The sequence below is a fragment of the Lepidochelys kempii genome, chromosome 23, assembly GCF_965140265.1.
Source record: "Lepidochelys kempii isolate rLepKem1 chromosome 23, rLepKem1.hap2, whole genome shotgun sequence".
Taxonomy (NCBI): Eukaryota; Metazoa; Chordata; order Testudines; family Cheloniidae; genus Lepidochelys; species Lepidochelys kempii.
Window position 1 is genome coordinate 8,940,592 of NC_133278.1, and position 129,975 is coordinate 9,070,566.

The 129,975-nt window shown below is 54.4% G+C and overlaps 4 protein-coding genes and 1 long non-coding RNA gene across 9 annotated transcripts; 2 read left to right on the forward strand and 3 right to left on the reverse strand.

Annotated features, from left to right (window-relative positions):
• Positions 1–9,368: 9,368 nt before the first annotated feature.
• Positions 9,369–16,674, reverse strand: LOC140902103 (uncharacterized). The gene is made up of 4 exons (XR_012156005.1): positions 16,482–16,674; positions 15,776–15,848; positions 11,665–11,867; positions 9,369–11,128 (listed from the first exon to the last, which is right to left on the reverse strand). It is a non-coding gene; the product is annotated as an uncharacterized lncRNA (long non-coding RNA).
• An 899-nt stretch (positions 16,675–17,573) lies between these two features.
• On the forward strand, positions 17,574–20,244 carry ATF5 (activating transcription factor 5). 2 transcript variants are annotated; one of them, XM_073321794.1, is made up of 3 exons: positions 17,574–17,802; positions 18,312–18,608; positions 19,012–20,244. In XM_073321794.1, the coding sequence occupies exons 2-3, from the start codon at positions 18,443–18,445 to the stop codon at positions 19,725–19,727; spliced, it is 882 nt and encodes a 293-aa protein (XP_073177895.1). In that variant the 5' UTR covers positions 17,574–17,802; positions 18,312–18,442; the 3' UTR covers positions 19,728–20,244. The 2 variants fall into 2 exon arrangements, with proteins under 2 accessions (XP_073177895.1, XP_073177896.1); XM_073321795.1 differs by having other exon boundaries at positions 18,363–18,608.
• A 187-nt stretch (positions 20,245–20,431) lies between these two features.
• LIG1 (DNA ligase 1) lies at positions 20,432–48,079 on the reverse strand. 4 transcript variants are annotated; one of them, XM_073321789.1, is made up of 27 exons: positions 47,995–48,079; positions 37,869–38,016; positions 37,097–37,174; positions 36,798–36,990; positions 36,118–36,253; positions 34,679–34,777; positions 33,662–33,874; positions 32,847–32,970; positions 32,225–32,323; positions 31,458–31,514; positions 31,195–31,367; positions 30,208–30,374; positions 29,566–29,642; positions 29,048–29,139; positions 28,861–28,960; positions 26,606–26,691; positions 25,885–26,000; positions 25,697–25,792; positions 25,401–25,511; positions 25,158–25,229; positions 24,888–25,032; positions 24,675–24,757; positions 23,333–23,485; positions 22,514–22,567; positions 21,925–22,068; positions 21,532–21,624; positions 20,432–20,751 (listed from the first exon to the last, which is right to left on the reverse strand). In XM_073321789.1, the coding sequence occupies exons 2-27, from the start codon at positions 37,886–37,888 to the stop codon at positions 20,671–20,673; spliced, it is 2,862 nt and encodes a 953-aa protein (XP_073177890.1). In that variant the 5' UTR covers positions 37,889–38,016; positions 47,995–48,079; the 3' UTR covers positions 20,432–20,670. The 4 variants fall into 4 exon arrangements, with proteins under 4 accessions (XP_073177890.1, XP_073177889.1, XP_073177891.1 ...); XM_073321788.1 differs by lacking the exon at positions 47,995–48,079 and adding an exon at positions 38,561–38,673; XM_073321790.1 differs by lacking the exons at positions 34,679–34,777; positions 47,995–48,079 and adding an exon at positions 38,561–38,673.
• ZSWIM9 (zinc finger SWIM-type containing 9) lies at positions 40,241–63,096 on the reverse strand. The gene is made up of 6 exons (XM_073321268.1): positions 63,020–63,096; positions 61,818–62,099; positions 59,832–61,180; positions 51,279–51,658; positions 44,082–44,338; positions 40,241–42,378 (listed from the first exon to the last, which is right to left on the reverse strand). Exons 2-6 carry the CDS (start codon positions 62,063–62,065, stop codon positions 41,025–41,027), a joined length of 3,588 nt encoding a protein of 1,195 aa, XP_073177369.1. The 5' UTR covers positions 62,066–62,099; positions 63,020–63,096; the 3' UTR covers positions 40,241–41,024.
• A 41,855-nt stretch (positions 63,097–104,951) lies between these two features.
• Positions 104,952–111,035, forward strand: LOC140902097 (serine/threonine-protein kinase SBK2-like). The gene is made up of 4 exons (XM_073321793.1): positions 104,952–105,004; positions 109,235–109,402; positions 109,791–109,993; positions 110,442–111,035. Exons 2-4 carry the CDS (start codon positions 109,237–109,239, stop codon positions 111,033–111,035), a joined length of 963 nt encoding a protein of 320 aa, XP_073177894.1. The 5' UTR covers positions 104,952–105,004; positions 109,235–109,236.
• The last annotated feature ends 18,940 nt before the right edge of the window (positions 111,036–129,975 follow it).

A 129,975-nucleotide genomic window follows, 5' to 3' on the forward strand; every position in this document is an offset into this window, starting at 1 on the left:
CCCCTTTCATCCAGTGCAGCGACACAGTGACCACTCGCCCTGACATCGCTGCACTGGATGAAAGGGGCTAATGCCAAACTCCAGGGGTGAAGTCTGATCAGCCAGGATGATCGTACAGGGGTGGTCCATGTTAAGAGGAGCACAAATGTTATAGCTGATGCTGTGTCCCGGGCCTGAACTTCCCCAGGTCACCGGCTGGAGTGACCCCGCTCATTTGAGACTCGAAGTGGGGAGAGATGTGATGAAGTTGGGGATTTTTTTAGTGCTTTACATGAATTTAGTGCTTTACATGCTTTACAAGAGCGTGTGCGCACTTCAGTTTCCCTGTGTGCTGCATATTTAACAAGGTGGTGGGAGAGAGTTTGTTGTTGCAGAGGACCAGGTGTGACCTCGCCTAGCAGCCAGAACCCCTGGACAACGGCCTGGAGATGGGGAACCCTAACAACTGGTGACCTGGAGACTAAGAGGCCCGCCCCAGCTTGGCCAGTGGGAAGACAAAAGGCTGAGGAGAGAGGACCCCAGTGACCCAACCAACCAGTTCCAGACAGAGGGGTACAAAGGACTGAAGAGAGAGGGCCCCAGAGCCCTGTCTACCTGGGACGGAAGACAAAGAACAGGGGAGGAGCTGTTGGGGCCTGTGATATCCGATGCCCAGCTGGAAAGCGCAGGGTGTCACGGAATCACTGGGCGATGCTCTGGAACTACTCCCTGGGAAGCCAGTCAGGACTCTGGGGAGAGCCTCCTCTCTGCGAGCAGACAGTCTCCCGGGAAAGAAGCTTCCCCCTTTCTGGGTCTGACCTCGGAGCTTTCAGCATCCACTTCTTCACTGTGCACTTTCCCCAGAGAGTCCGCCCAGGTGGGACTCCTGGGGAAGCCAGAGGACCCTGCACCCCAACTCCGCAGTCAGACGTGACTCTCAGCCAGCCAGTAAAACAGAAGGTTTATTTGACAACAGGAACACGGTTTAAACCAGAGCTTGTAGGTACAGAGGACAGGACTCCTCCATCAGGTCCATCTTGAGGGGCAGGAAGGCCAGGGCCCCAGCTGTGCCTTTCTCCATTTCCCCAGCCAGCTCCAAACTGACTCTCCCTCCTCGTCTGGGCTTTGTCCCTTTCCCAGGCCAGGAGGTCACCTGATTCCTTTGTTCTCAAACCCTTTAGCTCTCACCTTGCAGGGGGGAAGGGCCCAGACCATCAGTTGCCAGGAGACAGAGTGTCAGCCATTTATGTACCCTGGCCCTTTGCTCTGCAACAATTACACCCCCTTATCCCACCACCTAGATACTTAAGAAATCCATAGGGGAAACTGAGGCACCCACACAGTATTCAGAGAAAACATTAAGAACATTCCCAATTCATCACACAGGGTCTCTGGCCTTGAGAGAGAGAACAGGCAGAGCCTCCCTGGATGCAGGAGAGATTTAGATGTACTGTGCTGAGGGAGGCCAGGACTGAGAGCCCGGAGAGTTTCCTGTGCTGTGTTCAGATGCTCAATAAACCCTCCTGTGTTACGTTGGCTGAGAGTCACTCCCGTCTAGAGAACAGGGTTGCATTATTCCCTCTGGGAGTGGAGGCGCTGGGGGTTCAGAGCGAGTGGACTCCCTGAGGGGGCCCATGGCAAGAGACAGGCGTGCTGAAGGCTCAGAGAGGTGCAGTTCCAGGAGGCGGAGGGGCTTAACCCCCAAGAGAGAGTGGACCCCCGAGAAGGGCTGTGACACTGAAGGGGATTCCCTGAAGGGACCGTACAGGGTCAAGCATGAGCCTGACCTGTGAGTCCATGACAAGATGTTTGTGTGCGAGTGGGACCAAGTCTGGCTCCAAGCAGCCCTCCCCCCACCTTTATGGCTACCCCACAATGGTAACCCATATAGGGCTCTCAGCTCTGGGCGTGGCGGCTCTGCCGTACTGCTCCTATGGTCCTTGGGTCAGTTCTGGCTGCTGACAACCCCGCTGGGGCACTGGGTTACAGAAGGGGAAATGTCTTAATTCACACGTGAAACAGCTGAGCCAAGCTGGCTTGAAAACCTGAACTTGGGGCTAAACCCTGGTGTGTCAAATTTCAGCCCCCGAGATGCAGCTTGATGTGCAGGCTGTCAGCTGGTGGGCGCAGGGACAGTACCCTGCCCAATGAGGCCTGCAGCCTTCGGAGGCTGTCCTGAGTCAGATGAGGGCAGTCCCCAATGCCAGGGAGAACTGTGATCCGGCGTCAGGAAGGAGCTGTCCCGGGGAGAGCCGTTTGATTAAACCTCTGATAAGCTTTGGGTGTCGGGGCGCAGACGCCTCGGCAACGAGCCCGAGAGGAAATGGTACAGCAGTGGTATGACCCATGCGCTGGCACGGGATAAAAACGAGCACGACAAAGACTGAAGTTGCGTGGGCCAGTCCTGGGAGTTAAACCAGACTGACCAGCTGGGCCATGGAAGCCAGCGAGCTGGAGGGTGAGCTCAGTCCAGCGTGGGGAGCTGGGTGAGGGCAGGCTGACATCTCGGGTGCTGTGTACGACAAGTGGATGCTCCTGAGACTGACAGCCCCGGGGGCAGCAGCAAGGGTGGTACCAAGGTGGCAGGGTCGGCACCAATGGGGTTTGAGCAGAGTTGTCTTCACGCCAGAAGAGGAGCTCCACAAAGAGACAGATTGTGAAACGAAAGGATGGCTGACAATGGGGGCACGACGTCGCTGGGCCGCACATGCACGCAGGTGGGGGAAAGGGAGCTGGTTATGATAGCCCGGCTGGAGAGGCTGGCAGGATGGAGACCCGAGGAAAGCTGAGGAAGTGACGGCAGGATTGCATCGAAGAAGACGGGAGGCAGGTGGAGTTCAGTGCTGCCTCGGACAGATCAGGGAAGAAGGAGGAGGAGAGTGTCAGAGCAGTGAAATGTTGTGGGGGGCTAAAGGCCAACAGGACTGAACTTGACACACCCCCAGTGAAGAGTCCCCCAGCTACAACCTCTGTCTGGCTAATGGACTTTGGCCAGAGGAGGATGGGGTGACTTCCTGGTGGGGAGGAGTGAGGGCTTGGGGGCAAGGACGCTGCCCAGGGGCCCTGCGTGCTGTTAAACCTCCTTGCAGTGCTGCACAGTGCTCAGTGAGCTCCAGCAGGGATGGGGTCTGGCAGCTGCCCAGCACCCCTGAGCAGTCATTGCTGGAGCTGCATTAAGAGGCGAGAGCCCAGACCAGTGCTGGGGCGAGAGGTGACAGTGCCGCCAGAGAAGGTGCAGAGCCAGCAGCGGGGTGAGGCCGGCACGCGGGCGGAGGGGGGTGATGGTGCAGAGGTGGCACTGTGGCTATAGGTGGTGGAGACGATGTATTCTCGGCCTCCTCTGCCCGCTCCGTGCCTACCCACATTCTGCCTCCCCCTGCCCCACGTGGCTGCCTCCCTCACCCCACGGCTGGAGATGGACCTACCCGAGTGCACTCCTGGACTTAGGGACTTCACCAGCTGCAGACAATGAATCCTGCTACTGGGGCACCAGAGGGGAAAGGAGGAGAGTGAGGGGTCATAAGAGCACCCACACTGGGTCAGACCAAAGGTCCGTCTAGCCCAGTATCCTGTCTTCCGAGAGTGGCCAGGTGCCTCCTAGGGAATGAACAGAACAGGTGATCATCAAGTGATCCATCCCCTGTTACCCATTTCTAGGGACACCATCCCTGCCCATCCTGGCTAATAACCATTGATGGACCTATCCTCCATGAATTTATCTAGTTCTTTTTTGAACCCTGTTATAGTCTTGACCTTCACAACATCCTCTGGCAAAGAGTTCCACAGGTTGACTGTGCGTTGTATGAAGAAATACTTCCTTTTGTTTGCTTTAACCCTTCTGTCTATTAATTTCATTATGAGAAGTAGTAAATAACACTTCCTTATTTACTTTCTCCACACCCGTCATTTTATAGACCTCTAGCATATCCCCCCTTAGTCATCTCTTTTCCAAGCTGAAAAGTCCCAGTTTTATTACTCTCTACCCATAGGGCAACCGTTCCATACCCCTAATAATTTTTGTTGCCCCTTTTCTGAACCTTTTCCAATTCCAGCATATCTTTCTTAAGATAGGGCGACCACATCTGCACGCAGTATTCAAGATGTGGGCGTACCATGGACATATATATAGAGGCAATATGATATTTTCTGTATCATTATCTATCCCTTTCTTAATGATCCCCAACATTCTGTTTGCTTTTTTGGCTGCCGCTGCACGTTTAGGAGCTGTTTGCAGAGAACCATCCACAATGACTCCAAGATCTCTTTCTTGAGTGGTAACAGCTAATTTATACCCCATCATTTTATATGTATAGTTTGGATGATGTTTTCCAATGTACATTACTTTGCACTTGTCAACATTGAATTTCATCTGCCATTTTGTTGCCCAGTCACCCGGTTTTGAGAGATCCTTTACGTAGCTCTTCACAGTCTGCCTGGGACTTCACTATCTTGAGTAGTTTTGTATCATATGCAAATTTTGCCACCTCACTGTTTACCCCTTTTTCCAGATCATTTATGAATATGTTGAATAGGACTGGAGCCAGTATAGACCTCTGGGGGACACCACTATTTACCTCTCTCCATTCTGAAAATTGACCATTTATTCTTACCCTTTGTCTCCTATCTTTTAACCAGTTACCGATCCATGAGAGCACCTTCTCTCTTATCCCATGACAGCTAACTTTGCTAAAGAGCCAGGGCTGGATTAACTTTTTGTGGACCTGGTGCCAAACATATTTGTGGGCCCCCCTGGGGAATGAAGAGGCCGGGGCAAGAGCACAGTGGGCAGGGTGGATTTGATTTAAATCACGAGTCAGGAAGACTCCATCTAATCATGGTTTTCTACATAAAAGTGCATTCTTGATGGTTGTTATAACCTTAATACACGTTCTTCACAACTCGGAGATACATGTAGGTTTCATTTTTAGAAGATAAATACCATACATTTTTAAACAGTGATTTATTTTGAAAATTTTTCAGACTAGTTTTACAGCTATATCACAAAATGAATGAGTGTTTGGTTATTTCATTTACCAAAGGTAGCTGAAGCAGATATTTATGAAGTTATTGGGAGGTGAACTATCTCCAATTCAACAGGTTAATCATTAATAGTTGGAGGATTTTCTTGCCAGGCTGTATTAGGAGGAGAACATCACCAGACAGATATTTAAATTGTTTTATTTAAAACAACAATGTTAAGTATTCTGGATATTTTTCTTTAACAGCAAACATAATAGTTTAACAAAAAAGCATATGTCCCTCACTTCACACATTTATCTCCAGACTTCTTTTCCTTGTCCAGATCTAGTCTGCCCCCAACAATCTTATATTCATTGAACTTTTTAAAACTTTTCACTTTTAAAGAGAGGTAAGGGGTTGACCCTGTGTACACAAATTTGCAGTGGGACAATAGAGTTGAGGTCTGTTATTTCTCACTTCTGTGTATTGTTTATTTAAAACATTTTTGCTGTTAACAAGCATGTTACCTCTGGAGACACAAATCCACCGTTTGAGAACGGCAAAACTAAGCATCTCTGATGGGATCTTCTAGACTGAGCACTGAGTCCCATTGGGTAGATAGAAAAATTAACCTAAATAATCTATAGAGAAGCCTGTGGAACCCCATAAGATTGGGTCCCTAATCCATCAACTATTGGAACTCATTTACAAAACTTTTCTTAAAACATTACACGAATATATTGTCTCATACTATAGAAATAAAATTTATAATCCCTATTCCATGATGAGGTATAATGTACCTTAATTAAAACTATCTTTAGGTATTTTTTCCTCAAAAATCCAATTTAAATAAAAAAAAAACGGATTTGAATTTTTTAAAAAAGTCATTGAGTTTTATCCACCCTGACAGTTGGGCATGGTGGGGGGGGAGGATTGGTCCCCAGCTGGAGCGAGGCAGGGGCCGGGGGCAACAATAGCACAGCGGGGAATGGGGGTGGGGTGGGGGGGGAGGATTAGTCCCTGTTGACTGGAGCAAGGCAGGGGCTGAGGGCAAAAGCACAGAGGGGTGAGTGCTAGGGTTGGTTCTTGGAGCAAGAGAGGGACTGGGGGTAAACTGCAAGCGCAGCAGGACTGGGGAGGGAATAAACAGGGTCCCCCCCACCCCTGCCCACATAGAGGGGGTACCTACCTTTGCCCTGGCTCTAGCCCATTCTCTTCGTCTCGCTCTGCACCAAGCTGAGGGTGGGGGTGCTCTGAGCACAGGGTTGGGGGTGCAAGGTCTGGGAGGGAGTTAGGGTGCAGGAGCAGGCTGGGGGTTGGGGTGCAGGGTCTGAACAGGAGCTAGAATGAGGGAGGGGGCTCAGGATTGGGGTGTGGAGCGCTTACCTGGGGCAGCTCCCATTCGCTGTGAGGGGTGCAGGTGGGAATGTGGGGGGGAGGGTGCAGAAGCTCCCGTTTGGTGCTCAGGGTGGGGGTAGTGATGTGTGAGGGTGCAGGAGTCAGGGCATGGCAGAGGCTGGGTATGTGTGTGGGGGATGCAGGAGTCAGGGCAGGGGTCTGGGGGGGTCTGGGGTCATGGGGGTGGTCCCAGCCCCCTGCCCTCAGTGACTCATGGCAGGGGGCTGGAGGGGGTATGCCCCGATTCCACCCCCTTCCCCAAGGCCTCTTTTCCGCTTCCTCCTGCTCCCTGGCTCTGGCAAACAGCTGATCGGCAGCAGGGAGAGGGATGGAAGTAGCAAGCTGGGGGAAGAGGCCGGGGACGGGGGAGCTTGGTTGCCAGCAGAGCCTGCCATGCAGGAGAGAGCAGGGGGTGGAGAAGAGCGCCTGGCCGGGGCCCCTTTGGAGCATGGGCCTGGCGCCCTGGCAAATCCACTACTGTTAAGAGCTTTTGGTGAGAGACCTTGTCAAGGCTTTCTGAAAATCTAAAGTACACTACATCCACTGGATCCCCCTTGTCCACATGCTTGTTGATCCCCTCAAAGAATTCTAGGAGATTGGTGAGGCATGATTTCCCTTTACAAAAACCATGTTGACTCTTCCCCAACAAGATTCTTTACAATACTTTCAACCAGTTTGCCCAGTACTGAAGTCAGGCTTACCGGCCTGTAATTGCCGGGATCACCTCTGGACCTTTTTATAAATTGGCATCACATTAGCTATCCTCCAGTCATCTGGTACAGAAGCTGATTTAAATGATAGGCTACAGACGACAGTTAGTAGTCCTGCAATTTCACATTTGAGGTCCTTCAGAAGTTTTGGGTGAATACCATCTGGTCCTGGTGACTAAATACTGTTTAATTTATTAATTTGTTCCAAAACCTCCTCTAATGATGCCTCAATCTGGGACAGTTCCTCAGATTTGTCACCTAAAAAGAATGGCTCAGGTTTGGGAATCTCCCTCATAGGGTGACCAGATGACATGGGGGAAGCAAAAAAAAAACAAAACAAAAAAACCACACACCACAACGGACACAGGACAAAGAACTAAAAATTGGGACAGTCCCGATTTTATCAGGATATCTTGTCACCCTACTCCCTCACATCCTCAGCCATGAAGACCAATGCAAAGAATTCATTTCTCCACAATGGCCTTATCGTCCTTGAGTGCTCCTTTAGCATCTTGATCGTCCAGTGGCCTCACTGGTTGTTTAGCAGCTTCCTGCTTCTGACGTACTTTAAAAAAAATAGCTATTACTTTTGGAATCTTTGGTTAACTGTTCTTCACATTCTTTTTTGTCCTTCCTAACTATATTTTTACACTTCATTTGCCAGAGTTTATGCTCCTTTCTATTTTCCTCACTAGGATTTAACTTCCACTTTTTAAAGGATGCCTTTTTGCCTCTCGCTGCTTCTTTTACTTCGTTGGTTAACCACAGTGGCTCTTTTTTGGGTCTCTTACTATGTTTTTTAATTTGGGGTATACATTTAAGTTGAGCCTCCATTATGGTGTCTTTAAAAATTTTCCACGCAGTTTGCAGGGATTTCACTTTTGACACTGAACCTTTTAATTTCAGTTTCACTAACCTCCTCATTTCTGTGTAGTCTCCATTTCTGAAATTAAATGCTACTGTGCTGGGCTGCTGTGGTGTTTTCCCTGCCACAGGGATGTTAAATTCAATTATATTGTGGTCACTATTACCAAGCGGTCCAGCTGTATTCACCCCTTGGACCTGATCCTGTGCTCCACTTGGGACTAAATGAAGAATTGCCTCTCCTCTGGTGGGTTCCAGGACCAGCTGCTCCAAGAAGCAGCCATTTAAGGTGTCAAGAAACTTTATCTCTGCATCCTGTCCTGAGGTGACCCAGTCAATATGGGGATAGTTGAAATCCCCCATTATTATTGAGTTTTTTATTTTAATAGCCTCTCTAATCTCCCTAATCTTCACAGTCACTATCACCATCCTGGTAGGCAATAAAGCCTTATTATTAGGGCATGGAATTTCTATCCATAGAGATTCTATGGTACAGTTTGGTTCATTTAAGATTTTTACTTCATTTGATTCTACACTTTCTTTCACATATAATGGCACTCCCCCACCAGCACGACCTGTTCTGTCCTTCCAATATGTTGTATACCATGGTATTACCGTCCCCCATTGATTGTCCTCATTCCAGCAAGTTTCTGTGATGCCTATTATATCAATAGCCTAATTTAATGAGACACTCTAGTTCACCATCTTATTATTTAGACTTCCAGCATTGGTATATAAGCACTTTAAAAACTTGTCACTTTTTAGCTTTTACAGTACATGGTGTAATTGAATGGGGCTTTTTTTTCATTTGACTGTTTCTCATCAGATCCTACCCGTCAGAGGCGGATTTACAATGAAGCACACAGTGCCCTGGCACGGGGCCCCCCCAACTATAGGGGGCCCCAGGGCCGGGCAGCCCAGCACTGTCCAGCACCCCCTGCAGGGGGGCAGAAGCTGTGGGGGAGAGCAGGGAGGGAGCCATTTAAGAGGCGTGCTCTCCCAGCCAGGAAGCCGGGCTCCTGCTGGCTCCCGGGACCCCTGCTGCAGGCTAGCGCCCCCATGCACCATGGCAAGCAGGCGAAGGGCCGGCTGGGGGCACACTGTAGAGGAGGCATGCGCGTTCCCCTGGTGGGGCGTCTGTCCGCGCCTGTCCTCTGGACTCCGGGCAGTGCAGGTGCACTGCTGCTGGCGGCCCCTGGAAAAAAGCCTCGGGAAGGTAGCAGCAGGCCAGGGGGTCTCGGCTCTCGCACGCTGCTGCCACCACAGCTCCCTTTGGCAGCGAACAGGAGCAGCGGCAGGGCGGGGACGCATCCACCGGCCAGCCAGGTCCGGTAACCCAGCAGCCGTGACTGGGACTGCTAAGTCATTATGCAAGGTAACCTATTTCCCCTTGTTTTTTCCTACCCCCCCCCCCCCCCCCCGCAGACGTTCTTGTTAAACCCTGGATTTGTGCTGGAAATGGCCCACCTTGATTATCACACACATTGTAAGGAGAGTGGTCACTTTAGATAAGCTATTATCAGCAGGAGAGTGGGGTGGGAGGAGGTATTTTTTCATGCTTTGTGTGTATAAAAAGATCTTCTACACTTTCCACAGTATGCATTCAATGAAGTGAGCTGTAGCTCACGAAAGCTTATGCTCAAATAAATTGGTTAGTCTCTAAGGTGCCACAAGTCCTCCTTTTCTTTTTGCGAATACAGACTAACACGGCTGTTACTCTGAAACCTTTAATTTTAAGAACAACTGAAATGTGCTAACATTATGAATTGAACTGTGCACCAACACTGGGTGGACCCGTATTACACAATGTTCCAGTCGGTGACAGTGTTAGAATGTTAACCCTCATCCTTCAGTTCACAAGGTCTCTTCTCGCCTTTGCCCTTGTGAAGTGAATCACAGCGTCAGAGAGAGCCAAAGACTGGCCAATGGCATGTTCAAACAATAAATTAGCAAGCAATGTCAGTCTCTCATTGGCCATCGTCAATCAAAGATCTGTTTTAATGAGCCCAAGCTTCAAAGAGCCGCGCTCCCCACCCGCGTTGGTTTGGGCCTGATCCCTGTAAGACAGGTCTGACCCACGGAAGTGCTCTGAGCTGTATGTACAGGCGCCTTCCCCATGACAGTGGGGTGGCGTGTAGGAATGGGCTGGTACGGCCCACAGACTCATTCCTTCGTAATCCAAAATGGAGCAGCTTCAATGGGCAGGAGTGAAGGAGGCCCCTGAATATGCCCTCACCCAGCAGACAGGGCTTTGTCTTGAGGCGTGGGAGACCTCTGCTCGGATATGGGCTGCCCTGCAGGTGGGGGAGGGGAGTTGAACTGGGGTCTCCCACAGCCCAGCTGAGTGCTCTGGGGTAAAGAAGGGGGGCCTCTGTCTCAGCCCCTCTTGTGTGGAACGAGGCAGGCGCCCCACTCATTCACACAAGACACCCCCATCTCAGCTACCTGGCTCCAGAGAGGGGTTCCCGCTCATGGGCCACAAGCAGAGCTGGGTGCCTTCTTAGGTGTCTAACTCCATGCGTGGGGCAGGGCTTCGCACACATCCCCTTGGCTCAGCATTGTCCATTGGCTGGCATAGGCAGTTCCCTACCTGGTGTGCTGGCTTTTGGGGTCCCATCCGCGAGTGTCTGTCTCACCCCATCCGTTGTGCCGGGACCCGGGGCCCCCCAGTGCAGGCTCCCTGGATCCCATCGTTGGTCTGCTAACGTTCTCAATGCCCAAAAGTTGGGGCAGGGGGGTGATACAGAACATCACAGCACCTAAGTCCCTTTGTGGATCCAAAGAAACAAACCAACCCGCTCCCTGAAGAAGCAGCTGTAGGCAGGGGCCTGCCCCGCGGGTGAGAACTGGCGCTGGTGCTAATTAACCCACTAATTGTCGGGTTATAGCCGAGGACGACAGCAGGTGAGGGCAGTGGCTTCAGCAGACGTTCCTGAGCCCCTCGGTAGGCGCTGGTTGGACGGGTGAAGAATAACGAAGGGTTAAATCTGGTTTCAGGATGAGAACTGGATGCTGGTTTTTGAAATGTGCCCAGAATGTTGCCCTCGTTACCCCGTGAGGGAAGCGGGAATCTGCTATGATACTGGTGACCAACAGGCCAGGTTGGGGATTGTGCAGAAGGGCTGGGAGTGGTGGTTTGGAACCTTGATGGCTCCCATCAGCCAGGACAATCGACTGTGGATCGCTCTGTTTGCAGGCAGGCCTTCCTGTGAGTCAGGCTGGAAGGAATGAAGGCTTGGGGTCTTACAGTGACCTGTGACCATGTCACCTGGTACTGAAATACATCTTAAACCTGGTGCTTTTCCATTGGTGGGGGGGGCGTGGGACCCAGAGAGACAAAGGATTCCCGCCTTGTGCCAAAGCCATGCTTCTCCTGGGGCAGGGGGCTGGTGTGACGGGGTGAGGGCAGGACTGGCCGCAGCAGCAGCGATGAGCCAGCAGGAGCTGGCTGGGATCAGCATGTACCAAGGGAGGATCCAGAGAGGCAGCGGGAGCCCTGCTGAGCCAAGGACTGACTCTGACCATGTGAACGCTGTGTGGCTGGCAGCAGAGGCTGGGGCCTGGAGGGGACAGGAGCCCCTGATAAGAGCAGGAATCACAGGTGCACATGCAGCGGCTCTGTTGGGATGGGGGGGGAGTGTGGAGCTCAGGGAGCAGGACATGGCAACGCCCTGGCTTCCACCACCAGGAACCCTCACCTCAGCTAACCCAAGGACGGTCAGATTCTGTGCTGCGGGCACTGATCAGTAGTTACCTTACGCCATGGAGGGGCTCAGGATATCTGCAGATATCTCGTTGGGCTGCACACAGAGGGAGAACACCCGAAGGCCCAGTCTGGGAGTCCTGGAGGGAGCAGGCCTGTCCCATGGCATGGTCTGGCACACTCCAGGGGTCATCCCCAAGGGGCTGGTTGGTTACGGGCCATAGCCCAGCCCCATGGATCCCGGACAGCGTCACCTTGTTACAGTAATAAATGTTCTAAGTGGGAGAAATCTGCTTTTATTTGTGTCCAGAATTAAAAGAGAGATTTCACAGGGGTGGCAGATGGTGACAGGGCCCCTAACCATCACAAATGGCTCCCCCAGGCCCAGACCATGACACTGCAGAGGTGGCACCCAGCACCACTCTTGCCCGGCAGATGAGGGGGCGATCGCGGTGGAGCCGGGCGGTGGTCTGGGGTCCCTGCCGGGGCGATCTCATTTGGCAGGCTGGGCTGTTGGGGGTGCAGAGCTGGGCTCTGCTGCTCCCTCCCCAGGCTCCCCTGCCAACTTGTCTTTTGTCCCTAAACCCTCCCAGGCAATGCTGCCTCCATGGAAACCAGGTGGGGGCTGCTGTGGAGACTGTGGCGGTTGCTACGGCTACGGTACCAATGGGACATGGCACAGCTCAGCAGAGGGGTGGGCATCGGTGGGGGCAGGGCAGCTCCATTGCTGCTGGCCCGAGTTTAACCCCGGGGGACTGTGAAGCAATGGGGCCAGAGTCCCGGGAGCGATGGGAATGGCTGGCCAACACGTAACCTCCCTCCGCACAGGCAGGGCCTGCAGTGAGCCCCGCCGGATGTAACAAGTGAGACGGGCCTCTGGGGGAAGGGCCATAAATACCCCACCCCCGACCCATCGCCTGTGCTTGCATGTGACCAACACCCCTCACCCACCTGGTGCCTGGCAGGAGGAAGGGCAGGGGGATGGGGAGTGTGCGTCTGCCCCCCAGCACCAGCACATGCCCCGAATGCTCGACCAGCAGGGGAGGCTGTGGGGCTCTCTCGGCGCCATGGGGCTGCAGTACCCAGCTCCGTCCTGAGCCAGCGTGACGCCAGCTGGCATCTTCACCCCACTGCAGGGATCCAGGAGCGGGTGCTTCGAGCCACTCCCAGATACCGCCCTGCCGCAGGCCAGGCCGGGGGCAAGCGGGTGGGTCCTGTTATGGCCAGCTGGGATCGAGCCATCGCTCGATTTATCCCTCCACTATGCCCATACTGGGGGTGTGGGGATGGCCCCCCACTGAAGGGGGTGGAGGGGCAGGTATCCCCCTAGAGCTAAGGAGGGAGGGGGAAAGACAGGGGGCTTCATTCCCATGAAGAAGGTCTCATCTGTGCTGCTGCTGGGCCAGGCAGGACGGATACACAAGAGACAGCCCCTGCCCACCAGATTCACAGTCTAACTGGACAGCAGCTCAGCTAGAGTGCCACAGCCAGGGAGAGAACCCAGGTGTCCGGCTCTCAGCCCCTCCCAGCTCTAACTACTAGACCCCACTCCTTCCCAGGGCTGGGAATAGAACCCAGTCATCCTGGCTCCCAGATCCCCAGCTCTAACCCACTAGCCCACCCCCACCCCCATGTGGGGGTGAGGATGCTGTGAGCCTGGTGCATGCTGGGGCAGTCACTGGGTTCCTCTTTGTGATGTCTCCAGGCCCCTGATGTGCTGGCCCTATGGCACCTGGGAGGGAAGGGTGGGGAGCAGGCTCCTGTTAGCTCTCAACCCCCCTATGGAGGTCTCCATGGCAACCTGCCCCACCCAGAGCTCACACTTGGATACCAGCAGGTTGCTGTGGATACAGTGCTGCTATTTGGCAACACAATACACCCTAGGGACAGGTGTCTTGCTCAGCAGGGACCAGAGTGTGTATGTGGGGGGGGGGGCCTGGAGGGGTCTAGAGCCAGGGCCATATTCTCCCCTGGGGCCTGGTTGAACCATTAGTCTCTCCTGCCAGCCAGACTGGCGCAGCCTTGCAGGTAGGGGATTGGCAGTGCCTGGCTGGCCAGGGTTGTGTCTGGGAGGGCAGGAACTCACCCCTCCACAGTTACCCTCCTGAGCTCTGCTCTATGGCTGGCAGTCATCCCTGCCCTTGCCCCAGCCCCACATCTAGCAATGACCCAGCTGTGATGAAGTGGGAATTTTCTGTAGTATTTTTATGAGTCCAGTGTGTGCCTCAGTTTCCCCTGTACTTTGCATGGCTAGCCAGTGTACCCCCAGACAGTACAGTGTCAGGGGGTGGGGAGAGGGGCTGCGTGTCCATGTGTGTCAGTCACCTCCCTGTCTGGGTGGAACCAAGAGTCCTTAAGGAACGGCTGAAACTGACCCAGATGAGCCCAGGGCCAGAGAGATAATGCCAGCTCCAGTGACTCCAGGCTCAATGCTCTCAGCAGGGAGCGGGACACAGACCCCAGCAGGAGACGAGGAGGTGACCAGCAGGGATAAGTATGGGCTCTGGAAGAAGCTTCTCCTGCCCTCTCCTGGGAACTGACAAAGGAAGAGACTGAGCCTGAAAATGGCATTTATCCCAGCTCGCCTGGGCTCGAGGCTGACCAGAATGGGCTCTGCTTGACCCTTCCTCTCTCTGCGCTGCCCAAGGATGCCCTGTGCTGTGTGCCAACAAACCCGACTGCTTTGAAAACGCCACTGGGTGTCATTGTCAATCCTGGCTGAGGTGCATGGATCCCTGCAGGGTGGTGAAGGCTGTCGCTGTTGGACGCACTGGGGTAGAGCAGGAGGCTGGAACCCAGAGGTTCAGTCTAGGAGATGGTGAGGACCCGTGGCCTGCCCTGGAGAAGAGCGAGACCCCTTGGGGGTCTGGCACACTAAAGGGTTTCTCCGAGAGACTTTTCCAAAGTTGGGGGCGTAGCACCGATCCTGCGGATCTGTGACCCCAGCCCTGCCCTGGCCCCCAGCAATGACTTGGCTCTGCCCTGGCCCCCAGCAGTGACCTGGCCCTGTCCCAGCTCCACCCTGGCTCTGCCCCAGCCCTAAGCAGGCCTTAGCCAGGCAGGGACATCTCTCCCGGTGCCCAGACCCCAGCCATGTCAGCAGATGCTCCCCCTCCTGGATGTTCCCCAGGACAGTGGCCTGGGGTTGGCAGGGCTCCCCAAGGGCCATGTCTAGTCTGGCTGGGCTCCACATCAGGGCCAGTGAGCACCCACCCGTCTCCCGCATGTCCTGGTGTGAGGGAAGTAGGGCCGGCTGTGGGGTAGGGCTGGCCCTGCAGCTCCAGTTCAGCCCCCTCACCCCATCCCTAAGGGATACCAGCCTGTCTCCTCCCACAGGGACCAGGCCGGGCCCGGCAAGGGAAGAGGGGGTCACCAAACCCAGAGGTGGCCCTGGACACAGGGGCAAAGAGACCTCCACATACCTGCTCCACGGCCTAAGAGGCACAGCCTGACCCTGCAGCTCATGGGGGGGCAGTGTCAACCCCCCTAGCCCAACCCTGCACTGCCTAACTTCCCCAACACCCGCAGTAACAGCTGCCCCCCGCCCCCATCACTGGCAGGGCTGCCCCCCACTCCAGTGGGCACCGCGCTCTGGGCTGGGCACCACCAGGCTTAGTCAGGCGGGGGCAGGATGCAGGGCAGGAGGTTAGGTAGGAGCCTGGGGGGGAAAGTCGGGGGAGGGATGGCTGTCCCTGCTCCCTCCTGTGCTGGTGCCACACAGCGACCTCTGGGCTATTGATCCATGGTAGAAAGAGCCAGGGGACAAAGGCCGTGGTGCCAGCCTGGGGCCAGGGAAGCCGGTCGAAGCCAGACTGGGCAGGTGGCAGCATGGCCCGGGCTGCTCTGCTCCTCCACGACCTCCCCCCATTCCCTGCATGGGTCTTCGGGGGCTGGTGGGGGGGAGCATGAGGTGGAGGGGGTTAGTTTCATTGGAATAAATGGGGTGAGAGCACAGAGACCTTGGCCTGCCTGGTCCTCCGGCAAAAACGGGCACTGACAACCTGCTTAACCTGTTCCTGAGGATACAGCGCAGAAGGGAAGGGAAGCACAGCACCTGTCGGGCTGTCAGGGTGCCCACAGCCCCTGTTTCCCCTCCCATTAGCAGGAGAGAGTTTTCCTAGGGACCCCCACCCGCAAGGGTTATACCAAAGATGGAACTAACCGCCCTTTCGGGGAGAAGAGACGCAGTGAGCTGGGCTGGGGGCGTCGCTGCTGTTAATGTGCGATCCCGCTTCCTAGAAGATAAAACAAGACAAACACACAGTGGGGAGAAAAGCCAATGCAGAGACTGTCTCCAGGGCTGGCTCTCATGTGCAGCCTTCCTGCCCCAGGGACCCAGCCTGGCCCAGGTGGATCAGCCACTTGGAGAACTGGCAAACTTGTACCAGCGCCAGGTGGGGTAGACCCTTGCTGGAACTGCCCCTCAGGCAGGGCGCTCAGCACCCAGCTTGGAAAGGACGGAGATGCTCATTAAGCAGGAAGGGAGCGGGGAAGAAAAGTGACACAGGATGGACAGAGGGTGTCAGCAGGCACCCAACTTTCACCTCCTGAGTGCCGGTAAGGATTTTGCCGGCGGCAAGCCAGCGGAGATGTTAGTGGGGGCACAGTCAGGACATGTCAGGATGATGAAGATGCAATGTTGGATGTGCCATGTGCCAATGTGCCGTGTTGGATCCTGGGGTCCCAGGAGATGGGTGGGGGGCAGCCTGGATGGGGAAACTCCCTCCTTGCAGACCACACTTCACCATTTTGATCCCCCCAAAGTCTTTTCCTGTGGACCCCCAAGGCAGGGCAGGTATTTTGCCCACCAATTAGGTCTAGTTTCCGACACACTTGTTGATGCCCTGATCCCATGCCTCATTGCTTACCCATTGCGCTCTCCCACGCTGCTGGGGTGGGCTGAGGAGAATGTTTCGCACTAATCCATGCCCCTGTCTCCTGGCACTAATCACACAGCAGGCTCAGCTGGACTTTTGTTCCCCTGGACACATGAGAGTCCACAGACCAGAATCAGCCCAGGGTGGGATGGGACGTGCAGGCAAGCCCCAGCCCTATCCCCTGAGCCTGGTATTTGCCTGGAGACACAATGCCCTGGTTCAGGTCACAGGCTGCTGAGTGCCGTGTGCCCATCTCAGCAGCCCAGGACCTGAGGGAGGCCCCCAGCCACACACCCAGCCTATGGCCCGTATAGGGGCTCCAGTGCTGGATGCGCCTCATCGTGTCTCCCCCAGCCCCGCACCCGACTGGCCAGGAGCACAGAGCAGGGTAGCTCCTGGCAGTGCTGCAGGGCAGGGTTGCCCAAGACTGGCTGGCAGGCCCTGCTCCCCACTGGGATTGGGGCCATGGCAGCACAGAGCTGACACTGGCCTCAGCTCAGAACCCTCCTGAGTCAGAGAGGGCAGACCGTGGGTGCTGGAGTTTGGGGGGTACAGTGTGCTCATCATGGGGGTTGGGGGTGAGTGGGGAGTGGTTCTGGGGGTGTGGGAGCTGGATGCTATGGCGGCTGTATGGGGAGCACAGGGCGCCCCGGAGAGGTGCTGGTGGGGGAGAAGCTGCAGCAAATTGGATGCTCAGGGAGATGAGGTTTGGGGGGTGCTCGGGGGAGCTGGGGATGCTAAGAGCTGGCCACTGGGGGAAGGGGTGTTGGGGAACCAGACAGACACTTTGTCCCAGGTGACGTCTGACAACACCTACTACTTAAGTTGGGAGAAGGAGGGGGCTGCCCAGCTTTCCCTGCAGCCAATCACTACCCCGCTCCCGGCGCACTGCAGCCAATCATCGGCGAGCTCTGCCCACAGCTGATGCAACCCTGCTGCAATCGGGCCCCCCCGGGTCCTGCGCCCCTCCCGCAAAATAGGCCCCTGGCTCCTGCCTCGGGGGCGCCGCAGCAGGGGACGGGGAGCCGGAGCCGCGCAGCCCTGAGGCACAGCGGGGGGGCGGGCCGGGTTGGCGGGTGGGGACTGGTGGACGCACGGCCCCGCTGGCGGGGCGGAGGAACACGGGCTGTAATGCGGCCCGGGGGGGGGGTAGGCGCTATAGATAGCGGCCCCTCCTCACCGCCCCCTCACTCCGCCTCTCTCCGCACACGCAGACCCGGGACCCGAGCGCCGCGCGCCATGGCTCTCTAGCGCTGCCCGACCCCGGACCAGCGAGCGCCGCGCCGCGCCGCCCCGCCGCCGCCGCCATGGAGTGAGTGCGGCGCCCCGGCTGGGAATGGGGGGCTCCCTAGGCGGGGACAGCAGGGCCCATCGCGCGGGGACCCCGGGGGGGGAGCCGGGTGCCCGCCTACAGCCCCGCGGTGGGCGCGCACTGTTGCACGGGCAATGCACCCGGGGTGACTCCGGGGGTCGGGGCTGGCTGGCTCCCAAGGCGGGGGCGCTGCCGGGATCACGCTGCACCCTGGAGGTGTCTCCCCGTGGACTCGCTCCTCCCCACACGGGTAGAGCGGACGGGGCGGGCTGGCCCGCCGTCTCCTAGCCCTGCCGGGGGCTTGAGCCTGCGCGAAGGGACGGGAGCTGAGCCCCCAGCCCGGGCAGGGCGATGTGGTTTGATGAGTGGAGGGAAGCTGGACAGGGTTGTCCTTTCGCTGTTATGGGGTGCTGCTGTGCAGAAGGGCGGGGACTGAGCCCTGCCATGGGTGTAGGGGTGCCCTCCCCTATGCCAGGGGCCTTGCTCACCCTCTCTTGTCCCCCCAACAGGTCTTCCTGCTCTGCCCCCATCTCCTTACCTGCCACCATTCTTGCCAGCAGGAATCGCGGCCCCCGCCCTCCACGCTCTGGCCCCTTGCCCTATTGTGCTGTGGCCTGCGTGAACCCGCACCTGCCCCACCATGTCAATGCTGGCAGCGCTGACCCTGGACCTGGAGAAGACTCTGCTCCCAGCTAGTGCCCTCTCCTGGAGGGCTGAGTTCCTCAAGATCCCTGGCCACTATGAGCCCATGCCAGGGGCCACGGATGGGCGCTATGCCCATGGCACAGAGGCAATGATGCTGGCAGGTACAGTACTGGCAGGAGTGGGAAGTACAGGGGTGAGGGGGAGAAGATGGGGGATACTGGTTGTGCTGCCTCCAGTGAGTTTGCCTCATTAGGACATTGCCAGGCTGGGAGATCCCAGCCCTTCCCCATTGATGGAGATGGTGTTGTTGAGGGGTTAGGATGTCTGCTCAGGTGTCTCAATGCCCATGGGGCACCTGGCTCCTAGGTTAGGCTGAGGCCAGGACAGCAGAAGGCAAGCTGTAAAGCCTTAGGGGGTTTGGCTAGGCCTGGTACCTGCCTACCTAGCCCTCCCTTCTCCAGGCCAGCTGCAGCCGGTTCCCTTCATGGGAGCAGCATACTCTGTGCTGCTCGCTTCCTGACAAGGCTCCCCAATGCAGCCTCTGAGCCTGCTCTCTCCACACAGGCGATGGCTTCTCAGACTGGATGACGGAGAGGGTGGACTTCTCCTCTCTCCTGATGGAGTCAGGGGACCCATCGCTGCCCTCACCCCCGCTGCCCGACCTGGAGGCCATGGCCTCCCTCCTGAAGAAAGAGCTGGAGCAGATGGAGGACTACTTCCTGGAGGAGTCACTGTCCCCCGGACTGGGCCTGGACCAGGTAGCCCCAAGCACACCACCTTCGCACCAGCCTGCCTTCCACTTCCCCTTCGGGGATGGGAGCGGGCCAGCAGGGTCCTTCCCACCCTTCAGCTCTGATAACCCCATGCCACTGCAGACCCTGGATTCGGGATGCCTGGAGCTCCTCAGCCTGTATGGGGCAGGGGTGCCTGGGGAGTGCCCTGGCCAGGGCCTGCAGGAGGAGTGTGCCAGTAGCCCAGCAGCCAAGCGCAGCAGGCCAAGCCCCTTGGAGCAGCCAGCAGCCCCCTGTGGGCCAGCCCTGCCCCAGCAAAAGGGGGACCGTAAGCAAAAGAAGCGGGACCAGAACAAGACAGCAGCACTGCGGTACCGCCAGCGGAAGCGGGCTGAGTACGAGGCACTGGATGATGAGTGCCAGGGCCTGGAGGCCAGGAACCGTGAGCTCAAGGAGAAGGCAGACTCCATTGAGCGAGAGATCCAGTATGTCAAGGACCTGCTCATTGAGGTCTACAAGGCTCGGAGCCAGAGGCTCCGTGCCAGCTAGGGCAAGGGCCAGCTAGCCCAAACTCCACCCCAGGTCTAGAGCATGACACGCAAGTCAGTGGGGGTGGGGCTCTGGCAGCTGCAGAGCTTCAGGCCTGGCGCACAATAAGCCCTAATGCAGTAGAGGGGGGTTCAGGGGATAGTGAGCTAGACAATGCTCTGTCTGGGTTAGGGAAGCAGTGTCTAGACATGTGGGGAAGTCTGGGTGACACTGACCTGGGAGGGGGAACCAGGCTGCCAGGCATGTCAGCTCTCCAAGCACCAGCATTGCCTGTGCCAGCCTGCCCTGCCTCGAGAGAGGGATGTTGGGGGAGTGGGGCTGGAGCCGAACAATGGCAGGAGCAGGGTGCTGCTGTGGCAGAGAAGGGATGTGTAAGAAAGGTGTGGGAGGGTGCTGGAGGGGTACAGTGAGAGTGCATGAGACAGGCAGAGTTATGTACAAAAACATTTGTATAGACTTTTTTGTAGCTTTTATAGAGCATAAAAGCCATTAAAGGCTGTTCCTGCCTTCAGGCTGAGCAGTGTGTGTGAGTGTACCCCTTCTTCCCTGGGGGCTGGGGCTCCCCCTGCACTCAGCCTCAAGGGAGCAGACTTCCCCACCCCACTTCTGCCATCTCTGCTAGAAGCAGAGCTCCCCATTGCATCACAGGGCTGACAGTGTCCACACCTGGCTTTCCCTGCACACAAAGGCTGGGTGCTAAGAAGGAGATTTAAGGTTTATTGTACACAACAATGCTCATTACAACTGAACAGATGCCGCTGCCTTAGGCCAGCATTTCCCTTCCCTTCCCTCCAGGGGCTCAGTGCACCTAGGGAAGGACAACAAGAGCTCTGGGCCTTAGCGCCAAGCACAGAGGAGGCAGCAGGGAGCCTAGGGCACTCACCATCCTTGCCCTGGCAGCCACTGGTGTCTCCTACCCCCTCCTGAGCTCCCCACACCAGCACTAGTAGAAGTCCTCCTCCTCAGCCTTCTCCACAGGCTGCTGGTTCTGAATCTGCTGCTGCTGCTTGTAGAGCTCAGCTACCTGCAGCCAAGAGAAAGGGATGGAAGCTGCCAACTCTGTCTCATACAGTGCCAGACACATGGCTCGGAGAAACCCCATTGGAGCTGTGCTGGAAAAGGAGGCAGGCCTAACTCAGAGAGGCTTCATCTCCATTGCTGCCCCTACATACAGGAAGATGCTCATCTAGAACTGTGCCCATCAACTCACCGGAGAAGCTCAGCCAGGTCCTGCTGCCCCAGAGACAAGGGCAGTAACAACCTATAGGCCCATACCAAGCTGAGCAATGTAGGCTGCTGTTGGGAGGGACAACCCCATGCTTGCAGTGAGGTTAGCTCACCCCTGGCACAGGGGCCTGGCCCTAAGAGGGATTTAGCCAGTATGCTGGGATCAACACCCTGACTGAGCTAAAGTGCTGTGGGGACATCAGCTTAGCATCTTGGAAAGAGCCCCTTAGTGCCATGCTGGGGCATTATGGCCAACACTGAGGGGCTCATGTCCCCTACTTTCCCGCTACCCTGCTCCTTGTAGCACAGCACCCCTAGCACAGTGTCAGTCAACACTGCACAGTGAGCAATTTCTGCTGGGCCCAGCCTTTGTCCTGGAGGTCACTCCCAGGCACTGCCTGTGAAGGAAAGGTGGATGCCCTCCTCTGTGCCATGTGCATGCCAGTCTAAGGCTGCCCTGGACATAGGCCTCTAGCACAAGTTCCCAACAGAGCAGTAGCCCCAAGTCCAGCTGAGAAGAGAGGAAGGCGCTCTGCAGACTTAAGCCACTTGTTCCTACCCTTGCCCCATGTGCTACCTGGGAACTGGTGGTGGCTTCCTCAGGCTTCTTGTCATCACGCACGCGCAGGAACCGGGGAAAGCGCAGGGAGATGCCCTTCTCCTCATCCACCTGGGGGCCAGAAAGGGCCTATGAGACATGGATGGGGCCAGCTGGGCACCTGGGGGAAGGTTGGGAGGGTGCTCCCAAGCTCTGAGGGACAGGGTAGAGCCCAGGGTTACAGTGGTGCTGAGACTGACTGGGCCAGCAGCCCAGGATTAATTATGAGGGGTTCCACTCTTCCCAATGCATAGACAGCAGCCCCAGGTGGTCCATTAGGGAAGGCCTGAGGCTGGTCCCATACTGCAGGCTGGTTGTAGGTCCTGCTCCAGCCTCTCCCTCCTCTCACTGCAGACCCTGCCCCAGACTCACCAGACCTATAGCTGCCTTGTGCACAGGAGAGATGGACAGGTCAGCGCACTTCACTTCCCACACCTGCACAGCTGCCAGCCAGTGGTTGGGCTCAGTGCTGCTATCCCAGCGGTAGTAGGGCCGTGGCTTCTCTAGCACATGGTCCTGCCACAGTCAGAAGGGAAGGGTTACAGGCCCAGCTGTTCTCCGGAGGTGTGCATCTAACTCCAAACACACTCCAGAACAGCTGCTACACAACTAGAGACCTTATGCCCTGGGAGCCAAGACTGGGAAGGGAGTGGGGTCTGATGGTTACAGCAGGGGGCTGGGAGCCAGAACTGGGTTCCACCAAAGGCTCTGCCACTGATTGGTTGAGTGCCTCTGGACAAGTCTCTCACTGCATGCAGAGGGGTTAAAGATCTTCCCAGAGCTTGAGGGTTACCTCTAGCGACCAGCAGGGGGTTCTGAGAAGCAGGCTCAGGGCAGGGAGCCAGGGCCCAAGAGGGCAATGCTCATGCCCCTCAAGAGCACCCAGCAGCTGGGCTGAGCTAGCAATGGGGGAGCTCCCTGTGAACAGCCCTGCAAGCTAGCTCTGGGCAAAGCCTCCTACCTTCAGGAAGCTGTAATGCTTCTCCAGGATCTCCTCTGTGAAGCCAGTCCCAATCTGGTGGAGAGAGCAGGGCGTTATAACAGCCCTCCCCAACGACCTGGCCTGCTCACTCCCACCACCACCCCTACTCACCCCGACCGTGGCGCCCCCCTGCCCTGCTCACCTCTGCCACCCCACCACACACGATCCCCCTCCGCCAAGGCTGCTCGCCACTGCCCCTGTGCACGACCCTCCTCCCCCAAGCCTGCTTATCTCTGCCATTGCCCCCCTGCACGACCCCATACTCACATTCCCCCTCAGCATGCTCACTTGCACCTCCTGCACAACCCCACCACTCATCCCCACCCCCCAGCCTGCTCACCTCCATGTCCCAGCATGCTCATGCTCACCCTTACTCTTCCTGGCATACCCACCTCCTCCCACTCTTGGCCCACTGGGGTTCCCCCTGCCATGAAAACCATTCTCTTCCCTCTGGCCTGTTTCACTGCCCTCAGATGGGCCTGACACACTAACACTGCACCCAACAGCCATCCCCCAACTACCCCCACTTATTAACATCCCCCTAACCCAGGAAGGGAGCTGCTTTCCTTCCCCTGCTCCTGCCCACAGGCAGCAGCCCAGAAGGGGGCACTAGAGAGGGCAGTGCTGCTCTGCTTTCTCACCAAGAGTGCTTAGTGTAATCCCAAATCACAGCCCCATCCATGGGGCACAGAACAGCATGGGAGCCTGGGATTGTAAGGGAGCCCATCTCCCAGGGGCCCCTGTGGCTGTGCCAGCCTGAAGGCTCCCAGCCCTGTGCGAAGAGCCCATGCTCCCTACCTTGCAGATGCTCTGGTACTCTTCACTCTCCTCATCATAGCAGGCCAGCAGGAAGCCGCCATACATGCCTACTCGCTTGCCCTTACCCAGGTAGGCACCAATCACCACCAAGTCCAGAGTGTCACCAACACCTTCCAGGTAATCCTTCTTCAGCTGCAACAGCAGAGCCAGCCTCAGCAACAGTGTATGCGGGACATAGGTCCTTTCTCCTCAAAGGGCTGCCTGCTCCAATCCAGCCACAGGTGGGGGGGACTGGCTGGTTCAGAGGGGTGGGGAATGGAACATGAGTCCTCTCTCCTCCAGGGGTCAACAGGGACCATGCAGCCCCAGGACAGCAGCGTAATGCAAAGCCACTTCCATGCAATGATAGTTTGCTGTCCTCATGTCATGGGAGAGGGAACTCTGGCTGGAGCAAGTGCAATTGAAGGAGGCAGGATGTGGATCTCTCAGTTGATGCCAACCTGTGTCCCCAGAGCTGGGGCTCCTCGCCCTGCCGCCATTGTCCTAGATGGATGTGCCTTGGCACCAGGCAGCATCCAGGAGCCCAGAGTATGGTTAGCTGCCTCCAACCCACTCCGATTCCTCTCCCCACTGCCAAATCAGAGCAACGGGCCCCCCCACTCCCCACTGTGGGATAGCCTGTCCCCTTCCTACTACCAGAGCTTTCTGGACCCCCCTCCACATCTGGAACAGCATGTCTCCTCCCAGTGCCAGAAACCCCAGTGGGGTAGCAAGAGAGGGGTGGTGGCTGAGTGGTTAAGGTACTCAACTATAAACCTGAAGGTTTGAGTTGCGCTCAATCTCACACTGAAAGGCCACCTCCAGTTCACCCAGCTGCAAAATGGGTACCTGATCCATTGGGTTAGGGTTGCCTATGGTGGTCAGATATGATGTTGGCCACATCACTCCCTTGTGTGCCACTGGCTGAGAAACTGACCTGCCTTAACCGCATCAGCCTAATGAGGCCACCTTCACCTGCACAGAGTGGAGGAGGTGTGTCAATGTGTGAAAGGACAGGAGAAGCTCAGTTCTAGCGACTCCTGGATTGACAAGATCAGCAGGAGACTAGGAGGTGACCAGCAGGGATAACTGTGGGCTCTGGAAGAAGAAGTTTCTCTTGCTCTCTCCTGGGAACTTACTATGGAAAAGAGAGCCTGAAAAGATCGGTTTCAGATCATTCACCACAGCTGGGCTGCTGGGCTCAGGGCTGACCAGAATGGGCTCTGCTTGAGCCTTCCTCTTTCTGTGTGACACTAAGAACTTCGTGTGCTGTGTGCCACTGACTTGACCGCCAGTGAAGTAGGACATATGGTCCCCACTCCAGCAGCAAGGGCTTTCTCACCTTCAGCCACTTGTGGGATCTCTTGGCGATCTCGTACGTGGCATCCACCTCCAGGGACTTGACCATGAGGCCCTCGCAGGAGTCTGCGAGAGAAGCTGGTTACCAAGGCCTGAAAGGCAGAGTGGAGTGCCCCATCTCCCCTCACCCATTGCCAGTGCTTAATCCATTCTCCCTAACAGGCAGGGCAGTGCATCCCCACCCCCTCCAGCTCACCTTTGATGGACTGGTCAAGAAATTCAGAGATCTCGTCCAGGCTGGAGGTGTCCATGGAGGTGGCAAACAAGAACTCCCCCTCCGTCTCCACAAAAGACTCGTGCAGCAGCTGACGGCGCCTGAAAAATGGCTCCTTCACTAGGGACTGCAGGGACAGAAGGGCACCGTGCTCGGTCACAGGCAAGTGAGGGGACATAAGGGATGGGGCAGATAGCATGTGGGGGGTTGCAGTGAGGCCAATGGGGTTAGGGAGCACAGGTAGGAACTCACCTCCCCATTGAGGTACAGAATGTCGAAGGCATACAGACACACCTGCACTTTGATCTCAGCAGCTTCCACATCCTGAGGAGACAACCAGCAGCAGGGGTTACTGCCCTGCTTTGTCCACCCCGTAAGCCCTGCTCTCTTCCCCACCCAACCCACTCTGTACCACCAGCCCCACTCTCCTCCCCGCTTCACCTGCCCACCCAGGGACCAGCCCCACACCCCTCTTCACAGGAACTGCCCCCTCACCTTGCGCTTCCGTGTGGTCAGGACCTGGAAGGGTTGAATCTGCCTCTTCTCAGGGTCCCAGGCCACGGCCTCAGCATCCAGGATACACGACCGCACACTGCCCTTCTTCACCTGCACAGGGGGGTGTCAATGCATGAAAGGACAGAGGGCTGGCTCATGGTGCCAATAGCACTGCAGCCCCCAGCCTGTATCCCTGCCCCACCTCCTTCCATTTCCTGCTGCTCAGGGGAGCACCCTCCCCTTAAGTGTTCCTGCCTGTTGGCACCCCCCAGCACTCTATGTCCCAACTTCCTTACCTTGGGGATGCGGCTGATGATGTCAGGGTATTTGGAGGTGTTGTCCTCCTGGTTGCGGCTGTAGACGTGCACATCGCCATTCTCCAGAATGTGGATCTGGGCAGGGGAAGGGGCACAATGAGAAACAGTGGAGGCTGCAGGGGGTGGGGGGGGTGTCCCCTCCTGGTTTCCGGGTGTGGCATTGTTACCTGGGCTCGCTCCCCGTCATACTTGTACTCGCAGGTGAAGGCAGCCTCCTCAAAGCGCTTCAGCACCTCCCCAATGCCCTTGGTGGGCTGGGCCAGCATGGGCTTCAGCGGGATCCCTAGGGAGGCCACGCACTGGGGCATCAGGATCCTCAGCATGTGGATGATAGCAGCATCCAGGGGCCGTGGCCAGGAGCCGGACCCCCTGCACCAGGTACTGCACACACATCACAGGATGGGCACTGCCCCACAGCACAGTGTCTGACCCCGCCCCCTCTCTCCCCATTCCAGGTGGGCCCTGAAGACAATCATCACAGCACTGGGCACTGCCCCACAGCAGTCTGCTTAACCCCCGACCCCCATGCCAGGTTGGCCCCGCACACACACATCACGCCAGGCCCTGCCCCACAGCACAGTCTGTCTGTCCTGCTCCCCCACAGCACAACACTGGGCACTGCCCCACAGCAGTCTGACTCACCCCCAACATGCCAACCGTGTGCTGCCCCAGAGCACACACTGACTCTGATCCAGTCCCTCCCCAATCCAAATGGGCACTGCACACTATCATAGCACCTGTCCCTGCCGCAGAGTACAATCAAAACAGGCCCGTTACACACAAGGAGGGGCGCAGATGGGAAGAACGGGGCTATGCCATAGTGCAGAAGGCTATGCAGGTGCAGGAGGTGCTAGGTGGGAGGCTCTGGTGCCAGGGAGCTGACGGTACCTGGGGTGATCTTGCAGTGCTGTGGCAGGCTCTCCACTCCGTGCTCCAGCAGGATGGGCACTATGATGTCATAGCTAGGCAACTCACTGAAACACAAACATAGAGGAGGCCTCCTGCCAGTCTCCGGTGCGCTCACTCCCCGCACTCTGTCCCATGGGGAAGCACCAGGACCTCACACAGCCCCAGTCCACCGGAGCTGGGGTCAACAGAGTTCTCTGGATGGCATGGAGATGATGCTTCTGAGACAACTTCCCTTATCTCACCCACCGCTGCCCTTGGGCACCACTGTGAGACAGTCCTGAATTGTGACAGCCCAGGGCAGCCCTTCTGGGATAGGCCACCAGGCTCATGCATCTCTGAAGACTCCCTGCTTTGTAGCTCTCTCTCCTGGAGCATCACAGAGAATGCACCCTAGAGCAGTGGTTCTCAAACTTTTTTATCAGTTACCCCTTTCACATAGCAAGCCTCTGAGTGCAACCCCCCTTATAAATTAAAAACACATTTTTGTACATTTAACACATAAGTGCTGGAGACAAAGCGGGTTTGGGGCGGAAGCTGACAGCTCGTGACCCCCCATATAATAACCTCACAACCCCCTGAGGGGTCCCAACCCCCAGTTTGAGAACCCCTTTCCTAGAGCCAGCATCAGCTGGAGCTGTTCAGTTATTTCCTTGGGGTTACAGACACTGTGCACTTCCCCCCCTGGGGCAAGTCCCCAGTCAGCAGGACATTGACACTGCCTTCCAGAAGGAGGATGGAAACCGCCACACACATCCATTCACACATCACACCACACTGGGATGCAGGTGGGACTGTCACTCGGGAGAGGCTTGTTTTCTCCAATAGGACCCAGCTGCCAGGCTCTGTGCTGTAGAGCAAAGTGAGAAAGCTAACTACTGGGAATCAGGCTAGCTGGGGACCAATTTATCTGTGCTCCCCCTAACAGCCAGGTAGCAAGCTCGAGTGCAGGTAATTCTGCATGGAGAAAGAGAAAACAAGAGAAAGTGAACACCAGAGACCAGGTTTGTTCGTGGAAGCAACTATCCCCAATGCAAAGGCATCCAGAGAGGTCAGTCAGCAAACCAAGGAAGCACTTTGCAGAAGTACTGCATGCCACTCAAAGCAGCCAGGTAACAAACACAAACTACACTGCAAGGCAGGTGCAGAAGAGAAGCTCCCAGGGGAAGAGGCTACGGAGCAGGGCTCACCGTGGGGTTTCTCTGAATGGATGAAATGAGGTTCCAGTTGGTAACACGGGAGAATGAACGCACAGCAGCATTGGAGCAGAGTGTAACCTCTTAACAGTGAGTGGATTCAAGTCCACAACAGGGTGCGTTTTGTATAGCAGGCTCACAATGAGCCCCTTTGGCAAAGCAGCACTGGTCTCCCCTCACAAGGACAGACCCACTGGGAGATGGTGAAAGCCACTGGAGAGAGCAGTTTGCACATACAGATGATCAAAGGGGTGCATGAGCTGCAAATTACACAGGAGCTAAAAATATACTAAAAGGAGCTGGGAGCACAATGCAGCAGGATGCAACCCATCCCCAGAGAGAGCCCCATGTGCAGCCACGCACCCCTCAGCACTGAAAGCCAGAGGAGACAGTGCACTTAGTGCTTCTGGAGGGAATTCGGACACAAGCTGGCACTCCCTGGAACAGATCCTACCAGCCAAGGATGTGTGTGGATCCCATGCCCGTCATCCGCCAGCCAACACTACCCCAGGAAGAGCCCAGCTTCCAGGAAGGATTCAAAGGGATTTGTCAGCCCAAGGCAATACAGAGATGGAAGAATGCTGCTCTTTGCCACTACCTCTGCCCTGGGGAAACCAGCTGGCAGGGATCAGGGCGGAGTGGCAGCATGTATTGCCAATTTTGGGGAGAAGGGGGGACTGATCCTCAGCATGAGCCCCAAGACAACAGATCTTACTTAGCGCTGCAAGGGCAGGAGGACATTGCCCTGCTACAGCCCCCACACCAACAGTGCTGGAGATACAGACTAGCTCTCCAAGCAAGGCCATGCTGACCTACCCCTAAGAGCAGCAGAGCCCACAGAAAGCCAGGACCCCAGCCCACCCTGCATGCCATTCCCAGGGCATGATGGCCAGCCCCTATCCCCACCTCTGGGGAGTCCTGCAGATGGAGATGGAAGGCTGGGGATCCTGCTGGTCATGCTCTGACAGCTGTCCTAGCATAAAGAAATCTGTGTGGCTGTGGCTCTGCCCCCACCCTGGTATGGGCAAAGGCAGCACTCACCAGAAGGTCTGCTTGAGGATCTGGGTCTGCTCCTCCAGCCAGGTTTTGCGTGCCTCTGCAGACTTGCCCTGGCCAGCATCTAGTACCTCTGGGGGAAACCCTGCAAGAGAAGTACACATCACTTCCCATTCACATACAACTTCCACCAGGGCACATGGCCCCACAGCACCCTGCCCCATGGACTCGCCTTGTGCCGGGGGAGTAAGAGACACGGCATGGGCAATGGCTGACAGCGCTGACTGCTCTGCCAGCCCAATCCGAAGCTTCCCGCCCAGGGACCTGGAATACACAAGGGAAGACAGAGACAAATCATAAGGCTGTGGGTCAGGATTGAGGGGCATTGGCTGACCTGGTAGAGGGGAGCCCAGAGCTGGGATAGCAGTGGGCTGTGGATGGGGATTGAGGGCCCCAGTAGAGGTGGGCTGGGAGTGCAAAGCCCAGGGCTGGGACAGCAGGGGGCTGCAGGTCAGGATTGAGGGGCACCGGCAGACCTGCAGGTGGGCGGAGCACAGGGCTGGGGTAGCAGCATGCTGCAGATCAGGATCGAGAGGCAACAGCAGAGCTATGAGGAGCTCAGGGCTGGACTGGAAGGTTCTGGCAGAGTCATGGCGGAGCGGGAGAGCGGCTCCAGCTGGAGCAGCAGCATGGTGATACTGACACAGGCCTCACCAGGCCTTGGGATGCAGGAGGGATAGCATGTCTCACCGAGTGATGTAGCGAGCTTCCGAGTGCCGGCAGGCCACAAACAGCCCTTTGATGATGTCGATCTTCTTGTTCATGGACTGTGTGGGGGGAGGACAGACAGCCCAGCTGAGCCAAGCCTGGGCTAAACATACACTGGGCCAGGAAGGGGCTGCAGCATCCACCAGCCTGGCTGACTGCTGCACCCCTGCACCCCCTGCCTTGTCTTCTTCTCCCACATGGTCTCCACTCCCATTGCTTGTGCCCCCAGGCCCTCCTCCCCAGGCCAACCTGGCCCCATGCAGTAGCTTAGGCCCTTGGCGAAGGGCTGCATCACAAATGTAAACTCCCCCCTCCTTGCACCACCCCTTCCATGTTTATTACAGGGGCTGCAGGCCAACACCCTAGCATGGGAGCAATGGCGCAGAAAGCCCTGTCATCCTGAGGAGCCAGCCAAGAGGTGGCCATGCCAGCCCCAGAGCCAGAGGCACTTCTCCACCCCTCTTGGGGGCCAACCCCTCTAGGCAGCCAGTAGCTGCGAAAAGCTTGAGCGCTCTGCATGCCCAGGGCCAAGCTGCCTACAGCCCTGTCAGAGGGACACGGAGCTAGGTCAGACAGGGCCAAGCCCACCAGCTCCACCTATGCGAGCAGACCCATCCCACTCACAGCACTGCCTGTCATCCTGGCAATCTCCTGTAGCTTGCTGAAAACCCCAGCAGCACTCAGCTTGGGCGGCGTAAACATGGTGCGCTGGTTGCTGCGGCTGCTCTCTGCTACCAAGCCCAGATCCCCCTTCTCCTGGGCCTCGGCTTTGATCTGATCCAGCTGGCGGCCTGCAGGCGACAGGGAGGGAGGGAGGTTCCCAAGCTGGCAGCTTACCCAGCACACCACAATGCCCCCAGCACATGGGTGGCCTGACCAGCTTCCCCCACCCCTTTGCCATTCCCCAAACAAGTGGGCCTGCTGCTCAGTGCAAGTCAGGGTGCCCAGGCACCAGGGAGGGGCACATCAGCTGTTGCACTGTGAGGCTTAGGGCCCAGATCCCCCCCACTGCTGGGGCTGAAGGCTATTCCCCTCTGGGTGGGCCCAAAGCAGGCAACGGCCAGACCCAGGCCAGGCAGGCAGTTCTAGGAGATGGGAGCAGCCTCTTGGGGCCCAGTCTTTTGGGGCCAAACCCCCATTTGGGATGGCAGCTTGGCCTGTCCAGATTGCAAATACAGCATGGATTTCTCACCCAGGCTGTGACACCCCCAAACCTGTTACACACACCAGCGTCCCTTCCAACTCTCAAGTCAGTTCACCTGCAACCACAGTGCTGCCTGTGCATGTACCAGGGCATGCTGGGAAAATCTGGGCAGCTCAGCCCTAATACCCCAACGGGAGACTGAGCCTCGAGACAGAGACCAGCACCTGCAGTCATGCACTCTGGGAAGGGGGAATGGTCACAGGGAGACAGCCTTGGCCCTCGGATGCTATCGGCTACTTTGGTAACTCAAAGGGGGCACACCCTATACCAGCGCCACCACACCTATAAGTGGATGGAAAGCGGCAGCATGGCCAGGGTCCCACTGCCCAGGAGCCGCACACCTGACACCCAGAGTCAGCAGGGATGAAGGCCATAGCACAGCCAGGGACCTCCTGCCTGGTCCCTACCCGTTGCCTGTGCGACAGCCTTCATGAGGATGGTCTCGCCAATGCCCAGCTCCAGCCCCTTGTAGGCAGGGCCCAGGCGGTTCAGGCAGAGGTAGATGCAGGGCAGAATGTCAGATGGCGACAGGGCGATCACCGAGCGGAAGAGGTTGCTCAGGGTCTCAATGTTCTTCAGCCTGGAACACACACACATAATGAGGGAAGGGCATCAGCCACCGCTAATGCAACCTAGCAGTCCAGGCGCAAGCAGCACAATGGGGCCTTACCGGGCAGACACCTCCTCGATCCGCTCAAAGGTCCGAGCCACAGCCAGGTAGGGGACCCTGCAGAGACAGACACAGATCTGTCAGAACCACCACCCCAACACATTTCCTCTCCCTGCAACCACAGGCTAGTGGGGAGAGCAGCATGGCGGGAGCCACGACTTATGGGTTCTATTCCTGATCACGGCAGGGGAATGGGTTGTAGTGGTTGGACCAGGGACAGCTGGGAGTCAGGACTCCTGGGTTCTATTGCCTGCACTCCTGCCAGCTCACTGCATGTTCCTAGGCCCATCACCTAGTCCTGCAGCCCCCCTGTGCACATCCCAAGGAACTTGCTGTATCTTCAGCTGCAAGCATACCACTGAAACTCAGAGCCTTGGGCCAGGGCAACAGACCCAAGGCTCCACATCCAAGGCTCACACCGCAGCTCTGTCTGCACTAGGGAATCTCACACATGAATCCCCAGGGCAGCCCAAGCCCTCATGCTTCCCCATTTCCAAGCCCCCCTGCCCCGTCACTCCTCAGGAAGCTTTTTAAGCCCAGCCAGGTGCTTTCCCCCACTGCCAGTGCAGAGCACCCTGCTGCTCTGCTGGGACCAGATGTGCCACAAAGGAGAATAGTGACAGTTCTGTGATATGACGAGAGCCCTGATAGCAGGGGAAGCACCCTGGTGTGCACCTCCCATTACACCCCTCCTTCCCCCCCACCCCCAGATGGGGCAGGGCTTGCAGGCTTCATAAGGGAGCACTGCCTCTTCATGGCCCCCTCACCTCTGACCATGCCCCCAGCAGGCATCCTGGATGGGGTGGTAGCTGCTCTTCGAAGGATTGTACTCCATAGGGTCCAGTGGCACAACTGGCTTGGAGAAACTGGAGGGATCACAAAGCCAAAGAGAGATAGGAAGCCACCAAGCCCAGTACAAAGGCCCCACCGCACTAGTGTTTCTGGGAGTCTCCCAACAATTCACTTGCACTAGCACCCCCAACGAGGGGATCCTAGCACAGGTAGCAACAGGCACCATTATAGAATGGATGAGACAGCACCCCCTGCACCAATGCCCCCCATGGGGGAAGCTGCAGTGTCACAGGAAGTTGTGTGTGCACGTAGGCCTGGGTGCAGCCCAGGGGCGTGTTGGATGGGATGTGCAGCCCTTGCAGGAATTGTACCTCGCAGGAGGGCGAGGGGGAGGACTTAAGCTGACGCTACCTCCTGCCACCCCCAAAAAGGGCCATGCTTGCCTGGGAGAGGGGCGAGGGCGAGGGGAAGGCTACCGCCCCTGATAGAGGAGTGCCACCCCACACAGGTGCTGCCCTACAGTGTGTTTGTTCCCCCACTGCGTGGGTGGGGCATAGCACCAGGCACAGGAGATGCTCCATGCCCACAGCTCCCTACCTGCCAGCTGTGCCATCACTCCCATTGCTGCTCGCTGTGGCTGAGCCAGTTGGGGCAGGCGGGATCTCCACTGCTGCATGTTCATCTGCCTTCCCTGCCCTTGCCACTGCCACCTTCTTGGGGGCTATGTGGGATTTAAAGGGCCAACACACAGCACATTATTCATTGGAGGAGAGCAGGCCCACCTGCCTGCAGGAGAGATACCCACAGGGGAACCCCACTGCCTTTAACGCTAAGTCCCCCTCCCCGGGATCTGCACACATCAGCTCCTGCTCATAGATCATCAGGGTTGGAAAGGACTACAGGAGATCATCTAGTCCAACCCCCTGCTCAAAGCAGGACCAATCCCCAATTTTTGCTCCAGATCCCTAAATGGCCCCCTCAAGGACTGAACTCACAACCCTGGGTTTAGCAGGCCTCCACACCCATCTCCAGATCCACCCACCTCCCATGCCCCTCCCCCGGATCCACCCATCCTGGGGGCCAGGATGTCTTCCTGTCCCCTCCCCTGGGTCTGTCTGTCCTGTGCCAGGACTGCTCTCCCCACTATTGGGAGGTGACCCTCCACCTGGGCGCAGTTCTGCTCTGGAGAGTGCCGAGGACAGTGGCACTGAGCCTTGCTGGCCACATTTGTTATGTTTATGAGGCGGTTTCCTACATGGCAGCTCCAGATTGGAGAGCTCAGTTGGGGACAGTCTGACCCCACACATAAGTGATGGATTATGCCTCATGCTGGAAACCGGCTCCCCAAGCCCAGCCCCCACCCCAGCCCAGGGGTCCCTGAACCAGTGGGGCTACACTGCCCCCACACTCACCAAAGAAGCTGGCGATGGCTCTGCTGGGCTTGGGTGGCTCAGGCTTCTCCTGGGCTCCCCCTTTAGTGCAGTCCTCTTCTCCCTTGTTCACAGCCCCCTCCTCCAAAGTGCCATTAACTTCAGCCAGTTCTATCTCCGAATGCTGACCTTTCATCTCTTGCATGTCCATGGCTGCTTCTTCCTTTGCTCCCCTGCCTACCTCATCTCCTGGGCCTGCAGCAGAACAGAAGCCCACAGCCGATCAGGCATACAGGGTGCAGGGAGGGACCCCATTGCTCAGGCAGCTGGCTGACCCATGCAGCTGGGGATGAAGGGTGAGAGCCAGTCCCAGAGGATAGGTTCTACAACAGTGGTCCTCAACCAGGGATACACATACCCCTGGGGGTATGCAGAGATATTCCAGGGGGTACATCAACTCATCTAGATATTTGCCTAGTTTCACAACAGGCGACATAAAAAGCACTAGCAAAGTCAGTACAAACTAAAATTTCATACAATGACTTGTTTATACTGCTCTATATACTATACACTGAGATGTAAGTACAATGTTTGTATTCCAATTGATTTTATAATTTTATGGTAAAAATGAGGAAGTAAGCCATTTTTCAGTAACAGTGTGCTGGGACACTTTTGTATTTCTATGTCTGATTTTGTAAGCAAGTAGTTTTTAAATGAGGTGAAACTTGGGGGTATGCAAGACAAATCAGACTCCTGAAAGCGGTATAGTAGTCTGGAAAGGATGGGAGCCACTGCTCTACACAGGATGCCTACAGCAAGCTCACTGCTGCCACCTCCTGGTTGCAGGTATGGTAGTGCAATACAGGCCCCTGTGTCGGGGGAGTACTCAGGTCTTGAGCACCCCAAGGAAAGGCCACGCAAATGAGCCCCCAGCCGAAAGAGACAGATCCCCTTGGGAGTGTCACTGGCAGCAGGACCCTCTGGGAAGCAGCAGGAGATATCCAGGGAAGGGAAGCCAGAGGCTCTGCATTCCCAGAGCAGCTGCTGGCACACTCTCACCTTGCTCTTCCCGGCATCTCTTGGCACTTGGCTCCTCATCCCTGTTGTTCTCCCTGCTAGTTGGCAGCTCTATTTTGCGTTTGGGGATCTGCTTGCGAGCTGAAGAGCAGAGTTTAGAGTCAGCCTCCTTCAAACTACTGGGAGGGATGTCTGGAGCCAGCCCCGAGCCTTTGGACTGGGACAAGTTGTGGGAAAAACAGGGGGTGCAGAGTCCAGAGGTGCACAATTGCCACGGTGCAGAAGCAGAAGCAGCAGTGGGTTACAGAGAGCATGCCAGGCCAGCATAGTAACCTACAGCGCCCAATGAGGCCAAACTCATCCAGAGGCCCCTCTGGCTTTAGGTGCCCTGTCTGACCCCCAATTCTCCAGCTGACTTCAGTGGAGTTTGGGTGCTCAGCCCCTCTGAGAATGGGGCACAGCTAGGCACCCCAGACCAGGCCCCTCGTGAACACTAAGGCCTGAGTGACTTGGTGGGCAGAAGGAACGTGGCAGCCATAATACAGCTGTACTGCAGAGAGGCACCGACACTGCATCTCGCTCTACACTGTTCGACCAGCTCCAACCTTTCCCAAGACTTAAGAGTTCAGAAAGACAGAAGCCCAAGCCAGCAGAAAGCCAAAAGGAAGGGAGAGGAGCAGCAATCAGAGAAACATCTCCTGGAGCCCAGGACCCCAGCAGTGAACGCACACATGGGCAGGTCTCTGTCAGGGCCCAAGGGAGAAAAGGCAAACAAGCAGCATGGATGGGATTTAATGAGGAGAACTCAACAAAGCATGGCCCAGGGAGAGCGCAACACATTAACTTCTGGCAATTACATTGTTCATACCCTTCGAAGAGCAAGCAAAACACAGACACTGGTTAGACTGATTTGCTGAGAACAACACAGGGCAAGCAGGGATCATCTGCAGCCTAGAAAAACACTGGTCAGGCAGGAGAGAGATGCATGTCTCTGTCCAAGAAAAGCAATGGCTGGAGAGCTGGGAGCCTAGAGTTGGTGCCCTTGCTGCACCACAAGGAGGAATACAGGCACAGTTGCCCTGCACTGTGACAGGAAACACAAAAGAGGGGCTGCTCAAGGCAATAACATGGGAAGTCCTATGGGCCATTTAGGGTGCATGCAGGCAAGGCTCCCTGCTGGTGTGGAGTCAGGCTGAGGGCTGAGACAGAGCCCCAGCGCCAGCTCACTTGTCCTGTCCCACAGGCCCATGGGGTCCAGCCTGTCTCCTGTGGCTGTCCTACCCAGAGCCCTGGGGAAAAGAACCAGGGAGTCATCTATAACGGACTATTATTCTGTCTGATTGCACGGGGCCTAAGACACCTGTTCAGGTGGGCTGAACCATGGAGGCCCATTCTGGGAGAGTGCAGGTAGAGGCCTGCCATTTGGAAAGAGTGCCCAAGGACAGAGTGAGGGCATGATCACATCCGGGCAGGGTCCTTACCCGTCCTGCGTCTGGGGATGCCAGCACGGCCAATGGCAGGGGAGTCAGAAAGGGCCGGGCTGTCTCCAGCGGAGTGGCTACTGCTTGGTGAGGGGCTATCCGCAGAAAGATCAGACTGAGGAGTTTGCATAGGCTCCTGAAAGACAACCCCCCAAGAGTGCTACAGGCAGGGCAGAGACATAGAGCACAAACCACAGCCCACCTGGCTGTATCACTAGCACTGGGCAAGGTGGGGTGGGAGCAGCACTCAGCCCCAAGAGAGGGGCCAGCAGGCTTCTGGAAGAAATTTAGGCGGGGATTCCAAGGAGGCCTGTGAGAGATATGGGGGCAAAACAGCCACCTTCAGGAGAGCTCCAAGTGGAGGGAGGGGGCACACACAGGCAGGTCTCTGTAGCAGCACAGAGGACACTGTACTGTATGTACCTCTCCCACCAGCAGAAGGCACTCTGCCCAGGACACACTGCAGGACTAGCATTAGGGGACACGTACAAGAGGGAGCCCAGAACCTGGCTGGAGTGAAGGGCACTAAGGCAAGGCATGGAGGAGGCACTGGGCTGGTGCAGGCCGAGTGAAGGGCACCATGGGGCAGCCTACACTCCAGTTGGTGCTGGGGGGATGCAGGATCCCAGGCTAGCCCCATGGGGATTCCAGGAGAGAGATGGGTGGTGCGCAAATGATACCTCCTTGCTGCTGGCTTTCTCTGAGCTTTTTTCCTGTATGGGATCCACCTCTGCTTGGGCTGTCAGCACGGCCTCCTCCTCGTCACTGTCGCTCTCCAAGACCCGGCGCAGGGGCCTCTTGGCAGCGGATTTCACTGGGGAGTCCACACAGAGGCTTAGGCCATTTCTCTGTATCACAGCTGCCTCTGACACCCTGTAACAAAGCTGTGGATCAGAAAGGATGGCCCCGGAACCAACACCAGCAAGACCTCGCTCCAACTGCCCCCCATGGTGCATAACGGAGCCCAGCAGTAACTCACTGGCTGGCTGAGTCCTCTTCTGCTGGCAGTCTGATCTTCTCCTCCTCCTTCACTGCCTTCATGGGCTGGAAAAATGACCTGGCCAAAGCAACAGACAGAAATGCCTGACTAACACCCCTGCATGGGCAGACTAGACTGTCTCTTGAGGAAAGGAGAAATGAGAGAAAGCCCTGCATTGGCAGCCCCAGGTGCTCTAATTGCATGGAGGTCCAACAGAAGGGCCTGGAGTGTTCCAGCAATACCCAGAATAACTGCTGCATTTCCCCACCTGTGGGCTCACTGCATCATCCCACACATGCAATGAAGCAGCTCTTGTCTGTGCCTCACTTAGCTGCAAGCCGTGTTATATCCTTGAAGGGAGCACATGTGGCCAGAGCTCTGTGGGGCGGTAAGTCTCTCTGCAGGGCCCTCCTGCAAGGCAGGCACTCTGAGTCACTCAGGTACTCATGCCCACAGCACTGAGCACAGGCTAACAGCAAGAGAGACAGGCCAGGAGACCCAGGGACCAGCCTCAGCTCTGAAAGGCAACGCATCAAACAGTGCAGGCAGGGCCTGTGCCTTCCCCAGTGGGCTGAGACACATTGCGGAGGGGCAGGGAAACACAGCCATGGCACAGGCGGGTTCTGCTGCCACAGGGATAGAGGGGTGAGGGTACGGGGCTGGCAAGGAACAACCAGCCTCTCCCCATCCCCTGCTCCTTCACCTCTCCCCTGTCGCTAGTGGGGCAGCAAGGGAGTGCCGAGGCTCCAGGCCCCCGGGGGGCATTACTCACGTGATGGGGCGCTGCATCATGGGTGGTGGGGGGGAGCTGTCACTGCAGGCCAGGCAGATGCAAAGCCCTTCTGGCACGTCAGCTGCTCCGGGACCTGTGAGCTAAGCACCAGGGATCACTCAGCACCCCTCCACCATGGCGGCTCCAGCTGCAGGCAGAAAAGGGGAGAGAGGTGAGAGGCCCCCAAGCTGACCCAAGAACTGAACCTGGGGCAGACCAGGGCAAGCATTAGTCTGCAACACAGACAGGAAAGCGAAACCATCTGCCTAGGCATTGAGCCCAGTTCCCACTGCTCAGCCACAAGCCAGAGTCCAGGGCACAGAGCAGAGGGGGCAGCTGCCCCCTGGGAAGTACCAGGGTCATGGCTAGGGACTGGATTCCCTGACCAGACTGGGAGTTGGCCTGGCAGTGGAGGAGTTAGATGGCTGGGGGAGCAGGTGGCTGGATTGAGGGCCAGGTGTGGGTGCACGGCTGGGAAGGGGCAGGTGGCTGGAGGGGAAGGTGGATGAAAGGGGAGGGGCAGTTGGCAGAGAAGCGCAGGGGGCGTTGGAAGAGGGGATGGGGCAGGTGAGCAGCAGCCCCTTTTCCCGCCATTTCTGCCCCACAGGGGCTGCGCGCGGTCCTTGGCCCCCAACGGTCTATGTTCAACAGTCCCCACTCTACTGGCCGCGGGAGGGCGCGCGCGCGGCTACCTGCGGGTCTCGCGCCCAATTCCAACCCGGGGCTCGCGCCTCCCAGCGCCCTTTCGCGGGGAAAATCCAACCCGTCGCGTTCCGACAGCCACCGAGCTCCTGACGTCACAACAGCCGACGTGCGCTGCGCGCGCAACCCAAAAACGAACGCGCTACGCCCGCTGGGAAATGTAGTCTTGGTAGCATCTGACGCTCGGGGCTCGCCAAACATATCCAGGGGCATGCTGGGAAATATAGCCTCACTCCTGCCATTGTCCAACCCACACCTGCCCAATCTACAGCCTGGCCTAGCTCTGTTACCCCTGCCCCCACCCCCGGGGCACTCCCCCATGGTGCCCTATGGCGTCCCTGCACTCCCCTCCCCCCTGCATGGCCCATCTGCCCAGCTCCTGGAGTCCCCATGGTGCTGCCTTGGCCACGGTGCTGGGCCGGGGTCACAGGGCTGCTCCCCTCCCGCTCTGCCCAGGGCTAGCGCCAGGCCAAGCCACCTGCACATGCTGCCCAGGGCAGAGGTCCAGTCCAGGACTGTGTGGCTCTCCAGGCTCAGCCCCTTGGTGGGCACTGAAGGTGCCAGGGACTCTACTGGTTTCTTCCTGGGGGTGGCAGAGCAGTGCCCTCTGTCACTGCCAGGACAAGGCGCAGACATGACCCTGCCACTGTCCCATGGCATGAATTAGTTGCCAGAGCTGACATCGAAATCAGCATCAGCACTGAGCAGCAGAGTTAGCACATCTTGGAGCTGAGCAGGGCAGGTCACACCTCCTCTAGCTGAGCTAGGGGGGTTCAAGCTCTCCAGCTGCCCAGGCAAATGTCCCTGCACTGGTTACGCTATGGGCACTTTGGGATCTTTTCTACACACCCAGGCTGCTAGAGACGGACTTTTTAAAGCAATGAAAGCTGAGCCCGTGCCAAGAGCCAGCAGCTGGAGAGAGGTGGGGGCATGGCACCACAGCAATGGGCACCAAGATGGGCAGCCCCAGACTGGGCCCTGAAGGAAACCACAGAGCCATCAGAGCACAAGGGAATTGAGGGAGGAGCTGTAAGCCAGGAAGGGTCAAAAAGGAAAATATATGTTTATTGAATAAAGTGTATTCTCTGTACAAAGAGCGTTACCTGGCATCATCCACAGACCCACCTCTGACAGCACAGACACCCCAGAGCATCACACCCCGCATGGCACCATCCACCAATCCACTCTTGCCAGCATAGACACCCTGAGCGTCATACCCCATATGGCATCATCCGCCCACGTGCCACTGCAGCACAGACACCCCAGAGCATCACACCCCACATGGCACCATCTGCCCACCCGCCACTGTCAGAGCAGACACCCCAGAGTGTCACATCCCACATGGCATCATCCACCCACCCGTGTCTGCCAGTGCAGATACCCCAGAGCATCACACCCCGTATGGCATCATCCGCCCACCCGCTTCTGCCACCGCAGACACCCCTAAAGTGTCAAACCCTGCATGGCATCATCCATCCAAGCACCTCTGCCCGCACAGACACCCCAGAGCATCACACCCCTCATGGCACCATCCTCCCACCTGCCACTGCCAGCACAGACACCCTTGAAGTGTCACACCCCACGTGGCACCATCCGCCCGCCCCTGCCAGCGTAGACACTCCCGAGCGCCACACCCCACATGGCACCATCCGCCCGCCCGCCCGCCACTGCCAGCACAGACAGTCCAGAGCATCACAGCCCGCATGGCACCATCCGTCCACCCACCACTGCCAGCGCAGACACCCCAGAGCATCACACCCCGCGTGGCACCATCCGCCCACCCACCACTGTCAGTGCAGACAGTCCAGAGCATCACAGCCCGCATGGCACCATCCTCCCACCCGCCACTGCCAGCACGGACACCCCAGACCATCACACCCCATGTGGCACTGTCCACCCACCAACCTCTGCCAGCGCAGACACCCCAAAGTGTCACACCCTGCATGGCACTATCCTCCCACCCACCTCTGCCAGTGCACACACCCCAAAGCGTCACACCCCACATGGCAACATCCACCCACCCACCTCTGCCAGCGGGATCAGGGTGCTCTCAGCTATGGGCCAGCAGTGCCCAGCCCACCATGAGTACACAGACACCTCGGGATCTCTACCCGGCCTGGGCTGCAGGTGCTCTGAGGTATGGGAAAGCAGCATCAGGCCCATGATAGGCACCCAACCCACTGCGGTCCCTGCCCGGCACTGGCTGTAGGTGTTCTCAGCTACAGGACAGCACCACCCGCCACTTTCTCTTTTTTGTGAAAACAAGTCAAACAGGACCAGCACCCAGGTATCCCATCCATCCTGACGTCATCGCGGGGCACCGCCATCATGGCAATGGGCTGGCTTCTCCCCTGCTGTGTGAGCTGCAGATGTGCACCCAGCCCTGCACCAGTGCCTGTCCCCCTAACTTACATAGTAAGCACCCGGAGCAGCTGGGGTCCATGCCCCACGGCCCTAGCATGCGCCCAGAAGTGCTGCCCGGTTCCTGTGTAGCAGGCCAGGGTCAAAGAGCGCCAGCCCAGTGCGCAGACGTGTGGCGAAGAGGTGGCGGCAGGGCAGCAGGCTGGAGGTGTAGATGGAGCAGGAGCAGCGCGTCAGGGCCTGGTCCATAGCGAACTCAGACAGGCCGTCGTGGAGCAGGTAGCCCTCGGCTGTCTCCTGGAAGTGGTAGCGGCCATGCCGTGCAAAGCCCAGCTCCTCCTCGATCAGGCCAGCCGGCTCCGGCTTGCAGATGGCACGGTAGTGCGTGGCCAGCTCTCCCTCGTCCAGCTCGTGGGCCTCGCTGCCCACCTGCATGGCCAGCAGGTCCAGCATGCACTGGGCTACGGTGGGCGAGGGGCTGAGGGCTGCCAGCAGCCGGCGCTGGTGCTGCTTGAGCAGCTCGCAGGCGTTGACATTGCGGGCTGTCTCAAAGGCCCAGAACTGCACCCACATCTCGCTGCGCGGCTGCCAATGGCGCCGGAAGTAGCGCACAAAGCGCGGGGGAAGAATGGCCTTCATCTCCTGCACTGCCTGCTGGTAGGCGGCCGGCGACTTGGCCGCAGCCAGCCGGCAGAGCAGGGGCCAGATGCGCTCGTCTTCAGCGGCGCCCAGCTCCTGCGCCTTGCTAAAGAGCGTCTCCAGCACCTGGGAGCGACAGATCTGCACGCGGGCGTTGGGCAGCAGCTCCTTCACCGCCTCCAGGTGGGCGATCTCCACGCCCAGCGTGATGCACCGCACCTGCAGCTTGACCTCAGGCACGCTCTGCACCAGCGAGGCCAGCGTGAAGCGTAGCAGGTCGGGCGTCTCCCGTTGCGTCAGGCAGTAGGCCACCTCGCGGCCGCGCCCCGCCCCGTCCACGCACAGCACCGAATACAGGTCAAACTCCTCGTTCAGCCCCACCATGCGGTCGAAGAACAGCATGAGCGGGAAGCGCCGGCTCAGCGCCATCATGCGCGAGCTCAGGAAGAAGATAGTCTGGACGATGACCTTGTCCTCCATGAAGACCAGCTTGACCTTGGCGCTGGGGTCACTGGCGAAGAGCCCGTCCAGCACTGTCAGCACGTCCAGCACCCCATGGTCACGGCTCTTACAGTAGGAGAGCAGGCGCCGCACGTCCGGCCCCCGCACAAACTGCTTGGAGATCTTGTTGGTGGTGCGCACCGGCAGGCACGAGTTGGCCATCAGGTAGCCCTTCTTGAAGTAGTAGGCAAACTCGATGGGGCACAAGGAATGGTTGTGGGCCAGCTGGCACTCGGTGACGATCAGCCGGTCCTTCTTGGGGCTCATCTTCAGCACAATGCTGGCGCAGCAGCCCTTCTGCTGCCCCCTGTGGGCAGAGAGAGAGGCTGAGCACGCTGGGACCCCAGCACACGCCTCACCCATGGGCCAGGAGGCAGCTGTGGGAGCTGGCAGAGCGGGGCCTATGCTCACCCCATGCCTGGCGGGTACCAGTGCAGGGCTGCAAGGGGGCCTGGCCAGCATATACCTGTGTGCATGGAGCCTCCATTAGCTCTAGTAGTAGGGGCCTGGCTCACCGGCTCACTGCCCTGGGGTAAGGGCACTCCACTGCAGGTCTCCTGGGGAGACCCCAGAGCCATGCCAGCTGGAGCTCAGATATTGTGCGGCGGGGCTCCCAACTGGGGGGCTGAAGAGCCCAAGCAGGTTACTGCAGGGAAAGGATGGGACACAGGGACCTACAGCATCGATTGGGACAGAGACAGGAAACAGGTACCTCTGCTCCCCTCTCTCATGAGGCAGGAACCAGGACATGGGCAATGAGACAGGCAGAAATCCTTCCCTCACAGTGCTATAGGCCTGGGGAACTCACTACCACAAGGAAGTGTGGGGCCAGGGCCGAGCAGGGCTCAAAATGGAGCTGCGCCTTTGTCTGGATAACAAGAACACCCAGCATTACTGAGGCAGTGTGGCCTACTGGATAGAGCTCTGCACTAGGCCACAGAAGAGCTGGGTTCTGTTCTCAGCTCTGCCTGGTGTATGCCCTTGGGCAAGTCCTGTCCCTTCTCTGTGCCTCAGTTTTCCCTCTGTACAGTGGGTAAAGCGCTGTGAGCTCTACAAGGGAAAGGACTAGATAAGAGCTGGGGACGGTTGTTAATTATTAGTCAGGATTAAATGGGGCAGGGAGATGACCCACCTCCCAGCCAGTCACAGATTGACAGGAGCCGGGGGGAGTTCCCTGGGGCAGGCTATGCCAGCACTCCCCACTGCGGGGATTCGCCACCCTCGGATATGGAGCTAGGCAGCCTGGGGCTGAGCCAGTTTGGCAGTGCCGAGGGATGTAAGCTTTGTCCCATCACAGCCTCACCCACATCAGACCGCGCTCCTGCCTAGGGTAACATGCACTGACAGCAGCCATGCACCTCTCAGCCCCAATGGGACATAGGAAAAGGCTAGAGAGGGATCCCGTGCCTGGGGTGTGGAGGGTTTTTATACAGGGATTCCTTGCCCGGTACTGTGATGCAACTGCCTCTGGGGTGGGACATGAGCGCTGTTTAAAAGTCACACAGAACCAATGCACAACAGTGGAGATCAGGAAGGGGAGTCAGACAGAGAACAGAAATGGGGGTTGTAGCCATCTTAGTGTTTCAACGGGATACCTGGGTTCTCACCCCAGCTCTTAAGGGAAGTCTCCATGGGATTGTTTTAACTACAAGCGAGGAAGACTACAATTTTACATCTAGATCAGCCACTCAGCTCCCTTCAGCACAGACCCCCTAGCGCCGGCCTGGGCATCGGGGCCAGCACTTACTGTCAGGGGAGAGTGCTCCCTACTGAGACCCACACAGCAAGGATATGGGCTCCAAGCCCTGGCCCAGTTAGACTCTGCTTTGCAGGTGGGCTCTGGTGGACACCACAATGCACAGGAGCCCCACGGGAGAGATAGTACATGCCCAGTTTGGCGCTGAACCGTCCTGCCCAGCTGTGTCCCTGTGCCTCCCCCAGCCCTTCTGTGTGTGCTGCCCCTCTGCCGAACTGCCCGCCCCCCATGGCCCGCCCACAGTGGGTCCTCACCCCTGGTCGGGCTTGCTGGAGCCACGAAAGTCCTTGCAGACCAGGCGCACGGAGCTGTACTTGAGGGCCTCCACCACGTCGGGCCGTGGGGGCGCCGTTGCCCACTTGCACTTGCTGAGCGGCACCGAGTTCTTCACAAAGAACAGGACTTTCCTGCGCTCGCACCAAGCGTCGAAGAAGGCGCTGAACTCCTCCCACGAGAAGAACTCCTTCTCCTGCAGCTCGTCCTCCTCCATCCCGTGGGGTGGCTGGGCCTGCTGGGGACAGCTGGGGTCAGCACCGGGACAGGCAGGGTACAGAGCTCAGTGCTGGAGACCCACAGCACAACAGGCATCCCTCAGCCAGCCTCCTGACCAGGGACGGAGCAGAGGGGCACCAGGAAGGGGCTCACAGCTGCACAGACTCAGCCCCCCAGTCCTTGTCCTCTGGGCACCTGCCCTTGCTGTTCAGCCCAACCAGCACTGCCCCCCAGTAACTGCTGTGACTCCCCAGTATCCGCATCCCTCAGCCTCAGGGCAGCTCTGGTGTGACACTGAGAGAGGGGCAGGAGGGAGCTGGGGTATGTATCGAACCCCCACTGTGTATAGATCATGTTCCCCTGCAGCTTCACAAACCCCTCAGCCCATGGGGCACCCCACACCAGCAGCCTGTTATCACACACGCCCATCGTCTGTCTCTCTCTCACACACACACACAAACACACACGTTCAGCAGATTAACAGCTGGCTACATGACAGCTCTCCGGCACAGTCATCCGTGGGACCCCCATCAAGTGGGCTCTGCAGGGACCAGCTCCCGGCCTGATGCTAGTCTGCATTTTCATCAGCGATCAGGCAGGAAATACAAACTCCCAGCTGAGAAGAGCACTGACGGCTGACACACAGACCAGCGAGCAGTAATCAGCAACAAGGCCAGGGCAGCCAGACCAGGCAAACTGCACAGCTTGGTCAGCTGGGCCCATTCAAACAGAGTGTGTTTAATGCAGCTTGATGTGAGGTCATGCGTCTAGGAACAAGGGATGCAGGTCACACTGACCGCACAGGGGCTGGCCCCTAGAAAGCAGGGACCCGGAAAGGGATTTAGGGCTCATAGGGGACAAACACCTCAACAGGGGCTCCTAAGGCAATGCTGTGGCAACAAGGGCAAAGGTGACCTTTGGCTGGATAGGGAGGTAGGAGGCAGTTTTCCCTCTGGGTACGGCATTGGTGGGGCAGGCCTTGGATTTCTGCATGCTGTTCTGGTGTCCATGTTTATAAAGGATGTTGAATAATTGTTGCGGGTGCATCCCCATCGCTCGCTGGATTCAGGTCCAGGCTGAATGCTCTTCTGGAAGCTGCTTTAGTCAGATACAAGTTATTGGGCCCAGCAGAGGAGGGTGACTAGCTGAACTCTCGGGCTGTGTTATATAGAAAGGCGGGTGGCACCTGTCATTGTTTCCATAGGCTGAGTTCTGTGCTGGTGGCATCTCAGGTTTTCTGGAACTAACCCCACCCCATGAGATTCCACAGACAGACTAGCAGCTCTGGCAAATTTCACAGGCTGTATCGGCCAGGGGCCGCCATTTCCCCGCTTGGGTGAAGTTTCTGTGGCACAGTGCTCTCAGGTACCCTACAGCCACTGCACATCGTAATGAACTTCCCATCCCCCCCATGTCACAATCACACTGCCCCATTGTGTGTCACACTCCCATGTCATACACCCCTCATGTTTCACAGCCACAGCCTCCACTGTGTCACGCACCTTGTCATACACCCTGAGTCATATATATATACCCTGGGTCCCAATCATATGCTCCCGTCACACAAATTCAGCCCCCTTTTAGTGTCAAGTCCCCATGTCACACACACCCTGTATCACACACAGAGCCCTTATTGTGTCACACCCTCCCATACCATACCACTCTGTGTCACACACACAGTCCCTTCCCCACACCATAGATTCCAAATCCAGAAGGGACCACTGTGTTCATCTGCTCTGACCTCCCGTATAGCACAGGCCAAAGACCTTCCCCAAAATAATTCCTAGAGCAGATCTATTACAAAAACATCCACTCTTGAGTCAAAAATGGCCAGTGATGGAGAATCCACCATGACCCTTGGGAAAGTCTTCCAATGATTCATTACTCTCAGTTAAAATGTACACCTTATTTCCGCTCTGAATTTGTCTAGCTTCAACTTCCACCCATTGGATCGTGTTAGACCTCCCTCTGCTAGACTGAAGAGCTCATTATCAGCTATTTGTTCCCCATCTAGGTACTCATAGTCTGTGATCATCCCCCCTTAACCTCTTCTTTGTTACACTAAACAGATTGAGCTCCCTGAGTCTCCCACTATAAGGCAGGTTATCCAATCTTTTAATCATTCTTGTGGCTCTTCTCTGAACCCACCGCAATTGATCAATATCCTTCTTGAATGGTGGACACCAGAACTGGACACCAGTGCAAAATATAGGGGTAAAATACTCTACTCCTACTCAAGACTCCCATTTATGCATCCCAGGATTGCATTAGCTCTTTTAACTACAGTGTCACACTGGGAGCTCATATTCACCTGACTGGTTTCAGAGTAACAGCCGTGTTAGTCTGTATTCGCAAAAAGAAAAGGAGTACTTGTGGCACCTTAGAGACTAACCAATTTATTTGAGCATGAGCTTTCGTGAGCTACAGCTCACTTCATCGGATGCATACCGTGGAAACTGCAGCAGACTTTATATATATACAGAGAATATGAAACAATACCTCCTCCCACCCCACAGTATGCATCCAATGAAGTGAGCTGTAGCTCACGAAAGCTCATGCTCAAATAAATTGGTTAGTCTCTAAGGTGCCACAAGTACTCCTTTTCTATTCACCTGACTGTCCATCATGATCCCCAAATCTTTTTCAGAGTCACTGCTTCCCCAGAGAGTTCACCATGTAAATATGACCTGCATTCTTTGTCGCTAGATGTATACATTTACATTTAGCTGTATTAAAATGCACATTGTTTGCTTATGCCCAGTTTACCAAGCGAACCAGATCACTCCGTATCAGTGACCTGTCCTCTTCATTATTTGCTACTCCCCCAATTTTTGTAACAACTTCAAACTTTATGAGTGATATTTTATGTTAAACAGCAAAGGTCCTAGAACTGGTCCCTGCGGCACATACTGGAAGCATACCCAACCAATGACCATTCCCCATTTACAATTACACTTTGAGCCCTATCAAGCAGTTTTTAATCCATTCAATGTGGACCATGTTCATTTTATACTGTTCTAGTTTTTTAATCACAATGTCATGTGGTACCAAGTCAAACCTCTTACAGAAGTCTAAGTCTGTTACATCAACTTTATTACCTATATCAACCAAACTTGTAATCTCATCCACCAAAATCAAGTTAATTTTTCATGATGATTGGCATTAATTATAGTACCCTTCTTTATTTCTTTATTAATCAAGTCCTGTATCAGCTGCTCCATTATCTTGCCTGGAATTGATGTCAGGCTGACAGGGCTATACCTACACCGGTTACCCCCTTTTTAAATATTGGCACAACGTCAGCTTTCTTCCAGTCTTCTGGAATTATCCCAGTGCTCCAGGACGTATTAAAAAATCAACATGAACGGTCCAGCGAGCTCCTCAGCCAGCTCTCTCTCACGCACCCCATCACACACCCAGCTGTCCACCCCTTGTGCTGCACTCCCCGAGCTGCTCGCCCAGCCCCATCGATTCCCAACCCCGCAACCAGCCCCAGCGCTGCCACCCCGAGCCCTGCTCGGAGCTGGGATCGGACCAGGAGGGACCCACCGACAGCCCCGAGCATCAGCTTCTGCCCTGTGTGGGTCCAGCCCTGAGCACCAGCCCCCCGCCCCGGTCAACCCCCGCCCCGGCCAGCCCCGAGCTGCAGCCCGCTGCGGGTCCCGCCCAGCTCACCAGCACCAGGATGCTCCACAAGCAGCAAGAGCCGAGACTAGAGCACCCAGCCCCCACAGTGCTCCGCAGCCCTCGCCCAGCCCCCGCTTCCCACCATGCACCGCGGCCCTCCCCTCTAGGGTCCCCCCCTGCACTGCCGACCCAGCCCCCTAACCCGCCCCCACAGTGCTCCGCAGCCCTCGCCCAGCCCCCGCTTCCCACCATGCACCGCGGCCCTCCCCTCTAGGGTCCCCCCCTGCACTGCCGACCCAGCCCCCTAACCCGCCCCACAATGCACTGCAGCCCTCGCCCAGCCCCCGCTTCCCACCATGCACCGCGGCCCTCCCCTCAAGGGTCCCCCCCCTGCACTGCCGACCCAGCCCCCTAACCCGCCCCACAATGCACTGCAGCCCTCGCCCAGCCCCCGCTTCCCACCATGCACCGCGGCCCTCCCCTCAAGGGTCCCCCCCCTGCACTGCCGACCCAGCCCCCTAACCCGCCCCACAGTGCTCCGCAGCCCTCGCCCAGCCCCCGCTTCCCACCATGCACCGCGGCCCTCCCCTCAAGGGTTCCCCCCTGCACTGCCGACCCAGCCCCCTAACCCGCCCCACAATGCACTGCAGCCCTCGCCCAGCCCCCGCTTCCCACCATGCACCGCGGCCCTCCCCTCTAGGGTCCCCCCCTGCACTGCCGACCCAGCCCCCTAACCCGCCCCACAATGCACTGCAGCCCTCGCCCAGCCCCCGCTTCCCACCATGCACCGCGGCCCTCCCCTCAAGGGTCCCCCCCCTGCACTGCCGACCCAGCCCCCTAACCCGCCCCCACAGTGCTCCGCAGCCCTCGCCCAGCCCCCGCTTCCCACCATGCACCGCGGCCTTAAACTCCCCACAAGGCACTGCAGCCCTCGCCCCCTGCCAGTCTCCAGGATACACTACAAGCTGCCATCCAGCCCCAGTTCCCACAAGGCACTGCTGTAGCCCTCCCCCAGCCCTCCCCCAGCTCCCCAATGCCGTGTAGCCTCCAAACCCTCTAGGTTTCAGAGTAGCAGCCGTGTTAGTCTGTATTCGCAAAAAGAACAGGAGGACTTGTGGCACCTGAGAGACTAACCAATTTATTAGAGCATGAGCTTTCGTGAGCTACAGCTCACTTCATCGGATGCATGCCGTGCAAAATACAGTAGGGGGATTTTATATATACAGAGAACATGAAACAATGGGTGTTACTAAGCTCACGAAAGCTTATCCTCAAATGAATTGGTTAATCTCTAAGGTGCCACAAGTCCTCCTATCCCTCTAGGGAGCAATGACAGGGTGGGAGAAGCTGCAGCAGGGTCTCTAGGGAGTTGGAAGCCTCTGCCCACGGACTGTAGAGCTTTTACCCTCGTCTGGTACAGAGAGGCCAACTCTAGTGTGGATGCAGCACCACAGAGGGATAACAGTGTGTGTCCTGGCATTGTCATCCCTGCATAGAGCAGACAGCATCTATGGACTGGGCTGGCTGATCAGTTGTGACACTGGCCCAGTGCCAAGGGGAGAGCAGGGCTAGTGAGTAGAAAGCTGGTTCCCCAAGTCCCGTTGCGGGACCCATACCAGGAGCTCTGTATCGTTCCCATCTGGGCACTGCCGTAAGGCGTGACAACACAGCAAGTGTATGGCCATGCTGAGAGCACAGCGCCAGGGACCCATGGGAAAGGCCTAAAGACAGAGTTGGGATTTAGAGACTAGCATAACACCTGTGGGCAAAGATCGGCTGGCTTGCAACCTCTCCTTGTCGGGGGAATAAGGGCACTGAGGCTGGATGGAAGGCACCCCGAGGCTACACAATGCTGGGGTGGAATGAGGAAATGCACGTGCCCTCTGAGGCCTGGTCTGCACTACAAAGTTAGGCTGACAGAAGATGCCTTGCGTCAACCCATTTTTGCACGTGTGGCCCCCGCCGACATGTGTGCCCTGTTACTGTGAGTAGCCAACCCATGTCCCCCAACAGCATGGAGCAGACCTGCTGAGGCTGATGCAGTGCAAACATACACGCTACATGACGCTTGTTGACCCCAGCAGTCCTCTAGGAGCTGCCCCACCATGTCCAATTCCCTGTGACAGTGACTGCCCTGCTCATAACTGTGAACTCCACTGCCCAGGACGTGGGCTCGCAGAGACCAGAAGCCATCTCCCCACTTCCGGTTTTGAAATGCCTTTTCCTGACAGCCCAGCTTGGCAAGCACACTTCTCCGCTCACCGTTGTTACATACAGGTGCACAACAAGCCATGCCAGAGGTGAATTACACCAGCTCCACGCTCCTGCCTGGAGCAGACAGGAAATAGTGGATCTCCTGGGCCTGTGGGGAGAAGAGACTGTGCATACATAGCTACAGAACAGCTGCAGAAACATGGACATCTACACCCAGATTGCACAGCGGTACGACAGGGATCAGCAGCAGTGCAACGTGAAATCAAAGGAATTTCGCCAGGGATACCACAAGACCAGGGAGGCCAACTGTCAATCTAGTGCTGCCCACCTGCCACTTCTGTAGGGAACCATGGCGGAGACCCCACCAGCATGCTGGGGTTACTTTGGAGGAGCCCGAGACAGAGAAGAGTGAGGAGGAGGGGGAGACGCACCAGAGGACTCCAGCCAAGCTGCAAGCCAGGACCACAGTCTAGCCAGTCCCGCCAGTCAAGCACGGATGAGGGGAGGGGAACGCAGGGAAGCACATGCATGCATTTTCCCTTACAGTGTTTAAGTTTAAAGATGGTGCCCGGCCCTTCCCCAAGTTAACCTGACACATGTATTGATGTTTCCTTGTTTGACTCTCACGAGAAGAGGTAGTGGTGCAACAAACAGAGGTTGGGCTGGCATCTGCTTTTCATTCTCCTGTTGGGTTGTAGGCGGGGTCATGAGGAACGCTTTATGACCCTGGGATCCTCCTGAGAGATCTCCAGGAAAGGTTCATGCAGATTCTCTGCAATCCTCTCCCAAAGGTTTCTAGAGAGGGCTGCCTTGTTTCTTCCCCCACCGTAGGACACTATCCCATGCCACTCTGCAATGCGTTCGACTGGCACCATCGCAGTACACAGGCTATTGGCATATGGGCCTGGGTGGCTTCAGGACACGAGCAGCAGCTGAGATCTCTGTGCTTTGTGACCCTCAGGAGTGAGAGATCAGCTAAGATCACCACCGCCTGTGGAAAACAGTGCCAGTATTCAGTGCCATTGCCCTGTACTCATACCTGTGGAATAGGGACCAAAATTTTACATCATCATGTCAGAGAAAATCCTTCCCCCCACCCCCCAGCAGGCCATACTCACTAGGGCTGGGGCTGGAGAGCAGTGCTGTGCCGAGGCGCTCCAAAGCTCAAGTGTTGATAGGCATGTCTTGTTAAAAGGGTTTATGGGAGTAAGAGAAGGGAGGTTGGAGACATATAGTTCCCTTGTGACTGTAAATCCAGGGGTACGGTGATTGTTTTCATCATAGCTGCTGCCATTGCATCCTTGAGGCAAAGGAAGAAGAGGACTAGCGAGGACACATTCACTGAGACCCTGCAGCCACTGCTGCCTTGGACTGTGAATAAAGGCCCTGGATGGCCCACTTGACAGACAGCCTGGAGAAGGAAAGAGCAGACAGAAGAACAGCCCAGGAGTGCCAACAAGACAAGGAGAGGCAACTGCACCAGGACATAATTGGACTTCTCAGGTAGGTAACAAACCAAACGCTGCAGATCCAACAATCTGACTCTCCACCCTTTGCAGTCCTTGGAGACCTCCAGTCAGTGCTCCCCACACCCCTCACCATATCATGGGACACCACAGGCCGCATCCTTACCCCTACTACGCCACACCGGGGGACAGGGAGGAAAACCACGGCTTGCCCCAGCTGCTGTATGCGTACCCACAACGGGCAGCATATGTGCACTCAAATGGACAGTAATGTTTACTTCCTTTCTAATTTTACATTTTCACCCCATTAAGCTATGTTAAAAATGGGTCTAACATGGCCTGCGGGTTTCTTTGCCCATTGATTTTCTGCACTGTTTTTTACCCACTCGATAAAGTTCTAATTTTGGAAAATCAAGTTTTCTTTATTAGTTCATGACACTTATTGCAGAATGGCCCTCAAAGCAAGCAGGACTTGGACACATGCAGCAAGCGCCGCCGAGTTCACAACTCCAGAAAGGCACCTAGCCACATCTCTATATGTCCAGCAAGCATGATGCAGGTCCTAGCAGCACTCAAAGCGCTAGGCCCGAAAACACTCCACACAGAACGCTGCTGTGGCTAACCGTTACAGTGCTTTCAAAGCCTCCCTCAACTGCACAGCTCCATGCTGGGCTCTTGTACTGGCCCTTGTGTCTGGCTGTTCAAGCTCAACAGAGAGCCACCCCAGCTCTGCCCTTCACCCTGCCGGCAGCTTTCCCCCCTTCACCTCACAGGACACAGCAGGCAGCTGTAAGCCACAGGGGTATTTCTTGCACGGAGATCCAACTTACTGAGTAAACAATGCCAGCGCCCTATCTACCAAAAGCACATTCAGCTGTCATTCTGCAATTGCTGAGCGGAAAAAAGTTGAACCCTTCCTTGGCGCTGTCGATGCAGCCGCTGTATGGCTTTATGAGCCGGGGCTAGGCTGTGTTGTCAAATGCGGAAGGCTGAAGTGTCGTTGCTGTGGTGACACAGTCCAGGGCTGCTTTGAGTTGTTACAGCTGCTCCATGTCTTTGCCGTAAAAAAGCCAGTGTTCTCAATGCAAGCATAAACTCCCCCTAGCTAATTCCACAGACCTCGGTGTTATTCAAGAATGACTACCAGCACTGCTCTCTGACAAAGGCACTCGGCCAGGTTTAGTGCCCTCAAGACACAATCCTAGCACCCCATAGGAGCTACAGGCATGCTAACACGAGTGCCCTGTGGCAAGGAGCGATTCAGTCAGTTGGAGGAATTTCTGCTCTCCCACAGGCCGCACAAAGAGATAAAGCGAGGCACCCCAGTATTTATAGACTGAGACAAACAACTCTCCCCGGTTCAGGACATCTGCTTCTTACCTCCCCTGGTATCATGCTCCAGGTTCCTGGGACAAAACATCCTGGTCTGGTGTTAGCTCAGGATGGCCCTGGACTAATCGTCTGGAGTGTGTTTTCACACATACCTTGTATCTGTTGCTTCTCAGGGGGGGCCTGTATTTTAGCAACACTAGTGATATTTTTGCCAAGATCATACAGTAAACTCGTAAACAGCTACTTTAACACAGGGCCTAACTTTGACTCAGTCTCTGGTTCAGGCCTCAAATCTTATACTGAGCCCAGAACTTCAGGCTCTCTCTCTCTCTCCGACAGGCTGGTCCCCCAGGATCATTATTGGCATTTCAAGATCGCCAACGGTAATCTGCCAGTCAGGAAAGAAAGTCCCTGCTTGCAGCTTTCTGCACTGTCCTGTGTTCTTAAAGACATGTGCGTCATGCTCCTTCCCTGACCAGCCTACACTGATGATCCACCCAACACTTGCACAATCATAAAAAAGCCCTTTCTGTTGATGTCCCCTGTGACAAGGCAGGCTGGTGCCAAAATAGGGATGTACATGTTGTCTATCACCCCACTGCAGTTTTGGAACCCCATTGCTGTAAATCCATCCTCTATGTCCCGCACATTGCTGAGAGCCACAGTCCTGTGCAGCAGGAGACAAGTAACAGCCCTACACGCCACATGACAATGACCCATGTAATGACGTGGCGCCCACCTTCCTTCCTGGTTGGGTGTGTCTGCAGTCTTTAAATTGGTACCTTACTTGGAGGACTCCTCTACTGCTCCTTTTCTGGGATGGGTGCAGCAGGACCCTGAGGCCCATCACCCCCCATAGTGGATTTTCCAACTCCAGAATGATTCCCACTGACCGGCAGCAATCCAGCATTGCAAGAGTCCAGAGCGTGATCTCCACACACTTCTCCATTGTCAGTGCAGCCCTCATTCTGGTGTCCCTGCACGGGGGGGCTGGGGCATGCTCAGCACATAGATCCAGGAACGTGGCCTTTCCCACCTGAAAGTTCTGCAGCCACTGCTCGTCGTCCCAACCTGCATTACAATGCGATGCCACCAGTCGGTGCTCATTTCTCGGGCCTGGAAGCAGTGCTCCGCTGTGAATGCCACAAACAATCCTGAACTGTTTGTTGCTGTCCCTCAGCAAAGTGTCCTTGAAGAAATCTCACGTCCCCCATTATTGCGGCTCTTCCTGCCGGTTTGCACATACAGAACTGCACATCCTGGGTTTGTAATGTTCATGAGAACAGTGCAGAGCGCTGCAGGCTCCGTGCTTCCCTCACAGACGGCAGAGACAGAAGAGTGACAAAAGGGTTTGGGGATTTTTAAAAAAAGACAGGAAAATGATGGGATATGGATGGCATTATGGGATGGAGAAAGTTGCAAGCTGGGAACTTGACCCCCTAGTTCCCAGATCCCTGCGCAAGTCATACCTGTCCCACAATAGATTGTGAAAATTTCCCAAAAGGCATTGTGCCAGACAGCAGCTCATGGCCGTGGGATACCTGCCCGTGGTGCACCACACTGTGCAGCGACACAAGCACTCCTGTGGGGTATGTGGAGCACCAACACAAGCAGCCAAGTATGCACCCGCCCGAGCAATATACAGACTTCAGCAGTTGTATGCCTCGTGCAACGTGCGTGGACTTTAGCAGTTGTATGCCTTGTGTAACAGTCTGCGGTGTTAGACACAGCCTGTGAGTGTCTTCAGTTAATGGACTATAAGGCCAGAAGGGGCCCAGTCTGGTTTCTGCATCACCCAGGTTGGGCAAACCCGACCAGTGAGCCCTGCCTACTGACCTCTGACAGGGCTACAGCAAATACATGTGGTCCTGATGTACTGACTGCCCGGGATGCAGAATCTCCCATGTTCCAGGCCAGTTGTTCTGTCAGTTCCTCTCCCTGGTAAACATTAGCCTCTTATTGATAGTCTGGGATTATCCAGCTTCAGCTCCAGCCAGGCTTTGCCTTTGCTGGGGGAGCACAGAGCCCCCTGCTCTCTGAAATCTCCTCCCCGGGCAGGTACCCAGCAGCACGGAGATGCTGAATCCACTGAGATCCTTCAGCCTCTACCTGCCCGGCAGGTTCCCAGCTCCCCCTTCTTGTAGCTCTTCTCCAACCCCTTCCCACTCGTCCCTGTCTTGTTTGCAATGAGGACATCCTCTGTCTAGCTGCCTGAGTGCTATCTCGCTCTCATATGTGGGTCACCTGATTTGGGATCAGATGGGAATTTCCCACCAGGTCAGACTGGCAGGGGCTTTGGGGGGGTTTCACCCTCCTCTACAGCCTGAGGCATGGGTTACCTGCTGGGATCCATTGGGCAGATCTCACCTGATCAATTCCCTGCCATTGCCCTCAGTCTCACCTCTCTGCCTGACACACAGAAATCAGTGCCCCGAGGACTGAAATGCTTTCATCTGACTGAAGTCCCTGGGCTCAGTCCAGGGGTATCTGTGTGCAGTGTAACACCTGGGCCATGCAGATTAGAACAGATGAGCCCATTTGGCCTTAAACTGTGTGAAACTATGAATATACAGGTTTCAGAGTAACAGCCGTGTTAGTCTGTATTCGCAAAAAGAAAAGGAGGACTTGTGGCACCTTAGAGACTAACCAATTTATTAGAGCATAAGCTTTCGTGAGCTACAGCTCACTTCTTCAGATGCATATCGTGGAAACTGCAGCAGGCTTTATATATACACAGAGAATATGAAACAATACCTATTCCCACCCCACTGTCCTGCTGGTAATAGCTTATCTAAAGTGATTTCCAGCACAAATCCAGGTTTTCTCACCCTCCACCCCCCCACACAAATTCACTCTCCTGCTGGTGATAGCCCATCCAAAGTGATAACTCTTTACACAATGTGCATGACAATTAAGCTGGGCTATTTCCTGCATAAATCCAGGTTCTCACATCCCCCCCACCCCCATACACACACAAACTCACTCTCCTGCTGGTAATAGCTCATCCAAACTGACCACTCTTCAAGTTAAAATCCAAGTTAAACCAGAACATCTGGGGGGGGGGAGTAGGAAAAAACAAGAGGAAACAGGCTACCTTGCATAATGACTTAGCCACTCCAAGTCTCTATTTAAGCCTAAATTAATAGTATCCAATTTGCAAATGAATTCCAATTCAGCAGTTTCTCGCTGGAGTCTGGATTTGAAGTTTTTTTGTTTTAAGATAGCGACCTTCATGTCTGTGATCGCGTGACCAGAGAGATTGAAGTGTTCTCCGACTGGTTTATGAATGTTATAATTCTTGACATCTGATTTGTGTCCATTTATTCTTTTACGTAGAGACTGTCCAGTTTGACCAATGTACATGGCAGAGGGGCATTGCTGGCACATGATGGCATATATCACATTGGTGGATGTGCAGGTGAACGAGCCTCTGATAGTGTGGCTGATGTTATTAGGCCCTGTGATGGTGTCCCCTGAATAGATATGTGGGCACAGTTGGCAACGGGCTTTGTTGCAACTTATCCTTGCAACAAAGCCCGTTGCCAACTGTGCCCACATATCTATTCAGGGGACACCATCACAGGGCCTAATAACATCAGCCACACTATCAGAGGCTCGTTCACCTGCACATCCACCAATGTGATATATGCCATCATGTGCCAGCAATGCCCCTCTGCCATGTACATTGGTCAAACTGGACAGTCTCTACGTAAAAGAATAAATGGACACAAATCAGATGTCAAGAATTATAACATTCATAAACCAGTCGGAGAACACTTCAATCTCTCTGGTCACGCGATCACAGACATGAAGGTCGCTATCTTAAAACAAAAAAACTTCAAATCCAGACTCCAGCGAGAAACTGCTGAATTGGAATTCATTTGCAAATTGGATACTATTAATTTAGGCTTAAATAGAGACTTGGAGTGGCTAAGTCATTATGCAAGGTAGCCTGTTTCCTCTTGTTTTTTCCTACCCCCCCACCCCCAGATGTTCTGGTTTAACTTGGATTTTAACTTGAAGAGTGGTCAGTTTGGATGAGCTATTACCAGCAGGAGAGTGAGTTTGTGTGTGTATGGGGGTGGGGGGGATGTGAGAACCTGGATTTATGCAGGAAATAGCCCAGCTTAATTGTCATGCACATTGTGTAAAGAGTTATCACTTTGGATGGGCTATCACCAGCAGGAGAGTGAATTTGTGTGGGGGGGTGGAGGGTGAGAAAACCTGGATTTGTGCTGGAAATCACTTTAGATAAGCTATTACCAGCAGGACAGTGGGGTGGGAATAGGTATTGTTTCATATTCTCTGTGTATATATAAAGCCTGCTGCAGTTTCCACGATATGCATCTGAAGAAGTGAGCTGTAGCTCACGAAAGCTTATGCTCTAATAAATTGGTTAGTCTCTAAGGTGCCACAAGTCCTCCTTTTCTTTTTATGAATATACACTGTACCCAGTACCAGTCTCACTAACATGATCCCCTCCCCCTGCTGATCCAGCCCAGCCATGCACTCACCCTCTTAGACACAGCCCACGCTGGGAGCCTTGGGCAGTTCAATTCCAATAGGACCCTGCCATCCTTTGCAGTATCCCTGCTCTCCAGGACACAAGCCCCACATCCGGCACGTGACCCCTCCTCTTGGTTCCTAGATGTGTGCCCTTGCCCCTGGCCATGTTGAGGTGCATGCTGTTTGGATGCACACACTGTACCAACGATGCAGCTCACCCTGCAGCACTGTGTGTCCCCTGCGTTACTCACCACTCCCGCACTGTCTCACCTGTAGGCTTCACCAGCAATGGGCCTATCTTTCCTTCCAGCTCAACAATACAGCCATTGCCCAACCCTGGGTCGAGACCAGAGCCCAGCGGGACACCCCCCAGGGGTGACTAGTCCCCCTTTATCAATTGTCCCTATAGCACAATGATCGCCTTGCGCTCATTGCTGTCAATTATGGGGCGGGGGGGGGAGAGCCAGGACTCCCCGGTTCTATTGCTGGCTGTGGAATGGGAGTGGTTATCTAGTGGGGTGGGAGGCACTGGGTCAGTTGGGCTTGGGTCACGATTGAGTGGTACTTGCAGATCTTGGGCATGAGAGGGGTGCAAGGTCACAGTGATAGTGACCCCATGACCTGCTCCCATCCCATTCCCCCTCTGGCAAATGGGGCTCCTCTCGTTCCCTGGCCACACACGGAGCAGGCCCTGTGGGCAGGGGCTCTCCCCTTGGGTACCACCACCCTCAAGGGCTGCCCTCAACGGGAGCAGGCCAATACCATGACCAGAACCCACCTGCCCTTGCCTGGATGCGGGTGGGGCTGGCAACCAGGCTGGGGTGGAGAGTCGCCCCTGCTGCCTCAGGCAGAGGAGCTGATATTCCCAGGGTCCCCCGTGAGGCCAGCTGAGGGCTCCCACTCCTTGCTCCTGCTCCCTCTGCAGGCCCCAGGACATTCTGGGACCAAGACAAAGCAATGACAAGAGCTCAGGGCTCATCCATGGGGTATGCTGAAGGGCTGTCAGGCTGCCCCCGCTGGCACCACAGGCTGAATGTGGGGCTGGCCTCTCGCTGGACAGGGGGCCATGGTGAAGTCCCTGGGACAAAGTGGGAATGTCCTGTAATATTTGACCACAATATGGGCCTCAGTTTCCCCTCTCTGTCACATCATTATGGTGGGGATTGTTTGCTCTCAGGGCCTCCTAAGAGTATGTCCACACGACACCCCCACGTCTGGCCCCTGCCAGCTGACTCAGCTGTTGAACTGCATTACCCTGCAGGGTGGGAGGGGCCCAGAGCTCACCCAAGCCCAGAAGCCTAAACTACAATTGAACAGGCACGTAGCTGGAGTCAGCTGGCACAGGCCAGTTGCGGGTGTCCAACTGCAGTGTAGACATGCCCTAAGAGACATAGGTAGGAAGGCATCCAGCTGCCTGAGCTAAGATGGGTCACTGAAAGGCCAATCGTCCGTTAAGACAATGGCAAACCCAGTCCCCAGGACAGGGACACCTAGCACCCAACGCCCCAGAGGGAATCTGGGCACAGACTGGGGAGGTGGGGGACAAGGGCTGGCTGCTGGAACGAATTGGGACTCTCCCCTGGGAACTGACCAAGGCAGTCAGACGGGGGGAGACAGAGCTGAAACAATGGGGTTCCCTACAGCTCGGCTGAGCTCTGGGCTGACCAGAATGGGCTCTGCTTTAACCTCCAGCTCTCTGTTCTGAGCCAAGGATGGCCTGTGCTGTGTGCCGCTGAGTAACAAACCCGACAGCTTTCACAAACCTGGCCAGTGTCGCTGTCAATCCCAGCTGAGGTGCACTGCCCCTGCAGAGGTAACCTCTCTCTCCCAGGAGTCTGTTTCCCTGGGCAGGGGCGGGGCTCTGAGGACAGGACAGGGAGCCCCCACCCCTGGCTGGACCGTGTCACAGACAGCGCTTTCCCAAAGGCATTTTATTGATGGGAAGTTTATAAAGAGTCACGTCCACAACCAGACCCACCCCCCATTCCCTGACCCTCCCAGGCACCCCCATGCCCCTTCTCACTGTCCTGAGGCCTCGCTCCCCCAGCCTTGTGCTGTGGGGACTTGCCCTTCCCACACGTCCCCCCCAGTCCCATACTCTGGACCTGTGGGCAGACAGTTCTCTCCTCCGCCCACAGGAACCTCCTCCTCTCCACCCCCAGAGCGGTGCTGTGGGAGCAGCTCGGAGGCTGTCGGTCCACGTGGCACCCAGGGGCTAGGAAGTGGCTGGCGGGGGGTGCAGCACCCCTGTGCTAGAAGGTGCCAGTCTGTGCAGCACCCCCAGCACTAGGAGGCAGCTGAGTGGGGCCATGCCATGCCCCAGGGCTAGGAGGTGCCAGTCTGGGCTGCGCCTCTGGCGTTAGGTGTCCTGCCCCTCGCTTCCCGATGAGGCGTGCAGCAAGCCGGGGTCGTAGAGGGGCTGCCCAGTCCAGAGGCGGGTGGCGAAAAGGTGGCGGCAGGGCCGGCGGCTTGAGACGTATATGGAGCAGGAGCAGGCGGCCAGGTCACGGCTCACCAGGAAGGAGCAGATGCCGCCATCCAGCAGGAAGCCCTCGGGCACCTCCTTGACATGGTAGTTGGCGTGCTTGGCCAGGCCAAGCTCCTCAGCGATGAGCGCAGCACTGTCGGGCGGACACACGGCCCGGTACAGCTCCGACACCCGCTCTTCATTGAGCGCCGCCATCTCCACCCGCAGCGCCTGCAGCTCCAGCAGCCCCCGCACGCAGGCCGCCAGCCCCAGGGGCGGGCTCAGCACTGAGCGCAGCTTCTGCTGGTGGAAGCTCATGTGCTCCAGGAACGGGCAGTCGCAGTTGCGCTCGAAGGCCCAGCACTCCGCCCACGTGCCCTTGTTATGGTGCCAGTGCTCCAGGTAGTACTGCAGGAAGGGCAGCGGCGCCACATCCTCCAGGTCGCTCAGGTACTGGCTGTAGACGCGGGGCGAGCTGGCGTTGGCCATGTTGTGCAGCAGGTTGCGCACCTTGTCCTCCTTGGGCACGGCCAGCTCGCGCGCCTTGCGGTACAGCGCCTCCAGCACCTGCAGCCGGCAGATCTGCACCCGAGCACAAGGCAGCACTTCCTCCACCGCGTCCACATCCGTGATGCCCGCCCCCACAGTCAGACACTTCACCTTCAGCTTGATGTCAGGTGCGCTCTGCACCAGGGAGGCCACGATGAAGATGACCAGATCGGGCACGCCCCGGCGGGCCACGCAGTAGGCGCACTCGCGGCCCCGCCCGTTGCCATCCTGGCAGAGCACCGAGTAGAGCTCGAACTCACTGTTGATGCAGGCCGCCTTGTCCATGTAGAGGCAGCGGGGGAAGCGCTGCACCAGCCCCCGCATGTGCGATGTGGCCAGGAAGATGCTGTTGAGCACGGCCACGTCCTCCTGGAAGACCAGCTTGACCTTGGCGCCCGGGTCGCTCTTGAAGAGGCCATCCAGCTGGCTCAGCAGCTCGCACATGCCCTTGTCCTTGGCCTTGCTGTAGTCCTCCAGGTTCCAGATCAGGTCAGGTGCCAGGAACCGCTTGGACACGCTGTTGGTGATGCGGATGGGCAGCCCCATGCTGGCCTCCAGCTGGTGACGCTTGAAGTAGTGAGCAAACTCCACCTCTGACAACTTGTGGTTGTGCTCCAGGCTGGCCTCAATCACCACCAGCCGGTCCTTCTTGGGGCCCAGTCGCAGTGTGATGGAGGCCGGGCAGTCGATCTTCTCGCTGCTGGGGAGGGGAAACAGAGGGGTCAGCATGGGACAGCCATATGGGGGTGGGGGGGAGGGACAGCCTCTAGGGTCTGGCAGAAGGGGTGAGCCTGAAGCAGATAGACATCACCCGCTGTTGCCAATGATGTGGGCAGTGGAAGTCACTCCGACAAGCTGCCCACATTGGCACCTTGTGCCCAACCCATCCCTTGACCTGGGGGGACTAAATGGAGAGGGGCTGTGGCCCCATGGGGCGATGTTGCCAGGTGCCACAGAGCACAGAACCAGGGAGAGGGGCTCAGGCTGCAAACTGCTGCCTCCAGGGCATGCCAGGGAGCCCCATCACCAGCACAATTAACACTGGTCATGGCCCAGCCTGGAGACCTACTGGCGAGGCCAAACGCAACCCAGTAATGCACAGCAATCCCCTGGCAAGGCTAATGGCAGCTCCCCCAGGCCCAGGCAGGGCCCCCTCCACCACCACAGCCAGGGGAACATGACAGGCCCCCAGCCGCACTGGGGGAGAGCAGAGCGCCATGTAACAGCAGAGTCAAGATAGCGGCAGGCAAGATCTGCCAGCAGAACCTAAATGCTGCAGAGTATGGACTTAGTTGGGGGGCACAGCGCCGCAGCGAGCCCTAAGGCGCCCCACTCACAGCCGGTTGCGTTGCACGGTGCTCTGGCCCACGTAGGTGCCGCTGTGCTTGCAGATGAGGCGGACGAAGCGGAAGCGCAGGGTGGCGGCCAGGCTGGGCTGGTAGTGCAGCGGGTTCTGGCGCAGCGAGATCAGCGGCTTAAGGCTGGCGATGATGAATAACACCTTGTGCTTCTCGCACCAGTCGTCGAAGAAGCTGCTGAACTGATGCCACGTGTGGAACTCCTGGCCCAGGCCCAGGTCCCCCATGGCCCTGCGGGCAGAGGGTGGGCGTGGGGAGCCACTGCCACAGGGGACACAAGACAGCGTCAGCTGGGCAGGGGGGAAATGCAGCCTCCCGTCCACCCCGAACCAGCCTGCCCTGCCTGGCCCCTTCCTGCTGCCAGGTCCCAGCCTCCCGACACTCCCCATACCCCGCTCCGGGCAATGGGACCAGCCCCACGACGGGCAACGGGCCCGGCCCCCCCGACGCTCCCCACCGGGCCCCCCTCCGGGCAACGGGCCCGCCCCCCCCGACGCTCCCCGGGCCCCCCCTCCGGGCAACGGGCCCGGCCCCCCCCGACGCTCCCCGGGCCCCCCCTCCGGGCAACGGGCCCGGCCCCCCCCGACGCTCCCCACCGGGCCCCCCTCCGGGCAACGGGCCCGCCCCCCCCCGACGCTCCCCACCGGGCCCCCCTCCGGGCAACGGGCCCGCCCCCCCCCGACGCTCCCCACCGGGCCCCCCTCCGGGCAACGGGCCCGCCCCCCCCCCGACGCTCCCCACCGGGCCCCCCTCCGGGCAACGGGCCCGCCCCCCCCCGACGCTCCCCACCGGGCCCCCCTCCGGGCAACGGGCCCGCCCCCCCCCCGACGCTCCCCACCGGGCCCCCCTCCGGGCAACGGGCCCGCCCCCCCCCCCCGACGCTCCCCACCGGGCCCCCCTCCGGGCAACGGGCCCGGCCCCCCCCCCCCGACGCTCCCCGGGCCCCCCTCCGGGCAACGGGCCCGGCCCCCCCCCCCCGACGCTCCCCGGGCCCCCCTTTGGGCAACGGGCCCGGCCCCCCCCCGACGCTCCCCGGGCCCCCCTTTGGGCAACGGGCCCGGCCCCCCCCCGACGCTCCCCGGGCCCCCCTTTGGGCAATGGGCCCGGCCCCTCCGACGCGGTCCCCTTGCCATGGCCCCAACCCCCGACGCTCCCGGTGCAACGGACCCGGCCCCCGGTACCTGCCGAGCTCCCTCCCGTCCCGGGGGCCCGGGCAGCGGGGCTCCTCCCCCACAATGCACCGCGCGCGCGGCGGCCGGGAGCCGGGACAGGACAATGCCTCGGTGTCCCAGCGTGCACCGCGCGTGGCCCGGGGGCGGGGGCGGGGGCGTCTCTCCGGGGCCGGGCGGGGCCGGGGGCTCGGACCGGGCGGGGGGGGGGGCAGCGTCTGGGCTGCACCCCGGAGCGGGCCGGGAGGCAGGACTGGGGGCGCGGGGGAGTTGTGGGGCTGTGTCCGCGTGTGCCCGGGGCTGTGCGTTGTGCACACGCGGGCACGAGTGGGTGTGCCGGGCGGGTGTCCGTGGGTGGGCGGCCTGGGGGGTGAGGCTGCTCTCACCAAACGGTGGCCAGATCTGGCCATTCCACCCAAAAATCTGTCTAATCAACTCGAAGGTTTGGGACTTTTCCTGTGGGAAACCCATTCGTTTATCCGGCTAACCCAGAACGAGCTCTCGCCTTAAACCTGCACCTGGCCCGGGCCCGCACCCTGATCCGAACCCGCTTCGAACGCCCCTCCGAGACCGAACCCCAGCGAAGGAGCTGACCTGGTCGCAGATCTCTGTGACTTCTTCCGTCAGCTTCAGCCCCTCTCCGGCTTCAGCCCTGGGCGGCGGGGCTCCGCTTCAGCCCCGCCGTCGCCAGACCCTGGTTTTGTACAGTTTTCCCGTGACCGCACCAGGAATTTTGTTTAATTTTACCGTGACAAAATCATATCCGTAACTATAACCCATCCCTAACTCTAGCCCTAACCCCTCAGGGTATGGGCGCGAGGATATAGGTTAGGTTTGGCACTGTGGGCCCTGACCCATTTCACACCCTAATAAAGACAAGGGTGGTTGGATGTGAAGCCTTGTTCATTGGTTAGTGTTAGCTCCAGGGGGATCTGATTGCCCCCGCCACCACCTCTGCCACACCCTGAGGAGCAGCAGATCCAGGGAAGAGATGGGAGTTGCATGACAGCATCAGAACTGGATCATGTAAAGGGCAGGAAGCCAGGACTGGTCAAGTGGGAGTGAGAGAGTGTTAGTGGGACTGTGTACGTGTTAGGTGTACTAGGTGTGTGTTAGAGAGTATGGTGGGTGTATGTGTGCGCTATCTGCAAATGGTGGCTAAATCTCACCATTTAAGGCAAAATCTATTTAAAATAATAAACTAAACAATTTTGTGAACTTTATATTGGAAATACATTCAGTTTAGACAACTAACCTTAAATCTAATCTGAAAACTGCCCTTCACCCTAATTCTAGCCTTTCCCTAAACCTAGCTATAAAAACAGATAATGAAGTCATATCATATGATAACACTCTTTCCATTCCACTAGTATCTCAGGAGGATGTTAAACAGCAACTACTAAAGTTAGACATTTTAAAATCAGCAGGTCCAGGTAACTGGCATCCAAGAGTTTTAAAAGAGCCGGCTGAGGAGCTTCCTGGACCATTAATGTTGGTTTTCAGTAAGTCCTGGAGCAGTGTGGAAATACCAGAAGATTGGAAGAAAGCTAATGTTGTGACAATATTTAAAAACGGTAAAAGAGATGACTTAGGTAATTATAGGCCTGTCATTCTGAGATAGATCCCAGGGTAGATAAGGGAGAAGTTGATACGGGATTTGATTAATGAAGAATTAAACAACGGTAATGTAATTGATGCCAGTCAATATGGGTTGATGGAAAATAGATCCTGTCAAACTAACTTGGTATCGGTTTTGTTGCAATTACAAGTGTGATTCATAAAGGTAATAGTAGGTTTCAGAGTAACAGCCGTGTTAGTCTGTATTCACAAAAAGAAAAGGAGTACTTGTGGCACCTTAGAGACTAACCAATTTATCTGAGCATAAGCTTTCGTGAGCTACAGCTCACTTCATCGGATGCATACTGTGGAAAGTGTAGAAGATCTTTTTATACGCACAAAGCATGAAAAAATACCTCCTCCTACCCCACTCTCCTGCTGGTAATAGCTTATCTAAAGTGATCACTCTCCTTACAATGTGTATGATAATCAAGTTGGGCCATTTCCAGCACAAATCCAGGTAATAGTGTTGATGTAATATACTTAGACATCTCTAAGGCCTTTGACTTGGTACAGCACATTTTGATTTAAATCTAGAATGATATAAAATTAACATGGCACACATTAAGTAGATTAAAAAGCAGCTAACTGATAGATCTAAAAATATAATTGTAAATGGGGAATCATTGAGTGAGTGTTTCTAGTGGGGTCTCACAGGTTTCTGGCTCAATGTTTCTTAGCATTTTTATCAATGACCTGGAAGAAAACATGAAGTTGTCACTGATGAAGTTTGAAGATGACACACACATTGGGGGAGTGGTACATAATGAAGAGGACTGGGCACTAGTTCAGAGCAATCTGGAACACTTCATAAGCTGGGCGCAAGCAAACAATATGCATTTTCATATGGTAAATGTAAAGGTACACATCTAGTAACAAAGAACGCAGGCCATACTTACCGGAGGGGGGACTCTATGCTGGAAAGCAGTGACTGAAAAAGATGTGGGAGTGGTGGTGAACATGAGCTCCTAGTGCAACACTGTGGTCAAGAAGGATAATGTGATCCTGGGATGCATAAATGGGAATCTTGAGTACGTGTGGAAGGGTTATTTTACCTCTTTATTTGGCACTTTGATACCGTCTGACATGCCCATTGTGACACTGCACCCCATATTCTTCACAGTGATATTATTACAATATGATTATGGCATAATTCTGATGTATTTTATCCAAGATAGGTCATGTGGCGATTGGGGGAGGTCCCGGACAATTGGAAAAAGGCAAATATAGTGCCCATCTTTAAAAAAGGGAAAGAGAACCTGGGGAACTACAGACCGGTCAGCCTCACCTCAGTCCCTGGAAAAATCATGGAGCAGGTTCTCAAGGAATCCATTTTGAAGCACTTGGAGGAAAGGAAGGTGATCAGGAACAGTCAACATGGATTCACCAAGGGCAAGTCATGCCTGACCAACCTGATAGCTTTCTATGACGCGATAACTGGCTCTGTGGATATGGGGAAAGCAGTGGATGTGATATATCTTGACTTTAGCAAAGCTTTTGATAGGGTCCCCCACAGTATTCTTGCCAGCAAGTTAAAAAAGTATGGATTGGATGAGTGGACTATAAGGTGGATAGAAAGCTGTCTCAACGGGTAGTGATCAATGGCTCAATGTCTAGTTGGCAACCAGTATCAAGCAGAGTGCCCCATGGGTCGGTCCTGGGGCCGGTTTTATTCAACATCTTTATTAATGATCTGGAGGATGGGATGAATTGCACCCTCAGCAAGTTCGCAGATGACATGTGCTGGGGTAGAGATAGATACACTGGAGGGTAGGGATAGGGTCCAGAGTGACCTAGAGAATTTGGAGGATTGGCCCAAAAGAAATCTGATGAGGTTCAGCAAGGACAAGTGCAGAGTCTTGCACTTAGGACGGAAGAATCCCATGCACTGCTACAGGCTGAGGACTGACTGGCTAAGCAGCAGTTCACAGAAAAGGACCTGGGGATTACAGTGGATGAGAAGCTGGATATGAGTCAACAGTGTGCCCTTGTCACCAGGAAGACTAATGGCATATTGGGCTGCATTAGTAGGAGCATTGCCAGCAGATTGAGGGAAGTGATTATTCCCCTCTATTTGCCGCTGGTGAGGCCACATCTGGAGTACTGCGTCCAGTTTTGGGCCCCCCCACTACAGAAAGGATGTGGACAAATTGGAGGGAGTCCAGCGGAGGGCAACGAAAATTATTAGGGGCCTGGGACGCATGACTTACGAGGAGAGTCTGAAGGAACTGGGGTTATTTAGTCTGCAGAAGAGAAGAGTCGGGGGTCAGGATTTGATAGCAGCCTTCAACTCCCTGAAGGGGCGTTCCAAAGAGGATGGAGCTCAGCTGTTCTCAGTGGTGGCAGATGACAGAACAAGGAGCAATGGTCTCAAGTTGCCGTGGGGGAGGTCTAGGTGGGATATTAGGAAACACTATTTCACTAGGAGGGTGGTGAAGCACTGGAATGGGTTACCTAGGGAGGTGATGGAATCTCCATCCTTAGAGGTTTTTAAGGCCCGGTTTGACAAAGGCCTGGCAGGGATGATTTAGTTGGTGTTGGTCCTGCTTTGAGCAGGGGGTCTCCAGAGGTCTCTTCCAACCCTAATCTTCATTCTATGAAGTCTTTTTCAGAGTCACTGCTTCCCCATCCTGTAAATACGGCCTGTGTTCTGTGTTCCTAGATGGATACATGTACATTTAGCTGAATTAAAATGCATATTGTTTGTTTGCACTCAACTTACCAAGTGATCCAGATAGCTCTGTATTAGTGATGTATCCTCTTCATTATCTACCACCTGTGATGGCTTGTTCACCCCACACTTGCCCTGAAGGGGTTCATGTAGGATAAGAAGGGGGCTGTGATAGGGTGGGCTAGGCCCAGAGGCCCCCTGCTGAAGGCCTCAAGGTCCTGCCACACTTGTCTCAGGAAAGGAGCAGTGGAGAGGTCCTCTAAGCGGCCTAGAGTAGCTGCAGGGGAAGCAGCCAATCATAGAGGCTGCAGGGAGCAGCCAATCAGGGCCAGGAGGGCCCTATAAAAAGGAACACAGAGCCAGCTGGAGTTAGAAGAGTGAAGATGGTGCTCCTGGCTGGCTAAAGGGAACTGCAGGAGACTGGTGAGCTTAATGCCAGTAGGGACTGGTGTAGCAAGAAAGAGCTGGCTGCTGGGCCTGAGCTTGGAAGAGCCCTGAGCTAAGAGTAAGGCATTGGTGAAGGCTGGGGTTGAGGAGAAGTGGCCCAGGGAACTGAAGCTGATTTTGCTAAAGGGACATGGCAGCATGCAGCTGCTATTCTTAGGGTCTCTGGGTGGGCCTGGATTCTCCCCCATAGGCCACTGGGGAAGGGCCTACAATTGGATATTAGTAAACCTGCAGAAGGGCACTGAACTGTCAGGAGGCCCAGCTGAATGCTATGGCCAAAACAGACCAAGAGGGTGAAACCATTTCCTCTGGGGAGGAAACTCTTGGGGTACAGCCTGATGCCAGGGATGGGGCTGCTTTAAAAGACTGTAGACACACCTAACCAGAGGAAGGTGCTCATGAGAGGTCTGTGCCATACCATTACAGAGGCCAACTAACCAGACAGACCACAGTTGCAGGGAATTGGGTGTCTTAAGTAATCCCAGGACTGAATAATGCAGGAGTCCAGCTGTGGAGGAGTGAACTGGGCTGGGCTTATAAAGGCAGGAAGTTGGCAGCTGAAGGGTGAGGGGTTGCATTTGCCCTCTGGGAGAAGGGAGGTGTGTTTGGGGCTACAGAGGTCTATAACTTTGACTGGTGTGGAGAAAGTGAATAAGGAATTATTTACTCTTTCATGTAACACACGAATCAGGAGTGATCCAATGAAATTAATATGCAGAAGGTTTAAAACCAACTTAAAGAAGTATTTGTTCACATAACACACAGTTAACATGTAGAACTCCTTGCCAGGGATGTTGTGAAGGCCAAAACTGTAAGTGAGGTTCAAAAAAGAACGGATAAGTTCATAGAATCATAGGACTGGAAGGGACCTCGAGAGGTCACCTAGTCCAGTCCCCTGCACTCATGGCAGGACTAAGTACTATGTAGAGCAGTGGTGGGTGAACTTTTTGGCCCATGGGCAACATCTGGGAATAAAAAATGTATGGCAGGCCATGAATGCTCAAAGATTGGGGATCAGGAGGGGTTGAGGGCTGTGGTTGGGGGTGCAGGCTGGGGTGGGAATGAGGAGTTTGGGGTGTAAGAGGGTGCTCTGCACTGGGACTGAGCCCTTCGGAGGGACGGATCAGGGTATTGGGGCACAGGCTCCAGGCGGCGCTTATCTCAAGTGGCTCTCGGAAGCAGCGGCATGTCCCTTCTCTGGCTCCTACATGGAGGCACGGCCAGACAGCTCTGCACGCTGCCCCATACGCAGGCACAGCCCCTGCAGATCCCATTGGCCGTGGTGCACAGCTAATGGGAGCGGCGGGGGCAGCGTGCAGAGCAGAGCCTCCTGGCTGCCTCTACGCATAGGAGCCAGAGGAGAGCCATGCTGCTGCTTCCAGGAGCTGTGTGGAGCGGCCCCTGACCCTGCTCCCCAGTTGCAGTGCCCTAGTGGGGCAAGTCCCAAACCCAGCTCCCCAGCAGGAGCTCGAGGACTGGATTAAAATGGCTGGCAGGCCAGAAATGGCCTGCAGGCTGTAGTTTGCCCACCCTGATCTAGGCCATTCCTGACAGCTGTTTGTCTAACCTGCTCTTAAAAAAATCTCCAATGATGGAGATTCCACAACCTCCCTAGGCAATTTAATCCAGTGCTTAACCACTCTAACAGTAAGAATTTTTTCCTAATGTCTAACCTAAACCTCCCTTGCTGCAATTTAAGCCCATGGCTTCTTATCCTAGCCTCAGAGGTTTTTCTCTCTCATCCTTGTTAACAACTTTTTATGTACTTGAAAACTGTTATCATGTCCCCACTCAGTCTTCTCCTTTCCAGACTAAACAAACCCAATTTTTTTCAATCTTCCCTCATATGTCATGTTTTCTAGACCTTTAATAATTTTTGTTGCTCTTCTCTGGACTTTCTCCAATTTGTCCACATCTTTCCTGAAATGTGGCACCCAGAACTGGACACAAGACTTTAGCTGAGGCCTAATCAGCGCAGAGTAGAGCAGAAGAACTACTCATGTCTTGCCTACAACACTCCTGCTAATACATCCCAGAATGATGTTTGCTTTTTTGCAACAGTGTTACACTGTTGACTCATATTTAGCTTATGGTCCACTTTGACTCCCAGATTCCTTTCCGCAATACTCCTTCCTAGGTAGTCATTTCCCATCATGGTGGATAGTCCATCGATGGCTATTAGCCAAGATTGGCCGGTGTGCAAGTCCATGCTCTGAGTGTCCCTAGCCCCTGTTGTCAGAAGCTGGGACTGGATGACCAGGGATGGATCACTTGATGATCATTCAAGTTCAGTTCATTCTCTCTAAAGCACCTAGCACTAGTCATTATTAAATCACCAAGTGTGTATATATATTCCTGGTCTGGACTTTATTCTGTTTGCCCATAAAAACTATACGTACAAAATGATGGGGTCTAAATTAGCTGTTATTACTCAAGAAAGAGATCTTGGAGTCATTGTAAATAGTTCTCTAAAAACATCTGCTCAATGTGCAGCAGTGGTCAAAAAAGCGAACCGAGTGTTAGGAACCGTTAGGAACCATTAGGAAAAGGATAGATAAGACGGAAAATATCACAATGCCACTATATAAATCCATGGTACACCCACACTTTGCATACTGCATGCAGTTCTGGTTGCTCCATCTCAGAAAAGATATATTAGAATTGGAAAAGATACAGAGACAGGCAACAGAAATGATTAGGGGTATAGAACAGCTTCCGTATGAGGAGAGATTAAAATGACTGGGACTTTTCAGCTTGGAAAAGAGATGACTAAGAGGGGAAATGATAGAGGTCTATAAAATCTTGATGGGTGTGAAGAAAGTGAATAAGAAGTAGGGGTCACTCAATGAAATTAATAGGCAGCAGGTTTAAAACAAACACAAGGAAGCATTTCTTCACACAGCACACACTCAACTTATGTAAGTTGTTGCCAGGGGATGCTGCAAAGGCCAAAACTATAGCAGAGTTCAAAAAATAGCTAGATAAGTTCACGGGAAAATAGCTGCATCAATGGCTATTAGCCAGGATCGTCAGGGAGGGAACCCCATGCTCTGAAGTGTTCCTAAGCCTCTGTTTGCCAGAAGCTGGGAGTGGGTGACAGGATGCATCACTTGATGATCACCTGTTCTGTTCATTTCCTCTGGGGCACCTAGCATTGGCCACTGTCGGAAGACAGGACACTGAGCTAGATGGACCATTGGTCTGACCAAATATGGCCATTCTTATGTATGGTAGCTTGGTCCAGTGGGGTTTTCTTCTGGGCTCAGTGGATTAGAGGAAGCAGCGGGAGGCAGAAAGAAGCCCTTACACCAGTTGAGCATGTGTGTCTCCGATATGGACCCTGTTGTCCATCCCCGCTCTCAGGCAGTCTTTCCACCACTTGTGTTCCCTGGTAAATAGGTCTCTCTCTGGGTCACCCCACTGGGAGGAGATAGTTATATTTGTTTTCCCTGAGCTGGTCAGATTTGGGTGCTAACATGCTCACACAGAGAGAGACACATACATGCTAACACATGCACCTGTTACACACAGACGCTAACAAACACACCCAACACGAGCCAACTAATGGTAACTTGGGTACAAGTGATCATGACTTGATCAGGTTTATAATGTGCAAGCATTAATAAAGTCCAGACCAGGAATATATGTACTGGGTGCTTTAGTAGGGTCAGGCTAGATGGTCATAAGGGTCCTTCTGGCCCTGGGATCTATGAATCGCTGCCCTGGAGCCTCTCCAGGCCAGGAGAGAGCTCTGGGGAAGAAGCTAGTCAGCTGTCTCTTTGGGTCAGAAGGCAGCTCCATCACCCTCCTAGTTAATATTAGCAGCCCTTCCTGGGCCTGACAACAGTGGTATTCAGGAAGCTCCCTGCCTTCAGACCATCTCACCCCAAGGAGGGGTTGCATCCAGCACCCAGACTCGGACCCACTCCATCTCGCAGCCTGGGCTGTGGGAATCTACCTGCATCGGAGCTGGATTGTGCAGCAGGGTGCAAGAAGCAGCACTGAACTCCAGAACACTACCAGCAAGCTGCTGCTATCCACACGAATGCAGATGAAACATGGCTCCAGGGTAGCCCATACTGGAGTCTCTCTTACATCTCAAACCCCAATAACTCTCTTCTTCCTCAGCCATGGCGCTTTTGGCAGGAATTCCCGTCCCATGGTCCAGTGGAGCAAAACCCCTGTGTTTAGCCACACTGTAGTTAAAGGCTCCTGCAGGGTCTCATCAATACTCACCCTCCCAGCAGGGATCTGTCTCCTGCTTGGGACCTTAGTGTGGTTCTAACCCAGTTAATGGGGCCTTGCTTTAGCCCTTGGGAGAATGTTCCTGACATCATTTCTCCATGGAAACAGTTTGTATCATAGCCATGATGACAGCTAGGAGGGTGATTGGGCTGCCTCCTGATCCAAAGAGACAGCTGGAGAGCTTCTTCCCCAGGGCCCCTGCCAGGTCGGCAATTCATTGATTCCAGGGCCAGAAGGATCCTTGTTCATAGAATCATAGAATATCAGGGTTGGAAGGGACCCCAGAAGGTCATCTAGTCCAACCCCCTGCTCAAAGCAGGACCAATTCCCAGTTAAATCATCCCAGCCAGGGCTTTGTCAAGCCTGACCTTAAAAACCTCTAAGGAAGGAGATTCTACCATCTCCCTAGGTAACGCATTCCAGTGTTTCACCACCCTCATAGTGGAAAAAGTTTTTCCTAATATCCAACCTAAACCTCCCCCCTGCAACTTGAGACCATTACTCCTTGTTCTGTCATCTGCTACCATTGAGAACAGTCTAGAGCCATCCTCTTTGGAACCCCCTTTCAGGTAGTTGAAAGCAGCTATCAAATCCCCCCTCATTCTTCTCTTCTGCAGGCTAAACAATCCCAGCTCCCTCAGCCTCTCCTCATAACTCATGTGTTCTAGACCCCTAATCATTTTTGTTGCCCTTTGCTGGATTCTCTCCAATTTATCCACATCCTTCTTGTAGTGTGGGGCCCAAAACTGGACACAGTACTCCAGATGAGGCCTCACCAATGTCGAATAGAGGGGAACGATCACGTCCCTCCATCTGCTGGCAATGCCCCTACTTATACATCCCAAAATGCCATTGGCCTTCTTGGCAACAAGGGCACACTGCTGACTCATATCCAGCTTCTCGTCCACTGTCACCCCTAGGTCCTTTGTTGTCCCCTAGTGTGAGCCCCCAAACAGCTGCATGCACGAGAGGCCAAAAGGGTGCTAGCCCTCTATCTCAATGTGTGAAAGGTTCCAGGCGAGCTTCTCATCTAGACACGGTGTGTATGTGGGGGGAAGCACAGAGGCTGTCACTGCGCTGCATGTCCCAGTGGATCTCTGCAGTGAGGGGTAATACTTGGAAAGCCAAAACGCCTCAGGGAGTGGGGGGCATTCATCTTGGGGCAAGGCAACACCTGTAGCTGGGCTTTGACACGCTCCCATTGCAGATAGCTGGCAGGTCTCGTCACAAAACACTGTTCCCTTGTCTGGGTTCCCAGGCTGATGCACAGTGTCAATCACTGTCTAGGGACACAGGTCTGGACGGGACCTCCTGGGTCATGGAGTCCAGTCCCCAGTGCTGGATTAAGGTATAAAATAACTAAGCTACAGTTTAGGACCTCGCCATATGAGGGGCCTCTAAAAAATAAAAAACTGACTCCATTTCAAATTTTATCAAAATCGATTGATAAAGGAGATGGGGAAGAAGATTCTCTCTAAATATAGAGATTTTCACAAAAATGTGACACAAATACTGTCCATACCCTTACCCTTTATTAATTGTTCATTATTGACAGGCGGGAGGCCAGAGCTGAGAAAAAACAATAATTGCACTAGGAAAAATTAGTATTTCTATGAGTATGTCTGCTATCAGTCTCCTAAAGCAGAGTTTTGTTGGCCAGCTGCTTCTGGTAAAATTCTGACTCTGCCTTCATAACTTACTTAAATAAAGGTTTCAGAGTAACAGCCGTGTTAGTCTGTATTTGCAAAAAGAAAAGGAGTACTTGTGGCACCTTAGACTAACCAATTTATTTGAGCATAAGCTTTCGTGAGCTACAGCTCAAATAAATTGGTTAGTCTCTAAAGTGCCACAAGTACTCCTTTTCTTTTATTTAAATCTCACTGCCAATAATCTCGTCTCTTAATGTGTTCCTTCTTCTTTTGATCTGTACATACGTATACTTGTGTATTTTAGTGGGCATGCTGCTTTCTGCTTCATGCTCTATCCATGCTCCCCAGAACTGAATTTGCAGGTGTTCGTCTTACGGACTTGGGTCGAGTGGATCTAGAGGAGGATAAATTTGTGTTGGCTTCCCTCCATCAGTTTTGGGAACCTGCACAGTAAATATTGGAGTGTGCTGATGAAAGAATAAATGGGGGTTTTGAGAGAAGTGAAAGAAGCTATATGTATATATCAAAATAAGTTCTGAGTACTTGCTGAGCAAGTTATTCCAAACTCTGCATATATGATTTATAGGCTATTAAAGCCTCTAATATTAATTATAGTTGCTTGAAGATAGACATTGAGAAAGTGAGGAAAAACTAGCCTGTCTACAGATATCGGGGGGGGGGGGGGGGGAGGGGGAGAAGGGGAAGACTGGTAAAGTCTTTCCTTCTCTTTTGCAGGTATAGCTTGTTGTCACTCTGTGTCCAAGGTGTTTACTCAAGATTAATTAGTGGTCCTGGGGGACACAGAGGATAAAGAAGCAAATGTGAAAAGAGAGATCTGCTTAGAAAAAAGGGCTTTTCTGGGATTTTCTGCACAGCAGGTTTTTATATAGACTTATAAATCACATATATGCATAATCATGGTATTTTTATAGTATGGTAAAAGAAAAATCCCAACAATTAATTGTTTTGTAGCAAAAAATTAAATTAGAATAAACATTTGTAAATATATTTTATATATAGTCTGCATAAACTTTGTATTTCCCTAACAAAATTAATCAGATTTTTTTCCATTTATTCATATGGAAAGAATAATTTTCCTTATTCGTGGTTTAAGAAAATTATATATCCTCTTGTTTTCCTGTGAGAACATAAACAAAATAGCACTAACTTTCATGGAAATATTCTGGTAAAATAACACTGGATTTTGGCGCGTGCATATATGTGTGTGTGTGTGTGTGTGTGTGTGTGTATATATATATATATATATACACCTCAATATTTATAATATAAAACTAAATTTTTACAGTTTTTATTAAAACCTTTCTGCTACTAATTTTAGTACCAATATTAGGTAATTCAGCATAATCTTCTATAAAAACAAAACAAATTTATTGGAAAAATACAACCTGCATACAATTTTCTGATGGTTTGCTTATTACCTGGGGATAATTCATATCAATATAATGGATAGCTGAGTTTAAAACTCGTGAGTTATCTGCCTCCTATATCCTCTATTGCCTCTTGCGTCCTCTATTGCCACCTGATATCCTGTAAGTCTCCGTGCATATTCAGACAAGGAATTCCACAATTTAGATGCCCCAACAGAGAAGAAGAATTTCCTGAGAATTTTTCTAGTAAACTGTATTATTTACTGTTTTTTAATATTGTATTGTTTACTTCTACTTTACTTACATACAAAATTTGTTCAAAGAATTTGTCTAAAATTTATTTTCGTCATGATGTCATCGTTACAGAGACAGCTGCTGAAAATGCAGATTATTATTCACCTTTGTATATATGCCAATATAAAGCTTTGTGTTCATATATTCAATGACCATAAAAAATATATATATATTTTTATGATCTGGGGCTTCTTACATTTGACATAGCTTAGGGCCTCAGAATGTCACAATCCAGCCCTGCCAGTCCCTGCTATCACAGCCAAACCTTCATATCAGCCTCCTGTAAACTTACCAAACACCGCCTGAAAGCCAGTCAGGGTGTCCCTCCCCCCCCCACCTCCTTATGGGGGGAGGCTGTCCCAGAACTACCCTCCTGAAAGGGGTAAAACCTTCTCATTTCTAGCCTAAGGTAACTCCTGGCCAATTTATCCCTACTCGTTCTGGTTCCAACACTGTCCTTTGGCTGTAGTAGCTCTTCTCCCACCCCAGGATTCCCCGAGGGATTCAAACAGAGCAATCAGATCCCTGCACAGCTTGTACTGTGCCAGCTAAGCTCTTCCAGGCTCCTCTCCTATGACCGACCTCTATCCCCTGACCACCCTAGCACCCCTTCTCTGCACCTGGTCCCATCTAAATCCATCAGTTTTGCAGCCAGGTGACCAGAACTGCACACAAGATTCCAGATGAGATCTTACCAGTGCCTTGCACAATGTGTGTCTGTCCAGGCGTGCCCGTGCCCGGTGCATGCTGTGTCTGTCCAGGCGTGCCCGTGCCCGGTGCACGCTGCGCCTGGTGTGTGCGAGTGTGTCTCCCAGCTCTGCCCACTGCACCCTGTAGTGTGGGCTCTACAAATGCCCCATATTATTATTCAATTTATTTGAGCATAAGCTTTCATGGGTAAAGGTTTTTTTTTTTTTACCCACAAAAGCTTATGCCCAAATAAATCTGTTTAGTCTTTAAGGTGCCACTGGCCTCCTTGTTGTTTTTGCAGATACAGACTAACACCACCACCCTTCTGATCCTTAACACCCCATTATTGTTACACAGCTAGACAGACAGACACGCAGAAATGGCGGGGAAGCCCAGACATGTAGCCTGTTGCCCCTGTCATGGGGGACGCCTCCCTCCTGGCCTAGGAGGAGAAGGGCAGCGAGGAAGGGACCATTGTCTACGCTGCCCCTGGTTGTTTGTTTTTTAGCATTTCATACCCCCTATTGTTTGCCACATCTGATTCTGTGATACCTCCAGCGGCCACTAGGTGTCGCTGTTCCCCGACAGCGCCCCATCGCAGCGCCTTTGCGCAGCACAGCGCATCTCCGTGGAGGGACCCGCAACCTGTGCAAGGCGGGGCGGGGTGAACCCAGCTTGTGCGCGGGGAGGGGGGGGAACCCAGCCCCCAGCCTCTTTGTGCGGGGGGAAGGAGGGGAGACCCAGCACCCAGCCTCTTTGTGGGGGGGATGACCCAACACCCAGTCTCTGTGCAGCGGGGTGGGGGAGGCACCCAGTCCCTGACAGTTGGGGGGATCCCAGCAGGAGGGTTGCCAATTTCTAATCACACACAACCAAACACCCTAGCCACACCCCTTCCCCCCACAAAGCCCTGGCCCCTGCCCTGCCCCTTCCTCAAGGCCCTGCCCCCCACTCACTATGTTCCCCCTCCCTCGGTGGCTCGCTCTCCCCCACCCTCACTCACTTTCACAAGGCTGGGGTGCGGGATGAGGTGAGGGCTCTAACTGGGGGAATGGTCTCTGGGGTGGGGTCAGAAATGAGGGATTTAGTTGGGGTTGGTCCTGCTTTGAGCAGGGGTTGGACTAGATGACCTCCTGAGGTCTCTTCCAGCCCTAATCTTCTATGATTCAGGGTGGGGGAGGGGGCTCCGGGCAGGGAGTTGGGGTGAGGGCTCCTGCTGGGGTTGCAGGCTCTGGGGTGGGGCCAGGGATGAGCAGTTTGGGGTGCAGGGAGGCTCCAGGTTTGGGGGAGGGGGGCCTCAGGGCTGGTGCAGGGGTTGGGGCATAGGCTTACCTCCCGTGGCTCCCTGTCAGCGGCGCAGCGGGAGGGCTAAGGCGGGCTTCCTGCCTGTCCTGACTCCACGCTGCGCCCTGGAAGCGGCCAGCAGGTCTGGCTCCTAGGTGGGGAATGTGGCTATGTGCACTGCTCTCGCCTGCATGCAGTGCCCCCACACCTCCCATTGCCCTTCCCTTCCACCTAGGAGCTGGACCCGTTGGCCACTTCTGGGGCGCAGTGCGGTGGCAGGATAGGTAGGGACTTACCTGTCTTAGCTCCACAGCACCGCCGAGTGGACTTTTAACAGCCTGTTTGAGCCGCCAGGGTCCCTTTTTGACTGGGTGTTCTGGTAGAAAACGGGACACCTGGTCACCCTACCCAGCACCTAGTCTCTGCACAGCGGGTGACCCAGCACCCAGTCTTCGGGCAGGGGGAACCCAGCACCACGTCTGTCTGATTGAAGGTGTAGCTAGGCCCCGCTTATCCTGCACCCTGCTGTTGGAGTTCCACAACCTTCTCGGGTCCCCAGTGTCCCAGCATGGCGCTTGTGGGCCTCTGCTGTGGGTCGTGGGGGAGGCTCAGTAGGGAGCGGTAACAGAGTCACAGGGCCTGTCCCCTTACCAGCCTACTGGGAGTGACCTTGTTAGTATGCCAGGCCCCAAGGACCCACACCATTCAACAGGGGTAGGCCCAGGACCTCCACAATTCCCAGCCTGGGACTTGGGCACCAGCGACCCCTGTCTCTCCCCATGGCTCCCTGTAGTGAGTCCAGCACAGCTTTGCTGGGCTGGAGGAGGGGAAAGTGGATAGAACTGGGAAACCTGGGGGGATGATGTGTATTGACTGGAATGTTAGTGTCGCTGGTTACAACCCATAGAGGAAGGGGAGAGAGAATCAAAGTGGTGGGCTCGGTGGCACTTGACATTAGACATGTCATTACCTGTTTAAAGTTCTTGGTTATAGAGAACCCCAGGATCTCAAATGGACAGGGGTCAATCGGCTAACTAACACAGCCCAGCAAGGGAACCAGTTCACTGAATCCAAACCAGGGGATGTTTCTCCTTTAGCACCTGTCTGTGACTTGTAGGAAGACAATTGGGTTAGCCTGGGGGACTTCCTGTTGGGTGACAGACGGGGGAGGTCTCTCGTAGCCAGTGGTAAATCATCCTTGGAAATTTAAAAACATTACAGATACTTTTATAACACAAACTTTTGGATCCAACTAAGGGTGACTATATTGTGGGCCTCATTGTGGTGCAGTGGTTGCCCTGAGGCCAGTGATCATGTCTTGACTGTCTTCAGTAAGGACCAATAGAGGACAGCCCCAACCAGCCCTATTCACAGTTGGTGCATTGAAAGGGCTAACTTTCTAAGCAGCTCTCTCCCTCTTGGGGTAGCAGCTGCCTCATCTCGGGACTTGGCCCTCCAGCCAGGTCAGTTCCAAGCTTCTCCCCTTCCAGGTAGTCCATAAACAAAAGCCCAGGAATCAACACCCAACAACTGGTTAGTAGGTGTGAGGGGGAAATGCCTCCCTCTCTGGGTATAACAGAGACAGGTCCCCCTTCCCTCAGGGAGGGACCTTCAGGCAGTTGCAGAAGGGGAGATCCTGCCTTCCCTCAGGACCTGCAAGAACAGTAGAGATTTTTTCCCCTTGCCTGGTCTGCTCACAAGTGAGCTGTTCTGCTCACTTTTAAATCCTCCCCCAGTCTGTGCATCCCCTGCAGGTGTGTTGGGGTGGGGCTGGCTGAGGCCAGAACAGCTCCTTAACCCCTTGTTGCCTAGTGTGGAATTTGTATTCCTCATCACAAGTCCAAACGGAGGGGAAAAAACCTTGAAGTTACAGCTTTCCGCACTGTTAATGGCTAACAACCTAGCAGGCCTGAGGGCCTATTTTTGCAAGTTGAGCTTTTAGTTATATATGCTTCAGATGCATATTTTGGGTAGCAAATTGTTACCCTGCCTAGCAGGAACAATGTGAATTTTGAATCCTTTTTTATCCTGGTTTCTCCTTAACTCTTTGGAAGGCAAGTTTAGATGATGCGTCATGCAGCAGGCATTATTTTGCCCTGTGTCGTCTTGGCTTTTCTGTTGCCTGGGTCGGAAGGAGAGTTGGGGAGAATCCCCTCTGCTGCCTGCAGAAAACTGCATTCTAATCCAAAAGTTTGTTAATTTTTGTCCTGATTTCCTCCCTCTCCTGGAAGGTGATATTCGGAAGTTTTTCATGGAGCATGAATTTTAGATCACTTTTTTAGATTTCTGGGTAGAGAGAATTTTTGTTAACCACCCTACCCCTGTCCCCGGTAGTTTACTAAACCATTGCACTCATTGATGTGCTGTTCATGCACCATTTCGCTGAATAGCTCCTCTGCATAGTTTGATAGGATCCCACAACTCGCCTGGAAAATTACTAGGTTCCAATATTTCTAAAATATTAAGGGCTTCCCTTACCACAAACAAAGTCAGAGCCAGTATTGGTAAATGTCCCCAAAACACATCAGCCTACCCCGCATCAGCCAGATCCAGCTTCATTAATTTTTTTATTGATTTGAAGTAAAATCATTTATGAAAGAGTGATAGAGAAGCATTCCACAATGTTGTAAATCATGGCCTTGTGGACAGACAGAAAGCAAAGTGGGGGATTCTTCCTCCCCCCCACCCCATGGTAATACAATGAATATAGCTAAGGCTATGAGTATTTTTAGTAAAAGTCATGGACAGGTCACTGGAAAAAACAAAAAACCACAGCCCCATTGTTAGAGGGCTTTCTCTCAACCCTCCCGCTTCCCTGGTTCTTGTCACACAAACAGCAAGCAGCAAAAGACAGAAGTCCAAAGTGCAGACAATGTGATGTTTATTGGGGTTAGTTTCCAAACAAGCATATTCCGAAGCCGTTCACACCAGTTGGGCTTATCTCTAGACGCCCATAGAGTCTGTTCCCTAGTGTTCCCTTCCCAGCTCTAACACTGCAGAGCATTTACCCTGTGTCCCCCTTCTCACTGTCCCAGCCCACTCCTGCACCAAACTCCCTCCCAGACCCTGCACGCCCTCCATTAATATAGTAGAAATGCGCGGCATGTGATGACTTACCAAAATTTGTGGAGTGACCCCCATATGAAAATTTTTGCCTGCCCCTGCTATAACCCCTGTCCAAGAGATGTACCCCTGTCTCCAAGACCAATGAGGTGGCAGAACGCGTACTGGTTTATGCAGTGATGAGCTGCCAAAATCTTAACAACGGGTTCCCTCCTCACCCCACGAGGGGGTTGTTGCCCATCCCTGCCCCCCGGGACTCCTGCCACATCCAACCCCCCCACATTCCTTGACGCCCCCCCCCCCAGGACCCCTGCCTCATCCACCCCCCTCCCCTGTCCCCTGACTGCCCCCAGAACTGGGCAGGAGGGTCTCATTGGCCACCATAGTGGGTGCCCACCCCTAAGAGCAATGATGGGGACAGGGCAGTAATACAGAGCAATCCGGATCCCTTGATAAGCTGGACCCATTCAAACAAAACAAGTTTGAACGGAGCCAAGTGCAAGGTCCTATACCTAGCAACAAAGCATGCCAGCCACACCTACAGAATGGGGAAGTGTATCCAGGAAAGCAGTGACTCTGAAGGGGACTTAGGGGCCATACTGGACAAGCCGTTCAACAGGAGTGCCCAGGGTGATGCTGTGGTGAACAGGGCTAAAGCCATCCTTAGACATATGAGCAGAGCAGTGAGTAGGACAGGGAGGTGACACGGCATCAGTGAGACTGATATTGGAATATGACATCTGGTTTTGGTGTCCACGTTTGAAAAAGATGTTGAAAAATTGGAGATGGGGAGGCAAAAAGAGGGAGTTTGCCTGGGAGTTCACCTGGGGGAGTTCCCACAGAGTTTTTTTGCCTTTCAGGCTTCTGTGAGCAGTAAATACAACATCTGAGGAGGCTCTTAGAAAGAAGACAATGTGGATAGTGAGTGATCAGCTGCTGTGACCTGCACAGGATGTGCCATGTTTGTCTATCTCCCAGAGGATAGACATGTAACCCCCAAGGAGATTACCTAGATTCCTGGGACCCTGTCTGCTGGCAGCTCAGGGAGAGGGAGCCAAGGCAGACTCAGAGTCTGCCCGGCAACCAATAGGGAGTGAGAGGCCCTCCCAGGGAGTTGAGAAAAGGGGAGAAGCCATTTTGGAGTCAGTCTGGAGCCAGCCTGAGCAAGGGCAGGACTGGCTGTGTGGGGAGCTGGTGAGTCCCAGGCCTGCATGCAGGGTTCCCCCTGAGAACTGGCCTCTAGGGACCAGACAGCAGATCCCTCAGCTGGGCTTTTCCTTCCCCACTGATGATTCCCAATTTGTAGAGTTTGCTGGGAAACTTCCCCAGCCAGGCTGAGTTCGCCCCCCAGCTCCCTAGGTGAGACCAGTCACCACCACATGGTCAGCTCTGCTCTGGCTGCTAGTCCAGGGAATCTGCCTGCTGAGTGTGTGTCTGGAGGCTGGGCTCCCGTTTGGGTGTTAGTGTAGTTGTGTAACCTACACCTTGAGCCCTGCACCCCTTTGTGCTGAGGGGAAATCCTGGGACCGACCCAGCCTGATTCCTCCTTGAGGAGGATCCCTGCCAGCAGAGAGCAGCCCCTCTGCCGTGACTGAGGAGTCCAGAGTCCTCTTCGAACCTGAGGATCGTGCATGGAGTTTGTGAGTGCACCATCTTTTAGTTAGTTAGTCAGGGAATTTGTTTTGGGGACCCCCTACTCCCTGAACTGTGTCCTCAAGCCAGGGAGTAAGGGTTTGAGGATTTATAACCTGCTGCATATTACACCTGTGGAGGGATTTACCACCTTCTCCCACTTGTGAGTCCTTTGGGCTGGACTGAACCCAGTCAGCCACGCTGCTAAACCACCGCAGAGAAGAATTTTGTGGTTATAGGTCATCAAGGGCCCCTGCAAAGTACGCGTATCAACGGGACACTAATTTTACATTTGCTACACCAAATTACGGGTATTTTCAGTGTTGGCACCGGTGACTCTAAAAATAGTGTTTTACCCTGTTATGTTGTATTTGTCTCCTGTTTAATATAATTATTGTGTGTGTTTGTGTTATTTCTTGGAAGTCTCCAACTATCTGGCAAGTATGTGGGGATTACCCGGTAGTTAAAATTTTCTGCCCAAGCTGCCCTGGTGACCCTGTCAGGAAGGAGTGAGGGGGGTGGAGGCATCGCCAAATAATTTCATAGGAAAAAAGAAAGAAGATACACCCTGCTGAGTGGGTGACGAGATCCAAAAGAACCCAGACCTGTTAGTGGACTAGCATTAAAGGAGGTAACCAGGAGGAAAGGGGGCACTACAGATGCGACTTCGTCTGTACGAAGTGAAAGCTGGTCTCCATATTGGGAGAGAAGGTTAAAGGACTAGAGCCCCAAGTATCAACCCTGTGTTGCATTAGATAAAATGAAGACTTTCTGAATAGAAGTCAGCATTTGGTACTGCAGACACAGCATGCTGAAGAATCAGAGTGGGCAGTGATCTGGAGGATGGCATGGATTGCACCCTCAGCAAGTTTGCAGATGACACCAAACTGGGAGGAGTGGTAGATATGCTGGAGGGTAGGGATAGGATACAGAGGGCCCTAGACAAATTAGAGGATTGGGCCAAAAGAAATCTGATGAGGTTCACCAAGGACAAATGCAGAGTCCTGCACTTAGGACGGAAGAATCCCATGCACCACTACAGACTAGGGACCAAGTGGCTAGGCAGCAGTTCTGCAGAAAAGGACCTAGGGATTACGGTGGACAAGAAGCTGGATATGAGTCAACCGTGTGCCCTTGTTGCCAAGAAGGCTAACGGCATTTTGGGCTGTGTAAGTAGGAGCATTGCCAGCAGATCAAGGGACGTGATCGTTCCCCTCTGTTTGGCATTGGTGAGGCCTCATATGGAGTACTGTGTCCAGTTTTGGGCCCCTCACTGCAAGTAGGATGTGGAAAAATTGGAAAGAGTTCAGAGGAGGGCAACAAAAATGATTAGGGGACTGGAACACATGACTTATGAGGAGAGGCTGAGGGAACTGGGATTATTTAGTCCGCAGAAGAGAAGAATGAGGGGAGATTTGATAGCTCCTTTCAGCTACCTGAAAGGGGGTTCCAAAGAGGATGGATCTAGACTGTTCTCAGTGGTAGGAGATGACAGAACAAGGAGCAATGGTCTCAAGTTGCAATGGGGGAGGTTTAGGTTGGATATTAGGAAAAACTTTTTCACTAGGAGGGTGGTGAAGCACTGGAATGGGTTACCTACGGAGGTGGTGGAATCTCTTTCCTTAGAGGTTTTTAAGGTCAGGCTTGACAAAGCCCTGGCTGGGATGATTTAGTTGGGCTTGGCCCTGCTTTGAGCAGGGGGTTGGACTAGATGTCCTCCTGAGGTCCCTTCCAACACTGATATTCTATGAGTGCAGAACAGGGAAGAAAATTGGCAGCATGTGACCTCCAGAAGAAGAAAGATTAGAACCCCCAATGCAGATAGAGGTAAGAAAACATTTTCAGGGTCTCTGCACAGGTACTATGGTGGAGAATGGTTTGGAAGAGTCATCTGAGGAAAGGGATCAGGAGACCCAGCGAGAAACTGCTGAATTGGAATTCATTTGCAAATTGGATACTATTAATTTAGGCTTAAATAGAGACTTGGAGTGGCTAAGTCATTATGCAAGGTAGCCTGTTTCCTCTTGTTTTTTCCTACCCCCCCCCCCCCAGATGTTCTGGTTTAACTTGGATTTTAACTTGAAGAGTGGTCAGTTTGGATGAGCTATTACCAGCAGGAGAGTGAGTTTGTGTGTGTATGGGGGTGGGGGGGATGTGAGAAAACCTGGATTTGTGCAGGAAATAGCCCAACTTGATTGTCATGCACATTGTGTAAAGAGTTGTCACTTTGGATGGGCTATCACCAGCAGGAGAGTGAATTTGTGTGGGGGGGTGGAGGGTGAGAAAACCTGGATTTGTGCTGGAAATGGCCCACCTGATGATCACTTTAGATAAGCTATTACCAGCAGGACAGTGGGGTGGGAATAGGTATTGTTTCATATTCTCTGTGCATATATAAAGCCTGCTGCAGTTTCCACGATATGCATCTGAGTAAGTGAGCTGTAGCTCACGAAAGCTTATGCTCTAATAAATTGGTTAGTCTCTAAGGTGCCACAAGTACTCCTTTTCTTTTTGCGAATACAGACTAACACGGCTGTTACTCTGAAACCTGTCCTAGGAATGGGGGTTCCACGACCACCACTCCCAAGAGGAGGAGAACGGTTGGTGGTGGTTGGGGACTCACTCCTAAGGGGGACAGAGTTCTCCATCTGCCATCCAGACAGGGAAAATCGAGAAGTGTGCTGCTTGCCTGGAGCTAGAATTCAGGATGTGACGGAGTGTCTGCCGAGACTGATCGAGCCCTTGGACCGCTACCCCTTCCTAGTTCTCCACATGGGCACCAATGATGCTGCCAAGAATGATCCTGTGCAGGTCACTGCAGACTACATGACGCTGGGAAGAAGGATAAGAGTTTGAGGCGCAAGTCAAGTGCTCATTGTAGCCAGACAGACAGCCAGCCCCCCCTTCCCCCCCCTCAGACTAGCATTGCTGGAAACACAGGAGGAAGCCGGAACAGGGCACTTAACATATATTCCAGCACAGCCTTTGAAGCTGTGAAAAGCACAGGTGTGCTGCTACAATGTGCCTCTGGGAACAGATACAAGGATTAAGCTCACAGCAGGCAGAGGCCCTGTGACAGACATGGCTCTTAGCCCCTACTAAATAGCGTGATGCACACACACCAACATCCTAGGTGGGAAAATATTTACCCTGATAAAAGAAATGTCCAGTAGTCGAAACTTATTGTTTCTCTCCCTTGCAAGTGTAAACTACTCTTGCGAAAGCTGGCGTCACCCAGACAGACCAGCCTCAATTTGGCATAAGAAAGGAGAAAAAGAATAAAGGAGTACAGAGGTATAAGTAGGGGACCTACAGCACCATGATTTTTGAGTGCTTTTCACTATCTATCTGCGGTCAGATAAGTGACAGCCTCCCAAGGCTTCTGCAGCTAAGAGGGTCCCTAAGCCTTGTCCCTTATTCGTCTTTCCGCGGAATTGAGTGACCGATCCTGGCTTGGCACCGCTGGAATCGAGAGATGCAAGGAGGGTAAGAAGCACCCACACCTGATCTCCTATCTTTAGTGTACACATATTTTGAAATAGAGCTCTATACTTTGTTTTCTTTCTTTGGGATTGTGGCTTCAGTTTTGTAACTTGTTTGTGTGTGTAACATCTCTACATTTAAATAAGTAGGCACTAGCAATTTTGTAACCACATGATTAGAATCTAGCTTAATAAATTTTGGTAACCATTTATGCATAAGCCTGACTTGTTTTCTCTGGTTTACTGTAAAGCAGCCAACACAATTAAAGAACCTCAGCCGTTTTGGCTCTAAAGCCTGGCCATTAGGTGAGAGTACTAAGAGCCTAGCGTTGAGTTGTGCCGCCTCCACGGGGCAAACTCTTGGGGCACCTGTCAGTCAATCCTGGCTGCCCGCTGCGAAGGAGCTCTGAGCTCTAGCAGTTAAAGTCACGGGTGTGGAGAGGCTCTTAGTGCTGCCATTGGGGCACCTGTCAGTCAGTATTGACTGCCCGCTGCGAAGGAGCTCTGAGCTCTAGCAGTTAAAGTCATGGGTGGTTAGGACCTTGGGGCATCCGTCAGCCTAGCCCGGGCTGCCCGCCGCGAAGGGACAGTGCGTCCTAGCGGTTAAAGTCACGGATGGTATAAACGGGCATAGCTGGCACCTCACCAAACATCCTTGGCCGTCGGCTAACAGGAATGAAGAAGGGTAAGAGTTTGAGGCGCAAGTCAAGTGCTCATCCATCCTCCCTGTTGAAGGAAAAGGCCCAGGTAGGGACCATCGAATTGTGGAGGTAAATGCCTGGTTGTGCAGGTGGTGTCGGAGAGAGGGCTTTCGGTTCTTCAACCGTGGGATATTGTTCCAGGAAGAAGGAGTGCTAGGAAGAGATGGGATCCACCTGACGAAGAGAGGGAAGAGCATCTTCGCAGGCAGGTGTTGCTAACCTAATGAGGAGGGCTTTAAATTAGGTTTGATGGAGAATGGTGGCCTAAGCCCAGAGGTAAGTGGGGGAGTGGGATACCAGGAGGAAACACAAGGAGGAGAGTACAAGACGGGAAGCCTCCTGATTCATACTGAGAAAGTAGGGCAATCGGCTAGTTATCTTAGGTGCGTGTACACGAACACAGGAAGTCTGGGAAACAAGCAGGAAGAATTGGAAGTCCTGGCACAGTCAAGGAACTATGATGTGATTGGAATAACTGAGACTTGGTGGGATAACTCACATGACTGGAACACCATCATGGATGGGTATAAACTGTTCAGGAAGGACAGGCAGGGGAGAAAAAGTGGAGGAGTTGCACTGTATGTAAAAGAGCAGTATGATTACCCAGAGCTCCAGTATGAAACTGGAAAAAAGCCTGTTGAGTTAAGTGTAGAGGCAAGAGCAACAAGGGTGATGTCGTGGTAGGCGTCTGCTGTAGACCACCGTACCAGGAGGAGGAGATAGATGAGGCTTTCTTCGGACAACTAACAGAAGTTTCCAGATCACAGCTTTTGTGAACAGGGAGTTTTGAAAGGGAGTTCTTCAGGTGAAGGAGGAGCAAATACACAACCCTTGGGGTAAGTATGGTGGCTTGCCTGCCTGATGCGAAGGTTGTGGATCTCTCGAGGCATCTAGATAGACTTATGTGTAGTTCTGGGGAGGAGCCGGTGGTCTTGATACATGTAGGTACCAATGACATAGGGAAGGGTAGGAGGCCAAATTTAGGCTGCTAGGAAAGAGACTGAAATCCAGGACCTCTATGGTTGCATGCTGAGAAATGCTTCCAGTTCCAAGCGCAGGGCTAGGTAGGCAGGCAGAGTTTTGGAGTCTCAGTGCGTGGATGAGACAATGATGTAGAGAGGAGGGGTTTAGATTTATTAGGAACTGCAGAAACTTTTAGGATAGGGGGAGCCTATACAGGAAGGATGGGCTCCACCTAAACCAAAGTGGATCCAGACTGCTGGCCCTTAACATTAAAAAGGTTGCAGAGCAGTTTTTAAACTAGGAGATGGGGGGGAAAGCCGATTGCTGCAGAGGCACACATGGATCGGACAGAGACTTCTCCTAGAGGAGAGTCAGTGGATAGAGATTCTCTAGCTTTTAGTCAGGAGGAGAAGATGGAAGAGGATAAAGTATGGGCCAGATCAAACGAGAAACATTCACATAAGGAATCTGACACATCAGAAAAGGGCAGACAAATAAACAGTGACAAGTTTTTAAAGTGCTTGTACACAAATGCTAGAAGTCTAAATAATAAGACGGGTGAACTAGAGTGCCTTGTGTTAAAGGAGGATATTGATATAATAGGCATCACAGAAACCTGGTGGAGTGAGAACAATCAATGGGACACAGTCATTCCGGGATCCAAAATCTATCGGAAGGACAGAATAGGTCATGGGGGGGGGGGTGAGTGGCGGCACTATATGTGAAAGAAAATGTAGAATCAAATGAAATAAAAATCTTAAATGAATCCACATGTTCCATAGAATCTCTATGGATAGTAATTCCATGCTCTAATAAGAATATAACAGTAGGATCTATTATTGATCACCTGACCAGGATAGTGATAGTGACGATGAAATGCTAAGGGAGATTGGAGAGGCTATCAAAATAAAGAACTCAATAATAGTGGGGGATTTCAATTATCCACATATTGACTGGGTATATGTCACCTCAGGATCAAATGCAGAGACAAAATTTCTCCATACTTTAAATGACTGCTTCTTGGAGCAGCTGGTACAGAAACCCACAAGGGGAGAGGCAACTCTCGATCTAGTCCTGAGTGGAGCACAGGATCTGGTCCAAGAGGTAATTATAATAGGACCACTTGGAAATAGTGACCATAATATAATAACATTTAACATTCCTGTGGCGGGAAGAACACCTCAACAGCCCAATACTGTGGCATTTAATTTCAGAAAGGGGAACTATGCAGAAATGAAGAAGTTAGTTAAACAGAATTTAAAAGGTACAGTGACTAGAGTGAAATCCCTGCAAGCTGCATGGACACTTTTCAAAGCCACCCTTATAGATAGAGGCTCAACTTAAATGTATACCCCAAATTAAAAAACACAGTAAGAGAACCAAAAAAGAGCCACTGTGGTTTAACAACCATGTAAAAGAAGCAGTGAGAGATAAAAAGGCATCTTTTAAAAAGTGGAAGTCAAATCCTAGTGAGATAAATAGAAAGGAGCATAAACACTGCCAAATTAAGTGTAAAAATGTAATAAGAAAAGCCAAAAAGGAGTTTGAAGAACAGCTAGCCAAAAACTCAAAAGGTAATAACAAAATGTTTTTTAAGTACATCAGAAGCAGGAAGCCTGCTAACCAACCAGTGGGGCCCCTGGACAGTTGAGATACAAAAGGAGCACTTAAAGACAATAAAGTCATCGCAGAGAAACTAATTGAATTCTTTGCTTCAGTCTTCATGGCTGAGGATCTTAGGGAGATTCCCAAACCTGAGCCGTCTTTTATAGGTGACAAATCTGAGGAATTGTCACAGACTGAAGTGTCACTAGAGGAGGTTTTGGAATTAATTGAGAAACTTAACAGTAACCAGTCACTGGGACCAGATGGCATTCACCCAAGAGTTCTGAAAGAACTCAAATGTGAAATTGCGGAACTATTAACTATGGTTTGTAACCTGTCCTTTAAATCAGCTACTGTACCCAATGACTGGAAGATAACTAATGTAACGCCAATATTTAAGAAGGGCTCGAGAGGTGATCCTGGCAATTACAGACCAGTAAGTCTAACGTCAGTACCGGGCAAATTAGTTGAAACAATAGTAAAGAATAAAATTGTCAGACACATAGAAGAACATAAATTGTTGCGCAAAAGTCAACATGGCTTCTGTAAAGGGAGATTGTGTCTTACTAATCTATTAGAGTTCTTTGAGGGAGTCAACAAACGTGGACAAGGGGAATCCAGTGGATATAGTGTACTTAGATTTCCAGAAAGCGTTTGACAAGGTCCCTCACCAAAGGCTCTTTAAGTAAATTAAGTTGTCATGGGATAAGAGGGAAGATCCTTTCATGGATTGAGAACTGGTTAAAAGACAGGGAACAAAGGGTAGGAATAAATGGTAAATTTTCAGAATGGAGAGGGGTAACTAGTGGTGTTCCCCAAGGGTCAGTCCTAGGACCAATCCTATTCAACTTATGCATAAATGATCTGGAGAAAGGGGTAAACAGTGAGGTGGCAAAGTTTGCAGATGATACTAAACTGCTCAAGATAGTTAAGACCAAAGCAGACTGTGAAGAACTTCAAAAAGATCTCACAAAACTAAGTGATTGGGCAACAAAACGGCAAATGAAATTTAATGTGGATAAATGTAAAGTAATGCACATTGGAAAAAATAACCCCAACTGTACATACAATATGATGGGGGCTAATTTAGCTACAACAAATCAGGAGAAAGATCTTGGAGTCATCGTGGATAGTTCTCTGAAGACGTCCACGCAGTGTGTAGCAGCAGTCAAAAAAGCAAACAGGGATGTTAGGAATCATTAAAAAAGGGATAGAGAATAAGATGGAGAATATCTTATTGCCCTTATATAAATCCATGGTGCGCCCACATATTGAATACTGCATGCAGATGTGGTCCCCTCATCTCAAAAAAGATATACTGGCATTAGAAAAGGTTCAGAAAAGGGCAACTGAAATGATTAGGAGTTTGGAACGGGTTCTATATGAGGAGAGATTAAAGAGTCTAGGATTTTTCAGCTTGGAAAAGAGGAGACTAAGGGGGGATATGATAGAGGTATATAAAATCATGAGTGGTGTGGAGAAAGTGAATATGGAAAAGTTATTTACTTGTTTCCATAATATAAGAACTAGGGGCCACCAAATGAAATTAATGGGCAGCAGGTTTAAAACAAATAAAAGGAAGTTCTTCTTCACTCAGCACACAGTCAACCTGTGGAACTCCTTGCCTGAGGAGGTTATGAAGGCTAGGACTATAACAGGGTTTAAAAGAGAACTGGATAAATTCATGGAGGTTAAGTCCATTAATGGCTATTAGCCAGGATGGGTAAGGAATGGTGTCCCTAGCCTCTGTTCGTCAGAGGGAGGGAGATGGATGCCAGGAGAGAGTTCACTTGATCATTACCTGTTAAGTTCACTCCCTCTGGGGCACCTGGCATTGGCCACTGTCAGTAGACAGGATACTGGGCTGGATGGACCTTTGGTCTGACCCAGTATGGCCATTCTTATGTTCTTACAGGTTCTGGTCCTCATGTGAAACTTCAATCATCCTGACATCTGCTGGGAGAGTAATACAGCAGTGCACAGACAATCCAGGAAGTTTTTGGAGAGTGTTGGGGACCACTTCCTGGTGCAAGTGCTGGAGGAACCAACTAGGGTCATGCTCCTCTTGACCTACTGCTAACAAACAGGGAAGAATTGGTAGGGGAAGTAGAAGTGGGTGGCAATCTGGGCAGCAGTGACCATGAGATAGTCAAGTTCAGGATCCTGACAAAAGGAAGAAAGGAGAGCAGCAGAATACGGACCCTGGACTTCAGAAAAGCAGACTTTGACTCCCTCAGGGAACTGATGGGCAGGATCCCCTGGGAGGCTAATATGAGGGGCAAAGGAGTCCAGGAGAGCCGGCTGTATTTTAAAGTAGCATTATTGAGGGCGCAGGAACAAACCATCCCGATGGGCAGAAAGAATAGCAAATATGGCAGGGACCAGCTTTGCTTAACAGAGAAATCTTGGGTGAGCTTAAACACAAAAAGGAAGCTTACAAGAAGTAGAAACTTGGACAGATGACTAGGGAGGAATATAAAAATATTGCTCAAGCATGCAGGGGTGTAATCAGGAAGGCCAAAGCACAATTGGAGTTGCAGCTAGCAAGGGATGTGAAGGGTAACAAGAAGGGTTTCTACAGGTATGTTAGCAACAAGAAGGTGGTCAGGGAAAGTGTGGGACTCTTAATGAATGGGGGAGGCAACCTAGTGACAGAGGGTGTGGAAAAAGCTGAAGTACTCAATGCTTTTTTTGCCTCAGTCTTCACAGACAAGGTCAGCTCCTAGACTGCTGCACTGGGCAGCACAGTAAGGGGAGGAGGTGAGCAGCCCTCAGTGGTGAAAGAACAGGTTAAGGGCTGTTTAGAAAAGCTGGGCATACACAAGTCCATGGGGCTGGATGCAATGCATCCAAGGGTGCTGAAGGAGTCAGCTGATGTGATTGCAGAGCCATTGGCCATTATCTTTGAAAACTTGTGGTGATCGGGTGATTGGAAAAAGGCAAATATAGTGCCCATCTTTTAAAAAGGGAAGAAGGAGAATCTGGGGAACTACAGCCTCACCTCAGTCCCTGGAAAAATCATGGAGCAGATCCTCAAGAAATCCATTTTGAAGCACTTGGAGGAGAGGAAGGTGATCAGGAACAGTCAACATGGATTCACCAAGGGCAAATCATGCCTGACCAACCTCATTGCCTTCTATGATGAGATAACTGGCTCTGTGAATATTGGGAAAGTGGTGGATGTGATATATCTTGACTTTAGCAAAGCTTTTGATACAGTCTCCCACAGTATTCTTTCCAGCAAATTAAAGAAGTGTGGGCTGAATGAATGGACTATAAGGTGCATAGAAAGCTGGAAAAAGAAAAGGAGTACCTGTGGCACCTTAGAGACTAACAAATTTATTTGAGCATAAGCTTTCGTGAGCTACAGCATGCACCTGATGAAGTGAGCTGTAGCTCACGAAAGCTTATGCTCAAATAAATTTGTTAGTCTCTAAGGTGCCACAAGTACTTTTTGCGGATACAGACTAACACGGCTGCTACTCTGAAACCTGTCATAGAAAGGTAGCTAGATAGTCTGGCTCAACGGGTAGCGATCAACGGCTCCATGTCTAGTTGGCAGTCGATATCAAGCGGAGTGCCCCAGGGGTCGGTTCTGGGGCCGGTTTTGTTCAACATCTTCATTAATGATCTGGATGATGGGATGGATTGCACCCTCAGCAAGTTTGCGGATGACACTAAGCTGGGGGGAGAGGTAGATACTCTGGAGGGTAGGGATAGAGTCCAGAGTGACCTAGACAAATTGGAGGATTGGGCCAAAAGAAATCTGATGAGGTTCAACAAGGACAAATGCAGAGTCCTGCACTTAGGACGGAAAAATCCCATGCACTGCTACAGGCTGGGGACTGACTGGCTAAGCAGCAGTTCTGCAGAAAAGGACCTGGGGATTACAGTGGACAAGAAGCTGGATATGAATCAACAGTGTGCCCTTGGTGCCAAGAAGGCTAACAGCATATTGGGCTGCATTAGTAGGAGCATTGCGAGCAGATAGAGGGAAATGATTATTCCCCTGTATTCAGCGCTGATGAGGCCACATCTGGAGTATTGCATTCAGTTTTGGGTCTCCCACTACAGAAAGGATGTGGACAAATTGGAGAGAGTCCAGCGGAGGGCAACAAAAATGATTAGGGGGCTGGGGCACATGACTTATGAGGCGAGGTTGAGGGAACTGGGCTTGTTTAGTCTGCAGAAGAGAAGAGTGAGGGCGGATTTGATAGCAGCCTTCAACTACCTGAAGGGGGTTTCCAAAGAGGATGGAGCTCGGCTGTTCTCAGCAGTGGCAGATGACAGAACAAGGAGCAATGGTCTCAAGTTGCAATGGGGGAGGTCTAGGTGGGATATTAGGAAACACTATTTCACTAGGAGGGTGGTGAAGCACTGGAATGGGTTACCTACGGAGGTGGTGGAATCTCCATCCTTAGAAGTCCGGCTTGACAAAGCCCTGGCTGGGATGATTTAATTGAGGTTGGTCCTGCTTTGAGCAGGGGGTTGGACTAGATGACCTCCTGAGGTCTCTTCCAACCCTAATCTTCTATGATTCTAGGATTCTATGATTGAGTCGGATCAGATTATGGCATAATAGCTGACAGATTCTATTTTATTTGTATTTTATTATTTTGAAATTGTGAAGATCAGCAACTACTTAGCTCAGACTGAAGCATCTCATCAAATTTTCTCCATCAAAATGTCTCCTCTTTGTGTGCGATGAGACAATTTAACACACTGTGACAAACAGGAGATGCTTTTGTTTTGCAAACAAATATTTTTGAAAAGAATTTTCATCCAACTTGTTATGATTTCAAGAAACAAACTGGTTTAGTCTGAATGGGATTTCCTGACAGAAAATGGTTTCAATTAAAATTTCCCCATCATCTTAATTCCTGGGCTCTCTCCCTGCCTCTGCAGGGTTTGTTGTGTGTTAGTTAGAACAGGAGTCAAGACTGTTGTCTGGCTCTGCCACCGCATTACTGTGTGGGACCTTGGGTAGGTCACTTCCCTTCTCTGTACCTCAGGATTCCCATCTTTCCCATGGGATTGGGGACAATTCTCTACCTCCAAGCAGTGGTGAGCGTGGGTGAGATAAAGGCTGTTAAAGCCCTCTGTGGGGGAGAAAGGGATGTTTCAAGCTGCTTAGAGCCAAGAATTCTCAACTTGGCTAAAATGTCTAGTCTAAAGAAACAAGAAATAGTTGGGGCCAAATTTTAACCATTGTCTTTTTTAAAGCCCATTCAGGGATATGAGTCCCACTGAGCCATAGAGAAGGGGAGCAACTTGCCCAAAGTCCCACAAGTCAATAGGAAAACCAGCAATGGAACCCAAGGGTCCTGACTCCCAATCCCCTGGTCCAGTCACTACCGCAGAGCGCACACTCTCTGAAAGGCAGGGGGACTGGACAGGAGGGCCTGGTTGTAATTGCCAGCTGTGGGAGGGAGTGTGCAGCCCTGGTTAGTGAAGGGGCCAGGAAATAAGGACTGCTGGGTCCCATCCATGGCTCTGACACTTGGGGTGACCCTGAGTCAGGAGCTGGGAGGTGCTGTCACCCCCGCACTAGGAAGTGTTCTGGACCCCCGGATGCTGACTGAGTTTCTCCATCCCTTGGCAATAAAACAGACTCTTGTTTCTACAGCCAATATACATCACCCCGTGTCATCACCCTGTCTGCTGGCTGGGCAGGGTAACTCCTCAGGTCACCACCCTCTCCAACCTGCCTTGGGCTTGGGGAGTGATGAGGAGGGCGAGGGACAGCTGGCGACACTGAACATCCACCATCCATCTCTCCATCACTGGAGCAAGTTAGTGGTATTAGGGCTCCTCGGTGGCTTCCTCTGTCTGGGGAGAGGCAGAAAGAGGGGGAGAGATCCTCTGCCAAAGGAGATTGGATTTGCAAACATCCCCCAGGAGCCCCTCGCTCTCAGACTGGGCAGGGGCTTCTCTAGAGCCATCTCCAGTGTGTTTGAAAACGTCCCAGCCATGGGGCTCCCAGCCCTTCCCTTTTGGAAGGCTGTTCCCCAGGCTGAGAGTCTCTGAGCTGGACCAGACCCTGCTGAGCATGGAAATCAATGGGAAACGACGGGGCCCTGGGCTTCCTTTGCCTAGGGACTTTGTGACTTTGATGTGGGGAATGGTTTCCCAGGAGAAGTCTGGACTCCTGCGTTCTGTTCCTTCTCTACCCTGGGCGGAAGTGTGGCCTAGGATGGGAGGAGGCGGTTGCTTGTCCAAAGTGGTCGATGGTCTTTGTGACTGACCCCACTGTTCTAAAAGGGGGAGACTCCCTGGGTATTGCAGCACCGGGGATGATGAGGGGGAATGTTGGGAGCAGATCATGCAATGAACTCCTGCCAGTGTGTGTGTAGCTTGCACTCCCTGCACCCCTGTGGGGGGAGGAGGAGCTGCTCTGGCTGGGGTGGGGATGGGGAGGGACCGAAAAGGCCCGTTAGTGAGCGGCTGCCTTGATCCCAGACTCTCGCCTGCTCCCTGTTTTGTTCCAGGATGGCCAGGCTCCTGAGGATGTTCTGGAAGAAGGCTCTGCAGGTGGCCCCAGGGCCTGAGGGAAGCAGTTGCTATTTTCCCCAGGAGCAGAGCGGCCCCTCCGTCCCCGCTGGCGGGGAAGGAGCTCCCGGCTGGGCCAGGAGGTGGAAGTGCCCAGCCTTCTGGTGAAGAAAACCCACTCCAGGCACAAGCACTGATCTGGGAGAGGCACTGTCCAGGCCCAAATGGAGCTGGCCCAGGATGTGGCTGGGCAGGTGGGACGCAGCCCAGGAGGGGAGCTGGGCAGGGTGGCTCTGGGGCTTGTTGTGTGGGAAGCCCCAGCCCTGATTCCCGGCAGGAGACATCACCCTGCCCGGTCACTGAGGACCTTCCAGCCTCCCCAGGGCAGGAGGTGGAGTGTCCCTGTCCCAGCAACAGCAGCTCCCCATGGGACAGCAGCAGCACCTGGGACTCTGGCAGCAGCGAGGCCGATGGCTGCCGCTGTTTTGTACCAGGTGAGGAGCCTGGCTGGGCTCAGGGAGGGGTGAGGACGGGGCTGTGAACACCCTGGGCCCAGGCACTCTACCAGTGCTATGTGGGGCGGGTCCCCAGCCCAGGTGTCTGGACTGAGCCCCATGAACCACACTGACACCAGCAGCAGTCACACAGCTGCCCCTGCAGCAAGGGGAGCTGGCGGGTGGGGGCAGCAAGAGCTGCTGCCACTTTGGTCCCTTGATGCTCCGGGTTGGGGGGGCAGGTACCTCCCAGGGAATCCAGCACAGCAGCGGGGGGGCTTCTCTACTAGGGGCTCCTGAAGCTATTGGAGGCTGAAGGCATCCCCGAGAGGGGGGAGTGTGGGGCCCAATCTGCCCTGGGTCCCTGAGGTGGGAAGAGGGAACATTAACCCTGCTCTCCCCATCACGCCCCTGTCCTTCCCCTGAGTGGCAGCAGGAGTCACCCTGTCCCCTTCTCTCCCTGGTGCAGGGACTCCCAGGGACTCAGAGGATGAGGAGGAGAAGGAACGGGTGGACGTGGCCATAGAGGAGGCTGCTCTCAAGGACATCCGAGAGCAGCTCCAGGGCAGAGAAAAGGTACAAATGTTCCCCAGCTAGGCTGGAACTGAAATTGTCCTGCCCACTCCCTGCCAAAGGTCTTGTCTATGATAATCTACCACCCCTAATGGGAACCTTTCTTCTCTGTGATCTGGGACCCCCAAGATGGGTTTGTTTGTCACACACCAGCCAGAATCTCCTCCCCCCACAGGCACTGTCCCAGTTTCTGACCCTGCTTGTGTAAGAGTTGTGGGTGATTTGGACAATGGGTGGGTCCCCACTATCCCCCACTGGGGAGAAGAGAGAGGAGAAATATTGAGATTGGTCACTAGTGGGCAGTGGAGCTGGAGGGGCAGCTGAGGCTGGGGGACAAGGAATCAGATGGTCCCAACTCAGTAGTCAGGATGCTGTTGAATGGGAACAGTTTTGATAGGTAGAAGGGAAGAAGGGGAATGAGACTAAGCTGGCCGGGAATCCTGGGAGGAGGCCAAGTTTGTTGGGCAGGAAGGAATCGGAGGAGCGGGAGGCAGGTGGGGGGATCCTGCTAGCCATGGTGGGCGCTGGCTATGTAATCTTCTCACTGGGAAGTGTCAGTGAGGCCCGAATCTCGCACGCTCCTTTGTCTCCTTTGGGTATCACAGGAGCTCATTGAGGAGCTGCTTGGCAACTCTCCACCTGCCGTCCTCGCCAACTCCCTGATTGCTGTGGGCAACCTCAGGTACCGAGACCCTCTTGCCCAGTTCCCCTAACCCCGGTGCTGCTCAGGCCTAGGGCTGGGAGTCACGGCCCCTCCCGCTCCCAGGTCACCTCCCAAGGGTGACTCCTCTGACAGAGGTGGTGGGGAAGGTTCACTCTCCTGGCTCGGCTGTTCTTTTCACTCCAGTAACATTACAGGGGCCTTGGGGCGAGGCTCACTCCCAGGGTCAGATACAGGAGGGGCAGCAGGGTCCAGGGAACAGGCGCTATTCCTGCCCTGCCCCAGATGTGAGGCCTTGGCCTGGTCCTTCCCTGGCTCGGTGCCTCAGTTTCCATTCTCATAGATTCATAGAATATCAGGGTAGGAAGGGACCTCAGGAGGTCATCTAGTCCAACCCCCTGCTCAAAGCAGGACCAATCCCCAATTTTTGCCCCAGATCCCTAAATGGCCCCCTCAAGGATTGAACTCACAACCCTGGGTTTAGCAGGCCAATGCTCAAACCACTGAGCTATCCCACCCCATTCTCACCAGACTGTGCCTATTTCCTGCAGTTTCACATCTGTGTTGGTGCCAATCCCACCCCCGCACTGCACAGTCCGATACTGGCTCCTCTCTCTTGCCAGCACCATGAAACCTGCCCTGGAGCCAGAGCTGGAGACTCCCCTCCTGTGAGCTGCCCTGCATGCCATCTTCACCCTGGGCATGGAGAAGAACGCCACCCAAGATGGCTCTAGATCATCCTTCTCCTCTCTGCCAGGAGCAGGAGTGGCCTATGGTCCCTGCTTCCCTCATTTGCTGGAGCTCCAGAGATAGGGGTGGGGAGGGCAGAGATGGAACAAGCTGCAGGGTTGGATCCTTCCCTCCAGGGGGGATGATGTTACCCCTCTAGGGGGAATTCCTTCCATCCTTCCACATGCTGTGTTTTGCCCAGCAGCCCAGCTTCCATCCATAGCAGCTTGGCTGTTCCATACTCTGCTGCCTACAAGGTCCTCTGCAGAGACCCCTCTTCCCATCCTGCCATGGATCAAAGAGCCAGCTGTCATCGTGCCATGAATCCTTGCTAATTGCCTGCAGTGGGATGTGAATGACAGAGGCTAGGATATGTATTTGGGGGTCTCACCAGTGCTTCCCAAAGACCCCTCTTCCCATCCTGTGGCAGGTATAGCCCCAGTTTCCCTAACTCTGACCTATGGTTCTCCCTCGCTTTGCAGGCTCTGCACAAAGTCTTGCCAGAGCTCCTGGACACCATGCTGGGGAACCTGCTGGCAGAGTCCCCAGACACCGACAGGCTCCACTACATCTTAGAGGTGAGCCCCATGAGGAGGGGGACAGGGGGCAATTTTACCTTAACTTTTAAGAGGACTGCTAAGGAGAGACTGGAAGATCCATTTTCCAGTTTGCCCTCCTAGCTGGTCCCACAGTGGGCCATCCTTGGTCGGGGCAATGCCGTGTCAGGCCCTTCATCTTTGAAGGACAGAAGAAGGAGCTGGGACTTCAAGCCAGAACTCTGCCTGGTTCTGTTGAGCACTAACCACAGGGTCCCTAGCTGGCTTGGGGAGTGAGAGTCTGAACCCCCGTGTGGGATCCAGGTCCTCAGAGAATAGGCACAGGCTCCTCAGAGAAACAGGAGGACCCCAGGGAATCTGCCCTTGTCTCCGACGGGCCCTGAGATTCCTGGGGGGATGGTGCTTACAGTCACTCCCTTCATCCACCAAAGGACTTGAGAGTCAGGGAGGGGTGAGGGTCTGTCTCTTTCCTGGTGAACTGTTCAGGAATCAGGAGTTCAGGAAGGATGGGACCAGCCCCGACACCAAACACTGTCCCAATCTAGAGAGACACTGACAAGTTGTGACCTGCAGAATACAAGTATCGGCTTGGGGGCAACAATCCCCTTATAAAGCTCTGCGATCAATGACTCAGATATTCCCCCCCTGCGCACAGTGTCTCAGCCCCCTGGGGATGGGAAGGGGCTCATTTGCACAGCACGTGCACCTGCCTATTGATCCTGACCTGCCTCTTTCCCCCACAGCACGTAAACTTCTGGCTCATGTCCCAAGAGAGAGCCAGGGCTGTTAGGAGCATCACGGCCCTGCTCAGATTCACCATCACCCTCCCTGAGTTTGATGTTAGTGACCTCTGACCCCAGCTTCTTGACTCCAGGCGTAGACTGGCCCCAACGGGCTGTAGGATTTGCTGCTGCAGAGGCTATCAGTTAGGAGTGTTCCCCTTGGGGATGCAGAATCAGAGCAGGGAATGAGCGAGGCTTGAGTCAAGTCCTTCTTTTCCTGGTTGGTGATGACTCTGGGCCTTTAAGGGGACCATGCTCCAGTCTGTGCTCCAACCAGGTTCATGCCTGGCCTTGGGTCCCTTCTTGGTATCCTGGAGCAACTCTAGGCTCCCTTAGGGGCAGAGAAAATGAAGGGTCTAGCTCTGTCTTCTTTCCCCCAGCATCTCCTGCACAGGGGCTGAGGGGAAGAAGACTCCTGGCCCAGGGGGGACTGGGAGCTGACAGAAAAATGTTGATGGAGTCCCTTCTCCTCTCCCTTCCATTAGATCTCAGCCGAGTTCCCTAGGATGGGTCACCATGTGGCACAGCTGGCTCTGTTTGTCGGTGACCCAGCCAAGGACATCAGCCAGCAGGCCAGGGAGGGGGTTTACCAGCTCTACCAGCTGCTGCTGCACCAGAGGGTAAGGAACCCAGCTGGGAAATGGGACCCAATAGGAGTGACCACAACTGGGTAATGAGACCCCAGCCAATTTCTCTCAGCCTGACCCCAGCTGGAGGATGAGTCTCTCTCTGTCTCGCTCTCTGTTCTGCTCCACCCCCTCCAATTCTATTGGGCCAGGGATGCAGCGAAGACTCTGCCCACTGTGCAGCCACCAGTTTCCTATCCAGCCCCCAGTGGGAGAGGCTGGTACTAAAGGTCCCACGTTGGAGCCTCGCTAGTTGCCATGATTTGTGTGTCTCACATGGATCCATTGCTATGTGGCATAAGGAGAATCCCCGGGTGGGTGAGTTAGCGTAGGATTGTGGCTATAGGTTTGTCTCCACAACTTGTCCCCCTGGCTGATACCTGAGGGTCAGAGAGGAGAGCACTGGGTCAGTGAGTCACTATTGCCTGGCCAGACCCTTGCTAGATTCCCTGCCCCATAGAAGCAGAGAAAGGAGGTGGGGTTTGCCCAATGCCATCACCAGTCAGGAAGCAGAATGCCCCAACCTGGGAACTGGGTAGGGGACACAGTGAACTCCGAAACCACTATGGACCATATGCGCCCCCTCATGTCTCTGGACCCGGCCAGGGAATGGTAGAGTGCCTGGACCTCAGCCGCTCTTCCAAAGAAGCCCATTATCACTGACCCAAGTTGTGGCTACTTGATGCACAGGTAGAAAATCAAAGACTCCCCTTCGCACGTCTGCGGTGAGAACATCCAAACCCTTGAACACCCCATAACACAGTGCCCCAGAATTGGAGTCCAAGGTGAAATGGGGGATCTCCACAACGTCACAGAGGAGGCCTTCGAAGGGCTCCTGGATCTACAAGTGCATCTACAGAATGCTGCTCTGCAGACGCCGTGTGAGAGAGACACTGAGCTTGTCCTCCCTCCCACAAGCTGAACTGCTGCCCCAGAACAAAAGGTTCACAGGCGTGTCTGTGTGTTGGGGACTGGGACCTGAGTCTCCTGGTCCTTGTCATGGTGCAGTTTGGATTCCCCTTGGGAGAAGCGCAGGAGCTCCAGGCGCCAGACCCAGCTACTAGAGAAATCACTCAGTTGGGGGGGAATAGAGCTTTGGTCTGTCAGCTCCAAACACAACACCCCCCCCCACACACACACACATACACATATGCACTCTACCTCTAGCCACTGAGGTGCAGGAGATCTCTCTGCTGGAAGCAATGCAGGGTCCTCTGTCAGCGCTGTGAGCTGCACACCAGAGCGTCCCTGCTCCCACACACACAGAGCCATTTCCAGCCCAGCCCCTGCGATAAATTGCCCTCCAGAAAGAGCCACTACAGGCTTTGGATCCCTTAGTGCCTGCCACCTTTTACTAAAGGGCTTCCCTGAGCCAGGGGCCCCTGAAAGCCTCCAGGGAATGAGCTGCCTGGGCTGGAGCAGCTCTCTGCCCCTGGGTCACTAGAGGGTGATGCTGTTCTAGCCCCAGCACGTGGAGCCTGGCTTTGGGCAACCTGCTAAGGCCTTGCGTCCTCTTGGTTTCAGGTCTTCGGAAAGTTCTTCTCAGAGGGGAGAGAAGATTCTTCCTCCAGATGGCAGTGCTGGCCATCCATTCCCCTCTGCTGCCTGTCAGCCAGGCTGGGCTGGTCCTGGCCTCCTCCCTCCTGGGGGAAGTCCAGCAGCTGATGGGGGACAAGGTGAGCAGCTGCATTGGACTCAGGAGATTGGGGGGGGCAGGGCCTCATTCCCATCCTATCGCCATTCACTGGCCTGGGAGCAAGGAGCCTGGTGGGGAATGAGAGTCGGAGCAGGTGCCATCTTTAGCAAGGCTAATTAATTGCAAGCATTACCTCATCCTGGATTTAGGTTCTTAGGACACGATACTATCAGTCCTGGGAAGGGCAGGAGAGTCCCCTAAGTGCCCTCTGCGAGCCTTTCCTGCCTGCCCCACAGGGCTGCACCCAGTTCCCTGTGGCCTAGTGTCCGTGTCACCTGAGCCACCATCCAGAGTTGTTTCCATCACTGGCAGCCTGAGAGGCCAAGGACTGACTGGTGACGGCAATTGACCGGGCAGGGCCAAGGCACATGGGCGGGGGACGCTTGTCCTGCTGCTGGCAGGGCTGGATCCACACTTGAGAGAACAGGAGGATTCGGTCAGCAGGGGCTGCTGACCTGGCCCATTCGCCAGGGCTGCCATCCTGTGGCTTCAGCATTAGTCACTGGTGTGACTTGGGGAAGGATCTCAACCTCCCACCATCCCACTTCACTGCTGCCAGAATCCCTCCTGCCCCCCCCCACTGGAGCCCCCTCCCTGCCCTACCTGGGTAGGGGTGGGGGTGAGGTTGGAGGAGAGGGTTCTGAGAACTTGAGCTGTATCCCCAGGTGGGTTGGGAGTGGAACAGCTGTTAGGGGCATTGAGGGGGACGCGGCAGGAGCTCACCCTACAGGGACAGGGGTTGGTACTGGAAGCCGCTAGAGAGGACAACAAGACTCCATCCTGGGGGTCAGGAGGGTGAATCCATCCCTCGGACGTGCGCAGGTGCTGGGGGGAAATGCTGCTGGTTCCAGGTGCCCTTAATCCCGTAGGCGCCGACTACGTGGGTGCTCCGGGGCTGGAGCACCCACCGGGAAAAATTGGTGGGTGCTCAGCACTGGCCCCCCCCAGCTTCCCTCCGCTACACCTCTGCCTCCTCCCCTGAGCGCAGCGCTCCGCTTCTCCTCCCCCCCCACTCCCCGGTTCAAGGGCAGGGCAAGCCTGGGAGCGGGAGGGAGGGGGAGAAGAGGAGAGGTGGCAGCGCGCCCAGGGGAGGAGGCGGAGCAGAGGTGAGCTGGGGCAGGGAGCGGTTCCTCTGTGCGCCCCCCCAGGTTACTTCCTGAGGGGCCCCCCCCCGCGCACCTCTGTTCCACCTCCTCCCCTGATCGCGCCGCCTCTCCGCTTCTCCCCCCTCCCTCCCAGGCTTGCCGGGGAGGAGGGGAAATGCGGTGTGCCCAGGGGAGGAGGCAGGGCAGGGAATTTTGGCGAAGGGGTTGGAATGGGGGCGGGGCGGAGAGGGGGTGGAGTTGGGGCGGGGCTGGAGGCAGGGGGCACGAACACCCACCGGCGCCGGCTAAAGTTGGTGCCTATGGTTAATCCTGAGTCTATGACACGTTCTCGTTCCCTTGCAGCAGGAGGACGTCACGGCCAATATGAGGCACCAGCTCCACGTCATCCGCCCCTTGCGCCTGCTGCCCGAGGCGCTGCAGGGGCTGTGCCACATCAGATGCCTTGAAAGGTTCCCCTCCCATGTTCAGCAAGTCCCGCTCCCTGCTGCAGGTCGTGCTCTGGCTCACTGTAAATGATGGGGATGGGGAAATGGAGCCCCCGGCAGTGATAGAAATTCTCTCCCCTCTTTGTGGAGCAGGGTCCTTCCCTCTGCCCCCAAAATTCCTTCATCTGGGGCATGAGCTCTTCCTCTCACTCTCTCTCCCCTCCCCCCATTCCTTGGCCTGACCCCCATCCCATTCCCCCTGCGCCCAGGCAGAGCTCTCCCTGACCCATATGGTGCAGAGAGGTCTTTGGGTCATGGCTACAGCCCCTCTGCCCTACTGAAGCTCGGAAAGCTCCACTTTTGAGGAGATGGGGATGGGACAGAGACTCAGGGCTAGCTTCACCTTCCGCCCTTTATTCTCCCCTTGGCCCTTCCACGGGGTCTCCGAGTGGGAAATGGATAGGAGCCTCCTCCCCAGCTGTCTCCCAGGCCCTGGGATCTGTCACCGCCTCCCAGATGGGGGCAGCCTGCAGCTGAGCCACCTCAGGGAGCAGTGGGGACAGGTCACTTCGTCCCATCAACCCAAGCAGTGCTGGGTCTCAAAGCGGCTTAAATGGAAGACCCGCCCCCTCGTGGAGGTAAGAGCCATTTACCCCTCGGGGCATCTCTGAAGGTGGGGATAATTCTGACCCGCATTTAGAAAGTGTTTGATCCTCTGCTCTTGCTTCCCAAGTCCCTGCCCTCCTTGCCCCATATGGGCCTCTGCCTTATTCCTCAAACTTCCACACCCAAATCACTGCCTGTCTGGACCACACCCCCCCAACTGCAAGGTCTCATATACAGTCTCCTGAAGCTGCCACTAGATCCGAAACAGGAAATCGCAGTTCCTGTGCACTGCCCTGCATGGAGTATAAACCATGGCCATGGGCAGGTAGATCATCAACCTACTCCTCTGTCCCAGGAGCAGGAAGGCCTCTGGTCCATGGATGCCATGCTGAAGAGCCTGCTGACAGCAACCTCCAGCACATCTGGGAGTTGAGCACAATGGGGAGGGGCAACAGGAATTTTACTGTAACCCTGGGGAGGCCTGGAAATGAGAGACTGGATGATCCACATTTCCATTGTGTCATGCTACCTGAGAGCACATTGGGCCACCCTTAGTCAGAGCAGTCAGTGCAGAGCAGTGTTGGGGCCCTGCCTCCTTCAGGGACAGAGGGAAGGCGCTGGTGCTCTAAGACAGGGCTCTGCCTGGTTCTGCTGAGCACTAACTCCAGGGCCCCAGGCAGGCTTGCGGAGTGAGAGCATCAGACTCCTGTGAGATCCAGGAGAAGGTCTGCAGAGAAGAGCAGTGGCTCCTTCCTAGGGAGCTGCTGAGAGTCACAAGGAGGGAATCAGCCCTTCTCTTCCGTGGACACAAATTATTGTAAGGAGCAGGAGACTGTCCTTTGTCCAACAGAGACCTGCCCTAGATCTCACCCACAAACCTGGGAGAGACCTGGGAACTGAACTGGGTCCCACCCCAGCACTTCCCCTGCTACACTCTCTTCTCTCCTCCCACTTTGGCTATGTTGCTGTGGGTCTGTGAACGTGAAACAAACAGGAACTACTTCTCCATCTTTGAGGTTCTGCTCAGGACACCCAGAACCATCAGCCACTGTTACCCTGTGCCAGACACGCCAGCCTCTCTACCTTGCCAGCAAACTCTTCAAGACTCTGCTAGACTAAAACTAACATGCAGGTAACAATCAGTGAACCACACCAGCCCGGCTCTGCCTTCCCTGGTGCTGCCGCAGCCCAGCCTGGGGGGCAGGCACCTCCCAGGGAATCCAGCACAGTGGCGGGGGGGGGGGAAGGGGCTCCTGAAGCTATTGGAGGCTGAAGGCATCCCCGAGAGGGGGAGTGTGGGGCCCAATTTGCCCTGGGTCCCTGAGGTGGGAAGAGGGAACATTAACTCTGCTCTCCCCACCACTCCCCTGTCCTTCCCCTGAGTGGCAGCAGGAGTCACCCTGTCCCCTTCTCTCCCTGGTGCAGGGACTCAGAGGATGAGGAGGAGAAGGAACGGGTGGACGTGGCCATAGAGGAGGCTGCTCTCAAGGACATCCGAGAGCAGCTCCAGGGCAGAGAAAAGGTACAAATGTTCCCCAGCTAGGCTGGAACTGAAATTGTTCACCACCCCTAATGGGAACCTTTCTTCTCTGTGATCTGGGACCCCCAAGATGGGTTTGTTTGTCACACACCAGCCAGAATCTCCTCCCCCCACAGGCACTGTCCCAGTTCCTGACCCTACTTGTGTAAGAGTCGTGGGTGATTTGGACAATGGGTGGGTCCCCACTATCCCCCACTGGGGAGAAGAGAGAGGAGAAATATTGAGATTGGTCACTAGTGGGCAGTGGAGCTGGAGGGGCAGCTGAGGCTGGGGGACAAGGAATCAGATGGTCCCAACTCAGTAGTCGGGATGGTGTTGAATGGGAACAGTTTTGACAGGTAGGAGGGAAGAAGGGGAATGGGACCAAGCTGGCCAGGAATCCTGCCTTCCCTGGCGCAGCCGCAGCCCAGCCAGCCCGGCTGTGCCTTCACAGGGCCCACGCCAGCCCAGCCGACCCGGCTCTGCCTTCCTTGGTGCTGTGCCGGCCCAGCTCTGCCTTCCTTGGTGCTACACCAGCCCAGCCAGCCTGGCTCGGCCTTCGCAGGGCCCACACCAGCCCAGCCAGTCCTCCTGGCAGCTCTCTGTCTTGAATACTATCCAAGGAGATCAGTACAGAGTCACACAGACAGTTCATAAAATGCTACAGACAATCCCCACCTTTGTCACAAGGCACTCTCCCCTCACAGTCGCTGGTGGCCCCGGCTGCCCCTCTTGGACCTGATGGCTGGTGTTGAAAAACTAATATTAAGGACTCAGACTGTTGTGGAGGGTTCCCTAACCCAGGTCGTTTCCCCCTGGAGTCTGGGAGTGAAGCTTGGGGCCTGGACAAACCTCCACAGCCCACGTAGAACTGCATCTCAGCGCCAGGCAAGGGGTCCCTGTATGCACAGCTGCCCTACCCCAGAGGTGGCTGCATCTCACCGCTGGCCGAGGGGTCCCTGTATAAACAGCTGCACCAAACTAGAGGTGGCTGCATCTCAGCACCAGGGAAGGGGTCCCCGTATAAAGTCCCCACACTACCCCAAGGCGGTTTGGTGTCTGTGGGGTCTGGCCCTTGGGCAGAGAGCAGGAGCATGGCCCTGGTTGTCCTGCCTGGGAGCTGGGGGGGTGGCCGAGTCTCATCAGGTCTGGTGCCCCCTGTTCGTTGGCATCTGGTGCCTGCGAAGTGCAGCCCAGCCTGGTCTTGTTACCACCGGGCGTGGTGCCCCCAAGCCAACCTGTTCCCAGGGGAAGGCCCCATGCTGAGGAGGTTGCATGTGGCCCAGAGGGTGGGGGGCTAGTGGTGGGGGAGTCATGCTGTCCCTGCCACCACCACCCCCTGCCCAGAGCAGATGCCATGTGCTGTATCTGGGGCTGTCGCCATGGCACAAGCACAGAGACCCCCTGAGGGGATCCCAGAATAGGCCTTTGTTGTGGCCATGTTGCCGTGGTTCTGGGAACAGGAACGGCCCAAGTCTCTGATGCCCGCCTGAGCCGTCCCTGCCCTGCCCCCAGGCCTCCTTTGCCCTTCCTCCCCCCACCCAGAGACTCAGGCAAACAACAGAGGGAGGCGGGAGCAGGCCTCCGGGACTCGACCCTGTGGGGGTGGGGGGCTCAGTTGCTCATGAGCGCCCCAGAGCTTCCCCAGCCGACCCCAATCTCTGCAGTTCCCCAGACTGGCAGGGCCCCCCACGCTGCCCCTCACAAGCCAGAGTCTCCAGCAGGAAGCATACCTGGCAGGCAGGGCAGGATCTGCAGGGGGCATGGGGAAGATAAAGGGGTGGCAGCTTGTACCAGCAGGGGATAGAACCCAGGAGTCCTGGCTCCCAGCCCCCCTGGTAGATTCTGCCAAGGACAACCCAGTGTTGGGATGGGGGGCTGGCTGGGGGCAATTCCCAGCAGTCAGTGCTTACCCCCAGTGCCCCCATGTGGTGAAAGGGGCCTCATATCTGTCTTACCAAAAGTAACACCACAGGCCCAGACTGTATGTGGGGTTCTCACATTGCAGTGTGAGGGAGATATGTTCTCTGATGTCTCGGCATGAACCACACGTCCTGGACAATCCTGGCTACCTTCCTTCTTGAGAAATGTTCCCATCTCCACCTCCCTATGCCCATGCAGCCTGTCCAGGTGCTAGTCCACCACTTCCACACCCACCCCAGAGGTGGCTGCATCTCAGTGCTGGGCGAGAGGTCCCCATTTAAACAGCCCCTGCTCCCAGCCCAGAAGGGCTGTATCTCAGTGCCCGGCAAGGTGTCCCTGTATAAACAGCTCCTGTGCCCCACCCCAGAGGTGGCTGTATCTCCGTGCCTGGCAAGGGGTCCCTGTATACCGTGGCAGAAAATGCTTTGGGCTCTGTTGGGGGGAAGGTGTTTCCTGGAGCTTCACCCCAGCAGGGTCTCTGCCCTGCTCCAGCTCCCCAGTGGGTTTCCAGGGTGGGGCGCTCCCCTGCTGTCAGGAGCTGACTTTCCAGGAACACCTGGGACAAGCTAATCCTGGACAGAGGGTACTGGGGGGCCAGGGGGAGGGGAGCAGTAAATGAGAGTGGGGGCTGGGGGACTGGAGTATCCAGTGCCAGCTGGTAAAAATAACCCAGATAAGTGCCTGCTAATCCCGGCCCAGCGAGTGCCAGCCCCCGGCACTGACCGCACCCGACCCCTGGCCTGCACTGCCAGCTGGGATCTGCCAGCCACCACGGGACCCTTTCCAGCTCGGGGTGGACGGGATAAAAGGCTCATCCCAGGCCAGCGGACAGACAGACGGGAAGGTAGAGGCTCCCCTGTGCATACTGTGGGGCTCCAGCTCCAGGAGGCAGGTAAGTGGGGTCCCTCTTTCATCTGGTGCCCCCCAAGCCCACAGGGCTCCACTGATTTATCTGGGTGGGCCTCTCAATGCTGCCCTTCTCTTGCTGCTGGCAGCTCCCAGCCTGAAGATGCCGGGGGGTGTCCAGGGCTGCTGGTCCCACATTCACTGCACATGGTGCTGGGGCACTGACACCAGGGCCACTTCCTCCCCTGAGCAAGTCCAGGTATTAGCCGGGACTCCTGGGTTCTATCCCAAACTCTGGGAGGGGAGTGGGGTCTAGTGATTCCAGCAGGAGGGCTGGGAGCCAGGTTGCTTCCCTGGCTCTGCCTCTGACTAAGGCCTTGACTGCGCTCGGAAGTGATACAGGGTTTGCTGCCGGTATGAATTTGGTGCCCGAACCCAGGGTTGTAGAGGGGCCTGGGGCAGTTCAGGCTCAGTGGGGCAGGAAGAGGTGTCACCGGGGCAAGGGAGCTGTTCTTCCCCAGGTGCAGAGCATCAGTGGGACCTGGAGTCTGTCCAAACTCCACAGGCTGGAAGGGGAGCCCAGTGTGGGGGGTATGTCCCCTTGGTCCACAGCTGGGCATCTACAGGAAGCCATGTCTTGGTGCCCCAGGCCCATGCAGAGAGGGATGGAGAAGCTGCTGTCAGGCCCCAAGGGGCTTGGGAGGGGCTGTTATTCAATGGGACATAACCTTGTGTGAAACAAACCCTGTACTCCATCACAGGTGGCTACGTCTCAGCACTGGGCGAGGTCCCTGTATAAACAGCCCCCCGTACCCCTCCCCAGAGGCAGTCGCATCTCAGCACAGGGCGAGGGGTCCCTGTATAAGCAGCTGTCACAGATCCACAGGAGCAGTGCTATGCCCCAGCTTTTAAATTGTCTCTTGGAGGAATCCTGAGTGCCAAACCCCTGAGGGGTCTCACTCGCCCTTCAGGGCAGGCCACCTGGCCTCACCGCCCCCAAGCTCCAGCCTCCTGCTCCACCCTGTGAGCTCTGCCCAGTGAGCCCACCTGAGCCAGAGCCCTGGGGGAGACTTGTCTGCTGTGCAGGGGCCCAGGCGTCCCCAAACGGATCAGGGTGCATTAGCCAGCTGGGCACGGCATGGGCATAGGGTTGCCAACTTTCTACTTTCACAAAACCAAATACCCTTGCCCTGCCCCTCCTCTGAGACCCCGCGGCCAACTGGACAGTCAATGGCCCAGTCAGCGGCGCTGACCAGAGCCACCAGGATCCCTTTTCAACGAGGTGTTCCAGTCGAAAACCGGATGCCTGGTTACCGTAGGTGGGCAGCCCTGAGGCCAGCATGGCGAAGCAAAGGTGCCGACGCCAGCCGTGTCTCAGTGCTGGGCTGGTGATGTCCGTGTCCCCCGGGGGCCGTCTGGGCACTGCTCCCGGTGGTAACAACCCCATCCCTCCCCCTCCCGCAGCCATGACCCTGCCCGCCCCGTGGGGCGCAGAGCAGCAGCTGGAGGAGATGATGGAGCTGACGGCGCAGAACCTGCCCAGGCTGGAGGTGACCCAGTCATACACCATCCTGAGGGAGCTGGGCAGCGGCTCCTATGGCCACGTGCTGCTGGCCGTGCACCAGCGGCAAGGTAGGGCCTGGGCTGCCCCTGGGGGGGGGCAGTCTGTGTCCATGTGGCCCCACCTCCCACAGAACCCACTGCTCCTGTTCCCCCAGGAGCGCCAGCACTAAGCCCACCCCCTGATGGGCACCGGCTGGGGAGGGGGAGCCCTGTCCAGGGCCAGGCATGGAGCACTGAGCCCCTCTGCCCCCCGACTCCACACCTGGTTAGCTGCTGGGCCCTGGGATCCTACAGCCTGACAGCCCTTGGCCCCACAGAGCAGCGTGGGGTGGCAGGGGGCTGATCCATGGGAGGGATGTGGAGAATATGTGGGTCTGATCCAGCATAGGGGAGGGGGTATGATCTGGCGGGGGGGGGGGCAGCAGCCTTGACTTCTCCGCACGTCCCTCCCCCCCAGGCAGGCCGATGGCGTTGAAGTTCATCGAGAAGCGGGACACTGAGCTGCGGGACTTCCTGAGCGAGTACTGCATCTCGCTGAGCCTGGCCGCCCACCCCTGCATTGCCAGCGCCCTGGGCATCGCCTTCCAGACCGAGCACCACTATGTCTTCGCGCAGGACCTCGCCCCTGCCAGGGACCTCTTCTCCCTGCTGCAGCCACAGGTACTATGAGCCAGAGTCTCCGATGTAGCCACACTGAGGACGGGCATGGGACATGGGCCTGTCCCCTTTAGGGGACGCCCCACCCGGCCTTAGGACGGGGACTGGCTGGCTCAAGGGGTGGGGATTGGGACATGGGACCTTTCCCCTCTGTTGGGCACCAACTCAGATCCAGCCCCAAGGCAGGCACAGGGAATGGGACAGGAGGCCTTTCCCCGCTGGGGATGGCGGGGGGTGGCTCCCATCCGCCCAGGGCAGGGACTGGCTGGCCCTGAGGTGGGCAGTGGGACCCAGAGTCCTTCCCCTCCAGGGCACTGTGTGTAACCTCTCTCCCCCGTGCTGAGGGATGATTTAATTGGGGATTGGTCCTGCTTTTGAGCAGGGGGTTGGACTAGATGACCTCCTGAGGTCCCTTCCAACCCTGATATTCTATGATTCTATGATTCCCTAGGTGGGGTTCGGGCTCGCAGAGCTGCATGTCAAGCGCTGTGCTCTGCAGCTCGCCAGCGCCCTCGAGTTCATGGGGGCCAAGGGGCTGGTTCACCGCGATGTCAAGCCTGAGAACGTGCTGCTGCTCGACCTTGAGTGCCGGCGTGTCAAACTGACCGACTTTGGGCTGAGCTGCCCGCAGGGCACTGCCATCGAGGCCCTGCCTGAGAACCTGCCCTACACGGCACCCGAGCTGTGCCTCCTGGGGCCCTCGGCCCGCCTGCCGGCCCAGCCTAGCCTGGACGCCTGGGCCCTGGGCGTGCTGCTCTTCTGCGTGCTGACTGGCTTCTTCCCCTGGCACACGGCCGCCGACCGGCACTACCGGGACTTTGAGCGCTGGCATCGCAGCCCCCGCGTCCGCCCGCGCCCACCCCGCTGGGGGCGCTTCACCTATGAGGCCCAGGAGATGCTGCGAGGGCTGCTGACCCCTGACCCCAGCCAGCGCAGCCCAGCCAGCATTGCCATGGCCCACATCAAGTGCCCCTGGCTGGAACCCAAGGAGCCGGGCGCTGCCCGTGGAGGCAGGACTCTGCGGGGGAGTAGCCATTGCCGCTGAGCACAGCCTCATGGGCACTGCTGCCAGGCACAGGCACCCGCCATGGCCAAGGGGCCGCAGGGACCAAGGACTTGCAGGACACATTGCTTAGCAGGGACCATGGCCAGAGGCTGGTGCTGGGGGCCAGGCCTGGGGGATTGCAGAGATGGCAGGGGGACGGGGGGAGGGAATAAAAGCACAATCCTAACACTAGCGGCTCGGAGCTTCCTTCAGCATACCAGAGCAATAGGTCCACCTGCCTGACACCGTCCCCCACGACCCACAAAGCCCCAGATCAGACCCACGGCCCATTCCCACTCCTCAGTCACTGCTTTCGTCCGACAGGCCCCAGGTTGATGTTATTGGCCCCAACCACCATGGACTCTCTGAGCTGGGCCAGCTGCCCACGATGGGAATGTATGGGCAGGAGGGCAGGAACTGAGCCCCATGGCTGTATAGGGCAGGAGGGCAGGGACTTGCAGTGGAGGTGCATGAGGTGAGGGGAGGGACTGAGACTCCCCATGGTGGGGCTGCATGAGCAGTGGGGTCAGCCCCTGTGGTGGAGACTGTGAGGCGTGGGGGCTGAGCCCCACGGTGCACATCCCGTACAGGAACAGGGCTGGCTTTGCACCCTGTTTCCTGGCTGTGTTTCCAGCATGTGGCCTGTTGCTGACCCCAGATGCCAAAGGCCTCAAGACACGAACCTCCGCGCACAACTGTAATTGGAAACTGTCAACAAGTGGCCAAGGCACGCGGCCGCACACGGCCACTAAATATAACTGGGCTGGCAAGGGGGCTTCTGTACTGCAAATGGGTCCAAGACATGGTGGGGACCTCAGAGCTGGGGTAGCTGGAGGCTGCGGCTTGGGTTTGAAGGGCATCCAATCTATGCATGGGGTGGGGGGGAACCCAGCATCCAGTCTTTGCAGGGGGACCCAGCACCCAGTCTGTGCTGGGGGGGGGGAACTCAGCACCCAGTCTCTGCATGGAGGGGTGTAGGGAGGGGAACGCAGCACCCAGGCTGTGCGCTGGTGAAATCAACAGGGCAGCAACATGCCTGACACTAAGCGAAGGGGGCTATCCAGACTCGGAGGACAGAGAATGAACTTTGGGGCTATGAGCAGAATGCCGAGAGACCCACTTTGTCCTGCACCTGGGCAGTGCGGGTACACTTTAGCCAGATTAGCCTGGGGAGGTGGGTTTAGGGCAGGCTCCAGACACCAGGTGTTGCTTTTGGTTTATGTGGCACCCTTCTGTTGCCACTGCCCTTCCTCACGGGCCTCTCTGGGACCAGAGTTCAGGGCGGGGCTGTCATGCAAGGGGCTGCAGCGGAACTGGGCACGCTGGTGTGTGCCCCGGTCCCATGGGGGCTGCAGCCCCAGCATTATGGGGTGTGCTCAATGGAGAGGGGGCAGCACACCACAGCAGGAGGTTTTCTAAGGGGCTCAGGCCCAGCTGTTCACCCACGAGGCAAACGTGGGCTTGTAAGCGGAGACTTTGGCAAACCAGTAAAGTGCCTGAAACCAGTATGGCTTCAAGGCAGCAGGCTCTAAACTGGCCATTCAACAGTCTCAGTTTAACCAAGGCTGGGGGTGGGGGGGGGGAGTTGGGTGCCACAGAAAGGGCAGCTTGACCCCGCATCCTTCCTGATATGAATTGTGTTGAAGTTGCTGATACACGCATTTTAGAAGAGCAGGATGTGCCCCAGGAATCTCTACTGGGGCCTCAAGGCTGCAAACTCTGGAAAAACCCACCCCTGGTTAATCAATAATCAGAAGGAGCCTCTTTCTTGCCCATTGGAACTGCTTGCTTAACAAGTTTTCTTTAAGGGACATGTCATGCTATTACTCATGTCTAAATAAGGAGGGAAAGTTTGAGGTAGGGGGACTCTTTGGGACTGGACTCTCCCTCTGGAAGCATCTTGTGTTCCCCACCGGCAGACAGCAGACGGGCTGCCGCTGTGCCACTCGAGAGCCACACTCAGCTTTGGTAATGATCAAGGGTTGGGGGTGATTTCCTGGTGCGGATGTGTGTATAAGTGCTTGAGACTAAGTAAAGTTTAGCTTTAAGTGAAAGCCCTCTTGTGTTGTCCTGTTTGTGCCAGCCATTGATTGGTCGGCCCTGGCTGACACCACCTCGCACAGAGTAAAAGTTACCAAGAGCTTTGGGTTGAAAGAACCCCGGGTAACAGGCTGGCCTAGTGGCTGCCAGGCTGGAGGGATCAGGGAGCTGGCACCCAACTAAGCACCAGCAAGTCTGTCTGTGGCTGGAGGCAGCAGGGGGTAACATGGTGATGCCCAACCCTGGGCACCCCAAGAGCCATCCCAGGGGCCATGGTGGCCAGGCTGAGGTGGTGCCAGCGTGAGAGGGCCAAGTCCTGTCCTGAGCAGAAACCGTCTCAGAGACCGGGCGAGGGCAGGTGAACAGCAGGTGCCAGGGCACTGATGGGTGCCTGGTTAGGAGCAATGGGGAGCACCCAGTACTTAGGCTGCCCTACACCTTCCATTCTAAGAGTCCTTCCTTGTCGCCCCCCACCCTCATCGTTTGCTGCAGGCCTTTGCCATCTGGCAGAGAAAGACCCTGGCTCCAGCAGTGCCTTTGCTGGCAGTGAAAATCCACCAGGCTTGGCCAAAATGCGTGTTAAAAATCTGTCATTTCCCATCTTTCGCCGGCGCAGGGAAAAGGGGGCCGCAGCCGAAATCATCACTGGCCATGAACCTTCTGAAGAGCTGGGCTCACGCCAAGGCCCTTGAAGCCGTGGCAGCAGCAACAAGCACGGCCCTGGGAGAGGGGCTGGGAGAGCCCCTAATGAGGGGGAGAGCCCTGAGAACCCCAAGTACCTGCCCCCCCTCACAGCCCATCCCCAGCCAGCCTGGATAATGGTCTCCTGCTGCTGCCAGCTAGCGCAGTCAGTCCCGCAGCTCAGGCGGTCGCACTCCGTGCTGGGGGGCCAGAGCCCAGGCGCTGCTGAGGAAGCCTGGTGGGAGGCTCTTCAGGCCGCATTTAAATAAAGCCATTGTGCTTTAAGGCCCCAGGGAATGACACACAAGAGGCCATTCCCAGGACGTCTGGCAGCTGCTGTGGGAAAGGCTGGCCCTGGCCTAGCTGCTGTCCCCCTGCTGCTGAAGCTGTGGGTCTCTGGGGCTGATACAGATTCATGCACCTGGGTGGTGGGGGTGGGAGGGGAGGGACGTCATTTGACCTCCTCAGACCCCTCCCTGTGTCTGCACTAAATGTCCCTGTTCAGAGACCGGTCCATGGGTGGTGCTGCTCGGCGCAGGGCTCCGTGGGCAGGTGGCGATGCAGAGCAGGGGTGAGCAGTAAGACAGAGCCATACATTTCAGGCTGCTCCCAGGGGAGCTGATTTCAGACAACACCCACTGAGCCTGGGGAACTCCCTGCCACCGGACTGGGTCAGGCCAGGCCTCAGCATTCAGCAAGCCTCTCTCTGGGTAACAGGGATGTCCAGGGGCCCACAAAAGGGGCAGTGCCCCCCCCACCATGGAGGGGATGGGAAGGCTCTGGCTGTGGGGGTTTGGGCATCTCAAACTCCCAGAGCCCTGGGCACAGTTCAGGACTCTGTATCCCCCCTCTCCTGTGGCACAGATGTGATGGCACTGGCTCTACCTGCATAACCACGGCTCTGCCCCATGGGGCCCAGTGCTTCCCTGCTGGGCAGTAGGTACCAATGCCCTGGCGTTTGGTGTTCATGTGGGGCGGGGCCCACAGGCTGCGGGGTTACACACAGCACCGTGGCAGCGGGATGCATTGGGCTCCCTGGCTGGCTGCATCCCAGCGAGATGGGCTGCCCCTTGGACCCCGTCACCCGCCCCAGGGCTGTTGACCCCCATCCCTGTTTACTGGGCCAGATTTACTGTCCCTCCAGGGAACACTGGCTAATCCCCCCGTCCCCGCCTTGAATTGGTGATTAAAGGGAAGCCAGGTGCAGAGCCAACACCCCGTGCCCTACACCTGCTCAGCTCCAGGCAGGTCTCTCCTACCAGCCCAGCCCAAACCACTTTTGTTTATCGCTGAAACATGTCACTATCTGCAGGCTCAAGGTGTGACAGCAAGAGAGCAGCCAAGGGACCCGGGGCTGCAGTGGGGAGCTGCCACAGCAGGTGCTGTGGGTCGGAAGTGAGGGGCATTGGCAGAGAACTTGAGGGGGAGTCCAGGGCTGGGATAGCAGGGGCTGTGGGTTGGGATTGAGGGGCACTGGCAGAGCTGCCTGGGGGGAAGCCCAGGACTAGCAGGGGCCAGGGAGCTGCGGGTTGGGATTGAGGGGCTCTGCGGGGGTCAGCCTACACCTCCCCCTTCCCCACTCTGTGCTCCCTGGCTGTGTAGTGTCCAGCTGAGTTGCAGCTCTGCAGCAGCCCCCTCCTCCCCCGCCCCCCAGCTCTGTACCAGCCATTTCTAATTCTGCTCCTGGCAGCAAGCCAGCCTCCCTGCTCAGCCCAATGGAGGTCTGGCCCTGGCACTGCCCATAAATCTCTGGCCATGTCCTGGATCTGCCAGCACCCAGCAGCACAGAGCCATGTATGTCATGGAATCCCACTGCACGTGGCTGGTTGAGTCCAGGGGACATAAGAGTGGCCATACTGGGTCAGATCAAAGGTCCCTCTAGCCCAGTATCCTGTCTTCCAACAGGTTTCAGAGTAGCAGCCGTGTTAGTCTGTATTCGCAAAAAGAAAAGGAGGACTTGTGGCACCTTAGAGACTAACCAATTTATTTGAGCATAAGCTTTCGTGAGCTACAGCTCACTTCATCGGATGCATTCAGTGGAAAATACAGTGAGGAGATTTATATACACACAGAACATGAAAAAATGGGTGTTATCATACACACTGTAAGGAGAGTGATCACTTAAGATGAGCTATTACCAGCAGGAGAGCTGGCGGGGTGGCGGGGGGGAACCTTTTGTAGTGGTAATCAAGGTGGGCCATTTCCAACAGTTAACAGGAACGTCAGAGGAGCAATGGGGAGTGGGGGTGGGGAAAATAAACATGGGAAAATAGTTTTACTTTGTGTATTGACACATCCACTCCTAGTCTCTATTCAAGCCTAAGTTAATTGTATCCAGTTTGCAAATTAATTCCAATTCAGCAGTCTCTCGTTGGAGTCTGTTTTTGAAGTCTTTTTGTTTTAATATTGCGACCTTTAGGTCTGAGATCGAGTGACCAGAGAGATTGAAGTGTTCTCTGACTGTTTTATGAATGTTATAATTCTCGACATCTGATTTGTGTCCATTTATTCTTTTACGTAGAGACTGTCCAGTTTGACCAATGTACATGGCAGAGGGGCATTGCTGGCACTTGATGGCATATATCACATTGGTGGATGTGCAGGTGAACGAGCCTCTGATAGTGTGGCTGATGTGATTAGGCCCTATGATGGTGTCCCCTGAATAGATATGTGGGCACAGTTGGCAACGGGCTTTGTTGCAAGGATAGGTTCCTGGGTTAGTGGTTCTGTTGTGTGGTATGTGGTTGCTGGTGAGTATTTGCTTCAGGTTGGGGGACTGTCTGTAGGCAAGGACTGGCCTGTCTCCCAAGATTTGTGAGAGTGTTGGGTCATCCTTCAGGATAGGTTGTAGATCCTTAATAATGCGTTGGAGGGGTTTTAGTTGGGGGCTGAAGGTGACGGCTAGTGGCGTTCTGTTATTTTCTTTGTTAGGCCTGTCCTGTAGTAGGTGACTTCTGGGATCTCTTCTGGCTCTATCAATCTGTTTCTTCACTTCTGCAGGTGGGTACTGTAGTTGTAAGAATGCTTGATAGAGATCTTGTAGGTGTTTGTCTCTGTCTGAGGGGTTGGAGGAAATGCGGTTGTATCGCAGAGCTTGGCTGTAGACGATGGATCGTGTGGTGTGGTCAGGGTGAAAGCTGGAGGCATGTAGGTAGGAATAGCGGTCAGTAGGTTTCCGGTATAGGGTGGTGTTTATGTGACCATCATTTATTAGCACTGTAGTGTCCAGGAAGTGGATCACTTGTGTGGACTGGACCAGGCTGAGGTTGATGGTGGGATGGAAATTGTTGAAATCATGGTGGAATTCCTCAAGGGGTTCTTTTCCATGGGTCCAGATGATGAAGATGTCATCAATATAGCGCAAGTAGAGTAGGGGCGTTCGGGGACGAGAGCTACAGTTACAATTAACTTAGGCTTGAATAGAGACTGGGAGTGGATGGGTCATTACACAAAGTAAAACTATTTCCCCATGTTTATTTTCCCCACCCCCACTCCCCACTGCTCCTCAGACGTTCCTGTTAACTGCTGGAAATGGCCCACCTTGATTACCACTACAAAAGGTTTTTGCCCCCCCCCACTCTCCTGCTGGTAATAGCTCATCTTAAGTGATCACTCTCCTTACAGTGTGCATGATAACACCCATTTTTTCATGTTCTGTGTGTCTCCTCACTGTATTTTCCACTGAATGCATCCGATGAAGTGAGCTGTAGCTCACGAAAGCTCATGCTCAAATAAATTGGTTAGTCTCTAAGGTGCCCCAAGTCCTCCTTTTCTTTTCGCGAATACAGACTAACACGGCTGCTACTCTGAAACCATTCCCTGTTGTTCATTCCCAGCTTCTGGCAAACAGAGGCAAGGGACACCATCCCTGCCCATCCTGGCTAATAGCTATTGATGGACCTGTCCTAGTTCTTTTATGAACCCTGTTATAGCCCAGGGGCTGGGGGTTCTGCCACCCAGTGCCTCCTGCCCACACTGGGGGCCATGGCAGATGGAGAGCACCAGGAGCCACTGTGCTCCTCAGCCCAGCCACGGTGGGAAAACTGAGGCCCAAAAAGGGACGGCTCTGCCTGCCAGTATAGAGTCCATCAATTGAACAGAACCCAGGAGTCCTGGCTCCTAGCCCCCTGCTCTAACCCACTAAACCCCACTCCCCTCCCAGCACCATGGACAGAATCCAGGAGTCCTAGCTTCCAGCAGTACTTCTCCCTCCCAGCTCTATTTCCTGGTCCCCTGTGAAGAATGCGGGATTTTTTTTTTCAGTATTTTTATGAAAAACAATTCACAGAATCATAGATTCCAAGGCCAGATGGAACCATTGTGATCATGTATACCTCCTGTATAACACGAGGCATGACTCAGTTTCCCCATTCCTGGTGCATGGATCCTCACTGGCTGGGAATGAGTTGATTTTTCTTTGTGGAGTGGGAGTAGCCTAGCTCAAGCTGAGTGTCATTGATGCTTTCTCAGTTGGGACCAGAGACATTAACAAGTTGTGAGGAATTTGGAATTTTTTGTAATATTTTTATTAGTCAGCTGTCTGCCTCAGTTTCCCCCACTATTTGCATGGCTACTCAGTGTGGGGAAACAGGTCCAGGTTTGCTCTCAGGAAAGGCTAAAAGACACAGGTTTGTGTGTGTGTCACCTCCCAGCCTGGGTGCAATGAACTGAGTCATTAAGGAATTGGCTGAAACAGACCCAGATTAGCAAGGGGACCAGAGAGACAATGTCAGCTCCAATGACTCATGGAGCAGGTGCTCAAGGAATCCATTCTGAAGCACTTGGAGGAGAGGAAGGTGAGCAGGAACAGTCAACATGGATTCACCAAGGGCAAGTCATGTCTGATCAATCTGATTGCCTTCTCTGATGAGATAACTGGCTCCATGGATATGGGGAAAGCAGTGGACGTGATATATCTTGACTTTAGCAAACCTTTTGATATGGTCTCTACAGCAAATTAAAAAAGTATGGATTGGATGAATGGACTATAAGGTGGATAGAAAGCTGGCTAGATTGTCGGGCTCAACACGTAGTGATCAATGACTCCATGTCTAGTTGGCAGCGGAGTGCCCAGGGGTCAGTCCTGGTGTAGAACTGATCAATAAAATTGTTTTTAATTGTTCACTTTATTCATATAACTTCATAAGCAAAGTTTTATGAATGAAACAACATTCATTCATAAAACCAGTTACCCCAATAACTGGCTAACTGAGTTTCGCTTTCAATCCAATTGCTGCCTAAATCACTGAAACTTGCACTGCTTCAACATTGTAACTTCTGCTCACTGTTTGTCATTCATTATACTTGTGTATATTGTAACTTCTGTTCACTGTTTGCCATTCCTTATACATGTCCATATTATAACTCAAACTCTATTTTAAAATGCTCACTCCATTTTGTAAAAGCCTGCTGCAACCTTCATTTTGCAAAACCCGATGTAATCTTATTAGTTTAGTTTAGATGTGGGAATGAGGTATGTATGGATGATGGAATCAACCTCCAGCCCCAGCCTGTCCTGATGAAATGAAGTGTAAACACCAAAGGCTGAAGATGCAGACAACAGCCCCGACAAAGCAAGAAGAGTCCACCCTAAAAAGAAAAGCACAAAGGTACAATTGAAGGAACATCAAAGCCAGGTCCCAGGCTGAAAGTCATGTTTGCAATTGATGGCTGATCAATCACCGGACCCAGAGGCAGCGTGACACAGCAGGACCGATAGACTCTGGATTCAGACTAAAGCCTACAAAAAGGACAGGTGAGATGGAAGACTTTGGAGGGTAACGTTCCTCTGCCAACATCAAGGGGCATCGGGGCATGCCCGACAGAGACCCGACTCTTCCTTGTGCCCGGCTTTCCTGGCCAGTTAGCTGCCACGAGCCACAATCCCAAGCTGCGAACTCAAGCCACGAACTCAAGCTACGTTCAGGACTGGTAACTATCCAGCAGCTGCAGAACATTCGATGTGTGTGTGCGTGTGTATAGGAATGCCACGCGTCACCTGGGGAAGCGCATCGGCTGCCGCTGGGAGTGGTGCGTGGAGCGCCAGGAGCTGGGAGTCCTGGTGCCGCAGATCAGGTCTGAGGACAACACCATCGTCACCCCGAGCGCCAGGGGCCTGCTGGAGAGGACCCTGAAGGCAGCCATCCACTCGCTGTACATAGAAGCCCTGAAGCGTAAGCCGGACCAGGGAAAAGCCTTCGACCTGACCAGTAAGTGGGATGCCAGCAACCACTTCCTCGCCGGGGGCGGCTTCACCCGTTTCGCCGACTGGTGGTTCATCCACCGCGCCCGGCTCAACTGCGTCCCTCTCAACGGAGCCGTCCGCCACGGGAACCGAGACAAGCGGTGCAGGAAGTGCGGCTACTCCAACGAGACCCTGCCCCACGTCCTGTGCAGCTGCAAGCCCCACTCCAGAGTCTGGCAGCAGCGCCACAACGCCATCCAGAACCGCCTGGTGAAAGCCATCGCACCACGCCTGGGGGAGGTCGCCGTGGACTGCGCCATCCCCGGTACTGACAGCCCGCTGCGACCCGACGTGGTAGTCATTGACGAGGCCCAGAAAAAGATCATCCTTGTCGACATCACGGTCTCCTTCGAGAACAGGACCCCGGCCTTCCGCGAAGCCCGAGCTCGTAAGGTGGAAAAATACGCCCCCCTGGCCGACACCCTGAGAGTGAAGGGCTACGAGGTGCAGATGGAGGCCCTGATCGTTGGAGCCCTGGGCGCTTGGGACCCCTGCAACGAGTGTGTGCTGCGGACCTGTGGGATCGGTCGACACTACGCATGACTCATGTGGCGCCTCATGGTCTCAGACACCATCCGATGGCCCAGGGACATCTCCATCGAACACATCACCAGCCACCGACAGTACCTGGAGGTGTGAGCCGGTACAACATCGTGCATCAACTATGGGAAAGGGACTGAGAGACTTTTTCCGTTGGACCATATGAACTGGAACCATAAACTCACTGAACATTAAATCCCACCAAATGAGGGTAGATACATCTCCATCATCGTAGCCACTTATTATACTCCACACCTGAACATAGTTTGAATCCAGAGAAGCTTACAAGAAGTGGAAGATTGGACAAATGACCAGGGACGAGTATGAAAATATTGCTCGGGCATGCAGGAGTGAAATCAGGAAGGCCAAATCACACCTGGAATTGCAGCTAGCAAGAGATGTTAAGAGTAACAAGAAGGGTTTCTTCAGGTATGTTAGCAACAAGAAGAAAGTCCAGGAAAGTGTGGGCCCCTTACTGAATGAGGGAGGCAACCTAGTGACAGAGGATGTGGAAAAAGCTAATGTACTGAATGCTTTTTTTGCCTCTGTCTTCACGAACAAGGTCAGCTCCTAGACTACTGCACTGGGCAGCACAGCATGGGGAGGAGGTGACCAGCCCTCTGTGGAGAAAGAAGTGGTTCAGGACTATTTAGAAAAGCTGGACGAGCACAAGTCCATGGGGCCGGATGTGTTGTATCCGAGAGTGCTAAAGGAGTTGGCGGATGTGATTGCAGAGCCATTGGCCATTATCTTTGAAAACTCATGGTGATCGGGGGAAGTCCTGGACGACTGGAAAAAGGCTAATGTAGTGCCCATCTTTAAAAAAAAGGGAAGAAGGAGGATCCTGGGAACTACAGGCCAGTCAGCCTCACCTCAGACCCTGGAAAAATCATGGAGCAGGTCCTCAAGGAATCAATTCTGAAGCACTTAGAGGAGAGGAAAGTGATCAGGAACAGTCAGCATGGATTCACCAAGGGCAAGTCATGCCTGACTAATCTAATTGCCTTCTATGACAAGATAACTGGCTCTGTGGATGAGGGGAAAGCGGTGGATGTGTTGTTTCTTGACTTTAGCAAAGCTTTTGACACGGTCTCCCACAGGTATTCTTGCCAGCAAGTTAAAGAAGTATAGGCTGGATGAATGGACTATAAGGTGGATAGAAAGTTGGCTAGATTGTCGGGCTCAACGGGTAGTGCTCAATGGCTCCATGTCTAGTTGGCAGCCGGTGTCAAGTGGAGTGCCCCAAAGGATGGTCCTCGGGCCAGTTTTGTTCAGTATCTTCATAAATGATCTGGAGGATGGTGTGGATTGTACCCTCAGCAAGTTTGCAGATGACACTAAACTGGGAGGAGAGGTAAATACGCTGGAGGGTAGGGATAGGATACAGAGGGCCCTAGACAAATTAGAGGGTTGGGCCAAAAGAAATCTGATGAGGTTCAGCAAGGACAAGTGCAGGGTCCTGCACTCAGGACAGAAGAATCCCATGCACTGCTACAGACTAGGGACCGAATGGCTTGGCAGCAGTTTGGCAGAAAAGGACCTAGGGGTTACAGTGGACGAGAAGCTGGATATGAGTCAACAGTGTGCCCTTGTTGCCAAGAAGGCCAATGGCATTTTGGGATATATATGTAGGGGCATTGCCAGCAGATGGAGGGACGTGATCGTTCCCCTCTATTCGACATTGGTGAGGCCTCATCTGGAGTACTCTGTCCAGTTTTGGGCCCCACACTACAAGAAGGATGTGGAAAAATTGGGAAGAGTCCGGCGGAGGCAACAAAAATGATTAGGGGACTGGAACACATGACTTATGAGGAGAGGCTGAGGGAACTGGGATTATTTAGTCTGCGGAAGAGAAGAATGAGGGGGGATTTGACAGCTGCTTTCAACTACCTGAAAGGGGGTTCCAAAGAGGATGGATTTAGTCTGTTCTCAGTGGTAGCTGATGACAGAACAAGGAGTAATGGTCTCAAGTTGCAATGGGGGAGGTTTAGGTTGGATATTAGGAAAAACTTTTTCACTAGGAGGGTGGTGAAACACTGGAATGCGTTACCTAGGGAGGTGGTGGAATCTCCTTCCTTAGATATTTTTAAGGTCAGGCTTGACAAAGCCCTAGCTGGGATGATTTAGTTGGGGATTGGTCCTGCTTTGAGCAGGGGGTTGGACTAGATGACCTCCTGAGGTCCCTTCCAACCCTGATATTCTATGATTCTATGATAGCCATTATATGGAAAACATACCCCCACATCTCAATGTCTGTACTTTGACCGGTTAAACTTTTATCCCCAATCGGGGAGATTGCAGATTATGTATTCCTTATGCCACCAGTTCCGAAACCGAATTTCGCACCCCTTGATAATCTGTACCTTATTGCCTGATAACCAGAAACTTCTATGCTTAAACTCTGTACCGTTTTCTTTTTTACTTCAACATTATGTATTAGCTAGTGGTTATAGATCAAATTGTTATCATAAAGATAAACGTGGCATCTTTGCCTTGTCCCCTAAAATGATCCTGTGTAGTTTTGTCTGCATAACACTGGGGCCAGTTTTGTTCAACATCTTCATTAATTATCTGGATTATAGGATGGATTGCACCCTCATCAAATTCGCGGATGACACTAAATTGGGGGGAGAAGTAGATACGCTGGAGGGTAGGGATAGGGTCCAGAGTGACTTAGACAAATTGGAGGATTGGGCCAAAACAAATCTGATGAGGTTCAACAAGGACAAGTGCAGAGTCCTGCACTTAGGATGGAAGAATCCCAGGCACTGCTACAGGCTGGGGACCGACTGGCTAAGCAGCACTTCTGCAGAAAAGGACCTGGGGATTACAGTGGACGAGAAGCCTGATATGAGTCAACAGTGTGCTCTTGTTGCCAAGAAGGATAAAGGCATATTGGGCTGCATTAGTAGGACCATTGCCAGCAGATCGAGGGAAGTGATTATTCCCCTCTATTCGGCACTGGTGAGGCCACATCTGGAGTATTGCGTCCAGTTTTGATCCCCCCACTACAGAAAGGATGTGGACAAATTGGAGAGAGTCCAGCGGAGGGCAACAAAAATGGTTAGGGGGCTGGGGCACATGATTTATGAGGAGAGGCTGAGGGAACTGGGCTTATTTACTCTGCAGAAGAGAAGAGCGAGGGGGGATTTGATAGCAGCCTTCAACTACCTGAAGAGGGTTCCAAAGAGGATGGATCTAGGCTGTTCTCAGTGGTGCCAGATGACAGAACAAGGAGCAATGGTCTCAAGTTGCAATGGGGGAGGCCTAGGTGGGATATTAGGAAAAACTATTTCACTTGGAGGGTGGTGAAGCACTGGAATGGGTACCTAGGGAGATGGTGGAATCTCCATCGTTACAGGTTTTTAAGGCCCGTCTTGACAAAGCCCTGGCTGGGATGATTTAGTTGGGCTTGGTCCTGCTTTGAGCAGGGGGTTGGACTAGATGACCTCCTGAGGTCTCTTCAAACCCTAATCTTCTATGCTTCTATGAGTCCTGGAACGACACTCTGAACAGGGAAGCTGGGCTCAGACCCCAACTGGAGGACAGAGGACTGGGACTGAGAATAAGTGTGGGATTCTGGGTCTGGAAGAAAACTTGGGGCTCTCACTTGGGAATGACTGAGGAAGTCAGAGAGAGACACAGATTCTGAACACATTCACTGCAGCTCAGCTGGGCCAGAATGGGTTCTGCTTGCACCTAAGCTCTCTGTGTTCAGCTAAGGACTTCCTAGGCTGGGTGCCACTTGGTAGCACTGTAAATCTGTGCTGGGTGCATTATTCCCTGCAGCGCGGAAAAGGCTCTCCCAGGAGTCTGGCTGAGCAGCACTCGCTGGGCAGAGCTCGCAGGGTGAAGCAGGAGGGAGGGAGCCCAGAGGCTCAGGCTATGTCTTCACCGCTGCAGTGTGGCCCTCTCTGCAATCCCTCTCCCCGAGAGGTGGTAGCTGGGTGGATGGATGAATTCTCCCGTGGACCTAGCGCTGTCTGCACTGGGGGTTAGGTTGGCTTACCTACGCCCCACAGGGGTGTGGATTTCTCACAGAGCTGGGTTGACCTGACTTTTCAGTGTAGACCCGGCCTCAGTCTTAGAGATGGTGAGGCTGCGTGGTCCTCCTGGGGGTCTGGCAGGCTGAAGTGGCTCCTCCTGGGGATGTTTAGAAGCTGTGGCGTAGCACTGATCCTGGGGATCTGCGACACAAGGCCTGACTGGAATCACTGCACACAGCTGGCACCAACGCCGGGGAAGCTGGACAGCAACTGGGGGAAGAGGCAGGAGGTGTTGGTGGCTGTTTATAAGGTGCCAGAGAAACCCAGGATGTGAGGAGCTTGCACTTGTTGGACACACAGGGACAGGGACAGAGCCAAGGTGGATCCCAAGGAGGCAGAGCCAGGGGACAGGTGAGGAGTCAGGGGGCAAATGCTCCTTCCCATAGTGACTGTCTGCAGCGCAGCTTCCCCAGGCTACGATAACGACTCTCCCATGCTGGGTCCAGGCGACTATTAAATGCGGCTTGTCTTGAATGGGCCGCGCTTCCTCGCTGCACACGCTCCCTGGGGTGTGCTTCCTGCTGGGACTGAGCCTCTAAACAGCTTCAGATCAGCAGAAAAACAGGCTGTCAACCAGAAGCGTGTCAACAGGGCTGGGCAGAGCACAGACCCTGCCAGCTCGGGACTTCCAGCACAATTTCTGGGCAACTGCACCTTTGACCGCCCTTCCGTGGTCTGCTCCAGGAAAGCTGCTCCGGTCTCAGGGCTCTCCCTGGGCAGGGTCCCACGTCCCACTCCCTCCAGAGCAGGGGTTTAGGCTGCACCTGCTTGCCACTTGCCCAGCAACGCCAGTGGGGCCTGGGGAGCAGCCAGCAGAACAGACGTCTGAGAAACGCCTCCCAGAGAACACACAGCTCTCCCTGAACCCTGCTAGGAGCAGAACTTCCCACCACCTGCCCGGGGCTCTGGCAGGGATCCAGCAGTGTGGCTCCCCCCTTGGCCCAAAGGTCAGGTCCGTCTGACGGCCCCTCGCTCAGGCTGAACCCAGCCTTTCACAGCACACACCTTTTCTTTGTCTCTAGGCCTCTGATCCCTGGCTGAGCCAATCTATGCCAGCCACCCTGGGCAGGGGACGTCTCTGGAGCAGTTTCCACACTTGCCGGCAGGGACAGCAGTGCCCCCCCACCCACACTGCTTCCAGCTCCTCAGGGAGCGGCAGTGTCCCTTCCACATGGAGTCGCCCACAGTGACCTACAGCATGTTCATAGTGCTAACCCCATAAGGCCCCCGCAGATCCCACTGTGGTTGCAATCTGTGCCCCAGCTGCCCTGCTCCAGCCTGCTAGGCTGCCTGGGTCCATGGCCCCAAGTACTGGCTCCCCAGGGAAGCTGACGGAGCTCCAGCTGGTTCAGGGCAGCTCTGTAGTGGGGGCTCTGCCACACCATCCTGGCCCCTGCCCCCCTTGCAGTCTGTCCCATGGGAGCAGCCAGCCCAGGGCCACCCCAGCTGGAGCAATTCCCCAGGGCAGCCCCTGTGTGCAAAGGGGGCAGATGCATCCTCGTAACCTCCTGGGCTGCATGGCTCATTAGCGCAGCATGGCCTAGTTGGGTCACAGTGTGGAGGGACAATCCAGCCCCACAGGGAGCAGGGCAGGGGTTCTGTAGGGGACCCTGTCCCCTCACAGTCACTGCTGGCTTTAGTGCAATGATATATGGGGATATGAGATGAGGCAAAACCAAGGTCCTTTTGATGTGTCATTACAGCTCCCTGAAGGGGATAAGCCTTGCACCCCACTCCACACCAGCTCCAGCATGGGCCCACTGGTCGTAGGGCCTAGCTATGCCCTTGGTGCACTCCTGCCGTGGCTGGATGGCAGCCAGAGGGCTGTTGTGTAACAGGGGGGTGGAGGGTGGAGGAGGGGTGTTGCTTCACATGCAACAAATTTAGCTGCGTGGGTGAGATCTCTCATCACCATTCCAGGGATCAGCACACTGGCCGCTGTCCTGTCAAGCTCTGTATGTGTGTATGTGTGTGCATAGCTCTGCATCTGTGTGTGACGCTGGCAGACCAGGTGCCAGCTCACGCCAAGCCCCTAGGTCTTGACTGAACACCGACAAACCCATCGCTGGATCCAGTCTGGCTCCTCTGTCTGTTAGGGTTGTCATAATAGGTATTAGAGTTATAAGAATGTGTTTAGTGCTTAGACTTTGTGAAATGCTTGTGAGTTGCCGCATGCATTAATCTCACTTATAGCAGCTGCATCCCGCGCTATAAGACTATTTGTGAGCATTTGCTCTGTAACTAGAAATCGCCAGACAGGAGAGAAGCATTAACCAGTTTGAAATACTAGCTGCCAACAGGAGGTGTTATCCCCTGACCAACAAGAAGGCCCATCAACACTAGAGGAACTATTGTGGAATATCAGAGGACAAAAGACTTTGTTGTTTGCTCCCTCACCTCGCAAAGAGGAGATGGCAAGCGAATTCCTTCCATCAACTGAACTTGCAGCTCAAAGCAGGAGGGAAGAATAAAAAGTCCTAACAAGGAGGAACTGTATGCTGCTGGGATTGTGAGAGCATGTGTACACAGCAACGAGACACTCGCGGCTGGCCTGTGCCAGCTGACTCGGGCTCTAGGGGCTCAGGCTGCGGGGGCTGTTTCATTGCTGTGTAAACTTCTGGGCTCGGACTGGAGTCCAGGTTCTTGGACTCTGTGAGGTGAGAAGATCCCAGAGCTCGGACTCCCACCTGAGCCAGGAGGTCTACATTGCAATGAAAAAAGAACAAGGAGTACGTGTGGCACTTTAGAGACTAACAAATTTATTTGGGCACAAGCTGTCGTGGGCTAAAACCCACTTCATCAGATGCATGCAGTGGAAAATACAGTCGGAAGATATACAGTACAGACCCGTTTACGCGTGGATGTCGGGAGTCAAGCCATCACTCCCACATGTTAACGGACTGCAGTTTAGGAGGGCCATGCTGAAAAAAGTGTCTATGATTCACTTAGAAAAAAATGCTGTTATTTTCTGCTAGGTCTGGCTCGCACTTGTTTTCTTTCTTAGGAAGTCTGTCATTCGCGTTCCTGGCTGATTCATCGGCTGATCGGCTTTCTCCAGAAATCGATACCTGCGCTATGCCATGAAGCTTTTTAAAATGACTTATGAACCCCTTGCTGGCTTGGAATGATTCATCCCCCATTAAATTTCCAAATTTTGTTGCTTGGGCTTGAAGAATTGGCCCCCTTAGTGGCATTCATAGAATCATAGACTATCAGGGTTGGAAGGGACCTCAGGAGGTCATCTAGTCTAACCCCCTACTCAAAGCAGAGCCAATCCTCAATTTTTGGCCCAGATCCCAAAATGGCCCCCTTAAGGATTGAACTCACAACCCTGGATTTAGCAGGCCAATGCTCAAACCACTGAGCTATCCCTCCCCCCTTCCTTTCAGCCTTTCCTGAGCAAACCCTGTGTGCGTGGCTTTGTCTACTGTGGGTTTTGCTGAATAGCGCACAAGTTTTTGCTTAAGCCCTGTGGCAGAATTGATATTTTGTACCAAGCCGTTCAGTTTAGAATTCTTTTTTAGTCATCCTTGGAGAGTAGATTCGGCAATGCCAAGATCTTTTGAAACTTTGGCCTGGGTTTCTCCGCTATTTACTCGATCTGTTACAGCTAGCTTTTCTTCTACACTGTAGGAACGCTGACGCTTGCCCTCTGCCATTATTTTAGGCCTATGGTTAAAATTTTCTAATGTAGTATATATATATATTACTATATAACTACTATATATTATATCTCTCTGTAGCGTGACAATGATTCAGCGTGCGTGATACGTCTTCACCAATATCGGTAAACACGATTCTGCTCTGTACTTCCTGTCGATTTCTATGTCAGTGAGTTAGTGAGCAAATCTGTAGCGCTACATAGCAAGTTCCTGTAGCGCATGTTAACGAGTCTCATATTTTAAATAGGTGGCACTGGGAGGCATGGCACTACCGTGCTTTAAGCGGATTCACGCGTAAATGGGTCGCATGTAAACGGGTCAGTACTGTATATACACAGAGAACATGAAACAATGCGTGTTGCCATACCAATTACAAAAGGTTTTTTTCTCCTGCTGATAATAGCCCACTTTAATTGATTAGTCTTGTTAGAGTTGGTATGGCAACACCCATTGTTTCATGTTCTCTGTGTATATATATAGTCCTACTGTATTCTCCACTGCATGCATCTGATGAAGTGGGTTTTAGCCCACGAAAGCTTATGCCCAAATAAATGTGTTAGTCTCTAAGGTGCCACAAGTCCTCCTCATTCTGTTTGCTGATACAGACTAACACGGCTACCACTCTGAAACCTGACAGCAATGAAACAGCCCCGCAGTCCAAGTCTGCTGGCATGGGCCAGCCCCAGGTGCCTAATTGCTGTGTAGACATTCCCTGAGGGGCAAGGATCACTAAGCACAAGCAAAAGATCCCCAGTGCTTAGCATGGGTTAGCCCTGAAGGACACATAGAGCTTGCTTAGCATCCAAGCTTCTATTACTTTTTGAAACTTAAAACTGAAACTCATTTGTGTACCTGCTTTAACCTTGTAAATAACTCTGATTTCCTTTTCCTGTAAAAAGAAAAGGAGTACTTGTGGCACCTTAGAGACTAACCAATTTATCTGAGCATGAGCTTTCGTGAGCTACAGCTCACTTCATCGGATGCATACCGTGGAAACTGCAGCAGACTTTATATACACACAGAGATCATAAAACAATACCTCCTCCCACCCCACTGTCCTGCTGGTAATAGCTTATCTAAAGTGATCATCAAGTTGGGCCATTTCCAGCACAAATCCAGGTTTTCTCACCCTCCACCCCCCCACACACAAACTCATTCTCCTGCTGGTAATAGCCCATCCAAAGTGAAAACTCTCTACACAATGTGCATGATAATCAAGGTGGGCCATTTCCTGCACAAATCCAGGTTCTCTCACCCCCTCACCCCCCTCCAAAACAAACAAACAAACAAACAAAAACCACACACACAAACTCACTCTCCTGCTGGTAATAGCTCATCCAAAGTGACCACTCTCCCTACAATGTGCATGATAATCAAGGTGGGCCATTTCCAGCACAAATTGAGAAAACCTGGATTTGTGCTGGAAATGGCCCACCTTGATTGTCATGCACATTGTGTAGAGAGTTGGTGGAGCCAGGCCCACATTCCTGAATGTTGGTGGAGCACGGGCACCATGGGCCCATATAACTTGCAAGTGCCGCCCATGCTGGGGTAAGCGACTGGTCCTTTGGGAGTAACCTGCATATTGCTGTGATCTTTGGAATAAGGGACCATCTATCACAGAGGTAAGCTCATCCAGGCAGCAAGGCAGCTTGAAGAACCCAAGGGGACTGTCTGTGACTCCCTGGTCAGGCTATATAATGCTTGAAGAGTTCACACTGGATACT

What these genes read in the sequence shown, in the direction of transcription:
- ATF5 (XM_073321794.1), top strand. Translation starts at nt 18,443, where the DNA reads ATGTCAATGCTGGCAGCGCTGACCCTGGACCTGGAGAAGACTCTGCTC. An exon ending in AGAGGCAATGATGCTGGCAG is followed by an intron (nt 18,609 to 19,011) that starts GTACAGTACTGG and finishes CTCTCCACACAG; the next exon opens with GCGATGGCTTCTCAGACTGG.
- LOC140902097 (XM_073321793.1), top strand. Translation starts at nt 109,237, where the DNA reads ATGACCCTGCCCGCCCCGTGGGGCGCAGAGCAGCAGCTGGAGGAGATG. An exon ending in GGCCGTGCACCAGCGGCAAG is followed by an intron (nt 109,403 to 109,790) that starts GTAGGGCCTGGG and finishes CCTCCCCCCCAG; the next exon opens with GCAGGCCGATGGCGTTGAAG. An exon ending in TCTCCCTGCTGCAGCCACAG is followed by an intron (nt 109,994 to 110,441) that starts GTACTATGAGCC and finishes ATGATTCCCTAG; the next exon opens with GTGGGGTTCGGGCTCGCAGA.
- LIG1 (XM_073321789.1), bottom strand. Translation starts at nt 37,888, where the DNA reads ATGATGCAGCGCCCCATCAC. An exon ending in ATCGAGGAGGTGTCTGCCCG is followed by an intron (nt 31,368 to 31,457) that starts GTAAGGCCCCAT and finishes TGTGTGTTCCAG; the next exon opens with GCTGAAGAACATTGAGACCC. An exon ending in TTCTGTACCTCAATGGGGAG is followed by an intron (nt 25,033 to 25,157) that starts GTGAGTTCCTAC and finishes CTGTCCCTGCAG; the next exon opens with TCCCTAGTGAAGGAGCCATT.
- ZSWIM9 (XM_073321268.1), bottom strand. Translation starts at nt 62,065, where the DNA reads ATGGGGGACCTGGGCCTGGGCCAGGAGTTCCACACGTGGCATCAGTTC. An exon ending in ATCGGGAAGCGAGGGGCAGG is followed by an intron (nt 51,659 to 59,831) that starts ACACCTAACGCC and finishes TACCTACCTGAG; the next exon opens with AAGTCCAATTATGTCCTGGT. An exon ending in TCCAGCAAGCCCGACCAGGG is followed by an intron (nt 42,379 to 44,081) that starts GTGAGGACCCAC and finishes CTCTGCCCACAG; the next exon opens with GGGGCAGCAGAAGGGCTGCT.